Source organism: Calliphora vicina, chromosome 5 (assembly GCF_958450345.1).
Source record: "Calliphora vicina chromosome 5, idCalVici1.1, whole genome shotgun sequence".
NCBI classification, from domain to species: domain Eukaryota; kingdom Metazoa; phylum Arthropoda; class Insecta; order Diptera; family Calliphoridae; genus Calliphora; species Calliphora vicina.
In genome coordinates this window covers 2,450,169-2,593,620 of record NC_088784.1, presented here as the reverse complement: position 1 = coordinate 2,593,620, position 143,452 = coordinate 2,450,169, and the positions used below count along the sequence as shown (strand labels likewise).

At 29.8% G+C, this 143,452-nt stretch overlaps 21 protein-coding genes across 25 annotated transcripts in view; 6 read left to right on the top strand and 15 right to left on the bottom strand.

Moving 5' to 3' along the window:
• bug (thioredoxin domain-containing protein bug) overlaps nt 1–631 on the top strand; it is a 1,732-nt gene extending 1,101 nt beyond the window's left edge. The window contains exon 2 of the mRNA XM_065511464.1: nt 1–631. This exon is cut by the window's left edge and continues 955 nt beyond it. The gene's annotated coding sequence lies outside the window, so the exon portion shown is untranslated.
• A 331-nt stretch (nt 632–962) lies between these two features.
• Nucleotides 963–9,021, bottom strand: Mlf (myeloid leukemia factor). 4 transcript variants are annotated; one of them, XR_010576559.1, is made up of 6 exons: nt 8,826–9,021; nt 7,904–8,106; nt 6,348–6,894; nt 4,952–5,293; nt 4,020–4,513; nt 1,657–1,876 (listed from the first exon to the last, which is right to left on the bottom strand). XR_010576559.1 is itself a non-coding variant. In XM_065510964.1 (5 exons), the coding sequence occupies exons 1-5, from the start codon at nt 8,873–8,875 to the stop codon at nt 1,693–1,695; spliced, it is 1,326 nt and encodes a 441-aa protein (XP_065367036.1). In that variant the 5' UTR covers nt 8,876–9,019; the 3' UTR covers nt 963–1,692. The 4 variants fall into 4 exon arrangements, 3 of the variants coding, with proteins under 3 accessions (XP_065367036.1, XP_065367037.1, XP_065367038.1); XM_065510964.1 differs by lacking the exon at nt 4,020–4,513 and having other exon boundaries at nt 963–1,876; nt 8,826–9,019; XM_065510965.1 differs by lacking the exons at nt 4,020–4,513; nt 4,952–5,293 and having other exon boundaries at nt 963–1,876; nt 8,826–9,006.
• A 1,943-nt stretch (nt 9,022–10,964) lies between these two features.
• On the top strand, nt 10,965–11,832 carry LOC135960426 (trypsin beta-like). The gene has a single exon (XM_065511715.1). The coding sequence runs from the start codon at nt 11,003–11,005 to the stop codon at nt 11,771–11,773; it is 771 nt and encodes a 256-aa protein (XP_065367787.1). The 5' UTR covers nt 10,965–11,002; the 3' UTR covers nt 11,774–11,832.
• Nucleotides 11,833–14,209: 2,377 nt separating this feature from the next.
• On the bottom strand, nt 14,210–15,402 carry LOC135960841 (trypsin beta). The gene has a single exon (XM_065512239.1). It carries the CDS (start codon nt 15,358–15,360, stop codon nt 14,557–14,559), a length of 804 nt encoding a protein of 267 aa, XP_065368311.1. The 5' UTR covers nt 15,361–15,402; the 3' UTR covers nt 14,210–14,556.
• A 9,832-nt stretch (nt 15,403–25,234) lies between these two features.
• On the top strand, nt 25,235–26,148 carry lambdaTry. Its single transcript, XM_065513688.1, has one exon. The coding sequence runs from the start codon at nt 25,264–25,266 to the stop codon at nt 26,050–26,052; it is 789 nt and encodes a 262-aa protein (XP_065369760.1). The 5' UTR covers nt 25,235–25,263; the 3' UTR covers nt 26,053–26,148.
• Nucleotides 26,149–28,554: 2,406 nt separating this feature from the next.
• Nucleotides 28,555–29,455, bottom strand: LOC135960770 (trypsin eta-like). The gene has a single exon (XM_065512154.1). The coding sequence runs from the start codon at nt 29,416–29,418 to the stop codon at nt 28,651–28,653; it is 768 nt and encodes a 255-aa protein (XP_065368226.1). The 5' UTR covers nt 29,419–29,455; the 3' UTR covers nt 28,555–28,650.
• A 1,389-nt stretch (nt 29,456–30,844) lies between these two features.
• Nucleotides 30,845–31,826, bottom strand: LOC135960366 (trypsin eta-like). Its single transcript, XM_065511639.1, has one exon. The coding sequence runs from the start codon at nt 31,687–31,689 to the stop codon at nt 30,904–30,906; it is 786 nt and encodes a 261-aa protein (XP_065367711.1). The 5' UTR covers nt 31,690–31,826; the 3' UTR covers nt 30,845–30,903.
• A 3,468-nt stretch (nt 31,827–35,294) lies between these two features.
• On the top strand, nt 35,295–36,398 carry LOC135961576 (trypsin eta-like). The gene has a single exon (XM_065513089.1). The coding sequence runs from the start codon at nt 35,349–35,351 to the stop codon at nt 36,141–36,143; it is 795 nt and encodes a 264-aa protein (XP_065369161.1). The 5' UTR covers nt 35,295–35,348; the 3' UTR covers nt 36,144–36,398.
• A 2,837-nt stretch (nt 36,399–39,235) lies between these two features.
• Nucleotides 39,236–40,245, bottom strand: Try29F (Trypsin 29F). The gene has a single exon (XM_065512339.1). The coding sequence runs from the start codon at nt 40,064–40,066 to the stop codon at nt 39,293–39,295; it is 774 nt and encodes a 257-aa protein (XP_065368411.1). The 5' UTR covers nt 40,067–40,245; the 3' UTR covers nt 39,236–39,292.
• Nucleotides 40,246–40,952: 707 nt separating this feature from the next.
• LOC135960232 (trypsin zeta-like) lies at nt 40,953–41,849 on the bottom strand. The gene has a single exon (XM_065511472.1). The coding sequence runs from the start codon at nt 41,805–41,807 to the stop codon at nt 41,016–41,018; it is 792 nt and encodes a 263-aa protein (XP_065367544.1). The 5' UTR covers nt 41,808–41,849; the 3' UTR covers nt 40,953–41,015.
• A 2,856-nt stretch (nt 41,850–44,705) lies between these two features.
• Nucleotides 44,706–47,240, bottom strand: LOC135959681 (serine protease 53-like). Its single transcript, XM_065510688.1, has 2 exons — nt 46,419–47,240; nt 44,706–45,552 (listed from the first exon to the last, which is right to left on the bottom strand). Exons 1-2 carry the CDS (start codon nt 47,223–47,225, stop codon nt 44,755–44,757), a joined length of 1,605 nt encoding a protein of 534 aa, XP_065366760.1. The 5' UTR covers nt 47,226–47,240; the 3' UTR covers nt 44,706–44,754.
• A 13,538-nt stretch (nt 47,241–60,778) lies between these two features.
• LOC135962000 (trypsin zeta-like) lies at nt 60,779–61,683 on the bottom strand. Its single transcript, XM_065513669.1, has one exon. The coding sequence runs from the start codon at nt 61,654–61,656 to the stop codon at nt 60,832–60,834; it is 825 nt and encodes a 274-aa protein (XP_065369741.1). The 5' UTR covers nt 61,657–61,683; the 3' UTR covers nt 60,779–60,831.
• A 1,283-nt stretch (nt 61,684–62,966) lies between these two features.
• adp (adipose) lies at nt 62,967–66,314 on the bottom strand. The gene is made up of 4 exons (XM_065510846.1): nt 65,993–66,314; nt 65,337–65,828; nt 65,024–65,280; nt 62,967–64,960 (listed from the first exon to the last, which is right to left on the bottom strand). Exons 2-4 carry the CDS (start codon nt 65,813–65,815, stop codon nt 63,792–63,794), a joined length of 1,905 nt encoding a protein of 634 aa, XP_065366918.1. The 5' UTR covers nt 65,816–65,828; nt 65,993–66,314; the 3' UTR covers nt 62,967–63,791.
• A 721-nt stretch (nt 66,315–67,035) lies between these two features.
• Nucleotides 67,036–69,703, top strand: LOC135962188 (ankyrin repeat domain-containing protein 13C). The gene is made up of 2 exons (XM_065513965.1): nt 67,036–68,866; nt 69,325–69,703. The coding sequence occupies exon 1, from the start codon at nt 67,098–67,100 to the stop codon at nt 68,718–68,720; it is 1,623 nt and encodes a 540-aa protein (XP_065370037.1). The 5' UTR covers nt 67,036–67,097; the 3' UTR covers nt 68,721–68,866; nt 69,325–69,703.
• A 4,519-nt stretch (nt 69,704–74,222) lies between these two features.
• LOC135962103 (glycerol kinase) lies at nt 74,223–77,661 on the top strand. Its single transcript, XM_065513844.1, has 8 exons — nt 74,223–74,489; nt 74,582–74,710; nt 74,779–74,908; nt 74,981–75,195; nt 75,273–75,485; nt 75,559–76,004; nt 76,337–76,698; nt 76,776–77,661. Exons 1-8 carry the CDS (start codon nt 74,418–74,420, stop codon nt 76,991–76,993), a joined length of 1,785 nt encoding a protein of 594 aa, XP_065369916.1. The 5' UTR covers nt 74,223–74,417; the 3' UTR covers nt 76,994–77,661.
• LOC135962104 (gustatory receptor 10a-like) lies at nt 77,541–79,260 on the bottom strand. Its single transcript, XM_065513846.1, has 2 exons — nt 78,155–79,260; nt 77,541–77,702 (listed from the first exon to the last, which is right to left on the bottom strand). Exons 1-2 carry the CDS (start codon nt 79,229–79,231, stop codon nt 77,541–77,543), a joined length of 1,239 nt encoding a protein of 412 aa, XP_065369918.1. The 5' UTR covers nt 79,232–79,260.
• Nucleotides 79,261–81,224: 1,964 nt separating this feature from the next.
• EMRE (Essential MCU regulator) lies at nt 81,225–82,159 on the bottom strand. Its single transcript, XM_065511342.1, has 2 exons — nt 82,145–82,159; nt 81,225–82,079 (listed from the first exon to the last, which is right to left on the bottom strand). Exon 2 carries the CDS (start codon nt 82,055–82,057, stop codon nt 81,764–81,766), a length of 294 nt encoding a protein of 97 aa, XP_065367414.1. The 5' UTR covers nt 82,058–82,079; nt 82,145–82,159; the 3' UTR covers nt 81,225–81,763.
• A 3,277-nt stretch (nt 82,160–85,436) lies between these two features.
• Nucleotides 85,437–97,264, bottom strand: pAbp (poly(A) binding protein). The gene is made up of 4 exons (XM_065510531.1): nt 97,068–97,264; nt 96,099–96,440; nt 87,261–88,739; nt 85,437–87,198 (listed from the first exon to the last, which is right to left on the bottom strand). Exons 2-4 carry the CDS (start codon nt 96,289–96,291, stop codon nt 86,939–86,941), a joined length of 1,932 nt encoding a protein of 643 aa, XP_065366603.1. The 5' UTR covers nt 96,292–96,440; nt 97,068–97,264; the 3' UTR covers nt 85,437–86,938.
• A 922-nt stretch (nt 97,265–98,186) lies between these two features.
• LOC135961813 (dynein regulatory complex protein 10-like) lies at nt 98,187–100,904 on the bottom strand. The gene is made up of 6 exons (XM_065513427.1): nt 100,730–100,904; nt 100,401–100,671; nt 100,026–100,161; nt 99,815–99,964; nt 98,760–99,660; nt 98,187–98,456 (listed from the first exon to the last, which is right to left on the bottom strand). The coding sequence occupies exons 1-5, from the start codon at nt 100,868–100,870 to the stop codon at nt 99,324–99,326; spliced, it is 1,035 nt and encodes a 344-aa protein (XP_065369499.1). The 5' UTR covers nt 100,871–100,904; the 3' UTR covers nt 98,187–98,456; nt 98,760–99,323.
• Nucleotides 100,905–104,612: 3,708 nt separating this feature from the next.
• On the bottom strand, nt 104,613–110,302 carry Pcl (polycomb protein Pcl). Of its 2 annotated transcripts, none has more exons than XM_065512020.1 (6): nt 109,662–110,302; nt 107,496–109,535; nt 107,259–107,431; nt 106,926–107,124; nt 105,699–106,862; nt 104,613–105,622 (listed from the first exon to the last, which is right to left on the bottom strand). In XM_065512020.1, the coding sequence occupies exons 2-6, from the start codon at nt 109,473–109,475 to the stop codon at nt 104,966–104,968; spliced, it is 4,173 nt and encodes a 1,390-aa protein (XP_065368092.1). In that variant the 5' UTR covers nt 109,476–109,535; nt 109,662–110,302; the 3' UTR covers nt 104,613–104,965. The 2 variants fall into 2 exon arrangements, with proteins under 2 accessions (XP_065368092.1, XP_065368093.1); XM_065512021.1 differs by having other exon boundaries at nt 110,063–110,302.
• Nucleotides 110,303–110,888: 586 nt separating this feature from the next.
• On the bottom strand, nt 110,889–116,788 carry LOC135962015 (uncharacterized). Its single transcript, XM_065513689.1, has 8 exons — nt 116,452–116,788; nt 113,307–113,438; nt 112,934–113,245; nt 112,749–112,867; nt 112,616–112,688; nt 111,827–112,549; nt 111,180–111,761; nt 110,889–111,110 (listed from the first exon to the last, which is right to left on the bottom strand). Exons 1-8 carry the CDS (start codon nt 116,737–116,739, stop codon nt 110,991–110,993), a joined length of 2,349 nt encoding a protein of 782 aa, XP_065369761.1. The 5' UTR covers nt 116,740–116,788; the 3' UTR covers nt 110,889–110,990.
• Between the last annotated feature and the right edge of the window lie 26,664 nt (nt 116,789–143,452).

Sequence of the window (143,452 nt, the reverse complement as noted above, 5' to 3'; positions counted from 1 at the left end):
TTAAATATGTAGGAGGCGATAGTAGAAACACGTTTAATTGTGCTTTTGTTATATTTTAACATGTGAAATGCATATGATATGTGTTTATCGGGTATGTGAAATAAATTGATGATAACTTTGTATTGTTTAACTAAATCCTTGTTCAGATGCTAGAACAAGAAAATTAATTGAATTTTAATTAATCTATAAAAATTATGATTCGGTTTAAAATCGTAATCTAATTAAAATCGATTTTTATCACATACCCTTAATGCAAAAAAACAATTTAAATATTCATATACCTATTTTTCCTGTAATTTTAAATTGATCTATGGTTTATTTAAGTCATGTTAAAGTAACTAAATTTTGTTTATGAACATGATTTATAAAATTAGCTTTAAATTCAAATATTTATGTATTTATATTATATAACAATAATTTGTCATTTATTGAAGACAAAAATGTATATCAATGCAACTTTAATTTATAACTATGTTCCAAAATTTGTCAGATTTGCAGTAAAAACAACAAAAAATCTCTAGGGGAATTCTGAAACAAGCTAAAAAGACTATACTGGATGAAACAAAGCTATAGTTTATGTAAAATTCATTTCATCGATTTATATTTTAAATAAAAGTATGAAAAAATAAAACTGTGGTACTGTGATACTGCATTGCATTTTTTATTTCATTTAAATTGCACTTTAAAATAATATGCTGGTAACCCTAACCAAAAAAGTTGTTTCGTAGTCTCATTTAGCAAATTTAAAAATTTGGGCAAAATACCAGGCTATCAGAAATAAATAGTAGGGATTAAATTAATTTTTGTTTAATTTTACCGCCTTAAGGTATGCTACAAAAAAATTCGTTTCGGCTACCATTTTAGACTTTGGCATATAAATGCCTCAAAGTATACTTTAGTTTATTGAAACTCACCTTAGCCACCTAATCAAACCATAAGGAAAAGGAAAAAACAAAAGGGACTCGAGTTTTATTTTAAATTTTGTTTATTCAAGAAACATTTTAGATACATTTGTTTTCTGTTTAAATGATTTTTCATTGTAATTATTACTTTTTTGCTTCTGTTATTTTTATTACATACTACGTTACGATATTGTTTTATCAAGTTTTAAATAAAAACCAAACGCAACTGAATTGAATTTAATTAAAAAGAACTTGAAATTTAAAATATAAAATAAAAAAGGAAACAATTTTAAATGAAAAAAATTCACTACAAGAAATTAGAGTTGGAAAAAAAACAAAATTATAAAAATTAAAAGCTAAAATAAAAAAAAGAAATAACTTAAATTTTATGAAATCATTAGTAATTTGAAATTTTTGTATTGTAAAAAAAAAAAAGATTGATGTCTTTAAAAATCCAATTAGGGAATTCTTAACCGATCATCATTGACAATATTTTGTTTGATACAACAATCAATCATACTTGGAATTTATCTTGCGCACTCTCATTCACACACACAGTTGAACGAATTTTGTTGAGATGTTAAAACTAAACTAAATTAAATGTAATTATGATAAAATAAGGTAAATAATAATTATAATTTTGACCATAGTTAATTAATACATAATGCTAATATTATTTTCTGGGGTTTCTATTCTCGATTAAAAGGGCCTCTTCTTGCGATCCCAAAGAAATTATAAAAAAAAAACAGTGGAGTTTTTTTTTGTTTGCCTCGACACCTTATTTATTTATTTATTTGGAGTTACTATCTTCCTCCCTGGCTTGTGACGGGATTTGATTATTGCTGTTTGCAGAAGTAGGTGCTGTATACTGCTTTGTTGCATGTTGTTTAGGACGATGCTGATGATGATGGTGGTGGTGATGATGATGATGGGAACGTCTGGCTGCCGATGTATTATAAGGATGTGGATGAACGCTGTAAATTTCAAAATACAATTTCATTAATTTTTCATTAACAGTTCTGCAGTATTATTTCTATATTAACATATATAGAGTATTTAACATTTAGGAGAGAAAGAGAGAGATAGTGAATAAAAACATTAGATATTAAAACGTAAATAATTAAAATAAACATGTAAATTTTATAAGGATTTAGAAAAGGATTCAAACAATTTGAAATAAAAATGTCAGATGAAAATGTTATTTTATTATTGTATGATTGAACAATTAAAATATAAACGAAAATTTGTAACGCAACTTAAGAGAGTGCATGCATTCTATTTTTAATAACAATCGAATGTGAGTTTCCCCCGCTATAGTCCCCTATACAAAATGCTATTAGTAGAAGCTGATGTTCAGTGCTCAATTATAAAGGAGGTATTAGTTTTTTTTTTTGTAAAAAAAGTTGCACTTTTTCAAATGAATTCCTTCGAATTTATGCATAAAAATAAGCAAAAAATATTAAATAAGAGAGCTATTTTCGGCTCTTCACCAATGGGTAAAAAAATATTTTGATGAAAAAAATTTGGCCTATTTTCCAGAATTTAAATAACAAAGCGGATGTATTGATGTACCAATAATATATGTAAGTTACTTGGGGGCTTCGAAAGATAACGAAATATTGGGCAATCGTGAAATAATTAATATTTGTTTAGGGCTACGGAAAGTTGAGACGAACATTATTTCTTATAATTAATTTAGTGTGTATAATAATGCCACAAAAACAGTGGAAGAAATGACGGTAGTCAAATTGGGAGTATTCAGAGGACAGTGTTTGTATTGTTTTATGCATTACATCAGCTATAAAGACACTCAACAATGTCATATGGATTATGAGTCTATTTTGCAATTGCTACCCTCTACAACAGCCTCGGAAAGTCCACGAAAATCTCTCATAATGGTTAAATGTGCTAATGACCCCAATAAGTTGAGTGTAATGGGAAGTGATCAAGAAATAGTGGATTTGCTAAAGTCAATAGGCAACAATACCAAACGTTATTAGCCGGGTAGCTATGTTTTGGTATTGCCATAGATGCCTGCAAGTTTCCCAGTTTAAATGTGCAGTTTGAAATTGTGGCATTGCCTACACTATTGCTATTTAATTAGGGCAGACCTTAATATACATATACGATTAATGATGAAGTGCATAAACAACAAATTGCAAAGGAATATTGAGTACAAAAAGTTCTTCCCTTAAATTCTAACTAAAACCTATAAATCTTACCCACACGAAAATAAAGTATCTGACTGTTTCTATATTCGAACGGAGAGAAGATTTTTTGTAAATTTTGTACTTATTTTCCAAACGGAATACAAAAAGGAACAGCAAACCCCATTTTCACAATGTCTAGTTATTTTTAGCCTTAAGTTAAAAAAATAACCAGACGTCGTGAGAATGGGGCTAAATGTAAATATTATAAAGAATTATACATAGAGACGAGACACTCCAATTTGTCAAACAAAACTACAACAACAAAATACATTGACTAGCATGTATTTTGTTGTTGCAAGAGTTAGTTGTTTGACAATGGCGTTTCGTCTCTATGTTAGCCTATGGTAAATATAGTATATAAAAATATGAATCAAATTAAAAAAGAGAACTTTTTAAATGTATATTAAATGATTTATGAAATGCCATGATTATGAACTAATTTTGAAAGAAAGTATTTAAAAAAAATACTGATTAGAGGGCTTATTTTTCGTTTGTTATAAAGCTACCACCCGTAGTCGCCGTGCCGTCATCATGTTTGTTTTATTTTTATATCCACATTTCGTTTTAGAAACATGAAGCAAACCACAAATTAAAAAAAAAATATATATATATAAACACAAGCAAACTTCGCAGGAATTTAATACATAATATAAATACATAAGAAGAATAGTTAATTAGACGACGCACACACATGTCCCTTGGAAAAAAAACACGTCATATTCTATAAATGTTGTAAATAATTTAAGCATAAGAATAAATTAGAATGATTTGAAGGGCAATTCCAGGGAGATGGATGGCAACATATTTACAGATTTGTATAAAATTTTAATGATGACAATAAAACCAATGTAAAGTGAAGTGAATTAGGAGAATGTATGAGATTAAGGAAACTATACAAAAATCTTACACGTAGACCCAGGTACGTTGTTGCTTAAGAATTTTCAGTAGATGGTGGATGGATGGAGAGAGACAGAGAGTAAGAGAGAAAAATCATTTGGAAAACGTTGATTGATTGATTGATTTTGAGGACCAGATAGTTTGTTTGTTTGTTAGAAATTATGATGCACGTTGAATATCATTTGATATTTAAGTAGAGATGTTTAACGATGAAATTCTAAAACTACTTGCATAAAAAATAACATGTGTGGAGTAGTATTGTTTGGTGGTAGATAGATAGCTAGCTAGGTTGATAGGTAGAGTGTTTTGTTGTAGTCGTCGTAGTAATATTAAGCTGAACACATTTCAAAACATTATTTTCTTGTGGTTTTCTGCAATACAATATCGGGTTTCATTCTTTGCGATCGTTGCTGGTTGGTTTTTCTTTTCTTTTTTTGCTTTGTTTTGTGATTTTGATTGTGTTTTTACTTGCGATAAAAACGTGGGTTATATAAACGCCAATCTCTAAATAGTAGAGAAAAATTTGGATTTTAGATTTAATGATGTTAAATGATTGGAATTGTATTTATAAATTCTAATAAAATGTTGGGGGTTTAGTAAGGCGCACGCATAAAGCTTGTTGTTGTTAAAAATTATTTACGGTTTAGCCAACGAAATTTTGAAAAACCATTAAAAGGTCTGACTGACTGAGTCTGTATTAAATGTCTGAAGAAATATTATATTCGTACACACATTAAGCAAAGGTTTAAACAACAAATTTCGTAATAATTTGAGGGTATTTTGTTGAAAAAATACATGTTGAATGTATGTACGATTTAAATCTTAAAATAAATGCAGTTTTTGCGCGGTAGTCTATGTAAAATATTTAGCTTAAACGCTTTTAGATGATGGTAAAGACATTTTTTGATAAACGTTTTTGTTTGTTAAGGTAAACACACAAACCTTGGCGTAGATGTTGTACTATGACTGTGGATTGTTGGTGTTGTAGCTAACGGCGAAGATGGTGGAGTTCGCAGAGGTCTACGTGCTGAGGCTCCGGTTAAATGATGACTGCCACGATAGGTCGAACGTCTGGGAGTTGTCGATAAATATGGATTGTTATTGACACTGCTTGTTGTCGTTGCTGATGAAGTTGGCGCTGTCGTTGCTGAAGATCTGGCAGATGTTGTGTACAATGCAGAAGAACCAGCATTTATATTATTTCTGGACGTAGCAAAAGATGATGACGACGGCGACATTTTGGTAGCCGAGTTAGAAGTGGACGTAGTCAATTTAGAAGTAGAGCTGAATGATGAATTTTAGAGAAAAATATTGATTTGTTCATTCACATTTTTTATTGAAAATATGTACTAGTTAGAGAGTTACTTATTTATTTAGAGATGAAGTGTTTGTGTTTGAGTTCAAATAAAATTAAAGAAATATTCAAATTAAATGAATTAATTGATGAATGATTAAAGAAAATAACAAACAAGAGCAGGATTTATGAAAAGTTACAAGAGTTAGGTAAATTTTTAAAATCAAAACAAAAGAAATCTATAATAATAAAATGTTATTTTTGTATAACTGAAAAACATAAATTTTAAAAAATAGTTATTTCCGCCTACCTCTGAGTTTTTTTTTTTTTTGGTTTTGGATTTAATTATTTTAAGTTTTAATTAGTATTGTATGATGTTGTTAAGATTTATCGTAAGTATTTCGTTAGTATTTTAAATTTAAGCGCATTTTCTTTTAGAGATTTTATTTATTTAGAAGAGAGGAGGAGATCGCTAGTAGCTGGGAGTGTCTTGTTTTTAGATTTATACGCTTTCATTTACTTTTAAGCAAGTTTAAGTGTTTTCTTTATATTTTGTATTTAATAATGATTATATCTGTAAAAAGATCAAATATTTGAAAATTTGTTTCGTTTAATAAAAATCAAAAAATTTAATTCAAAATGAGGAAAATTTAATAAATTTGAAAGGCGAACTTTAAATTTTTCTAGTTAGAGAGAAGCTATAGACAAAATGCTGTTTAATTTGAGTAAAAATTATATCATTTTGGCTATAGCTCCCTTTAACCATTGAACCATTTTAAAAGATTCAATCTAAACTTTTAGCTACATAATTCTCGTAAAATAATTATTTTTTGTTTGTTCACTTAGTGCGTTTTTTTTGCTAAATAAATTAAGGATTAATAAAGCTTTATTGCCAAAGCTTTAAACATATTATTAAGGACTTCAATATACAAAAACAATTTTGACAAACAAACAAAATAATGAAAATGAAAATATTTACAATTTTTGTCAACACAAAAGAAACAATGCCCTTATTTTATTAACGACATCTTAATAAACACTTACCTATTTTGATGTATTTGAGTTGATGATGATGGTGGCTGGGATGGTGCCGGTATAGCTGGCATATGTCTACGATGTTGTGAAGATGACGACGATGGTCTTTGGACCTGAGGAACCGTTTCAATAACATCATCATCGTCATCATCTATTTCTTCGATGGTAAGAGCTTGCTGTGGTACTGGTGCAGCACATATAGCTCTAGCACCGCCACGTCCCGAGGGACCACCTGCTTTTGTAGTAAACTCCCGATCAAAGTCTTCGGCATCGTCTTCTTCCAAGTTAATAAATTCTTGATGCTCTTCCAATTGACCCGAACGCAAATCTTGTTCTTTCTCAATAATGTGAGCACGATCACCGATATGATGACCTATAGCCATTTTTTTAACACCATTAACTGAATCCTGTACAGTACGACGGGTTTCGCGTATGCCACCAGGTCCAGTTTTTGTGCTGCTAGTAGCCTGATAGATTTGTGGTCGGCCATCGGGACCCGAGGACATTGTTATGACAGAGCTTGAACAAAAGGCGGCACCGCCGGGATTGCCAATATCTAAAATTTAATAGTAGATGCAATTTAATCATTATGAGGTTTAAGTTTCGACTATACCGAAGTATACCAAGACAAATATTAAAAATAATTTTTGGTGAAAAAAATTTTTTGGATTCAAAAACATTTTGTAGAAAAATCGAAGTAGCAACCTAAGTTGGACCATAGCGGTTAAACTGATGTATGAATCATGTATGTAAGTTATTTGGCGGTTTCTGAAAGTTGATTTCAACATACAGACCGACTTGGTCCTATCATTTAGGTGTTCTTTTGCCTAAATGTGATAGCAGGGTCTCAAGGATTTTTTTAAATTTAAATTGACATAAGTAAAATAATTCGATATCTGTATTTTTAATTTCTTTTATTTTTAATTTAATTTGCAGCAAATTTAGTGGATTATTTTGTAATACGATTCGAATGCAAATATTTTCGAAAAAAATTCGAATGATTTTTTCTAAAAACAATAAAAATAACCTCACCCTCCTGAATAATATTTGATAAGATTATAAATCGCTCATTTGCTGCAACAACGTTATAACTGAAAATTAGTGTTTTTTGAACTGAGTAATACAAAATATGCGCCGTTCTATAGTCTTTCATATAGTTTTATCAGTTTTCAAAAAAGTCAATTATTTTTTGTGTGTTTTTTTGTTGTAAACATCAAAAATTAAATTCATGTTTTCTCGTATATTTGACAAGTAAAAATTTGGGTTAAACACAGATTAGAAAGATGTTAACATCTACCATTTAAATCAGGATATTTGATGAAAATTTATTTAAGAAATAGTAAAATGTACATTATACATTAAAAGCTATTTCTCTCGAAACGACTTTTTTGAATTATGACGTTGTTGCAGCAAATGAGCGAAATATATTAGTTTTTGTTCTTGCTAATAAAATTGTCACAATTGGTATAATTTTCTGTAGTATGTATACCGACATACATATTGGACATTTAAATCGATATTTTAAAATGAACAATATAGCAAAATAGCAAAAACTTCAAGCTTACCTGCACTTAATAAACGATTCATATTGGGCATAGCTGGAAAGCCAAATAATCCACCCATGGGATGAGGATTTTGGCGTTCCATTAGGGCATTTTGTTGAAAGCCGCCATCAAAGTTGGTCAACATATTGAAGGGGTCAGGCATAAAAGTGTTCATCAAACGGTTCATGGAACGCATCTGCATGTTCATGGCATTCATGTGATTTCTAAAAGCAAAAGAACAAATAATAAAAAATCAGCAAATAATTCTATAAGAAAGAAAACCTTAACATTATAATATCGTTGACTAAACTAAATGGATGAGCGAAAAAAACTACATCAGTATTATGTTTAGTTTTTAACACAGATTTCAATTTCTTCCTTTTATTGATAGGCATTATACAAACGAAAAATTTTTACAAAAAGAATTTAGAATGAAAAACTGAAAAAAAAAATATATAAACTACAAAAAAAATGATTTTCCAAAAGATATACTATATAGCAATAATCTTTAAAAACAAAACAATAGAAATTCTTGAATATTCCAAACAAGTGTATTTTCCCTTTTTTTAAATAAAATATAAAATAACCAATTATTGATTATTTTCGTAACACCTATTAAGGAGAGTAGTGTGGGGGTAGTGCAGAGTAGGATTTACATAAAAAAACCCTTACATATTAGCACCACAATCATCTACACTACATACATCATCGCCATCGCTTATAACCATCATATCACACATAAATAACAATTTTGATTTACATTTCCATTTCATCCATAATATTCCTAATTAAATTTTCACTTTTTCCTGCAATTAACAAGAAAATTTTCCACGCCCCATATAAAAAAAAAACTTAAAAAATATATAATATACACATTTACATACAGATTTTTCAATTACTTTTAAACTTCTCTACCATTTTATTTTACATTCCAAAAACTTACCCAAAAATATCATCATCGAAATCTCCCATTAATGAACCAAACATCGACATTTTTATTTATTTTTTGTTATCTTTTTTAACTTTGTTTAAAATATGCTTGTAATTCACTTTTTTAATAGTTTGCACAATCTTTTGTAAATAATTGAATGTTCAATCGTGTGGTGTGTTTTTCTTCTCGCTTTTCTTCTGCGTTTGATTGAAAATTCTACAAATTTCCTTGAAACTATACTGGCAACATATGAAATTACTGTGGTTAGAAAGAGATGGCTATAAAATTAGTACACATATATGAATACATTATATTAACAACAGTCGAGTCTCGAATCGATACTCGTCTATCAGTGATGGTAACTTATTACATCAATGTCAAAACAGCTGAAAATGATTTTGGATAAAAATCTCTTAATTATAGTAAGTATATATTAAATGCAAGATTTTATTTGAATATGCCCATCAATACCAACACTTTTACTCATGAAGATTAAATCACTGTCCAAACGACACTTTTTAAGCCAAATCACGCTTATTTTTCATGTATACAATTCTTTAGTGGCACAAAAGCTTTTTATCTCAAAAGCGCATACAAATAAACTGTTTTGAGTAATCCTGTTGTTATTACTTATTAATTCGTACTGGGTAATTTTTTATAAGTTGACTTTTGCAGCCACAACACACTAACCCCCGGTATTGACAGGACTACAATTTGGTCACACAGCGAACAATTTTGTTGTCTGCACATGAATTTGTATCGTGTGGAGAACTTTTGTCGATGTCATGTCCTTGTTCGAAAAACGTTGTCAGAACAATTCCAAAGAAAATTATTCACATGAAAAGCCACACCGAAGAACATGAAGAACTGTGTTTCAGTCGCCGACGTTTTATTCTTGTGAACACAAAACGATAGCTACTCAAGACGTGGGGTTATGTAACCTAAACAATTTCAGACCTGAAACTGTTTTCAAAATCGCTAAGTTAACAACACTGCTCTTGATAGAAAATACACTTAAAAAAATTCAAAAATAATTTGGCGATTTTCACAAACAACACATTTCATAAAAAACAAAATAAAATTGTTCAACATTTTATGTTTGCCAATAAATTCTTCTTTATACTAAAGTGAAGGGTATATAAGACTTAGACAAAGTTGCACATTTGTTTTGTATATACATACATATTAATGTATTTTCCTAAATGTATTGTTACGAAATTGTATTTGAATTCAAATATAACGGTTTCTAATGGCTTTTTTCAAGTTGCATTATGTTTCTCAACATTTCGACTTCTGGAGACTTCTAATTGTGGATAATGTTGTTTACAGGCCGATTAACATCATAACTGTGAACATTATTGACATATATGTGAAGATTATTTTAACATAACTGTGGACCATTATAACATTGAATAAAAGGTTTGAGTTGATCATTGTAATAATCTGTGAACAGAACTATCAAGTAGCTTCGATAGATGGTACTGGAAACATCTGGATGGTAGAACAGTGTAAGTAAAGATAAATTAACTGCCTGACAGTGTGCTGTATAATTTAGGAATTATAAACGTGTATTTTTAAAAAAAACACAGTGACTACTTAAACTGTTGTTGTGTAAATTTGAATAAAGAAATAGTTGTTACAATTTTTTAAATAAATATTTGTGCAAGGGAAAGACAAATGTCGATTTTTTGTGGTCATGCTTTTTTGTCAAACATTCCAATAATGTCAACGTACCTTAACACTCATTAAAGTTAAAATATTACAATAACGTTAATTTGAATTATTTCAGTAACGGTATTTTAACGAATTATTCGAAAAGTGATTTCTGGAAAAAGTCGAATAATCTATGAAAGTAGTATGTATGTATATGTATATAAGTAAGAATGTTATTTATAAACAGCACTTTATTTTGTTAAAACATCATAAATACATCAATGATTTTAAACTGCAGTGACTGCGTCATACGAACAAAGACACAAATTTACCAATAATTTTTTAAGATAAGAATGTTTTGATTTTTGTAAATTACTTACACATAAACATTTGAATATTTTCCTTTTAATAATTCTTTATCTAAAGTTGTTCAGGCAAATTTATGATCATCTAGAAAATTTGCAATTTTTCGCTATAAAATAATGCGTTCGCCTTTAAAAGACTCATAGACTTGTGAACGATTTCAAAAAGTCAAAATGTATCGCAGCGCTTTTGTTTTACTGGCTGTCGTAGCCACTTTAGTCCATGGTAGTGTTATTAAGTCACGTGTTCCGGAGTTGGATGGTCGCATTGTGGGCGGTGAAGATACTACCATAGACTCTTATCCGTATCAGGTATCCATACGTCTTTTTGGCTCCCACATTTGTGGTGGCAGCATTGTCAACAACCGCGTTGTAATTACCGCTGCTCATTGTATATACTCTTTCTTGGGTGCCAGCGCCTACAGCGTGCAATATGGAACTACGGTTGTTGGTGGCGACAATAATGTTGTCCTTGTTGAACGTATTATTAAGAACGAGAATTATGACTCCTCAGTCATCAACAATGATGTTGCCTTGATATTTTTGGCCTCGGACATTCCCTACAGCGCTACTGCCAAGCCCATTCAATTGGCTTCTGAAGAGCCTGCCCCTGGCACACCTGCTGTGGTTTCCGGTTGGGGTACTTTGACCGAAGGCGGTTCAGCTGCCTCTATATTGCAACAGGTCTCTGTTGAAATTGTCGCCAGACCCGAGTGCCAAGAGAAATACAGTGATGTCAACCAAATTACGGATAAGATGGTATGTGCCGGTGTCAATGGTGGTGGTAAGGATGCTTGCCAGGGTGACTCTGGTGGCCCATTGGTAGCCAATGGAAAATTAGCTGGTATCGTTTCCTGGGGCGTAGGTTGTGCCCAGAAAAATTTCCCTGGCGTTTACAGCAATGTTGCTACTTTGAGAAATTGGATTGATGCAAATATGGCTTAAATGTAGTAAACCATTATTGGAGCTTATATGATAAATAAATTGTTTGATTAACTTAAAAATTTTGTAATAATTTTTTTACTGAAATTATTGTTTAATCCAATTTTTACTTCAGTAAATTTAAGAAAAAACAGGTAAGAGTGCTAAATTCGTTTGTGTCGTATATAATTACTAGGGCATTCAATCGATTAACCGTTAATCGGTTCACCGATTAATTTTTGTCGGTTAACTGTTCGAATAATTTAAAATTGACGATTTTCAAATAACGAATAAAACATTAATTTGTGTCGATTAACCGAAATGTCTTTTTGTTTGCACTTTATACAGAATTATTTTTTAAAATTTAATTTCTTAACTCGTGAACATTCCCTTCTAGCAATAGTTTTTTGAAGTATAGTACAAAAACTGAAATTAAGGAATTTGGAAATGACATTTTTTCTAGAATATTCTATGATGAACTTTGTGATAATGAGTTGAAGGACGACATGGTAATAGACGAAACTAAAGACATTACTGAAACGAGTCTTTAATCAGAACTTAAGGAAACTATTAAAGTATTAGAAATCTAAAAAAATATGCTTAGAAAAAACTAAAAAAGAGCTGAGAAATTGGATACTTTCGATTTCTCCAACATCTATAATCGCGAGATAGTTTTTTCAAGTCAAGTTTAATTAAAACTAAAAAAAATTGTTTAAAATTGAAGCATTTAAATTACATTCTTTTTTTAAAAGATTATTTCAGAAGATATCCCTAAAATCGAGAGAATTAGAGTTGAATTATTATGTTTTGTTTGTTTTTCGTGTTTTTCTTTTCAATTTAAAATTAAAATAGAAATTATTCGGTTAATCGAATAATTTAATATTAACCGATTAAATCTAAATCCCGATTAATTATTTCCTCGATTAACCGATTAATCCAGAAACCCGATTAATTGAATACCCTAATAATTACCCTTCATCAAAAATTTGATGAAAAAATATTTTTGGTGACATGTTGCTGAAAATTTTTGTTTCGCAATTTTTTTTTCATCAAAAACATTTTTTTACCAATTTTGGGTCAAAATCGGAAAAATTATTTTTTAACCCGAATTTTTTTTCACAAAAAAAATATAAAAAAAAAATTAAAATTTTAAAAAATTTTAAAATAACAACTTTTGGAAAAAAAATAAATTTTGTTTACCTAAAAATATAAAAAATTTGTATTTTGAAGTATAATTTGGTGAAGGGTATATAGATTCGGCGATTATAGCTCTTTTACTTGTTTCAACATATTTTTAACAAATTGCTGAATTGAAAACCTTAAATTTCTATATCATTATTAAAAAATGTCAGTTCACTCCAAAATAAAATTAGGCCAAATTTGTCTTCAATTTTGTAACAATATAAAATTAAGGGATTTTATTTAATATTTTTAACCACCACCTACATTTTTGATTATTAAAAAATATTAAAATGTAATTCAATTCAAATACATTTGTATACAAATGTGTTTGTAAAATATACATATGTATATTAGGGTGGCCCCAAAATTTAAGTTGCGGATGTTCCCACCTAAAATGAAAATTTGATTCATTCTAAGACTACGTTTTGAATTTTTTTCGTCCTGGGGTCAATATTTGGCGAGCTGGATCGAAGGATAAAAAGGTCCTTTTTTGAGGTTTTTTACATTTTTTCCATATTTCTTCCAAAGGAAGTATATGTAAATTTGGTATCATATGAAAGGTCTTTCAGAGACGCATTCAATTGGTTAAAAGAAATTTAAAAAAAAAAAATTTTAATTAAAAAATTTTAAAAATTTTCGACAAAATTTTAGTTTTTTTTAATTTTTTCATAGAATTTATTCAAATACATAGATGAAATTTCTTGATCATAAACATCATGTAATTTCACCGAAATGGTTTTTCTCGTTTTTTAAAATTCAGTCCAGTTCAATGTTTATTCAAATTTGTTTAAACCCAATTTCATCCCTATCTGTTAAGCAGTTTTTCACATGTTACTTAAAATTAACAACAACATTCCAAAGGAATAACATTAAAATAATCATTATAGCGCGATGTATAGTAAATGTTTTAGCTTAAATTTAAATATTCGTAGTGTAACAAAAGAAAAGTATAAGAATTTATACATCGATGGAAAGCTTATAAAATTTGAGTTATTTTGATGCCCATACATATACTATGAATTGAGTACAGAGATTGTCAGATAGGGATGAAATTAGGTTTAAACAAATTTGAATAAACATTGAACTGGATTGAATTTTAAAAAACGAGAAAAACCATTTCGGTGAAATTACATGATGTTTATGATCAAGAAATTTCATCTATGTATTTGAATAAATTCTATGAAAAAATTAAAAAAAACTAAAATTTTGTCGAAAATTTTTAAAATTTTTTAATTAAAATTTTTTTTTTTAAATTTCTTTTAACTAATTCAATGCGTCTCTCAAAGACCTTTCATATGATACCAAATTTACATATACTTCCTTTGGAAGAAATATGGAAAAAATGTAAAAAACCTCAAAAAAGGACCTTTTTATCCTTTGATCCAGCTCGCCAAATATTGACCCCAGGACGAAAAAATTTCAAAACGTAGTCTTAGAATGAATCAAATTTTCATTTTAGGCGGGAACATCGATACCTTATTTTTTCTCCATACAAACGGGGCCACCCTAATGTATATACTTAAAAACTAAAATTAAAATTTGTTCATTAAACTTTTGTTCGTTAATTTCATTGTATTCACAATTTGATCCTTCGCCAGCGACATCATAAATTTGTTCAGTGTCATTTAGATATAAGGTTCGGCATTGTCTATAATCCATTGAGTATGATAGGGAATGCTAGCATAAACACCGGGGAATCCTTCGCGAGCACAGCCAATACCCCAAGAAACGATACCAACCAACTCGCCATCGATTGTCAACGGACCACCAGAATCACCTTGACAAGAGTCCTTTGAAAAATCTTCGACACCGGCACAAACCATTTCTTCAGTAATAGTTAAACTTTTTGCCGAATATTGCATATTACAATAGTCAGGATCGACTATCTGCAATTCCACTGCTTGTAAGTTATTTTCCAAAAACTCGGCATCTTCATTATCTTTTCCCCAACCGGTAACGGTGGCTGTGGATCCAACTGTAGGTTTATGTAAGGCTAAAGAGATTGGTTGAATCGCAGAAGAATAGACTAGCTCTTCTGATAATATTATAAGACCCACGTCATTTAGATGAGCCTTTTTATTATAACCTGGATTGTATATCAATTTTGTAACTTTATGGGCCGGCTCTTGATCAATTATTGATGATTTTCCAGCCATTATCCATATATGTGAAGCATAACGTCCTTTAATGCAATGAGCGGCAGTAATTACAACACGAGGAGCATAAATAGAACCACCACAAATATGTAGCAATTTAAAACTTAGCAAGCGCACGGAAACTTGATAGGGGTGTCTCTCAATAGACGTCTCTACACCCCCCACAATGCGACCTTTATTACTATCCACTGCACTGGGCACCACAAACCCATTTAGGAATTCAGCAATTGTTATAAACACTATAAAAGCTAAGAAACCGTTACACTTAAACATTTTGAAAAGAAATAATTGCTCAAAACATTTTGTTAAGACTTTATATACCACTAACCGTAGCGGCAAGAATTTGTATTGAGACTTTAAAATGGATAATCATTGCGTTTTAAAAGAAAATCGTAAATCGTATATGTATTATCAAATGCAAAGTCGAACGCAAAATTCGTACTCGTGCTGATATCAATTAACAAACGATAGTTTATATGAACTAAAAAGTAGGTACTTATCTTTTATTCAATTTTTAAATTAGACTGGTCCAAGTTTCTTTCAACTTTTATAAGATTTATTTTTATACCCTTCACCTTCGTGAGAAGGGTATATATAAGTTTTGTCATTCCGTTTGTAATTTCCACAATATAATTTTCCGATCCTATTCTGGATCCTTATAGATAGCGGAGTCGATTAAGTCATGTCTGTCTGTTGAAATTTTCTGATGACCACAGATATCTTCGTGCTCCAAATCTTCAATAATTCTGTCAGACATGCTTTCGAGAAGTTTTCTATTTAAAATCTCCAAAATCGGTCCACAATTGGCTGAGATATGAGAAAAAAACCAGGACAACCTCGATTTTTGACCTACATATTATATCTGGATTATTAAGTCATTAATATAGACAATGTGGATATCTAATGATAGATATTTCAAAGACCTTTGCAACGACTACATAAAATTATATTAAGTTGGACCTACAATGGGTCAAAATCGAAAAAAATTTTAACCCGAATTTTTTTTTCACCAAGAAAAAAATTTAAAAAAACAAAAAAAAAATATTAAAAATATTAAAAATTAAAAAAAAATTAGAAATACATAACAATTCGAAAAAAAAATTTTACAAAAAATTAAAAAACAACTTTGAAAAAAAAAATGTTGTTTACCTTAAAATATTTAAAATTTGTATTTTGAAGTATAATTTGGTGAAGGGTATATAAGATTCGACACAGCCAATATAGCTCTCTTACTGTTTTGTTTAAAACAAAATTGTTATTTTTTATGTGGAAAATATATTTATGATTCTGTAATATTACGAGTAATTATGTGAAATTATCAAACCTAAATGCTGAGACACGTAAACATAAATTTGGGTCGTAGAATCCAGGGGTATGTTTTAAAAGAACAGATCAAAATCAGGAGATTTGGCATTTTTATACAAATATGTATTATGATTTTTGATTATATTTTAAGGAAACAATTTCGAATACTATTTTGAAATTACTTTACGGAGTATGATATTGGATTCTACGAGCCAAAAGTTGAATTTTTACTTACAGTGCTATTATTAATTACATATATTACGAATAGGTATATTTGTAAAAGTTTATTATTGTACTACTGTTCTTAACTAGGCCCACCCTATTATTATGAATTAATATTCTACGATTTATCGAAATTATTTATACAACATAATGAGTTTATATCCATTATAAACTGTTCGGTAGTATTTTTAATTTAAAACAAAAACCAATAACATTTATGGCAAAATATGGTTAAAACTCTTATCGTTTTATAAAAACAAACATATAGTAGAACTTTATAAAAAGCTATATAAATTCTAAAATTTAAAATCATCGCTAATGGTTTTACAATCTTCCGAACAGAAGTTGGTACACAGATTCTTATACAATTATTGTTATGTTTCAAATACCCAGTTTTGTTTTCGGTAAAGATTTTATTTTTCATCATAAATATCACAATTTTATATGCATATTGATTGGCTTATCAGTATTTATGTAGGTTCTCGCAAATTATAGTTTGAATTTAACTGATTAATTTATGAATTCAAAAGAATTCCCTAAATGACTCAGGGAAATTAACTAAAAACTGTTTCTATTTAGTGTGATAATCTTTCATTTATATATTATTCTTTTGATTTGTCATTAACAATCATTTGTATGGCTAGACATTGTACTAATTTGTACTTTATTTAATCTGTATTTGTTTTCGTAATGAAAATAATCTATTAAATCCAAGTACATACATTATAGGTATTGATATTATGTACTTAGATTTCACAAATGAGAAATTTATTTAATTAGTGAGGTAGAGCAGAATCCTATATGTCTAGACTAGGGTTCCAACACGGAAAAAATTTCTCAGCAATTTCTAAAAAAAAATCCCGGTAAATTTTGGGAATTTCTTTATACGTCTTCATAATAAATTATAATATTCAGATATATTGTGATGTCAACTTTGTTGCTGATCGCACCAACCAAAACGGTTTACACAACATGACAAAAAAAATTTCGACTGAATACAAATTGAAATTTTAGGTTCATGAATTATACGGGGTTGTCATAGAATACAATCATTATCGGAATCGGTTTTGAAAATGACAGAAAAAGTACATTGATCTCGTTAAAACGAAAGTTATCGGTTTTATATTTCATCTAGAATTAAATTCTTTATCGATTAAACAAAAAAATTACATTGGATTTCATAAGTCAAATGTACCTTTTTTTCTGGATTGGATTCTATTACAACCCCGATAAACTTAAAGAATATTCCCATTAATAGAAAATAATTACAATAATAGTTGTTTAAATTTGTTTATACACATCAGGATTTGAAAAATTTATCTTTTGAAACGAATTAAAATATTGAACAACCAACAATATTTTATATATATTTTAAAACTCACTCATGCAATGCATTGTGTTGGAACTAGGAAAATAGTTTATGGAAGGGAGGATAGATGGAGTAATGTTTGTGAACATTTGATTTGAATTTTCCTATATTGAAAGTGACAAGAAAGACTTCAGCACGAAGCTGTCCAGGCGACAACGAATTGATGAGCCCTTGCGGAAGAAAGTGTATTGAGTTAAAAAAAGTACGGGTTTCGGGAACAAGTTCCCTAATTTCAGTAGAGCACATATCATTGTAGAATCGGTAGAACTGTGAAACACAACCCACATTGCGACCGATAAGCCGATAAACACTTTCGCCCTCTCCTGTACGTCACTCCAAAATTTACTTCGAAGCACCGGTCTACACATGAGAGTTGTATTCCATTTTGGGTCGGTTATAAGTTCAGATGGAGTGAAGTATTTCGTTTTAGAAATCAAAGGCACTTGAATTATTCTTTCGACACTTGAATACTCATGCCTAAAATATCAAGAACTTCTGATTCTTTAATATTTACACCACCCATAAAAACAGATGGACCAATATAATCTGTTGTGCGTTTGTTTGAGGCTTACGTGCATTAAATTCGACTCTATTCGCACAACCCCTTTCAGAGATTGTCACAATATCTTGGTTAAGCGTAACATTCATGTTTTGCACCAATCTCCGACAGACTTGGTCTATAGTTGAATAAATATGAATAGCAAATGTTGCAGTCATATGCAAAAGATATAAATCAAGACAAGTTATTACCGATACCAAAAGCGCACCATGCTATACTATATCGAACGCCTTAGGGCACTGCTACACGTTCAATATATATTGACCGCGATCCAGTATCGCGATATTTATTGAACGTGTAGCATGCAGTATTAATGGATAGCGATCCAAATCGCAGAATAACCTAATTTTGCGTGATCCATTACAATGGATCGCTATCCAAATATCACAATATATATTGAAGGTGTAGCAGTGCCCTTAGAAATATCTAGAGCCACCACTTTACTTTCGCCAAAACGGTGAATAAAACGATACAGTTTTTACGATAGGAAGGCTAGCAAGTCTCCAGTATAGCGTCCTCTACGAAAGCCATACAGCTGGTCGCTGAGTAAATTGCTGGACTCTAAATATTTAAGAAGATGGTAGTTAACAAATTGCTATTGGTCGATAATTTTCAGCCTACTGAAAAGGTTAGCCAGTGGATCAGATAGCGTCGAAGAACACTGCTGGTATACCATCTAGGAGACTTGTTTATATTTAGATCCGCTAAAACCGAATGAATATATTCGCATATTAACGATATTTTTCGAGCTCGTGTAGTGGTTAATTGTTTTCTGGTAAGTTCGAATTATTTACAAATAATGCAGACAAAAGGTTAGCTTTATCAGCCGGGTCAGTGAATAATTGGCCATCCCTTAAAAGAAGTAAATCCTCCTTTCACCTCTTTTAATGACATTCACTATGAGTGGTAATAGTTTGTCATTTCATTTGTAATTTCTACGATTTTCATTTTCGACTTCATAATGCTTATAAATAGCTCAGTCGATGTTCCAATATTTTTTTTTTTTTTTTTTTTTGTATTTTATTAGTAGTATTTTTAATACTTTTGTATAACAAATTTTTACATTTATTTTTACATAGTAAGATTAAGCTCTAATTTATATTAACATTTCTTATAAATTCAACTGCTTTCCTTCTAAAGATGGTGTTGTTTGTCTCGTTTTTTACACTATTTGGCATCGTATTGTATAGTTTTAAACCTTTATAGAACAGTGATTTTTGTGTGTTGTTATTATCCGCACGTTGTAGTCGAAAGTCTTGAGCATTCCTTAAGTTATAAGGTTGAATTTCACCAACATATATTAATTGTTCTTTCAGATATTCTGGTGCTTTTCCTATTTTCATTTTTTGTATTAAATTTATAGTATTTAGTTCTAAACGTTGTTTTATATTAAGCCATTTAAGAGTGCTTAACATGTTATTTATCGGTGTGTATCTATTACATCTTAGTATTGCACGCATCGCCTTATTTTGTAGTTTTTGTAGTCTATCAATATGTACATCTGAGCAGCATGTGTATAAAACCGTTGATCCGTATTCAAAATGTGGTTTAACAATAGTATTATATATGTTAATAGCTGTATTAATTGAAATTTTATTTCGTAGTCTTTTGAAAAAACCAATTTTCTTTCCAATTTTTTTACAAATATATTCAATGTGTTGTTTTAGTTTTAAATCCTTATCTATTAGAAAACCTAGATATTTTATATTATTTACTTTTTCTATTATCACATTATTAATTTTAAAAGTTATGTTACTGTCCATATTTATTTCCATAAGCTTAGTTTTATTTTCATTTAATTTCAATTTATTCATTTTTAACCATTTGTCAATATTATTTATATCGATTGTTAGATTGTAGTTGCATATTTCCTCTGATTCAGCTTCTGTAAATATTAGGGTATCGTCCGCATACATTACAATTTCACATTTTTCTAATGATTTTGGCATATCGTTGATATATATAATAAATAATAGAGCTCCCAGAATTGATCCCTGAGGTACTCCAAAGTCATTTGCTATTTCATTTGATTTTACATTATTCACTTTAGTCTTTTGTCTACGATTATTCAGATATGACTGGAACCACTTCAATTCATTATCTTGTATACCATATTTATGTAATTTTTGTAACAGAATGTTTCTATCAATTGTTTCAAAAGCTCTTTTGAAATCTAAGAATATTGCCATAATTTTATGATTTCTCTTTATAAATTTCCATCTGTTTATAACATAATTTACCGCTGTTTCACATGAATATTTTTTTCTAAAACCTGATTGATGTTTCGATAGTAGTTCATATTTTTCCATATACTCCTCTAATTGATCTTTGACAACTTTTTCAAGAATCTTTTCACACGTTTTTAAGGAATTTATTGGTCTGAATTCTTCGCACATTATTGTGTTATTGACCTTTTCAATAGGTGTAACCATCGTTTCCTTCCAATCATTTGGGAAAATTCCTGATTTTAATGATGCATTTATTATTTTTAGTAAAATATTTCCTGTTAGTTCCCAGTTATCTGTTATCGTTTTAATAGATATTTTATTATAATCAGGTTTTTTCTTCATATTCTTACATATATTTTTTAATTCTAGTAGATTTATTGCACGAAATTTAAATTTATTAGTTATAACATCTATTTTATTTTCATATTGCACGTAATCAATGGTATTGTTTATTTCTTTAATACTATTTACAAAGTAATTATTAAAGTTCTCGGCTATTTGCAGACTATCCTTATATTCTATTTGTTTAAATATCACAGATTTTATCACAGGTCTGGGTTTTCTTAACACTAATTCTTTTATTTTATTCCACATTTCTTTTTGGTTAGTTGTATTGCATATTTTATTATTTATATATTTATTTTTTTCATTTTCAATTTTGACTTTATATTTATTTCTGATTTCTTTGTATAAGTTCCATGCTTCATTTGTATTTTCATTTATTGCTCTATGGTAGCTATTAACTTTTTCATTTTTCATATTTCTAATTTCGATATTAAACCATTTGTTTTTGTTTGTCGGTTTTAATTCTTTTATAAAAGTAAATTTTTTAATAGTATCTTCTAAACATTTGTCGAATTTTTTAACATATATATCTAAGTAATTTATTTCGTCATCTTTAATTATTGCACTTAAGTCTTCCAATTGGATTATTGCACTTAGTTCTGTCTTAAAATTATCAGTATTATATTTAAAAATTTCTATTTCATTTTTTGGCTCTTTTAGTTTTCTGTCATCATAGTAAATAATTATGTCAATAGATTCATGATCTGCTATTTTATTATTTATATTATTTTTTGCCACTATAGTTTCATTGTTAGTTATAATGTAGTCTATTAATGTTTTTGAGTTTTGTGTTATTCGTGTGTAGTCATCCATTATTTGTTTCAATCCATTGTCATTTAGTATATTTTCAATTCTTTCCTTATAGTAGTCTTTGTACCAATCTATATTAAAATCTCCCGCTATTATTATATCACAGTTTTCTTCACATATTTCTTCAAGTAATTCTTGAAAATCTTCACAGAATTCTGCTTTTGGACTACTTGGAGATCTATATACTACTACTAGTATAAATGAGGTTTTTCCATTTTTCGATTTATATGCACTAATCCAATATTTAAAGTCTTTCACTTTATCCGTTATTCTTTGAATATTCCAATGTTTTTTAAAATATATTGATACACCACCAGTTTTTTTCGAATTAGACAAAGTAATAAAGTGATCATACGTTTTTAATTCTATTTCCATTCCATTTATTTCATTTGTTAGGTGCGTTTCTGATAGAATTATAAAATCTGGGTTTGCATTTTCAGTTATAATCTCTAATTGATTGAAATTGTTAGTTAGTCCTTGAATATTTGTATATATTCCATATATTGTCTTTGGTTGTTACGCTATTAAGCCAAGTCTTCTCTTTTTTAAATCCAATTTATTCTGATATACTGGACATTCCCTGTCTATGGTAAAATGATTTTCATTTAGTCCTAAATTTAGTCTTTTATTTTCTTTTTTGCAGTTTATACATTCCATTTTTATTTCCTTATTACATTCTTTACTTTGATGATTTCCATGACATTTGTAACATATTTCATCATTTTTACATTCAGAGGCTTTGTGATTATATCCTTGGCATTTGTAGCATTGTATGATATTAGTGCCATCAAATATTCTACACCTTTCCCATCCAATATTTATTTTCTGAATTTCCATTACTTTTGGATATGTCTCATTATCTATTTTAATTTTTGCATTATAAATTGTCTTATTGTATCTTTTTGTTTCAAATATTTTTATTATTTCCATTTTACTATCTTTTAATATATCATTTTGTTTTTTTAGTTTATCAATTATTTCATTTTCATTAATTTTAAAATGCATGTCAGTTATAATGATTTGCATCTCAATTTGCTTTGGAACTGAAACATCATAGTTTTCACTTATTTCATTTTGAATTGCTTCTTTTATTTTTTCTCTTTCTTCAATGTTTTCACTTTGAATAACTAAAGTACCATTTTTTCTATTTTGAATATTTGTTATTTTAAAGTTTACAGGGTCTACTTTTTCATTTAGTTCTATTTTGGTTTTTTCTACACTTTGTTTTTCTTTTGGTTTAACAATTAGTGGAACATTTTTTGAAACATCTGGCATCATTATTTTATTTGATAAAGTCTGGGCATACGACATTTTTGTTTTGACGTTTGTTTCTTTTATTGCCATTTTTAGTTCATTACACATTTTCGTATTATTTCTTTCGATTGTATCATACATATTTTTGTTTTTATTTTCAACTTCATTTACATTTCCATAAAGTTTTTTAACTTCTTGGACATTTTTTTCACACATTTTTTGGATGTTATCTATTTTTTTAAATCTTTCATCATATCTGCGTTCTATCGCTTCCAGTAATGTTTTTATTTCACTTTCATTTTGCTTTAGTGAGTTTTCAAATTCATTTTTGTAATCTTGTAACGTTTGTTTGTTTTTATTAACTCCTTCTTGTATATCTCTTAAGACAAGGTCTACATTATGTATATATTGAATGCAATCATCACATATAAAATGTATAAAATTATCTTCTTCCAATATTTTTGCCGAATATTGATCAATACCGGCACATTTTTTTGTAAAATGATACACCTTATCACATACTCCACTGCATCTTACACCACTTTCTCCTCTAATTGCTGATCTGCATTTACTGCAATCAGCCATCTTAGTATTTTTAAAGATATTTTATTCTTTCAATGATAAATACTTTGATTTTATAACTATCGTTATGTTCAACAAGTATTATTTTTATTATTTTATGTTTTTAATAGTCTCTATCTATTTTTAAAACACTTTTAATATATATTTTTTGAATTTTTACGAGAGCTTTTTTATTTTGCTTGTTTATTCAAACAGAGTTGCCGTTATTCTCGTCTGTCATATTTATAAATTTTAAAATAGAATTAAAACAATTCAATTAACAAGTAAGAGAGCTATATTCGGCTGTGCCGAATCTTATATACCCTTCACCAAATTATACTGCAAAATACAAATTTTAAATATTTTTAGGTAAACAAAATTTATTTTTTTTCCAATGGTGTTTTTTCATTTTTTTAATAAATTTTTTTTCGAATTTTTAATTTAAATTTTTTTAAATTTTAAACAATTTTTTTTGGTTTTTAAAATTTTTTTTTTGTTGAAAAAAAAAATTGGATTAAAATTTTTTTTTCCGATTTTGACCCATTGTAGGTCCAACTTACTATGGTCTTATATCCGTCGTTGGTCTTTGAAATATCTATCATTATATATCCATATTGTCTATATTAATGACTTAGTAATCCAGATATATGTAGGTCAAAAATCAAGGTTGTACTGGTTTTTTTCCATTTGCCATTTGTGGACCGATTTTGCAGATTTTAATTAGGAAACTTCTCGAAAGCATGTCTGACAGAATTATTGAAGATTTGGATCCCGAAGATATCTGGGATCTTCAGAAAATTGATTTCAACAGACAGACAGACGGACATGGCTTAATCGACTCCGATATCTATAAGGATCCAGAAAGGTGAAGGGTATAAAAATACTCGGATCAAACACAAACAAATAACCACAGAGAAACATAGAGCGGAAACTCAAACAAGTGTTGTTTTTGATTTCACATAGTTTTTTTCTACTAATTAGAGTTAGGTATTTGACAAGAGAGTTTCCGCTCTATGTATATTCTCTATGCAAATAACCTAGAGGTGTTAAAACAATTATAATTTTTAAAAATCTCCTTAAAATATGTTAACTTTTGTTCAGTTAAAAAAGTCTTTCGTTAATTTTAACAGCTTGTTAAGATAACAAGTTCTGTTAGCTATATTAACTTAAATTTGTATAAAAAATGTATTTCCGCCTTTTGAAAACAATTTCTGTACATTTTTTAATGATCAGCAAAAATATCCCAAATATATAACGAATAATAAATCTTAATTTTTTTTCCTTTTGCAATAAAACAAATTTTTAAGTTGATAACACGCGCAAATGGTATTTTTTGCCACAGATATCAAAAAGAAAATAAAAACAAACATTAAGATTAAATATTGATTTACTATCCCTTTCAATTTAATCAAAGTATAGCAATAATAGAGTGTATGCAGTAGTAGTAAGTAGATCTATGGAACATATAAATAGTACTGCTTACATTGAATTTTTTTAGTTTTTTAATAAATTTCCGTAACAAAATGATAAAACTCTTGGCAGTTCTGGCGGTGCTTTTGGTGCCTGGTTTGATGGCTGATATTCAGTCTATGGTACCCTTTCCAGATGGCCGTATTGTCGGTGGTGCACCCACTAATATACGCAAGTATCCCCATCAAATTTCTATGCGCTACAACGGCAGACATCGTTGCGGTGGCAGTGTTTACAGCACCAATGTTATAGTTAGTGCCGCACATTGTGTAGCCGGTGGCGTGGATGCCAGCAAATTGAGTATTGTGGCTGGTTCTACAAATTTGAGTGAAGTTACTTGGGAATTGCCAGTTAGCAAGTACATTATCCATGAAAATTACAAAACATCCAACAACGATAACGACGTTACTATTTTGTTATTGAAGGGACATTTCCCCATCAATGAGTTCATTCAACCCATTGCTTTGGCCAAGTCGCGTCCTGAAGCTGGTGCTGAAGTGACAGTTACCGGTTGGGGTACATTGGTCGAGGGTGGCAGTATTCCTGAACAATTGCAAGAAGTCCATATTAATTATGTGGAGAACAGTGTTTGCAAAAAATCGTATCCATTGCAGTTAACTGATCGTATGTTGTGCGCTAAAGTTAGCGGAGGTGGAAAGGATGCCTGCCAGGGAGATTCTGGTGGTCCTTTGATCTATAACAATGAATTATTAGGTGTGGTTTCTTGGGGCATTGGTTGTGCTCGTAAAAACTTCCCTGGTGTTTATGCTTCGGTGCCACAACTTTATGAGTGGATAGAAAAAACTGCTAAAGCGAATACTGTTGAATATGCCTTTTTATAAAGTGAAGTAGAAGATAACTAATCTTGTAATAAAATGTATACATATTAAAATTTTAATACAAAAAATCTATAAATATGTGTTGCATAAATATTAAAATTTGTATTTTGAGTTATTTTTGGAATTTAATGAATTATTTAATTCTTCTTTCTGGTTTTTATTCAAATACATTACCCGAAGAACTAGCTAAACAAGACAATTTTTTTTTTTAATTTTTAAATTTTTTCAAGCTAAAAATATTAAAGAAAAAAATATTTTCTCATGTTAAATTTTACTATTTTCTGGAAACGAAAACGGAAATTTTAAAAAACTAGTAAAAACAAGTATATATTTCCGAATCTTATATACCCTTCACCAAATTATACTTTAAAATAAAAATTTTCAATATTTTTAGGTAAACAAAATTAAAAAAAAAAAAATTTTGTTTTTTTTTTTAATTTTAAAAAAAAAATTTTTTTTAATTTATTAGTATATTAAAAAAAATTGTCTCGATTTTTACCCATTGTAGGTCCAACTTACGTTGCAAAGGTCTTTGAAATATCTATCGTTAGGAATTGTCTATATTAATCACTTAGTAATCCAGATATAGATAAAAATAGGCCAAGAATCGAGGTTGTTCTGGTTTTTTCTTTATAGCGGATATATTGATTTATGAATCATGTAGGTATGTAATTTATTTGGGGACTACGGAAAGTTAATTTCAACATACAGACGGACATGGCTATATCGACTCCGCTATTATAACGAACCAGAATATATATAATATACTTTGTGGGGTCGCAAATGAAAAATGTAGAAATTAGAAATTGTGTTGAATAAAATATTTAGAAAATTTATACGAACGGATTTTTAAAGTGGCATATTTTTGAATCTAATTGAGATATTGACTTGAAATTGTAAGACCAAAAATTAACTTATCTAACAAAATAATATAGCTCGGAATAAATGTGGATGAAATTGTTCCTAATATTTGCAATCCTATTAAAATTTTGATATAAATTTTAGTTTTAGAAACTCAATGAATATGTAATAAAATCTTTATTTATTAACGAAACTCAATGAAATTTTTAACGTTTTTTATGTTTGTCATTCTAAATAATAAGGTGTAAAAAAACATGTCAAAAGGTCAAAGGCAATCCCGCAATTCCTAAAAATTGGAGCGAAAATCCCAAAAAATTTTATTTTTTAGAATTTGGCTCATAGGGTCCACATTTCCTTCGGCGAAGATACTTTGGGTATAAATGGGGAACACACCAAGGTTTCTAAAACTGCTTCGAGTTTTTTATCCCAGCTTTGGGATTTTAGAAAGGTGAAATTTTGATAAAAAAAAAAAATAGGTCACATTCCGAAGGGCGACATACTAGAAAAGTGGGACTATTTTATATACCTAAATGTTCTTCGTGAAGATACCTTACACAAAAATATAAAATTGTTATATGTTCTTAAAGAAAGTTTATTTTTAATAAAAAAAGAGTTAAGTCACCTTTTCGACCAAAAAACAGCAAAAATCAACTATTTTTTGAATACTTAAATTGAAAATCGTTTATTTTTGGATCCATAATTGCTCTGAAATATTTTGTATGTTATTAATAATTTAGTTGTCTAACTAACTAACAAAAAATTCGAGTCCATTCGGTCCAAAAATCCGACCTATATTTTTAAAAAGACCAAGGTATGGCAAAATTTTAAAATTTAAATTTTGAAATGCCTATAACTCGGAAATTATTAGAGATAAAAAGCACACACAAGCTTGTTTTTTCCTAAACCTAGCCGAGCGCTTTCCAAAAATATAAAAATCTTTGAAATCGGATAGGAAACAAAAAAATTGCACGTGTTTAAAAATTTTACATGTCGAAGGTACCCAACTTTGAGCCCCCATAGCGCCGCCCCTGGATCATTTGAAAGGTTCATTTTAATAAGTTAAACACGAATACTCCTTGGCTACGCTCATGTCAAATTTTATACCGATCGGATGAGCCATTTAGAAATGCCAGATTTATTTCCAAAAAATTTTGATTATGCCCCACTGTGTCATGGTAAAGGGTATAAATGGATGTGGCAGAAGCTAAAAGGTCTAACTCCACTTTTCGAAAATTTCTCAATTTTGTTATATTACTATCAAATTAGTTGTGAATTCTTTAAAAAATAATTTTGTTCTTCTATTATTTAAATATTTTCCATTACAAAATATGAAAAATCGGTATAGGGTTTGCACCTTATTTGTTTTTTTTAACTATTCCAATTAACCCCACTTTAATTAAACGCATTGGTTTACTAATGCGCAACTTCACGTTTTTTGAAATTTTCTAGAATTAACCAAAACACCACTTTCGAAATTTAACATTCTACACCACAACGACATGAAATAATTAAATCAGCTACCAATAGTGCCATCGATTGTTTCAGATATAATATTCTCTCTTAACATTAGTTAAGCAAGAACAACAAAAAAAGATTGATCAGGCATATGAATTAGAATTTCACCGTGTAATACGATCATTCCATTTTATGTTTATTAAATAAATATTATGATTAATATCGAATAAACAATAAACATATTTTGAGACAGTTATTTTAGCAAATAATTAACACTTTTATAATTTAAGCATTTTGTTGAATCCAATTTCTCAAAGCCACAACATTTGTATAAACTCCAGGATTATTGGGACGGGCACAACCATAACCCCACGAAACAATGCCCACCATTTCATTGTCAACCAACAAAGGACCACCGGCATCACCTTGACAAGCATCCACACCACCATTCAAATAACCAGCGCAGATTTCAGTGTCCTTGACATCAGTCCAGAAATATGTCTCCTTGCATAAGCTTAAATCAATTATAGGTACCTGGACAGCTTTAATGTCTTCTTCGAAATTCACCTCATTTTCATTTAATTGACCCCAACCAGCTACAATAGCCTTTTTGCCAACTCTAGGAACTTCAGTGGCCAATTTAACAGGGGCTATCGTGACACCATTAAATTTTATATCCAAAGTTAAATGCAAAAGGGCAATATCAATAGAATTTTGTTTGTGTTCTGTAATTTTCTCCACCAAATAAACCTGGCCATCTTTAGCAGATGTAGTACGTTTCGAGGTACCAGCGATTACTTGAAAATTATGTACCGTCGTAGCATTTCTCACACAGGAAGCAGCAGTGATAATGACATTATTGGAGTAAATGGTACCACTGCAATAGTGCTCATAAGCACAGGCATCACAAAACCGTTTACGTATTGAAACTTCAAAAGGGAACTGTGTGATGTGAGAGGCCTTAAAATCTCCCACAGTCCGTAATTTCCCAGCTTCGTTTTCAATGAAATTGAAAGCCAATATAATAGCTGTTATATAAATAAGACCTTTCATAGTTTTCAACTAAATTAGGAGGTCTACCAATAACCAGTTTACTGTATCAACTGAATTGTTGCAGTATTAAAACATTTATTTAGTACATTATTTGTTGATAACTTGTCTATATCATATATCAAATAGATACAGTTAATAGATTAATAGACAAATATAGGTGGCGTATGGGCTGATAGTAATATAAAAAGATTAAGTTATATGTATATTTATAACGGAAACGTATCAATTTATACTGCACATGTGCCGAAACTTAAATACCCAACACCAATGTAATACGGGCACCGATTTTTGTGCATTTTGTACAAAAACATTTAACTGATTCTCCCAATTTAGTTAATTAATATTTTCTATTATTAGAAAATAACATTCATGCTTTTGAATGTTATCGGGAACAAATTATGTAAGTCTGAACAAAGATTTTCATATATTTCGATCCAAAAATTGTTTTAAACATCGGACGTAGTATATTATTTTTTAAAACATGTTTGATCAACAGAATATTTGGGGAAAATTCACATACACACTTCCATTTAGGTCACATCGTTCATTCTACAGACGGACGTATTTATATCATCTTACAATTTAATAGTGACCTATACTTTTTGTGGATCTACAACCAATATTTCGGTGTGTTATTGTACAAACGGAATGACAAAATCAATATACCCCCATATTTATCTTATAAATATAAACAAACTAGAAAAGAGTATAGTTTATATAAAATTACTTTTAAAATTAAAAAAAGAATAGTGAAAATACACATAGTTTGGAAACTCTCCTAACTCAGTTGCAAAAACTCAAGTGCTGAGAATTTATTAATAAAAAAAAAATACGTGAAAACAAATTTTTTGAGTAATTTTTATACCCTTCACCATGATTTCTACATTTTGGATCGTTATAGATAGCGGAGTCGATATAGCCATGTCCGTCTGTATGTTGAAATCAACCATGCGTAGCGCACAAATAACTAACATACATGATTCATACATCAATATATCCACTATAGACCCGGTTCGGTTGCTATTTAAAATAGATTTTTGACCTATTTTGGATCTATATCTGGATTACTAAGACAATATAGATACCTAATGATAGATATTTCAAAGTCGGACCAACAATGGATAAAAAATATTTTTTAACACGAATTTTTTTTTCACAAAAAAAAAATGTTTTTCATATAAATTTTTTCACTAATAAATGCCGAATCTTATATATTATATATTAAATATTTTTAGGTAAACAGTCTGTCTGTTGAAATCAACTTTCTTTACATACACGATTCATACATCAATATCTCCGAGAAATTCGAGAAATCGGTCCACAAATAGCTGAGATATAAGGAATATGGTCAAAATATGATTAAAAGCTTGTGTTTTTTAATGAAATAAATACCTCTAAGAAATTAAAAATTATGAAATCATCATAATTTTCACTGATTATTTTAAAATTAATTTTATTTACATTTTCATTTATATATTTAGATATCTACAAAACATTAGCAATAATTGTATCATCAATCCATTGTTTCAAAGCACTGACAAAAGTGTAAACACTAGGATAACCTGGACGAGCACAACCACGTCCCCATGACACTAAACCAACCAATTGATTATCCACCACTAAAGGACCACCAGTATCGCCCTGGCAGGCATCTCTACCACCAGTCTTCAAAAAACCAGCACATATCATGCGTTCCGTTACTTCACCAAAACCATACGATTTTATACAGTCAGCTGAGCCAACAATAGGTACTTGAACCTCTTCGAGATTCGAAGAAGAAGGACCAAATTCTTCACGATAACCCCAACCAGCAACTGTACCTACTTTGCCCTCTATGGGACGAGACTCTCTGATAGAAATAGGTTTAATTTTCATGTGTTCGAAATCAAAAACATCATCAATCACTATCAGACCAATGTCATAGTCCACCGTCCAGGAAGAGTAACTGGGATGTGATACCCATTTTAAGGCGGGATATGGCAAGCCATCCAGGCCAGTGCGTGAATTGGCACCAGCTACTACCATTACTTTTTCATTGTCCTTGATATCAACCACACACTGGGCTGCAGTCACCACAACACGTTCGCTATAAATAACTCCAGCACACTTGTGGACATATGATTCATTTGGTTGCGATCTATAACGTATTGATACCAAATATGGATGTTTAATAACATCAATTTCTCGGCCACCAATTATACGACCTTCAGGAGCAGCAGCCACTACAGCACATAAAGCCCACAAAATGCTAATTATAAAACATTTGTCCATATCCACCACCACTTTTTTTCTTTGCTCTTCAACCACAATGTAGTAAGTTCAACTAAATACTAAAGGTTGTATATTATAATTATGTTTATTCTATTGACCACTACTAACTATATCAGGGTTATTATCGTCCTGATAACAAACAAAAAATATTTAGCTATTTGTTCATTTGAAAATATTCAAGAACTCCCATAAAAATATAATTCATACATATTTTTGCATTAGTTTATTGCTAATAATCGTATCGTAATCTAAGAGCGCTCCCAACAGCTCGTAAAGATTAGCAAATAATACAATAAACAGAAATGTTTATCGAACAGTATGAATGTAGTAAAGGGTGATTATTTTAGAGGTTTTGTTGAGTTTTAATTTAATTTTCATTGGATCTAGGGATCTTTATTATGACCCGAAAGAACAATTTCTGATATTTACTTTTTAAATATAATTTCATTAAAATTTTGATCGAGAGTACGTTGTAGGTGTAAATACGGAAGGTTATATTTTCAATCACTCTTTCGAGCATTGCTACCGAATTACGAAAGTAATATTGCCTTACAAGTCTTGAATCTTAACTGGCATAACGACAAAGACTTTTGACACGATCTAGGCGAGCAGTTGACAAGTGCAGAAGGAACGCGAAATGAGCTGCTCATCAAAATGATCGATGCACGATAAACATTTATCACAAAAATCAAATTTTCGTAATATAGCTGACTAATTTAGAGACATTATTGCGATGTGAGTCTTATCATGAAACAATACTCATTAAAAACAAGTAAGAGAGCTATATTCGGCTGTGCCGAATCTTATATACCCTTCACCAAATTATACTTATAAATATTTTTAGGTAAACAACATTTTTTTTTCCAAAGTCGTTTTTTTAATTTTTTGGATAATTTTTTTTTTAAATTTGAACCAATTTTTTTTTTTTTTAAAAATCGTATTAAATTTTTTTTTCCGATTTTGACCCATTGTAGGTCCAACTTACTATGGTCTTACATGCAAAGGTCTTTGAAATATCTATCATTAGATATCCATATTGTCTATGTTAATGACTTAGTAATCCAGATATATGTAGGTCAAAAATCGAGGTTGTCTTGGTTTTTTCCTCATATCTCCATTTATGGACCGATTTTGCTGATTTTAAATAGGAAACTTCTCGAAAGCTTGTCTGACAGAATTATTGAAGATTTGGATCCCGAAGATATCTGGCGTCTTCAGAAAATTGATTTCAACAGACAGACGGACATGGCTTAATCGACTCCGCTATCTATAAGGATCCAGGATATATATACTTTATAAGGTCGGAAAATTATATTGTGGAAATTACAAACGGAATGACAAACTTATATATACCCTTCTCACGAAGGTGAAGGGTATAATAAGATGACAGTATCAAATCGAAGGCGGAAAAAAACCGCTAAATGTAACACCCTTTATATGTTTATGCATTTCAATTTGAGAGTATTTTTAATTAATGTGAATGGTTGTTGTTAATATGTGAAATTTATAAAATGTAAGGCAATTATTTTAAAGCTCCTAAAAGTATAATTTAAATAATATGTATTTCATGCATATTTTTTTTTTGATAGTCAGTATAAGGCAAAAAACCCTACTTTTTTGAGAAATATCAAAAAATTTACGTTCTGTGGTAGAAAAATATGTTAGCATTAATTACTGATTTCAATAAACCCATATTGAACTCAAGTGGAAAGTTGTCTTTTCAAATTTCATTATTTTTATTTTTCGACATAGTATTATTAGAACTTATAATTCTCCGGACTATTTCCATTCCTGGATTTTGTTTGTCCAATGTTGGTCTAATGTTTTTTTTAGGGTTTATAAGACCGGACTTGCCACACTCAGAGTTTTAATTGTTCAAAATTCAATAATGTTTATACATACTTTTATTAAAAGATTTAATTCTTTGCGGTTGGGTGGTTAGTTTACTAACCACATTTTCTATAGCCTTTAAAACAGAGTTTATTGTCATCTATTGCCATTTTGCTACACAATTATATATTTTGAAGTCATCGTTTAAGATTTTTTGCAAAACTTTGTTTCAATTTTTTAAAGAGTCTTATTGTTCATCGAATTCAGTGTTACTTTGATATTTCGGTTGTTGGTTCAGAAAATTTAGTTTCGATTTCAAAAAGATTAATTTATTTCAAAAACCAGACAAGCAACAAAAAGTCTAAAATTGAGTTAGTTGGCGATTACAGTTTTGTAAAGGTAAATAAATGCATAGTTTAATGCAAACAAATAAATACTGTCCACTAATATAGTGAAATGAATCCGAGAAATCAGTGTTTAGTGCAGAAAAAAGTCAAGTGACAGCGCTTGACTGGCCCTACTATGCTCTAATTTAATTTTTTTGTCATAAATGTTGTAGGTCTTAATAAATGTGAAAAGGATAAAGGATTACTTGCTTAGATATGAAGAGTTTTATGGGATTTTTTTCTATGGCCTACAACGAAAGCAGAATGCACTGTATAACTTGCATGTTAAACTCTTAGCAGAAGTTGCTACTGATGAAAATGTTTATAAACATGATGAATGTTGCAAGCAGCCAGTCTGTAAACTTGATAATGCAATTTTGTAACACTGTCCCCCCCTTAAGCCTGTTCGACCAGATTCATTTTTCCCATATGCATCAAATCGTTCTAGATGTACAACCTTAATTTTATATCTTGGGATATTATATTACTGTATATTACCTCGTTAAATCTTCACAGATTTAATACTGTAACTTTATGAAGAAAACTTATAACAAAATACCCGAACGGGAATTCCCAGAAATTTTAATAGAAACCCTATATAGTTTGTATTTAATTTAATTAAATAATTTAGTTTTGTTTAGCCTCTTTATATAAAACTAAAAGCATAACCGCCCAAAATATTTTAAATACTAAAGACATACATATATATATGTAACGTGTTTCATTGAATATGTTTCTATCCACTTTGACATTAGTCATATGTATATTGTTTTTATTTATTCTCCAGAATTTAGATAAGAAGAAAATCTATAAAGAAATCTAGCTCGATATAATTAATTTATTGGGCTAAAACTACTATTATCAATAAATCGATAACACGGGTGGGCATACGGGCAAAATACATTTGTTTTTATAATATAAGAAAGTTTTAAACCTAAACGACCATAATTCAGCCTTATTCAGCATGGGACGAATTAAATTTTACGATTTTTGATTCACTAAAAATTACGATTTTCATGTTGCGGTTTTAAAATCATCATCGGTACAAAGTACAAATAAGTAAGATGTTTAAAAATGAACGACCATAGTGCAGTCCTAATCAAATTCTTTGATTTATGATGTTTTTATATTTGTTTTTGATATAAAATTCAAAAATGTAAGATCACAAATCAACTGTGTTGCTTATTTTCTGTTTGAGAATTGTAACAACTTTCATATTGTAATGGGTCATACAAGTCGTCTAGATCTAATATTCTTCTTGTAGGGTACTTTATATTATTGTACTTTTTAAGATAATATGTGTTATGTTTTCATTAAAATTATTAAACTAAAATGCCCAACCATTCATATTATTTATTTTAAAATTCAATTCAGAACCTTCGTAGCAGTTCAGTGTACTGCGCGTTATTTAATCGTCAATAGTTAGAAATAAGAAACAACAAAATGTTTCAACAATTTTTAAAGTTTACTCTACTTGCAACATTGTCAATTTATTGTATGCCCACAAGTGCAACGACTTTAATCGAAAATCGTATAATCGGTGGAGAATCTGTTGAAATTAATTCAGCACCATATCTAGTGTCTATACGTTATAAGAAAAACAACTCCACACCCTTTGAACATCGTTGCTCGGGAACAATTTATTCTTCTAAAGTGATTCTAACTACAGCAACCTGTGTGATTGGTTTGGACTTGAATCGTTTACATGTTAAAGCCGGCTCTACTTATCGTTCACAAAATGATGGCTTCTTATATTTGGTGGAGAAATACATAATACATCCTGAATATAATATATGGTTTACCGATAACGATTTGGCTTTGCTAGTTCTAGCATTTGATTTAACTTCCAGCTTTCCAAAAGAAATTGATCCTATTGCCCTACTATCTAATGTTCCACCAGTAAACAGCCTGGCTACTATCGCTGGTTGGGGTATTACAGATGCCAGTGCAAATAGTAAGTTTTCCGAAATCCTACAAATTGCACATGTCAATGTTGTAGATATTTTGGACTGCAAACGATCGTACGGTGAAAATCGCATATCCCCGGCAATGTTATGTGCAACTGGTGACGATTCAGATGCCTGTTTAGGTGATGCTGGCGGTGCTTTAGTTTATGAAGACAAGGCTTTGGGGTTAATATCATGGGGTAATGGATGTGCAAACTCTGATTTTCCTGGTGTGTATACGAATTTGGTGTATTTTAAAGAATGGATTGAGAATGAAGTAGCTAAATTGTAAATATCTTTATTTTTAATATTTATGTACTAAATAAAAAACTAGTATTAAAAACTTATTTTTTATGGAACAATAAAAACATTTTTTTTCATTCTACTACATATTATTTTTATAACCTTCACCATAAGTTTGTCGTCATTCTTTTTGTAATTTCTATAATATTCATTTGCGATCTTATAATGTTAACATATTGTGGATCTGCACTACAACTTCTAGCTAACCCAACAGATGATAATATATCGATAATAATAAATTTTTTAAAGTCTACTAACCTTTACCATTCCATATAATTTATACAAATCATTATTATACAATTTCTAACATACTGATCATTGTAATAAAATTTATTCACTAAATAACTATACTAACCTGTGAGCTGAAGGCCTCAGTCGCTATTGCTCTTTATTTTAAATTAGATTATAATTTTAATTGTACTCTAATTCTTTATAAATAAATAAATAAAAAATAAATATTGTGGATCTGGAGTCGATTTAAGGTATTTATAGATGACAATACTGAGTATTAACACTTTTCAAATTTAAAATATTATTGAAATCAGTCGGTATTTCAAAAAATCGTTTCGAAAAAAACATTTATTGTTTACACGATAGTATTACAAATATTTTATTTCTTTGTTGATTGATATTTTTCTGAAAATTTTATTTTTATTTTATATTTTCTTGACATTTTTATTTGCAGTATATGTTTTTATAAATACATACCCGATACATATGAAAATAAAAAGTTTTTGAATTGTTTTAAACAAATTTTCAATACCGACCGTAAATCAAAAAAATCATTTGTATTTTTGAAAATCTAATAAAAAATTTTGTTTAGACGATGAAATTGTATTATGATACTTGAGTTTTTGACATATATTAATACTCAGTATTGCCGTCTATAAATACCTTTAGCGATATACGGGCGTTGGTTAAAATAGGCTAGCCCCAAGGTATTCTAATATCAGATATATATTTTGTTCAAAAAAAATATTGTTGCCATTTAAGCTTTAATATTTTTAAATTTACACAAAAAACTATTAAATTTTTGATCGTTATCAATATAACTTAAGAAAATAAATTATATTTTTCGTCAAATGAATTATATTTATTACTCAGGCAAGCTGCTTTGTATTGTCTAACAACTAAATCAGAAATAGAAAATCAATCTTTAAAAAATTTTAATTTTTATGTTTTTTTTTTTGTCAAATATTTTTTTTTAATTTAATTTTACTACATAAATGATTAAAGCACACATCGAATTATTCATTTAGTTATTTATTAGAAATTTCGCAGAAAATTGTTTACAAAAATAAACAAGTGATTTGAAATCGACAGCCACTTAGCTGAACTTTTTAAAATCACAAAATTATGTGCACAGAACACCTTTTTTGTGTTTTCAAACCACTTCTATAAAATGCGATTTGCAGAACATGCCTGATAAGCTCGATTTTGGATGTATTTTTTTTCAAATTGTCTTAATTCAAATCTAATCCAAATTGAATAAAAATATTTGTTAAAAGCTTTTAGTTAGTTTAGTTCAAAATTTGTAACTGCACATTTTTTAATAGTTCTGGTTAAAAGTTCAGCCTATTCGTGCTGAAATTTGGCATTCATGCATACATCTGATGGCAATGCAATATTACGTTCGATAATCCTAATTTAAGGTAGGGTCACACATGACAAATATTTGACGAAAAAGACGTAACCACTAAATACAATACATTTTAATTCTTTTATTTATTTCAAAAACTTATTTTACTTAGATCAAATTTAATTTGATTTTGAAATTTATATTATGAATTAAGTCTTTCGAACCTTTGTTTCAATCAGAATTATTCTAGTGAACTGACATTTTGTTGCTAGAATCGAAAAAATCTACATATGTATATAACAAATCACAACGAACTGTTTTATCAGTGCAGATTGAATACAGTAATTTTATGAAGAAAACATACAGCAAAATTCCCAAATATATTTTCCACACGCAGAGAAAAAATATAGTTGGGCATGGTTACTGTAACCATTTCAATATTGTTACAAGTTTTTTAACTATATTATAGTCACAGTAACCATTTACATGATTGTGGTAACCATAATATGGTTAACTTACGATTCACATGATTGTCTCAACCATATATATGGTTACAGTAAACATATATATGTTTGTGACAACCATTTATATGATGAAGGACTTATCATATTATGGTGCTCTCGGCTTAAGGCTTATCATAATCTGAGAACAACATATTATGATAAAATTATTCATCATAAATATGGTTGCCACAAACATACATATATATGTTTACTGTAACCATATATATGGTTGAGACAATCATGTGAATCGTAAGTTAACCATATTATGGTTACCACAATCATGTAAATGGTTACTGTGACTATAATATAGTTAAAAAACTTGTAACACTATATAAATGGTTACAGTAACCATGTTCGAAAATTCGAACATTATTTCAATTACAATTTCTTACATTTTCCAATATCGGACTTAAGAATTCAAGAATTTAGAAAAAAAAAATTAAATTTCATGAATTTGAAAGTATGAGTTCGAAAATATTCACGGTACTCTAAAAAAACTAAAATAAATAACTTAATTTAAAATAATTATAAAATATTAAAACTTTTTTGGTGAAAAAAAATTTTAGTAAAAAAAAATTTAGTCACCAAAAAAATGTAAAATAAATTGGTAAAAAAAATGCTGGAAAAAAAATTTGGTGAACAAATTCTTAAACAAATATTGGTGAAAAAAAATCGAGGTATTCGCGGTTTTTTGCTCATATCTCAGCCATTTGAGAGCCGATTTACTCGATTTTAAATAGAAATCTATAACGATCCGGAATATATTAATTTTATGGGGTATCAAATGAAAAACGTAGAATTACGAAAGGAATGACAAACTTATATAAAACCTTACCACTCATGGTAAAAGGTATAAAAACATGGTTAAGAGATAAAATTTAATTTTGAAAATTAAATTAAGTATTAATTCTTGCGAATCTTTGATAAATGATAAAATGTCTATAAATACTTTCACCCACCAGCATTAATATAAAAAAACAACAATTAATTTGTTTAACATATAAATGATTTATTATTGAATATCAAGCCGTTTTATTTATGTAGTTCATTTCCAATCTATTCCTCTATGGTTGTTTTAATCCATTCCAATACCGAAGATACTCGAGAATATACACCTGGATAATTAGGTTTAGCACAGCCATATCCCCACGACACCACACCCCAGATAACATTTTTCTTAAATAACGGTCCACCGGAATCACCTTGGCAGGCATCTTTACCACCTTCTGGTCGGCCAGCACAAATCATTTGATCGGTAATTTTACCAAAGCCCTTATAAGCTTCCACACATACGTCCTCTTTAACTTTAGGAACTTTGACAGCTCTTAAAACATCACGAGATTCTGAGGGATTTTGTGTATTGCCCCAACCTGAAACAGTTAAAACTGTACCGTCATTAAGACCGTCCTTTGAGGGCAATTTCGCATATTGAATTTCAAATGGCAAAGAAGTCTCATCATAGTCCTCCAGTTTTAGAATGGAAAAATCAAAATCAATAGTGTTGGCATTATATTTTTCATGTTGATAGATTTGAATCGGCTTGACCACTAAACCTTCCTTAGCGGAATATTTGGAGCCCAAACGAACATTGAAACCAGGATTTGTAGCAGATCTGCCATCAGTACAGTGGGCGGCAGTTAAAACATAACGTTTGGCTATTAAGGTGCCGCCACAAAAATGATACGACGTCTGTAATGATACTTGGAATTGTATATCCTTTATATCAGCTTCATAGCCACCAACTATGCGTCCTCCCAAACTGGGTGCTGCTGCTGCCAACGAAGCTAATAACGATAAACTAAATATCAGCCAAATGTTAAGTCTTTCCATTGTTACGATTGCAAACTACTACTGTTTGATTTTAGCCTACGTTCATTTGTTTTTATAGTTTTTCCATAAAGAGTTGATTTTGAAGTATGCATCACATTTAAGTGTTTTACAAACGTTTTGTATTTCAACAATAGTATTTCGAGGACTTTTCATATCTTTAATGTGCGTAAGGTTAATGATTTTAGGTTATGAGAGTAGGTTACACCAATGTAAATACATACATTCATTTTTAATCGTTAAAAGAATTTTTCTAGTTATTGAGATAAAGTACATTCAATTCATAAAATTTATAATCTCCTTAAGAACTGAGAAATGTTATAAAAATTTCAAACAATAAATCATTAGTGCAATAAAACTTAACAACAATCAGTGTAATGCAAAAATTTAATATAAAAATTTTATTAGTATTTTGTAAAAAATAATTATCCTAATAACCCTAACCATAGAGAACATAGAACGGAAACTAGAAAAAAACTAAAAAAAAAAATTCTCAAAATAATTACACATACGAGTGTTGTGTTTGTTTTCACATAGTTTTTTCTACTAATACATTCTCACTACTTAGGTTTCTGACAACTGAGTTAGGTCTTTGACAGGAGAGCTTCCGCTCTATGTCTATTCTCTATGACCCTAAATTTAATTTAAAATGGTGCTCAGATTGTTAATATTATTCAAAATTTAGTATTGAAAATAAAAATTTTAAAATCAAGTAAGCAAAAATTATATCCTTGAGTGTTTTGTATAAAAAAGATCATGGAATATAACAAAAAAAAACATTTTAAAAGAATTCAAGCAATAAAGATAAATCGCCAACACAATATAATATTCAATATATGATAAGAAATCAAACAATAAACTATTTTATACATGCTATTGTAAACTATTTTTTATTTATTTTTATTTTGATTCTTTAGTGGAAAATTACATCACTTAAATAGTTTGTTAATGTCTACTGATATTGCATAACTTTTTCCAATATCCATGATCTTAAAGTCCAAACATTTGCATAAACTCCTGGGAAATTGGGCCTAGCACAGCCATTGCCCCATGAAACGATGCCAGCCAATTTATTACGTATTGTTAATGGGCCACCAGAGTCTCCTTGACATGCATCTTTACCGCCTTGACTTCTTAACCCAGCACAGAGCATGTATTCGGTAATATTACCTTCGTAATCTTCATTGCATTCCTCTTGCCTAACCACGGGAACCTTTACTTCTTGCAAGGTGGAAGGAGAGGGTCCTCCCTCTACCAAAGCCCCCCAACCAGTGATAGTTGTCAAAGTACCAGCGGTGGGGGCATCATCTATTAATTCTATGGCACGTATGGTAAATCTATTTAATGGCAATGGCACAGACACTACCAAAATAGCCACATCATTATTATAAGTGTCAGGATTGTAATTTTCATGCATAATAATTTCTTTAACCGGCACCAAAACACCATCATTACCATTTTTTATATTCCCTCCAGCCACCACTTTTAGTTGACTCGGAACTGTAGCTATAATGCAATGAGCTGCCGTTAACACAATATTTTCAGAGTAAATACTACCACCACAGATATGGGTATATGGTGCATTAGGATTAAAAATACTCTTTTTACGTAAACTTATTTGATAGCCATATTTTCCAATGTCTACCTCAAATCCACCAACAATACGTTTATCCGGTTCTTCTAGATCCTTTATTAAATATCCTTGGCTTAAGGACATCAAACTAACAAGTACAATTAATTTCATTCTCAAATATAACGCCCGACTAATTTATCAAATCGTTCTAAATATCAAAGTTGTTGCAAAAACACTGGCCATTTAGTTTGCAATTAATAATGTAGGATCGTAAATGATAATTTGGTTTCTAAATTGTCATTGCTTTTAATGGACGCACTTCAAATATAATTTATCTTTATTGCTGAATATCTTGAATGTCTCGACTGTACCGATAAAATTTATTGGCAAATAGTAATACATAATTGAAATACATATTTATATAGTATTTTTTAAAAAAGCCCTTAAATAGGCTACACTTTTTTATGAATATTTGAAATATACAACCCAATTAATATTTTGCAGTAAAGTCGAAATATTTTATTCAGATTCCACTAGGTTTTGTTAATTTTAATAATCATTTTACAAATTTAATTTTACAATTTACTTTCTAAAACTTTATGAGTTGTCCGGCAAAATTCTTAAAAACAAAATCTTCTAAATCAATATGAACAAGTAATCTGTGCCGAATCGTATACACCCTTGAATAAAGTATACTTTAAGATAACGAAACGATTGAAATCAATTGAAAACAAATTTTGTTGAAAAATTAATTTTTGATGCAAAACTATTTTTCCTTTGATATCCATATTCAGCCTAATTATGAATAAAAAATTCCGCGGGAGTTTGGGCTGATTGTCTATGTACAAGAATTAGTAATCGAGATATAGGTAAAATAATCAAGGTATTCGTGTTTTTGCTATATATTTCAGCCATTTGAGGGTCTATTTTCCCGATATTATTGGCTGTATGTTTTTGAGTTATCTATGACCTTTTCCCATCTTTCACATCCAATATCGAATACTCTATTCCAAGTGAAGCCAAAGACACCGTTCTGCATCGATCGGAACAAATAGTAGTGGGACGGGCCACGGTCTATACTATAAAGCGGGTGAGGCAAGGATGAGATAGAGGTTCCCTATAATGGTCTGACCAGATTTAAGCAGCTCATAATAGAGGATCATTTTGCTCCCACCAAATACAGCTAATTACCTTGCTACATGGCTTTGGTGTTGATTCGGCTGGTTGGCCGGGTTTCGCATGCGATCTCTCACGTTTTTCATTGTAATTCGGTGCAAAAATGATTTTCTTTTATAACGTTCAAACATCATTTTGAACATGAAAAATCGTTTTCCATGGTCTCTCGGCTTCAATTCGTATGGTACCCAATTTCCCTGCTTTTAGATGTATCCTGCTGCACGCAAACGTTTTGAAATTATTGTTTAAGTAGCTACCAACGATTTTACAAGCTCTTGTTGAGTTTCTCAACAAGCTTCATGGAGTAATGCCTCCAATTTTGGTCTTCAAACTTTTTTGGCTGACCTGGACGATCTTTGTCTTCCATCGAATCCCGCTATCTATAACGACCCATAATATATACATATACTTTATGGTGCCGGAATGACAAACTCATATATACCCTTACCACTCATGGAAAGGGTAAGATAAGATGAGATTTCGGACTATTCGAGAAATTGAAGCAGAAATCGAATAAAAGTTAATCAAAAGTTTTGTCTAAAATTAAAACCATAAAGGGGGAAATAAGAGGGACATTCTCATGACTGCCGGTTCATTCGCACCGGAATGACCCGAGTTCATGACCCGAGTTTACTCGGCCAAGGGCTGTCAACTGAGCAATCACTGCTGTTACAACAAGAACATAAGTTGAAAGTTTCAAAATGCGTGAACTAAGTACATAATAAATACAATAACACAACACAAAAAATTTCTGAATTTTTTTCGTTATGAAACGGAAGAGTTAACTATTACCCTTTATACTACATATTTTCAAGGTTGGCTACCGTTACCGCTAAAATACCCTTTCAACTCAACTTCGGTTACCGTAAACGAAGCAACTGTAATTACCGTATCCCTAAAATACCGTTACAAATTTTTAATTTTAATAATTGTGTAATAAATATACAGAATTTTCGTATTTATACCCTACACCACCATAGTGGGGAGGGTATAATGCGTTTGTGCAGATGTTTGTAACGCCCAAAAATATTAGTCTAACACCCACCTTAAAGTATACCGATCGACTTAGAATCACTTTCTAAGTCGATTAAACGATGTCCGTCCGTCCGTCTGGTCGGTTGGCGGCTGGCTGGGCTGGCTGGGCTGGCTTGGCTGTCCATGTAAACCTTGTGCGCAGAGTACAGGTCGCAATTTTGAAGATATTTCGATGAAATTTGGTACATATTATTATATATAGGCTCACCAAGGACCAAGTCTATTGAAACTGGCTGAAATCGGTCCATTATTTCACCTAGCCCCCATACAAATGTCCTCCCGAAATTGGACTTTATCGGTCATAAATGTTTAATTTATATATGTATCTCCACAAATTCCGCTCCAAATAAGTTTTATATACACAAAATTCATGTCACCAAATTTTGTTACGATCGGTCCATAATTAGTCATAGCTCCCATATAGACCCGCTTCCGAAAATCACTTTAACGTGCATAAATCGCTTATAAATGTTGGTATACACACAAAATTCAACATAATTAACTTTCATATAGACATAAATTACACGGCCTAATTTCATGGTGATCGGTCCATAATTGGTCATAGCCCCCATATAAGGCCCACTTCCGAAAATCACACAAAAATATAAATTATTGAAATTTTAAAAGAAAAATGTTTTTGCTCTTTTACTTAGTGTAGGGTATATTTTGGAAATTTTATTAATTATTTAATTCAGGAATTTTTACAGTTATCATTAAATTAGCGTTACCGAAATAACAGGAAATACCGTTACAGCTAAGTCATAATTACCGAAATAATCCAAATTAGCGTTACCGTTAACTTTTAACCATTTTGATTAGGTAGATAATGACAAGATCAGGTTTAGATGTTAATAAACATTATTTATATGAGTACAAATCAGTCAAAAATCTTTATTTATCATTCATTCTATTGAAGATTATAACTTTTTGCTTTATTTTCAATCCAATTTTTAAAATAAACTACATTTGTATAAACTCCCGGATATTCTGGTCTAGCACAGCCAATAGCCCAAGACACAATACCCACCAATTTGTTGTTGGTCATCAATGGACCACCAGAATCATACTGGCAGGCATCCTTTCCGCCGGCATCACTACCAGCACATAACATATCTTGGCCAATACGATCATAACCATAACTTGCATCACACTTAACGCGATCAATTATTTTCACCTCAACTTCTTGCAATTTAAATGCATTAGCACCACCCTCGGTGGTAGCACCCCAACCACTAACAACTGCTACAGAATCGTTGTTAGGTTCTTCAGATGCCAAACTTACTGCCCGGGTACTGATGCCATTTAATGGCAATGCTGAGTCCAAAATAATTAAAGCAATATCATTTTCACTTAAAGCTGGATTGTAATTTTCATGAATCACGATTTTATTAACACGTGCTATAAATCCATCTGCACCGGAACGATTATCGGTACCAGCTATTACAACGAATGAGTTTTCTTGGCGTTTATAAACACAATGGGCCGCTGTTAAGATCGCCTGTTGACTGTAAATAATGCCACCACAAGCATGCAAGAAAGCACAGGATTCACATGTTTTACGTCGTATAGACACTTGATATGGATGCTTGGAAATGCTAACATCGCGACCTCCAATAATGCGACCTGGATCACTTCTCACCGAAGCGCTCTCGACAATGGCTACTAATAGAGCCGTAAAAATTACAATTCTGAACATATTCAACCAATTTTGTTAACTAAATTAAAATACTTTTGAAAACGATTTTACAATATTTTCCGTTATCAAACATTTTTTTTTAATTTTTAATAAAAATATTGATAAAGCGTATATTTTATTGATGGAAATTCCATTTAATAATTTCTACTAAAAAGTACACTGAACAAATATTAATGTAAGTTTTTAATAACTCAAAAGTGTTTAAGGAAAACTATTTAAGTAGGAAAAATATAGGGCAAACGTTAATGCGAAAGATTATCAGTTATATAGCCAATTTAAAAGAATTATTCAAATCAACTTTCTCTATCAGCTGACACAGCACTTTCCTATGTTGTTGAAAAGATTGAAGTGTGATTTTATAAGATCCACAAATCAATAAACTAGTATTAATAAAATATTGATTATAACATAACAATTAGTTGTAGATAAATATAAGAAAAATAATAAAAATTAAAAAAAAAAAATTCCGCAGATAAATTATCAAATATTTTGGTTACGTTTATGTTTGCCTCAATCTTATAATTTCTGAAAGTGTGTGTACACTTGAAATTTATGAATTTATTAATAAATAAAAAACTAATGTTGTTAAATTATTGGAAGTTATTATATCTTGGTAGCTTATCAAAAGCACCAATAATTTATAACCCATATTAATGCTAAATATGCTATTTAGAGCTGGTTCACACACGCCCAGTTTACATGCGCAAGTTTTGAGTTTGTAGATTAGAGAGGAGAGGAAATTGAAAATAATTTCCTCTTTACTTTACTTCTACCACTTTAAATATCCTCATTATAGACCCAGAAATATGTTTAAAATTTTAATTTAATTTTATTCGAATTATTTTTTACACAATATTTTATGCATATTCTGCCACTTTGGTTTCGATCCAATTCTTAAAAGCAGCAACATTAGTATAAACACCAGGATAATTGGGTAGAGCACAACCACGGCCCCAGGAAACCACACCAGCCAACTGATGATTAACCAAAAGAGGGCCACCAGAATCACCTTGGCAAGCGTCTTTGCCACCGACTCCCTGAATACCAGCACAAATCATACTATCAGTTATACGACCAGGTCCGTAAAATGCAGCATATAAGGCATCACAGCGATCATTACTGACAATTGGCACCTGAACTTCCAATAACTTATTGGACAAAGAACCGCCAGCTGCGGTAGTACCCCAACCAGTTATAACAGCCTTAGCACCATGTCTTGGGGCTTCCGATGCCAAAGTAATGGGAGCAATTGTGACTCCATTTAAAGGCAAGGGCGTTGATAGGATCATTAAAGCCACATCATTGTTGGTTATAGATGAATTGTAATTTTCATGCATGATAATTTTGCTAACACGTGATACAGCACCATCAGCGCCATTGCGATTATTTGTACCAGCCACGATTATGAAACTTTCAGCCTTACGATTGTAAATACAATGGGCAGCTGTGACAATAACATTAGCCTTGTAAATGCTGCCGCCACAAGTGTGGGAATAAGCCTTAGCTGCCGAACTTTTACGTCTCATCGAAATTTGATGAGGATGTTTGGCAATATTGACTTCATGTCCACCCACAATTCTATGATCATTTTTAAACAGTTCTGGCTCATCGTACGAAGCTGGCAAGGAAGCCGCCAAAGCCGTTGCTAACAAAACTAAAGTTAATGCGAAATATTTCAACATGTTTCCAAGACGTTGAAAATTAAACTGAATGTAATGAACATAATTTTAAAAGTTATTATACATTTAACTATTGATTATCATAAAAATCGCTTGTTACCTCTACACGATTTTTGAAAGATTATACGATACAAGTAACTCCACGCAATTGTTGTTAATAAAACATGCCAAGATTTATAGTTCTTATGAAAGAACTGAACCTTTTTAAATTTAATCTGAATTTAAAAACTTATACACACTTGCTTTTTCATGCGTATGTATTTATGATAATATAGTGCCATCACTATTAATCCTATTTATTCTAACTAATCCTCAATACTTTTGTATACAACTATGTACTCAATAAGCTTAAGATGAATTAAAATAAAAGAAGAGAGTTCAGTTGCGTATTAAACTTTAACAAGTGTGTTTCATTTTCGCTGGTCACAACGCAGCTATGACATGGCGACCGAGACATGTATTTGTGCTCTAAATGCAGTATAAATTGAAAATTATTTGGTTAAACTGTACTTATAAAAAGAATACTTAAATTATAAAGTCTTGACCTACGACAAAGAATAGAACACAAAAAAAAAAAAAATTAAATAAAAAAAGTGACGACAAATACATAAAGTAAAATAATACAAAAGAACATACTAAAAAAAAAAGAGAGAGAGAAAAAATTGCGGAAAATACCGTTACGTTTGGAAATACAACACAAATTTGGAAAGAACAAAAAGCAAAGTCAATAAGTGTAATAAGTGAAATTGGAAAATAATTTTTCTCTTTATGAAACTTCAAAAGAGTACATGCACAAAAGAAAAAAGATATACAGAAAAGACAAAATAAGACAATTACAAAAAAAAAAAAAGCAATAACAACAAAAAAAAAAAAAACAATAGAGAACAAAGGCAAATTGAATCATCCAAAATTATAAAAACTATCTCAACCTAAAATAATGCAATAGAATAACAACAAATAAGCAGTGTCAGCAGAGTGTGCAGATCAGTTAACATTTGACAACCATGCAGCCCAACATAACGATTGATGTTATTAACATTAGTATATAATATTTTAACATTATGTAATTGCTGAAATTTTTATTACATACTATAGTAAACATAAATTTAGAAATACCTATGTTAAAAAAAAAAAAAATGTAAATATTTGTAAATAAACCATATAATAAATAATCAATAGATTTGTAAAAATATTTAAGTATTTATAAATTAATAAAAAAAAAAATATGAACATATATGTATATATCAATACAAAAATATTTTTTTTTTTAATGCAAAATATATACATAAGCATATATAAATTTACGTCTTCATATGTTGGAAATATAAATAAATGTAAAGGATAAAAAAGCAAACTGAATTAATTAATGTCATTATTAAAAAATATTAAAATTAAAATACAATATATAGGATAGAAATAAAACTATTATCAAAACTACATTGATTTTTTTTTAAGAATTTATTTATAGAAAATAGGATGATACATTAAAAGAAAAGAGGAAAATTAAAATAATCTAATAAATTAAAAGGAAAATCAGCTAAAAAGAAATACAAAAAAGTATATGTTAATATACATTGTATATATTACAAAAAAAAAAAAAAAACACTAAAATAATACATTAAGATTGATGACAAACAAAATGAACTGAGAAAAATTTTATAACGAATAAAACTTAAAAATTAATTGCTTGAGCTTTGAAGTATTACATATAATTTACCAAACAAAAAGAAAATTTTAATTTTAAAGATCTAAAAAAAAAAGGAATTATCAAAATAGAAAATCATAAAATTACTAATACAATTCATTAAATTTAACATATGTCACAATTTGATATTGACACATTTGATCAATTAATTAAAAATTTTAACAATGTAAAGAAAAGAATTCTTCAAAATCGACCAGTGTCTACTAAAGAGACTAAAATTAATGAATATATTGATTTACTAATTGAAAACTATAATTTAATATTAAAATATACCAAAACAAATTCTGAAAACTTAACTATTGATACGGAATATTACGTTTTTAGTAAGATAAAACATTGTCGAGAGCTTTTAGTAAGGTGCTTTGGCAAACTAAATTGTAACGTAAAAGTTCCTGAAAAAATAAAACTATTTGAATTAGTAAATAAAAACGTTATGACTGATGACGAAAGTGATTCAGAGAACTCTAAAGAAACAACTGAATTAAATACTGTTAAGCCCCAGGACAATAACACAAATAGTTCAAGTACTGAATTCAAAATGGCAACAATTGATCAAAGAAAATCGTATGTTAGTATGTGTGCATCTATCCTTAGGGACAATTATGATGGGAATCCATTGGCATTGGATTCTTTCTTAGACAAAATTAATTTAATCGAAACTCTTACAGAACCAAACTTAATGGCAACTTTTTTATGCTTCATTAAGTCGAAACTTGAAGGTAAAGCTAGGGAAGCACTACCGGAAACCATTAATACAGTAAATGATATCAAACTTGCCCTGAAAAGTAGAATTAAACCAGATAACTCAAAAGTTATTGCGGGGAAGATAACAGCACTAAGTGTCAAGGATAATAATTACGCGGAGTTTTCTAAACAGGCAGAGGAACTCGCGGATGCACTAGAACGTTCTTTAGTAGTTGAAGGAATTACAAAACAAAAGGCACATGAAATGGCTATCGAACAAACGATAAGCATGTGTCGATTGAATGCAAGGTCAGACTTAGTAAAAGCAATTTTGGCATCGTCTGTTTTTTCAGACCCTAAAGAAGTCGTTGCAAAATTAGTGGTTGAGCAGGCAACGGAAAATAAGGAACACCAAGTTCTAGCTTTTCAATCCAATAACCGGAATTTTGGAAATTATTCCAATCAATCTAATAATTTTTTCCGAACTCGTAATAATAATTACCGTGCAAATCGTGGACAAGGGTATCGTGGTAATTTTCATGGCAACAATTTCCGATCGACAAATAGTGGCAACAATTTCCGATCGACAAATAGTGGCAACAATAGAAATCTTAATAGTTTTGAAAATAATTATCGTGGCCGTAGTCGAGGTAATAATTCCGAAGGGATTTACAACCCCAGTGTGTCTGTTAGGCCTTTAAACGCAGAGGACCCTCAACAGACACTATTGTTGGGGGAAGAAACTTCAGATTAGATAAATCTAACAATTTTATTTCAGTATATTCTTTGAATCCTAACTATGCTGATTTTATTCAATTAAATTTATTTAACAGTAAAAGACCATATTCCTTTCTTGTGGATTCACAAGCCGACATTTCATTAATTAAAGTTTCATGTTTAAGCCCTAATATTATAATAAATGGAAATGACAAAATAAATATAACTGGTATAACTACATTTGCTATTTCATCCCTAGGTACAATTTACGCAGAACTTTCTGGTTCAAATTTTTCTATAGGTCAAATTTTTCATGTAGTTAACGATGATTTTAATATTCCATCCAACGGTATACTAGGGAAAGATTTTCTTAAAAATAATAAGTGTAAGATCGACTATAAAAATATGACAATAACAGTTTCCATACAGGACAATAGTCTTAGAATACCAATACTACAGGGAACAAATGGCTATTCATGTATTATACCACCCAGATGTGAAGTTTACCGGATTTTCAATTTAAATAACGTTAGCGAACCACTTTTTATTGATTCACAAGAGGTTTCTGATGGAGTATTTACAGCCAAATGTATTATTGATTCAGAAAACCCGGTAATTCGTGTAATTAATACTACAAATGAGATAAAATACATAAAAAATTTCGAACTTAGAACAGAGAATTTAGGAAATTTTTTTATTTACGCGATAAATGAGACTACAACAAATTGTGAACGTATTTCAAAGCTTAAAACTATACTTCAGGAAAAAATGCCACATGACGTTAAGAATGATTTATTACCACTTTGTGAGGAATTTTCAGATATTTTTGCATTAAAAGATGACAAAATGACGATTACAAATTTTTATGAACAAAAGCTACGATTGACTGATAATGATCCTGTCTATATTAAAAACTACCGACTCGCTCATACACAGAAAGATGAGATTAAAAGGCAAGTCACAAATTTATTATACAACGATTTGATTGAACCAAGCAGCTCTAACTATAATAGTCCAATAATATTAGTACCTAAAAAGAGCCTGGATGATAAAAAATCATATAGAATGTGCGTAGACTATCGAGGTGTCAACAAGAAGTTAATCGCGGACAAATTTCCTCTACCTAGGATTGACGACATTTTAGACAACCTTGGACGTGCGAAATATTTTTCAATAATAGATTTATATTCCGGCTTTCACCAGATTCCACTGCATCCCGATTCGCGTGATATCACTTCTTTCAGTACTGATAGAGGAGCTTTTCGATGGAAAGTTCTACCATTCGGACTTAACATCGCGCCAAACTCTTTTTCGAGAATGATGTCTATTGCATTTTCGGGACTTGCACCAAACAAAGCATTCCTTTATATTGATGATGTTATAATTATCGGATGTAGTAAAAAACATCATATTCAAAATTTGAAAGACGTCTTTGAAATCTTACGGAAGCATAATCTGAAGATAAATCCTTATAAATGTAATTTCTTTCGACCTGAGGTCATATTTCTGGGCCATAAATGTACCGCAAATGGTATTTTACCGGACGATTCTAAAAGCAATGTTATACAAAATTATCCAGTTCCTACTGATAAGGACGCAGTTAAGAGGTTCGTGGCTTTTGCCAATTATTATAGAAAATTTATTCCCAACTTCGCTATGCTAGCAGCGCCTTTGAATGCTGTTACAAGAAAGAACATACAATTTAAATGGAACGAAGAGTGTCAAAATTCTTTTAATAAACTAAAATCCGGTCTATTGTCCCCAAGAATTTTGCAGTATCCCGACTTCTCGAAACCCTTTGTTATAACTGTCGACGCATCGAAAACTGGCTGTGGTGCAATATTAAGCCAGAATGTCAAGGGTAACGATTTGCCAATTTGCTTTGCATCGAAATCTTTCAATCAATCAGAACAAAACAAACCAATCATTGAACTTGAGCTTTTAGCCATTTACTTTGCCATAACCCATTTTCGACCATATATTTATGGCACACATTTTACAGTTCGATCGGATCACCGACCTTTAGTGTATCTATTTAATATGAAAGATCCTTCCTCCAAACTGACGAGGATAAGATTAGATCTTTCTGAATATAATTTTGTTGTAGAGTTTATAAAAGGTAAGGAAAATGTGGGGGCGGATGCTTTATCCAGAATTTCAATTAATGACTTAAAATCAGATTCTACAAATGTATTTTCAATGACAACTCGCGCAATGTCTAGGAGGGAAGATAAAGGTGAAATTGACATGGGACAATCAGGAAATTGCGTTAAATTGAAAATATATGACAAATTTTCACACAATTTTAACAAGAAACTTGCAAAAATTAAATCTGAATTATTTTTTATAGATGGAAAACTTATAAAAATACGTATTAATATATTTAAAAAATTTAGAAAAGTGCTATATCTAGATTTTGAGATTGTTAACGAAACAATTTGTTTAGATAAAATGCTTTCGAGGCTGCAAATGGAGGCCAACAATCACAAAATTCTTGTAGCGGAATGGTCCAAGAATGACTCATTTTTTTCAATTTGTACAATACAAAACCTTAAAGATAAGGGAAATAATATTTTAAAAACTTTTGAAATTGTTCTGACAGAACCAATTGAAATAATAACTGAGGAAGATGATAAACTAAAATTGATGCAAATACATCACAATGATCCCATAATAGGTGGACATTGCGGTCAGAAAAAACTATATGCTAAACTTCGTACCAAATATTATTGGAAGAAGATGACCAAGGATATTTCAAAATTTGTAAAGGATTGTCGAGAATGCACATTAAATAAAATTAGACCAGGTAATGTAGAAGAACTAGTTTTGACGCCTACTCCAACCAACTCCTTTGATGTGATAATCTTGGATACAATAGGCCCACTTCCTCAGTCCACGTATGGAAATAAATACGCCTTAACATTAATGTGCGATCTATCAAAATATTTGGTTACCATCTCAGTACCAGATAAATCAGCTCAAACTATTGCTCGTGCTATATTTGAAAACTTTGTTTTAATATATGGGAAGATGAATATTATAAAAACAGACCAGGGGACCGAATTCAAAAACGAAATATTAACCGAATTATGTAAATTTCTCAAAATAGACTTACACTTTTCAAGTGCCTATCATCATCAAAGTGTAGGCACAGTGGAACGAAACCACCGTGTGTTCAACGAGTATATTAGAGCATATATAAGCGAAAATTTGACTGATTGGGATACATATCTTAAATATTTCACATATCACTACAACACTACACCCTGCACAGTATTTGACTTTAAATTTACCCCATTTGAGTTAGTTTTTGGTAAGAAAGCCACAATGCCTAATGAAACAAAAACCAATTTGGACCCACTCTATAATTTAGACAATTACAGTAAAGAAGTGAAATATAGATTACAAAAGACAAACATACTTGCAAAAAATTTGATTGACAAACATAAGGAAAGGAACAAAAAATTATATGATCGATTTGCCAAACCACTGATAATTCAAGTTAATGACAATGTTTTACTAAAGAGGGAGCCATATGATAAACATAAAAACGTATACGATGGCCCATACATTGTTAAAAACATAAATGGTGTTAATGTCACAATTTATGATAATGTAAAAAAAAAAACAAAAATTGTTCATAAGAATAGACTAAGAAAAAATTAAAATAACTTCAAAAAATTTTGTAATTAAAAAAAAAAAAAATAAATAAATAAATATATATATATATATAATATTTTTAATATATAAAAAGGGAAGGTATATCAAGATACTAAACTACATGAAACTAATATATTTCTATATTCTTATAAAAATTAAAACTTAAAAATTAATTGCTATATATAAAAAGGGAGGTATAGTGCCATCACTATTAATCCTATTTATTCTAACTAATCCTCAATACTTTTGTATACAACTATGTACTCAATAAGCTTAAGATGAATTAAAATAAAAGAAGAGAGTTCAGTTGCGTATTAAACTTTAACAAGTGTGTTTCATTTTCGCTGGTCACAACGCAGCTATGACAATAACAATTTCAAAAAGATATTTTAGTATTTTTAAACAAAACTATAGTATGCCTATCGCAAAAAACGGAAGGCTATATGTAATTCATAACGAGATTATCTTAAAAAATATAATAAATTTTAAATCTTTGATTAACTAAATGACCAAATTTACAAATTGTAGCACATAAAGCATGCAAACGAAAAAGTTTTTACTTTTTCAGATTTTGGGAACTATCAGGAATATAAATTTAATCCCCCCCCCTATTACAATGCAGACATTGAATGTATATAGCCTGTTTCAAAATATCAAATGAAAGATATCATTCGCATTCTACGCGAAAGAAAACTGATTTCTTTCTTAACTTCAAAAGCGATGCGAACGATATCTTTCATTCGATATTGTAAAACAGGTTAATAAACTTTGAGGTCGCAAATAAAAAATGTAAATACAAATGCTTTAGCTTCATTTAAAGCCTTCATTTTCATTGAATTTATTCATTGTTGAATTAAAAGCCCCAAAAATTGTTGAAATTTGACTTGAATGCTAATATTTTTTCGATTTATCCGAAATCGGAAAACGGCTGCTTAAGAAATACATCTGCAAAATACATCGATCTGTGATCACTCATATTTTAGACCAAAATTCGATTACTTATATAAAAACTTACAATATCTTAAATCATTAATAATTGGCCAATAAGCGCTTAATCAATATTTCAAATATTTCTGACAAAAAATCGATTTTTTTTATATAAAAACTCAAAATATCTAAATTCGCTAATAACTTGGCCAATAAGCGTTTAATCAAGAAAAGGAGCTCGATCTGTGATCACTCATATTTCTAACCAAAAATCGATTTTTTATATAAAAACTTACAATATTTAAAATCGCTAATAACTTGGCCAATAAGCGTTTAATCAATAAAAGCAGCTCGATCTATGATCAGTCATATTTCTGACCAAAAATCGATTTTTTTTGTATAAAAACTCAAAATATCTAAATTTGCTAATAACTTGGCCAATAAGCGTTTAATCAAGAAAAAGTTCTCGATCTGTGATCACTCATATTTCTGACATAACCTCGATTTTTTATATAAAAACTCAAAATATCTAAATTCGCTAATAACTTGGCCAATAAGCGTTTAATCAAGAAAAGGAGTTCGATCTGTGATCACTCATATTTCTGAACAAAAATCGATTTTTTTATATAAAAACTCAAAATATCTAAATTCGCTAATAACTTGGCCAATAAGCGTTTAATCAAGAAAAGCAGCTAGATCTGTGATCACTCATATTTCTAACCAAAAATCGATTTTTTTATATAAAAACTCAAAATATCTAAATTCGCTAATAACTTGGCCAATAAGCGTTTAATCAAGAAAAGCAGCTCGATCTGTGATCACTCGTATTTTTGACCAAAAATCGATTTTTTTATATAAAAACTCAAAATATCTAAAATCGCTAATAACTTGGCCAATAAGCGTTTAATCAAGAAAAGCAGCTCGATCTGTATCATTCATATTTTTGACCAAAAATTGATTTTTTTTATATAAAAACTCAAAATATCTAAATTCGCTAATAACTTGGCCAATAAGTATTTAATCAAGAAAAGGAGCTCGATCTGTGATCACTCAATTTCTAACCAAAAATCGATTTTTTTATAAAAACTCAAAATATCTAAAATCGCTAATAACTTGGCCAATAAGCGTTTAATCAAGAAAAGCAGCTCATATTTCTAAGCAAAAATCGATTTTTTTATAAAAACTCAAAATATCTAAAATCGCTAATAACTTGGCCAATAAGCGTTTAATCAAGAAAAGCAGCTCGATCTGTATCATTCATATTTTTGACCAAAAATTGATTTTTTTATATAAAAACTCAAAATATCTAAATTCGCTAATAACTTGGCCAATAAGCATTTAATCAAGAAAAGGAGTTCGATCTGTGATCACTCATATTTCTGAACAAAAATCGATTTTTTTTATATAAAAACTCAAAATATCTAACTTCGCTTATAACTTGTCCAATAAGCGTTTAATCAAGAAAAGTAATTCGATCTGTGATCACTCATAATTCTGTCCAAAAATCGATTTTTTTATATAAAAACTCAAAATATCTAAAATCGTTAATAACTTGGCCAATAAGCGTTTAATCAAGAAAAGCTGCTCGATCTGTGATCACTCGTATTTTTGACCAAAAATCGATTTTTTTATATAAAAACTCAAAATATCTAAATTCGCTAATAACTTGGCCAATAAGCGTTTAATCAAGAAAAGGAGCTCGATCTGTGATCACTCATATTTCTAACCAAAAATCGATTTTTTTTATATAAAAACTCAAAATATCTAAAATCGCTAATAACTTGGCCAATAAGCGTTTAATCAAGAAAAGGAGCTCGATCTGTGATCACTCATATTTCTGAACAAAAATCAATTTTTTTATACAAAAACTCAAAATATCTAAATTCGCTAATAACTTGACCAAGCGTTTAATCAAGAAAAGGAGTTCGATCTGTGATCACTCATAATTCTGTCCAAAAATCGATTTTTTTATATAAAAACTCAAAATATCTAAAATCGTTAATAACTTGGCCAATAAGCGTTTAATCAAGAAAAGCTGCTCGATCTGTGATCACTCGTATTTTTGACCAAAAATCGATTTTTTTATATAAAAACTCAAAATATCTAAATTCGCTAATAACTTGGCCAATAAGCGTTTAATGAAGAAAAGCAGCTCGATCTGTGATCACTCATATTTTTGACCAAAAATCGATTTTTTTATATAAAAACTCAAAATATCTAAAATCGCTAATAACTTGGCCAATAAGCGTTTAATCAAGAAAAGGAGCTCGATCTGTGATCACTCATATTTCTGAACAAAAATCGATTTTTTTATATAAAAACTCAAAATATCTAAATTCGCTAATAACTTGGCCAATAAGCGTTTAATCAAGAAAAGGAGTTCGATCTGTGATCACTCATAATTCTGAACAAAAATCGATTTTTTTATGTAAAAACTCAAAAATCTAAATTCGTTAATAACTTGGCCAATAAGCGTTTAATCAAGAAAAGGAGTTCGATCTGTGATCACTCATATTTCTGAACAAAAATCGATTTTTTTTATATAAAAACTCAAAATATCTAACTTCGCTTATAACTTGTCCAATAAGCGTTTAATCAAGAAAAGTAATTCGATCTGTGATCACCAGGGAAACCAAAATATGCAAATGCATAATTTTTCTGGTGAGTCTAATGGGCACATGGATAAGATATTTACACGTTTCAGAACTATTTATGAATTTTGGCATCGATTTGTTAGTGCATATTTTTGCATATTTTACCTTTAAATGCATATTTTTGCATATATTTGTTTTAGGAGCATATTTATGTCATATTTTTGCGTTTTAGAGCATATTTTACTGTTTAATAGCATATTTTGACTTTATCGAAAACAAATTTTGTCCTACTTATTTTCGCTGTTGTGTTACAGTAAAAGCTTCCTTTGTTTAAAGTTCAAAATTGAAAAATATGTTTTTTTTAATATAAAATAAGCACTATTTTAATAATAGCGCCATCTAAATATCAAATTTTAGTTCTAATTCAAACTCAACCGTTCTAAGTGTTAAAGAAATATTATCTTTTAAATTCGCTCCTATAACATCAATTGATGTCGAAAGAACATTTTCTATGATAAAAATGTTTTCAGATCCAATAGACAACGATTTTTATTTGAAAATTTAAGTCAACATTTTGTAATTGCAATAATAACCTTAATTGAAGAAGTGACTTTATATTTATATAAAATATCATCAAAAAGTACCTCTCGAGGACTTTTCATAACTTAATTGTTTTTATGTTGTATTTATTTTTTGTTATACTTTTTAGTTCTTGTTATTTTTATTTATTTTATGTTACTTTACCTTTTTAGAAATGAATTGTATTGATTTTTTTAAATAAAAGAATACTTTTTGGTTAAAAATTATGTAAAAGTTTGTTTTTTAAGAGCATATTTTTTAAATTTTAAGAGCATATTTTAAAGTTTTTACTGCATATTTAAAGCGCTTAAAACGCTTTTTTTAGAGCATATTTCCGGTTTCCCTGGTGATCACTCATATTTGTGCATAAAAATCGAGTTTTTATATAAAAACTCAAAATATCTAAATTCGCTAATAACATGGCCAATAAGCGTTTAATCAAGAAAAGAAGTTCGATCTGTGATCACTCACTCTGTCCAAAAATCGATTTTTTTTATATAAAAATTCAAAATATCTAAATTCGCTTATAACTTGTCCAATAAGCGTTTAATCAAGAAAAGGAATTCGATCTGTGATCACTCATATTTGTGCATACAAATCGATTTTTTTATATAAAAACTCAAAATATCTAAATTCGCTAATATCTTGGCCAATAAGCGTTTAATCAATAAAAGGAGTTCGATCTGTGATCACTCATAATTCTGTCCAAAAATCGATTTTTTTATACAAAAACTCAAAATATCTAAATTCGCTAATAACTTGGCCAATAAGCGTTTAATCAAGAAAAGCAGCTCGATCTGTGATCACTCATATTTTTTACCAAAAATCAATTTTATTATATAAAAACTCAAAATATCTAAATTCGTTAATAACTTGGCCTATAAGCGTTTAATCAAGAAAAGGAGCTCGATATGTGATCACTCATATTTTTGACCAAAAATCGATTTTTTATATAAAAACTCAAAATATCTAAAATCGCTAATAACTTGGCCAATAAGCGTCTAATCAAGAAAAGCAGCTCGATCTGTGATCACTCATACTTTTGACCAAAAATCGATTTTTTTTATATAAAAACTCAAAAACTCATATCTAAAATCGCTAATAACTTGGCCAATAAGCGTTTAATCAAGAAAAGCAGCTCGATCTGTGATCACTCATATTTTTGACCAAAAATCGATTTTATTATATAAAAACTCAAAATATCTAAATTCGTTAATAACTTGGCCTATAAGCGTTTTATCAAGAAAAGGAGCTCGATATGTGATCACTCATATTTCTAACCAAAAATCGATTTTTTTTTATATAAAAACTCAAAATATCTAAAATCGCTAATAACTTGGCCAATAAGCGTTTAATCAAGAAAAGTTCGATCTGTGATCACTCATATTTGTGAATAAAAATCGAATTTTTATATAAAAACTCACAATATCTAAAATCGTTAGTAACTTGGCCAATAAGCGTTCAATCAAGAAAAGGAGCTCGATCTCATATTTCTAACCAAAAATCGATTTTTTTATATAAAAATTCAAAATATCTAAATTCGCTTATAACTTGGCCAATAAGCGTTTAATCAATAAAAGGAGCTCGATCTGTGATCACTCATAATTCTGTCCAAAAATCGATTTTTTTATATAAAAACTCACAATATCTAAATTCGCTAATAACTTGGCCTATAAACGTTTAATCAAGAAAAGCAGCTCGATCTGTGATCACTCATATTTCTAACCAAAAATCGATTTTTTTATATAAAAATTCAAAATATCTAAATTCGCTTATAACTTGGCCAATAAGCGTTTAATCAATAAAAGGAGCTCGATCTGTGATCACTCATAATTCTGTCCAAAAATCGATTTTTTTATATAAAAACTCACAATATCTAAATTCGCTAATAACTTGGCCTATAAACGTTTAATCAAGAAAAGCAGCTCGATCTGTGATCACTCATATTTCTAACCAAAAATCGACTTTTTTATGTAAAAACTCAAAATATCTAAATTCGCTAATAACTTGGCCAATAAGCGTTTAATCAAGAAAAGGAACTCGATCTGTGATCACTCATATTTCAGACCAAAATTCGATTTCTTATATAAAAACTCAAAATATGTACATTGATTTACATGTATTCTGTTGTTGTAAGACTTTTGGTTTTTGACAACAAACTTAGGTTCTTTGTCTCTCAGTAACGCTCTATGTATATTTTATTCTATGACCATAAGATTCAAATGTAAATCAAACATAACCCAAATCTATATGAATGAAAAGTATCATTCAACCAAACGTTTTTTTTTTTCTTTTTAACTATTTTTACCCATTTCAAACCGCTTCTCACAAATTCACAAATCGAACACAAGCATTTTTTTTAATTTGACAGGACAACGGGTCTGTCGGGTCAGCTATTAATTCTTTTGAAACTTTGATTCAGCCTTATCATTCATTTAAAAAACCTCAAAATTCGTTCCAACAGTAAATGTAAATAACAATTTTAAAAAGTATCTAATAAATTTTTAAAATTATCCACCATTTCCTTCAAAATGTAATAAGTGTGTATACACTTAAAACTTATATTATTATTATCAATAATGTTTGTTATTAGAAGTTATCCTATCTCGGTAGCTTATCAAAAGTGCCTAGTATTTATGACCCATATTAATAGCAAAAATAAAAATGTTACTTTTAATAGTTCGTTTCGTTTAGTTGGTTCATATTTTAAAATTTTTATTTAAATCATTTTTATCGCACAATTTCAGGCATTTTCGGCAGCGTTAGTTTCGATCCAATTCCTTAAGACAGCTACATTTGAATACACACCCGGATAATCGGCCAAAGCACAGCCACGACCCCAAGAAACAACACCAGCCAATTTATGATTTACCAAAAGAGGACCCCCGGAATCGCCTTGGCAAGCGTCTTTGCCACCGACTCCCTCAACACCAGCACATAACATACTGTTGGTTATACGGCCTGGACCATAAGATACAGAATAGGAAACATCACAGCGATCATTGCTGACTATAGGCGCCTCAACTTCTAATAACGTATTGGATGAATAACCTCCAGATGAGGTTGTACCCCAACCAGTTATTACTGCCTTAGAACCATGTTTTGGGACTTCTGTTGCCAAGGTAATGGGAGCAATTGTGACACCATTTAAAGGCAATGGCGTTGATAGAATCATTAAAGCCACATCATTGTCGTATACAGATGAATTGTAATTTTCATGCATAATGATTTTACTAACACGTGCCACGACACCATCTGCGCCATTGCGGGTGCTTGTACCAGCCACAATTATGAAAGTTTCGGGCTGACGATTCAAAATACAATGGGCAGCTGTGACAATAACATTTGCCTTGTAAATACTGCCGCCACAAGTATGAGAGTAGGCATTAGCTGCCGAACTTTTGCGTCTCATCGATACTTGATGGGGATGTTTGGTAATACTGACTGCATGTCCACCCACAATTCTATGATCATTTTTAAACAATGCTGGCTCATCGTACGAAGCCGGCAAGGAAGCTGCCAAAGCCGTTGCTACCAAAACTAAAGTAAATCCGAAATATTTCAACATGTTTGAAAGGCGTCGAAAATTAAACTGAATTTAATGAAAGCAATTTGAAATATTGTTAGACGTTGGCTATTGATTATCATAAATATCGCTTATTATCTTTGTTTTATTGAAGCTATAAATCTTATTTAAAAGATTACTATTTATACGAAACTCATAGGTTCACGCAATTGTTGTTAATAAAATGTATTTTAAGCTTTATAATTCAAATGAAGGTTCACTAACTTTTTATCGATTTTGGTATTTTTGTTGTTACGTTATTTTGCATTTTATGTCACGATATATAAGTTTGTCTTTCCTGGATCGTTGTAGTTAGCGAAGTCGATATAGCCATGTCTGACTTGTTCGGTTCGGTTTTTATTTTAATTCGGGAAAATCGGGAAAGTCCACATATGGCTAAGATATAACCCCTATTTTTCTTCAATATCTGGATTACTAAAGGTAGGGTCCACTTTTTTTAGCACAAATTTGTTTGACGTGTTTACTCTTACAAGTGTTTTGTAAGATCAAACAGCATCAAATAAAATAAAACTAAATTTTTTGTTTTGAATCATCCTAAGTAAAATAAGTTTTTCAAATAAATAAAAGAATTACAATAGTATATTTTATTTAGAGGTTACGTCTTTTTCGTCAAATATTTGTCATGTATGACCCTCCCTACCTTAAGGCCTTAACATAGAAATTATGGATATATAATGACATGCATTTCAAAGATCTATTCAACTACGTCTACAACGCAAACATGGATCAAAATGGGGAAAAATATTGTTTTTTATTGATTTTTTTCACCAAACTTTTTTCTTACCCTAATTATTTTTATTATACATTTTTTTCTCCAGCAAATATTTTTTCAAATTATAAATTTCTAAACGTTTTATTCAATATCGATAAAGGGAATCTCTATAATAAAAAAATCGCAAGTTCGAATAAGTTGTCACTTGTAAACGAATGAGAGAATTAGCCCCCAGAATTCGAGACTTAATGTTTAGAAATGTTATTATTTAGAAATGCAGTCATTCCTATTTGATGTGCAATATATGGGTAATAGCCATTCATCTTATTGAAATCAAATTTGAAATGAATAAAATCAAACTTACCAGTATTTTTGTTTTTTGAAATGAAAATAATTACTTTGATGATGGATGAATATAACTGGGTAAAACATCATGAAACTTGTTACCTTATTTTTGAAAGCCAATTTGTTAAAATCTAAAGAAAATTAAATTAAAAAAAATTAAGAATTAATAAGATTAAAAATTTTGAAACAACTTGATACAAATTAACAAAGTATAAATAAATGATTTCTATAAATATTTAATTGTTTAACATAATAAAATAACATTTATTTGGAAATATTAATTTCATATTATAACAAAGGTAATTAATTGTTTTTACAAATGCAAATCATCTTTCATTCTAATCGTATAAACAATTTTAATAAAACAAAATAAAATTAAATAAAATTAAGGTCTTACTCATAATCAAATTTTGAATTTAGATTTACGCCTTTATTCATAATTAATTTTTAAGTTTATAAATGGTTTTATAAAACAGAATTTCCATGCAAAATTTGTTTTATAACCCTGTAATAAATTTAAAAATTGATTATGAATAACGCCTTTAATATTAAATTTTTTATAAAATTAAAAATTGATTATGAATAAAATATGGTTAAAAACTATGAGGGAGGGTCCACTAATTTTAAATAGTTCTCTTTTTTAAAATTTGTATGCAATTCAAGCTATGACCACATTGAGCAAAAATTTAACACAATTTTGGCTAAACATTTTTTAAGCTATGTAAGATATTCAAGAACTATTTATTTCACACTTAGTATCTCAATAACCTGATCAAGTTTGCTCTTAAATATTTGTTCAAAATACATAAACATAAATTGCAATAATAAAGTATATTTAATCAAATATTTGCTCAAAGTGACTACAGCTTAAGAATACAATTTTAAGTTTTAAAATAAAACAACTACAAAATAAATACTTAATACTCGACGTATGTACGTTTTACAATATGTATTTTTTTAATGTATTTATGCATGTAAAAAAGGGAATCACAAAAACTTGTTTATTTTCTCTTTTGTTTCTAAAAGTATTTCAGATATTCGTGCACTTTTCTTCAAAATATTATCCATTCCAACAAAAGGCATTGCGAGTACTTATTTCAAATGGATCGGTTTTCATTTTCAATTGATTATCATCGACACAACGACCTACTGGATCAACAAAATGAGTTTTTTCTTCATCTCGCATGGGCGACCATAATTTGATGTCGTGATCTATGCCCGAGGTAGCCATGAAGCATATTTCTGGATGAGGTAACACGCAATTGACTATGGCACTGTCTGCCTTATAGATGCTATCTATGTTACCCGATTTACGGTCCCATATAAAGAAATTGCCATCATCTGAACCGGCCACAATGTACTGACCATCGTAACCAAAGTAGTTGGCTTCTTTGATGTCCGTTGTTGTATTGCAGTGACCCACAAAACGTTGGGAATAATCTTTGGCTTTGCAGCGCCAATAGAATTCATCATTAGTCATTTCTCCTCGGTCCAAGATATCAGCTCCTGGTGAATGCTGTTGCTGTTGATGCTGCTGAGGTGTAGTCTGTCTATTTTCCTTAATATCTTTGTTCAGCATTAGCACTCCGTGATTGTTGGCGTAATTGGGAAAACGCCGTATCAATTCCTTTAAGCACTCATCGGCTTCCTGTGTCCGTCCCAGCTCCAGCAACGATCTGGCCAAACGAAAGTGAGCCTTAACATATTTAGGATCCAGTTTTAATGCTGTATGACAATCTTTTAAAGCCGCGTAAACATCACCAAACCACAGCCGTCTCATATAAGCCGTTGCACGATTTAAGTACAAGACTGGCCATTGAGGTGCCTGGCTAATAGCTTCTGAATAGGTACGTATGGCAAGATAATACTTTTCATTTTCTAAAAATTCATTACCTAATTTTTTGAATTCCTCTATGTGTTCGGGCAACTTTCGTCGATTGTGTGCCTGTGGAGGCGAATCAGTATCACCACCACTAGCACTTTCTGTTTCATTAATTGTTTTATATTCGGGCAAATTCAAAAACACTGGCTGCTCAGCATTGTATAAATCATAAAGGTAAATGTGTTCAGCACCCATATTCACTAACAACTCTGTACCGGTGGCATTAAAGGTGAGATGAGTTATAGCACGAGATTCGTGTTCAATACGTTTTGAATTGTTTTTACTAATATGGCCAGGACAAAAATAGGTAACGCATTCTCTAGGTATTGCAGACGATTCGGAGGTGTCTAAAAATAGCGTTTTTCATTAATTTCAATTGTAATAACTTAAGTGCTTACTAAACTACCAACCACGTCTACGTTCAATGTTACGATATCCCGAAGCAACCTTCTTCAACATGCGTCTATCATATAGGCGTGCATAGGGATCATTGGCTCCCACTGCTATATACTCCGTACGTATTGGATTTACTGCTATACACTTTGCTTCAGCATTTTCATCAATTTCAGATCTGAGATAAATAAGGCACACTTGATTTTCAAACGAACGACATGTATGCTGTTCGCGATGATCCAACTGCATAACCGACCCATCTTCGCCGGCAGACCTAGAAAGTTCTAATAAACTTAAACTCTTGAATAAATATTATTGATGTGTATTTACCAAAATATAAATGGTGAATCCGGTGCTGTGGCTAATCTCTTTACCCTAGAAAAGTGACAATGGCACGAATATATCGATTCTGATGGATGATTAATATCGAACAGCATTATTGTTTTGTCCGCAGCAGCTGTAGCAATCAGAGTATCATTGTGTTTGGGCAAAAATTTCACCGAAAATATATTCCCGTAATGTTTGGTGTTAATACTTTGTATGCGCTTTTTACGAAATGGATCCCATAAACACAATTGAAAATCATCGGAGCCGGAGGCCAACACACGACCGTTGCTACTCCAATCCAAACAATTAACACAACCCTCGTGTCCTTTTAAGATGCCATCCTGTTCCAGACGATGTATAAACGTTGGTGCCGCCTGCAAATGCCTTCTGACGTGATAACCAAAGTTGGCATATAACATACGATCATTCAGAAGGTCACTGATATTGATACGTTTTGAATTGTAATGCTTTGGATTTATCATTTTTTTAAATGAACTACAGCAGTAAAAACAAAAATATGATTAATTTAATTTCAATATTCTCCATCACTGCACATAAATCTTATATTTCAGACAATTTGCACTCAAGACGGCCATTCACCTCAAGCCAAGTCCCACAACTTTATACTTATTTAAAATGCATCTACACTATATATTCACCTCGCATTAACAAATTCTTTTCCAGCTTATCTATCAATCAATAGGTCTTTTAAATAGACCCAAAGAGCTCCACTTGTTATTGCAAAATTGCTTGATTTTTAATGTTATTTATGACGTTTTTTAATTATTTAATTTTTTTCTTTCTTCACTTTTTCTCTTTTATTTTCAAGCATTGGAAAAACTTTTTTGTTTTTCTATGTTCGCCAATGCAAAACATTATAAGATAACAATTTACAAAAACTGTAGAAAAAAGTGTTACAAATTAAATTAATTATTTTGCAAAATGACCACTTGTTTTCTCGACAAATGTATAATTATTATTTTTTAACGATAAAGTGCAATAAGAATTTAAGGCGACGAAGAGCAAAATCAGAGATGGAGAATGACATTTTTTTTTGGTATCGATATAATATTCAAATAGTACATACTTTCTTCTGTCTCACAGATAAAAAGTTTTAATTATTTTCGTATCCTAGTTTCAGAATACTGTTATACGCAAAATTTCTAATAGAAAAACAAAATTTCCGATAGGATAAAACTGTTATAGACAAAATTTTGTAATAGAAAAAACTGTTATACACAAAATAATGGACCTATTCCAATAGGCATCCCTGTGCCGACTCAGAAAATGATTCTGAGTCGATCTGTTCACTTTATGGTGTGTGTTTTAGACTAATATTTTTGAGCGTTACAAACATCTGCACAAACACCATATACTCTGCCCACTGTGGTGTCTGGGTATTGTAATGTGTAAATATTGTTTGAAAATAGCATGATTGCGGGAGTACTTCGGTACTTTGAATAACAAAAGTAAAATCATATTAACTTCTCCATCCCTGAAGCAACTGTGTTTTGTTTTTGTCTTGCACTGTTGCCATACTAAATTATTTTCTAACAGTTTTTTTTAATTTATTTTCCTCGCTCTCTTTTCATATTTTGTGCTCTTAAACTCTTTCATTTGTCATTTCGTCTTCAATGTTTTGTGTGAAAATTCAATAATTTTTTTACTTTTCTATTCAATAAAAGTGCAAATGATTTTTTGTTTAATTCAAGTTAAAATAAATGTGAAATAATCTATTGTCTATATAGTTAATCGTTAAACACAATGAAAATGTCTAAAGTGAAAGAAAGTAAAAAAACGAAAACCACAAACGGTACGATACCGAAGAAAACTGGGGGCGGTATAAAAGAAAACTCAGTTGCAGTGGCAGACAACCAGAAGACCACAACAGAAAATTACAATGAAAAAATTGAACAAGTTTTGAATACTTCTTTTATAGAGGAGGAGGAGGACGAAGACGAGGCTGAAGATCAGTTTCATTCAGCTCCAACTACACCGACCAAATCAAATTATGGCTCATTAACAAAGAAAGATCTGTGTGGTGGCCAAGAGTTGCCGTTGCACAAGTGTATATTTCTCAATGACCGTGAAGCATTAAAGTGTCTGTTGGAAAAAAAGACGGAGAATCTATCACAAAAGGACAAACATGGCAATACACCACTTCATTTGGCTGTAATGTTAGGACGCAAAGATTGTATAGATTTACTTTTGGCGCATAATGCCACTGTAAAAATAAAGAACAATGACGGCTGGACGGTATTGGCGGAAGCCATTTCTTATGGCGATCGCGATACAATTTCAATTTTGCTCAAGAAATTACGACAGCAATCGCGAGCACACTTAGAATCCAGAAGATCCGCCATGATTAAAGGTTTAAAACAGATTCAGGATTTCTATATGGAATTAAAATGGGACTTTACTTCATGGGTGCCATTGGTATCACGTATGTTACCCTCCGATATTTGTCGTATACACAAATGTGGCTCGTCCCTTCGCTTGGATACGACTCTAGTAGATTTTAACGATATGCGATGGGAAAGAGGTGATACCTCATTTATATTTCGCGGTGATCAACCCATGAATCATTCCATTACAGTGCTAGATAATGAATATCAATGCTACAAACACATACACTATGAAGATTCGGACATTGAAGATGAGGTGGACATATTGATGTCGAGTGATATTTTAGCAGCCCACATGTCAACAAAAAGTATACAATTTGCTCGCGCCCAGTCTGGTTGGATATTTCGTGAGGACCGCAAGGAGGTTGTGGGCGGTCAATATCAATCCGAACTGTATGCCATACATGGACTAGTACTGAAGCAACGTAAACGCAGGGAACATTTGTCACAAGACGACATACAAAAGAATAAAGCCATGTTGGCAACTATGTCACAAGGCCGCCGTTCGAGTCTCACCAACAGTAACAGCAATTCCACAGATGCTGGCTCAACAAACGTTTCAATTGAAATAGCGAGACGATCTTCACTTCCGCCGCCACCAAAACCCTCCATCACTTGGGAACAATACATAAATGCGGAGACTGGTAAATGTCCACCTCTGGGCCGTACACCCGTCCACAAACAATCGAATAAATCTTTAAAAGCCACCGTTGCCATGAGTAAAGAATTTCCACTTAGTGTTGACATGCTACTAAATATTTTGGAAGTCATTGGACCCTTTAAACACATCAGTAAATTGCGTGAATTTGTTGCTCTAAAACTGCCTCCCGGTTTTCCGGTTAAAGTTGAAATTCCCGTTTTACACACCGTTACTGCTAAGATAACATTTCAGAAATTCGAATTTCGCGACAATATTTCACCGTCGCTCTTCGAAATACCCAAGAACTATGTGGAAGATTCTAGCCGTTTTCCGGACTTATGACCTGGTGAACAAGAACAACAGCAACAAGCGGATGTAAATCGCAATTCAAATAAAAATGGAAAATTCTAAAGACAATCTCCAGGAATAAAAAAAAACATCTACCAAATGGGAAAGATGAATTTATCTTTGTATTCGTGGATAAAAAAGTAAGTTATAAGTTTTATTTTTAAAAGACATTTTTAGAATACTTTTTTTATTATTTTAGTATTTGTTTACTCAAATCTGAACATATTCACAATATTTGTTCACAAGTAAATATTTATTTCGTGCAATTTTTGAACTGATTGTTTTTCGTATTTAATTTTTGCGTTGTTAAACTTGTTTGACTCATTTCCTTTTTTATTTTTACTTATCTAGTATTTACTCAAATAAAGTGATTATAGCTATATGACTTTCAACCGAAAATTCAATACAATAGGGTAAAACTAGAGGCGCAAATGAGTGTAACATAAATCAATTGATTCTTTATAGTTTATTTATATGTTTATACATTCTATTTTATAAATCTAACCTCAAGCTCAATTAACTATAATTAAAATTGAAAAATTAGACAACAGTTTTACTAAAAATAACTTTAATAATTTTATATCTTGTTTGTTTACAGCAATAATTATCAACAACATTGAAGCATTTCTTTTTGGAAAATAATTTTTACTTTATAAACTACCTAATTAATGTTACGTATATCATATCTCTGATCTTCTTACTATTTATAACTTTTGTAATTCATATTTTGTTTTTAACTTTAAAGTTTAAACACTTCTTCTTATCACCAAACATTAAACAAAAATAATATTTATCATAAATCTCATCACTTTTATCTTTGTATACATAATAATTATGTTGTAAGTCACCAGAAAGGAATTCCTACACTTTCCTACAAGTATTTACATATGCAACTTATAAACTATATACTTTACTATAAATGCAAACACCATACACGATAAACATATTTATTATTTAAGTATAAGTTAAATGTTATTACAAGCTAAAAATTATTTATCTATAGATTTTTGTTGTTTTTCAACATCTGCAGCTCATAATTTTTGTTAAAAAAATCAAAAAAAAATTGTTGGACTTTTAAACATGTTATTGAATATCCCTTGTTCTCAAACAAAATTAAAAAATAATAAAAGTTTATCATAGTTTTCATACAGAATTATTTTGGTTAAGCTTGTTACTTTTCATAAACATTTGAGAATACGGGTGAAAATATCAAGAACTGGAAATTTTATTAAAAGTAAATATAATTGTATTTTTAATTTTATTCTGTAGGATAATAGTATTTCCTAAGCTTAGCTTCAAACAATTTAACAATTGCAGCCACACATCATAATTAATAAATACATGTTGATTTGATTTTAACAAAAATTCATTAACATTATCATCAAAAATCTTCTTAATTTTCAGTTTCATTAAATCATATGTTACTCCAAATGTTATGATTGATTTGTTAGTCCAAAACAACAATTTCTAAAATATTTTATGACTCAAATTTTATAAATTCTAAACGGTTTTGACTAATTTAGACGATTTAAAACAAATACGATAGAATCTCAAAATTTTTTTTCTATATAGATTTTCACAAAAAAAAAACAGGTTTTTCACCAAAAACTGGTTTAACATTTTTCTTTTTGTGAATGCTATGGTGAAGTTTAGGAAAAGCTGAATGAATATATACTAATATGCAAATGTTTAAGGGTAATTCCTACATTTTTCATTTGCGACTCCATAAAGTATATATATTCTCAATCGTAATAGATATTAACGACTTCATATGTCCGTCTTTATGTTCAAATTAACTTTCCAAAGCACCCAAATAACTTACGTACATGATTGATACATCAATATATATTCTATAGTCCCATTTAGATTGATATTTAAATCTGACAACAAATGAGATACAGTAAAAAAAACTCTACTACGTCGATTTGTTACCTGATCTATATCTGGATTACTAAGTCAATAACATTGACAATATGGATATGTAATGATACACATTTCAAAGACCTTTCCAACGACGTATATAAATAACGCCATAAAACATCGGAAAGGCATGGGTCTAAAACAGGAAAATATTTTTTACCCGAATTTTTTTTTACCTTAAAAATTTAACATTTTTATTTTTTTTCCATAAATTAGTTTTTTCAAAAATTTTTCACCAAAAAAAAATTTTTTTTTGTAATAAGAATTTTTCACCCAATTTTTTTTTTAATTTTTAATATTTTTTTTCACTAAACTCTATTTTATGGGTAGCACTCTCGATCTCTAATTTCGGCAATTCATAGTTCCCGAGTTATACCACATTAAATATCAGATATCAACAAGAAAAGTGTTCGACTACAAATAAAACAGAGATTTTAAAAGTAATACCTTAATTTAAAGGTTAAAGTCTTTGCGATAAATCAATTTGGGTTAATTAATATCTTTATATTTGCCATATTTCGAAATAATGAAAATATAGAAAATTAAGTGCATTTAAAAAATTTAAAATCTTTAATTGGTTCAAATATGATCATATTTTCGTTTCAGAGGTATATTTTCATACGTTTTATAAATAATATAAAAATTATTCGTATACGATGGCAACTAATGTTTCAACTTTAAAGATTGAAATTATGGATCTCCGAAAAAATATATAAAATACCAAACTATTGTACCTTCTTACCACCAATTCTATGAAAAAAATTATTTTTTTTTCGATGCTGCCAATAAAGTAGATTTGTTCCTTTTTTTACAAAAAAAAACATTTTTTTTAAACAAATTTTTCGGCACTGCCGAATATATGAGTCTTACTTGTTGTTTTTGTTTTATTTCCGTCCAACTTTAGATTCAGAATAGGAATTTTTCATTCTGAGTATTTTTAAAATATGTATATTGAAAATAAATCAGAAACCATTTAAACTATTTGGCATTATCCAAATTCACTTTTTTATTATTTTTTTAACAAATGAAATACTTGTATATTTGGAAGATGTTCGACAAACATGTAAATGTAATAATAATTTAATGTTTAACATATCATTTAATGAACTAAATCTATATATTACCTGAATAAGCCTGAAATTATTGTCCATTCTTAGCCCTCTTCTCCTTAAAGTATTTTTAAGTCTGCCTATTTGTTTGTTTTTTAAGTTTTTAAGTAGCTGTTATTCCAACAGCAATAAAATTAATATTTTTATTATTATTCATTAACCTAAATTAAATAATTGTCAATTAGAAACATTTTCTTAAAAAACAAAGTTTTGCCAAGTCCATTATCATGTAATTTTGGTCATATTGTAACGACACCTCCTAAGCGAAATTGTTTTCCAACATAAGATTACAAAGATGCTAAACAATATCAATTCTTTGAAGAATTCGTTTGGTAAACAAATGTTAGTTACAAGGCGTCGACATATATGACCATCCATATTCTATCTATTCTACACCAATTACCAGTAGGTATTTTAAGAAAACAGTGTATCAAAAATGTTTTGTAGAAATTGCTTGGAATAGATGGCTGGATTTTTGAACTTTGTTAAATAATTTTTATCTAATTGCAAAAAAATTAAAACAAAACAAACATGCATATACATATGAGTGTATTGTATATTGTTAAAAACTAAAAAAAAAATATTTTAAATAAATGAATTCATTGTAGTACATTTAAATGTTAATTTGTGTATTATCATAAGAAATTATATTGAATGTATGTATAAGTGTGTACTTAATATATGTATTGTTATTTATTATTTTAATTAATTTTATCGTAATTTTATTTGAGTTTTCTACATTTTTGCTGTGATTTTAAATTGTTTAAACAACCAACCATACATGATTGATGGAAAAATAAATACTTGAATGTATAAAAATATGTATTTTGTTTTGTAATAAAAATCCTAAAATTAACTTGCTGCCATAATAAAATCTTTAATTTATTTATAATTTTCTCACTTAATATAATTTATTTCATTTTTGTTTTTAAGTTTTAGTTTAATTTCAAAAAACAAAAAACTTTCATAATTTAATGAAAAAACAAAATATTAAATATTTTTAATGTTTAGTATAAATTTAAACCACAAATAAAAAACATAATGCTTGTATTAAGAAATATTTATAATAATTGTATGTTTTCACCAAAAAAAAGAAAGAATAAATAACTACCTACTTAAGAAGACAAAAAGAAACTGGTTTTATTCATGATCTAATATAAAATATGCTACTATGATGCCCATACCATCCGAATGCTTTGAAAACGTTGCATCCAATGGCGATCTCAGAACCCATTCATTTTGTCGACTTAGGCAATAGCCTAAAATGCCAATAATGCAGCACTTAAAAATATCATCCAAGAACAGTTTTAATTATGATCTGGGAATTCAAATATTTCACTATTGTTTAAAATTATTTGAGATTAAAGTGTTTTAGATTTAATATAGAAATAAATAAGAAATCTACTATAGAGCGTCAACTGAAAATTTTTAAATTTTCACTTTTTGCATAAAATCGATGTGCAGTTGTTATATCTACCCACTGTAAAAATCAGCTATAATTTTCTATCTCTTCTCTTTCACCAAAAAATACTGTTGTATCTGTACAGTTGTTTCATTATAATGCATTAATTTTAAACGGCTGGCCCAGCTGTAAAATTGTTTGTCTGTTGTTCGTATTTTTATTTATTTATTTAATTTGTTTCGAGAAGTTTTACGGAAGAACTTTTTGGAAAATCCCTCCGGAAAAGCCGGAAAATGGGAAAAATCTAGTTTAACTCTAAAGTTTGTCTGAAGCCTTAAAATTGGGGCGAGGCGAAGTTCGCCGGGTTCAATATATTTCTGTTTAATTTCGTTATTAAAAATTTTCGAAAATCTTTTCTGCAATGCATATTCATCGTACTTGGTTCTATGCAATCATTCAAAAGAAATATTAAATACAGACATCTCACCTAAATTTAATCACTTTGTAATCACTTGAACCTTTACCTTGCATCAAGCTTTGTTTCAAAAAATTTTTATACTAATTTGTGTCACCAGTTAGGTAAAAAAATGTGTGAAAAAATTCAGTTTAAAATATATTTTTCCATTGTCGATCCAAATTTCTTTAGCGTTATACACGTCGTTGGAAAGGTATTTGATATGTCTATCATTATATATTTATATTGTCTATAACTTAATAATCCAAATGTATATAGATCAAAAATATGTCAAAAAGGTTGTCGTGGTTATACTTTATGTGGTCGAAAATGAAAAATTACAAACGGAATGATAAATTTATATACCACTTACCACTTATGGTAGAATAACTTAAACCAACTTTTAAACAATCAATCGACAGTTTAACTTTTCTTTTAATCATTTCTCTTACTTCCCTTCTAAACAAACTTAATATTTGACACTTTGTTTTACGTATCATTCTAAACATCTCAATGAACGTGCTTGGCAACACTTTTTCCAAAAAGTATCGAACAGCTGTTCAAAACATTGTAGCAACAACAACAATATAAACCAACTAGAATATAACAAACGCAAAAACGCGCACACCAAACAGGCAGAAAAAACACTCTTCAACTTTTACGCAATCGATGCAGAAAAAAGAATCAATGAATCAAAAGATTTTTTTTGCATTCTTAAACGCGTAAAATTGAACTAACTGCCTTTATATTCATCAAAGAAGAGAACACTTTCTTAATAATTACAGCTAATAAGCAAAAGGCCTAAAATGTCTAATTACGGAAATTTTGGGCCCTTAATCGGTGTCATCAACATTAGCAATACGCACTGTAAATTTATGGTAAGTATTTGGTTTTCTCTGGTCGATAGGCTGAAGGAGCCTAGCATAGAGTGATGAAATGAAGACAACTAATTTTGTTTAATAAATTCCAGATCTATTCCACAAAAAATGCTGAAGTTTTGACCTCACATGAATTGAAATTAAAACAAATTGTCCATAATGCCGGCTGGTGTGAATACGATCCAAATGAAATATGGAAACATACAGTGGAGTGTATAGACGTATGTATCTGTTTATATTTATATGATATCCGGTGTTATATTACATCAATTTTTTTTATGTCTTAAAGGTGGCTTATAAAAATCTTGTAATATTAGAAATCAGCCCTCATGACATCATCGCTGTGGGAATTTGCAATATGCGAGGCACCACAGTCTTGTGGGACAGAGAGACAGGTTCAGCTTTACACAATGCTATTGGTTGGTATTTAATTTCATAAGGCAAATACATAAGTATTCTTAACATTGAATTATGTTTCTTTTGTTTTAAAGGTTGGACAGACAGTCGTTGTACATCGTTATTGAAAACATTGCTTAATAATTTTAAACGCAATGTAAATTACTTGAGATCTGTGACAGGTTTGCCGCTGAGCACGTGTTTTAGTGCTCTGAAAATAAAATGGTTAATGGAAAATAACGCGACTGTTCAGGAATCTCTAGAAAGGGACACATTATGTTTTGGTACTATTGACTCATGGTTATTATGGGTATGTAATATAATTATTATACATGATAGCTAAAAAATATAATACCTATGATTAATATATTTATTTAAACATTTTAGAATTTTACTGGCTCGGAAATTTGTGGTGTTCATGCCACCGATATAACAAATGCTCAATATACGGGTTTAATGAATGTCAACACATTACAGTGGGATAAAAATATTTGCAAGTTTTACAAAATTCCCATGAATATACTGCCAAGAATACGTTCCAATTCCGAAATATATGGTTACATTATCGAAGGACCTTTAAACAACATACCCATAGCCAGTGTAAGTTCCATCTATTCATTTATATATAGATTTATATAAATACAAGTGTTGCTTTTTTTTGGTTTTGGCTCAGTGTATAGGCGATCAGCCGTCCGCGTTGCTGGGTCAACTTTCATTGAAGGCTGGTCAAAATGTGTGTTCAATAGATGATAGCTGCTTTGTTCTACTAAACACTGGCCAAGAATATGTCGAATCTGATAATGGTTTATTATCGCTGGTTTCATTTAAGTTGGGTCCACAGGCAAAAACTAATTTTGCTCTAGAGGGTGCCATCAGTAATGCTGGTTCCACGGTAAACTGGCTAAAAGATGGTTTACGCATTAATACTGAAATCAACTCTAACGATAATGTGGTTGAAGTATTAAATACATTTTTAGGTGAAAGTTCAATGATTTCATCGTCGTGTTCATCGAGTATGTTGAACGCCGAATGTGGTGTGGCCGCAAAAAGATCGGAAATAACATTTGTACCTGCTTTTCATGGTTTATACGCACCATATTGGCGTTACGATGCTAGAGGGTAAGTTAAAAATATTTTTCGTTTGTTTTATACCCGTCACCATGAGTTGTAATGGTATAAGTTTGTAATATTAAATTTGTTTCAATATTATAGTCCAACTTAGGTTGCTATTTAAAATTGAAAAAACCGCAAATATCGTTTTTTTTCACCCATATTTTTTATTTTCACCAATTTTTTTTTAATTTAATTTTGACCAACAATTTTTTTATCAAATTTTGTTTTTTTAAAAAAATTAAGAAATTTTTTTTTCAATAATTTTTTTTTAAGTATTTATTTAGTTTAAATTTTAATTAGTGTAATAATTTAATTAAATCGTGTTTGTACTCGTATAGCATACTCTTAGGTTTAACCAGTCAAACGACTGCAGAAAATGTTTCACAGGCAGCTTATGAAGCAACTGGTTTTCAAATACATGAAGTGTTGGAAGCTTTCAAACGTGATACAAAAACTTGGGATTGGTCAAATATGAAAGAACGTCTGGTGTTCTGCGGTGATTATGCGGAAAATTCAATATTTGTACAATATATAGCCGATATTGTGGGCATCATACTAGAGAGGCCTCAGACAACATCACCTAGTGGGCTCGGAGCCATGATTGCAGCAGGGATAACTATGGAAGTGCTCAATACAACATATGCTCAAATTGCATATATGCCACCATCAGATGTTTTTAGTCCTACTACTACTCCCAACAGTAAGTCTATACATATTACGAATTACAAATAAAGAATCACACTAAACTTTAATATATTTTAATATTTTTCTTTTCAGGACGTTCTCTTCTATATAAACGTTGGGAGTACGCTGTGAGAAAATGTTTAAGCTGGGACAATTATGAAAGTTTTGAATCTGATTTAGCTATATTTGCTCAACGCGAACGTGATGCCAATCTTCCTTTAAGGCGTTCATTGCCCGGCAGTATATTTTTAACCAGTGCATTTGTATTCCTAATTGTAGCCAACTTTTTACAAACTCAAAAACTAACTTAAACAAATGAAACTATTGTAATTAGTTAAAGACCAGGCATTTTGTTATATATCTAGTTTAAGCTTCTAACGTACAAACAAGTGTTAAAGATAAAGTTAAACATTTAATGCTACTTTAATTTTAACATTGATTAGGTTATATTTTTATTTTTATGATTTTTTTCCTTTTGTACCTCATTTTTATTAAGGATTTTTCTTAACATTCTCTTTTTATATATTATTAAATTATTCTACTAGTCATGTGTTGAAACGTAATTTATTTTATTTATAAACAAAACACAACTATAAAAGAAACAACTTGGCGGCAATTAAATATTTTCATAGTTTTGTATGTAATTGAAATTTTAAAAAGAAAGTTCCTTTCATTTTTGTTGATACTCCTTAAATTACAAGTACGATTGCTTTTAATGTTACTACTTTATATTTATTATTTAGTCTTAACGCCACAAATGTTATGTATGTAAAAACATCAAAAAAAAAAGACAGCAATTTTAAGAAGGATTTAAATGAAAATATGAAAAAAAAAACATTTGTATATTATTATTAGGCTTTATTTTAAATTATTCCAATTGATATCAAATTGTACAAGAGTTATAAAATATGAAAAGCCAGTGGCTGCTGTTAAATATGTTAAATGGCGATCCAAATAAAATAAACCGCAAATCCGAAAACGACCATTGTATGAAATTAAAAACAATGAAAACTTTTCGCTCTATATTAAAGAAAAAAAGTAATAAAACATTTAATTATTAAACAATGCAAAGAATATATATCTTTACTCTTCGCTTTATGTTGATAACTTTTATTTTTCAGCAAAGAATTACACTATTGATTGAATGTTCGATTTTTCTTTGAAAATTTTCGAATTTATATGAATTTTAATTCGAAAAGTTATTATACCCTTCACCACGAGTGGTATCATTCCATTTTAATTTGCAGCCCCGTAAAGTATTTTTTCTCACAATTTTTTTTAGAAACTGTAGAAATTACAAACGGAATAGAAAACTTTATTCATAAACAATATTTAAATAACGTTTTAAATTCAAATTTTGTATGGAAATTTTAGTTTTTTATGAATATAAAAAGATTTCCATATAATGTGATGAGTAAAGAAATTTCAATAGATAGTTGTATGGATGTATATGTTGTGATAATTCTACATACCGTTTCATCTAATCGCTTATCCAACATGGGTAACTGCGAAAATTGTCTCATAATTCGATGTGTCCGTTCAATTTCCACTATTATCTTGTCACTAATCAACGTTACAATATACGTATCAATATAAAATATAATGGCAAATATAAAATTCAATACAATATCGGGAATATTATCTGCGTTTGTCGAGTGCTTAAAAAGCAAATTGAATAGCGTGAATAAGTTAGTTAAATTACTTATTAATGTATTTAAAATCAAGCCCAGCATTTGAAACTGATGCATTTTAACACTATCCCCGTATAGCCGATAAATATCTAGATATCTCGAGGAAATAAATTCCAAACGATCACTCAGTAAACAGCACAAGTGATTAACAGTACCTTGACGCCGGTGTCGCATTTTAAAATAATAATATAATTTATTTTCTCTTAGAATTTCATGAACCTGCTGCTGCAGCTGACGGATAAATTTGAGGGCTGAACAATTTATAAAATAAAAGTAATCAGCCATATTTTCCGTATAATTCCACAATATAAATGTATAGATTTGAAAATATACCCGCACTGGATGTGAACCCATATGATATTGATATAATATTTCGGCTATTTGTACGCCCATCATGGCATTAATTAGACCAAACTTGAAAAGCAACATGAACTCGAAACGTTTACGCGGTACTTCCGTGCCACTGTAGCGTTGATTAAAATCATCCTCCAAACTTTGTCTGCGTTTCGTTATGGACCGTATTGCTTTGTAATGAACAAAGTTCGCTATATACGTTATAATAATCGTACAATATTTTATGAGAGTATTTGAGAAATTGACCAGCAATTGCAACTGCCAACGACGATCCTTTGTCTCAACTAAGTTATTTATATTCCAGACAAAATATATTGGTAAAATCACAATTATAAAAATGTTGACTATGTGACTATAAATTACGGCCACATAGTATTTCAACGATTTTGTAGATATTTTTGGTATATAATTAATGACCACCAAACCATATAGTGTGGCATAAATATGACCAAATATATAAATATTGTCTTTATGTTTTTCCCAGAAACTTGGCTTTTTTAACATGTTGCCCGAATATTGTTGGATGTAAACTAAACTAACGTATGAGTAAAATTAAACCAATAAGAATCCTTTTACACTTCTAACCAGATACAAAGTGCGTGCTGACAACTAAGATAAGAAATTACATTGCCTTTTGCGTGTGTGCGTTTTGTTCAATAGAAAATCTTATTTAATTAAATTATATTAATAATGATCATACTTATTAGCTGTTTCAAATTGGAATGATTTCTGTTTTTTATACATAAATTAAATTTGTTATTTACTTGCTCCATTCTATTATTATACTTTCATCATGAGTGGCAAGGGTATAAGTTTGTCATTCCGTTTGTAATTTCCATATATTTTGTATCGTTATAGATAGTGGAGTCAATATGTCCGTCAGTATGTTGAAATCAACTTTGCAAAACCACCAACTAACTCACATGATTGATACATCAATATATCGCCTATAGTCCAATTTAAAATCGAGAAAATCGGCCCACAAATATATTTTTCATTTTCCTATTTTTTAACATTTTTTTTTTTTCATAAAATTTTATTTGTTTACCAAAATTATTTTTTTAAATATTTTTTTTACAAAAATTATTTTTTTAAATATTTTTTTTTAAAAAAATTATTTTTTTAAATGTTTTTTTTTTACAAAAATTATTTTTTTAAATTTTTTTTTACAAAGTTTTTCTTTCACCAATTATTTTAATGTTAGATTTGGGAGAGTCGTCCCCTCAATTAAACAATAGTGTACATATAAGCATATACATCATTATTTATTTTTTACATAATAATCTACATAACTGATTTTATAGTATGTGGTCAAAATTTGGTGAAATTCTATTTCCACAAAGTTGGTCAAAAGATCAATTGAAATATTACTTTTGTTCCAGATGTCTACTAACACAAAAATGTTAAACTCAATTATTTCAAAATGGCAAAAAAATTATCACTATTGTTTTATTAATGGGACGAACCCAATACCAAATAAATATCTTACCATTTTTCAGTCCAGGAACACCTCTATTCAACATTATACAGTGATAGATAATCGTTTGTAAGCACATAAATTGTTTTTATAAAATTACTCTAACCCCCAGTAACACGAAGTCTGGTTATGTTTTAACTAATAGTAGCTATACTGACAATTTTCAAAATGTATTTTGTAATAATCCTCGATTTATTTTAAGAGGTTTTAGTATACATATATGTATACAATATATCTAGCCTAATAGGCTATGGATTGATTTTCTGACTAAAATTATTCTATGGCCAGTTTATATTTCAGAATGTTATCCCATCCAATGCAGAACTAATCAGGTACAATTATTACAAAGTATGTTCTCAATTTTAATTTCCCTAAAATGTCAAATACATACAAACTAAAGACAACTGACAACAATTAAAGCAAACGACAAAAAAAATAATTTTCAAATATTCTTTTATTTCTGTAGTTTGACATAACAAGGTAACTGATTGACAGCTATCCCTAACAATTGTACCTGGTTGATTCTACCATGATCCTATCGAAATCACGTCGCTGACATGGATGACAGTTTTTGATATTTAATCAAATTACAGATAAGTATTATGTACATATTATGTATGTATTTAGAAATGCTGCCCAAAAATCGTATTCAAACTCTGCAAAAACTCAATAGTTACCTAACAGAAACTCTTCAATTATTAGAAATTATGGAGGTCATATCAAATAAGTATTAAGGAAGAATTAAGTTTTATAAACAATTTCTACGATTTTATATTAAATAAATTTAAGTACTTACATGTACATATTTCTACAAATGTCTCACCAAAATTTCAGTTATTTAGCATAAATTAATAAAATTGTAGGTATTTCATAATTTATGAAATAATGTCCATTATTATTATTATTATACTTATAGTTTCTTTAAAAACAAGAGAAAACATGTTCACACACAAAAGATTGTCTATTATTGTAGTTTATAATCAGAATTTAAATTATTAAGATAAAAAAATGCACTTTAACTTCTTTTTTAATTAATCAATAAACTATTTATTTCGTTGATTTTAATCCGTTTTTAAATTTAAAGTAAATACAATAATTTCGCAGTTATATTGAGAATAGTAAGCTTAAAAGAGAACAAGAATGAAGGAAAGACTTAACGGTTTTCTTACACACATACATATCGTACTTATGTATGTAAGTATGTGTTTTAATTACAAAAAGATAAACATTTTTTATTTATGCTTAAAAGGGAAGAGTACAAAAAGAAAACAAAGATTTTGAGTAATTAGTATGTTCGTTTTATAGTTATACGTGAGTTTTTAGGATGTTATTAATAAAAAAAATCAAATTTAGTCAAGGATTAGATAAATAAAAAAATATTACCATAAACATAACCTTGAATTGGTTTTGCGATTTTTATCATGTTTGAATTATTCTTTACAACATCACCTTAAGATTCACTATATAACAATATGACTAGTGTTGTGCTCCATTAATAATTTTGTGCTATTGTCTTGGCAATTAACGGTGTACGCGTATGTCCACAAAAAATTAGTCATTTAATCCTCGTCGTCATCGTCATCCTCGGGCACAAACAAATCATTTTCTTCTAGGAAATTCGCTACACTTTTACTTATGGCCGCTCCTATAAAGAGACCAGGTACTACAGCACACACAACACCCATCATGCCAAATGGCATTTCCTCAGGTTTAGGCTTTAAGGCACCACTACGAAAATGTGTCGCATTACGCCTTTGTATTTCGGTAATGGTACGACCACCAAGTTGTCTCATCGTTGAAAAATTTGTCGCAGATGCTGCAGCTTTCAGTTGTGTAAACCGTGAGATAATCATTTTTATTGGAAATTTCACTGATCTTAAATATATATATATAAAACGTATTATATATTTTTTTCAAAGCTTCTTTTATATGATTTATACCCAAAATTTTTACGAAAATTGATGCAAAAAGTTGTAAATATAGAAGACGACAGATGATTGGGATAAACGCAAGGCGAATTCATACAAGGTGCTATCAGTTCTACAAATACAACAATTGGTCTTAACAAATGTCAATAAACAAAAATGAAAAATTAAACAAATATGTATTAATACTTAATGTAGTGTAGATAATTGTATAGTGAGGGCTTTACTTATTTATGTAAAAAATAAATATTTTGTTAATACGATTAGAATATGTACAAGGCGTATTAACAAGGTGAGTGCGTCCCGGCAACAAATACAACAATGCAAAAACAACAGGCAATTTGTTTTTGTTAAAATGTACGTTAAATGTCAAAATCAAGGCGAATTAAAATATTACTATGTTATTTACAATAACAAATGTAAACATAAACAATGTTTGACACATAGTGTACATAAAACCACAGCGAATTAAGAAACAGCTGATTTTATGCACTCACCTTGTTAATACGCCTTGAATATGTAGATATTTAAATATACAAGCTTTGACAACTGTAAGAACCAAAAAGCGAAAATGAAAATTATCCGCTGTTTGACTCCACCTTGTATAAATTCGCCTTGGATAAACGAGTTCATATAATATGACCAGTGATGCCATTATCAGAAGACGAATCGGACAACAGTTATGTTTTAATTCATAATGTTTTAATGTTATTTATTACTTAAAAACTTACTTATTAAAATCGAAGAGACCTGCAAAAATGGCGTACGTATGCAGAAAAATGCACAAAACCAAACAAGAGTCTACTTCAAATGAACTACTTTAACTACTCTAGTAGTTATCAAATATTATTAGCACATACAGAACTTTAAGGAAATGTAAAAAACCGTAAAAAAGGGAATCACTATATAGTTTAAAGCGGTGTAATTATTAAAGATGCAATTCGACAAAAGTACGAAATCTTTCCCTTTCTCCCTACATGTGAAATTTCGGAAAAAAATCCCTACAAAAAGGGAAAATTCCCTACACTTGGCATCACTGAACATGACCATTGATATCACTGCTGCCAGATATTTTCCAGCCCTCATTCCCATTTCCATTTTTTTTATCCCCAAATACTCTAAAAAAAATAATTCTTTATAATACATAAATAAATATAACGGCGTTACCTCTGAACGCCATGTGGCTACAAAAAGAAGAGAATGGCATACGGATTATAACTCCCGAAAATAATTTAGTGTTGATCTCATAAAATAAACACGACAAAGAGTTGTGGTATGATCAAATAGAGAGCACCATCAAAACAGTACTTATGGTAGGTGAAAAATCGAAAATTCCCGAAGTTCGCATGATTGACTACAACTATGCGTCTAATCATACGATTTACGGAAGTGTCTATGTCAAGGGAAACTTTTCCAATGGTGTTATGCATGGCAATCCACTTGGAATATCCAAATGGTAAAATGTACTCAGAATGTTTTTACCCAAAGTTGGCCTATACAAGGCAGTTTTAAAAACGGTAAATTCTGGGGTCACGACACCTCGATCATAAACGAAAAAGAGCTGTACCAAGGTAATTTTCGCAATGGACTCTTCAATGGACATGGTCATATGCAGCACAATGATTACGTTTATATTGGTGAATTTGTGGACAATCATAAGTGTGGCTACGCACTGTTATGGGAGAAAAATATTTGGGCTTATTTGCGGATAACAAACGTGTGGGCAGTGGTGTTTGTATCACATCAACTGGAAATTACTTTGAAGGTTCCTTTGCCAACGATGAATTGACTGGAAGATGTATTGCGATATTTCCAAATGGTTTTTATTATGAAGGCGAATCTAAATTAAATGGTATTATATGCCCATTGGAGACAATAAACCTCTATTCTCCGAGTTTGGGATATTATTTATCTGAGAGGTATAAATCCCACCCAGCTAAATAAGGTCTTAAATCTTCGCCGGCTGCTGGCAGACTCAACATTTGTTTACAAGTGCACTTCTTTTATAGTGCTGATCGTCCACGCATAAATACACAATACTAATAACACAAATGTAAGCTGCTGTTCCATAGTTGCTTAAGTGTACGTATTCTTGTTAGCTTTGTTGTTTCCCTACTTACTACTAGATGGCGTTACTTAAATTATTATCACAAATAACGTTCAGAAAAATTTTAAATAAAAGGACAAATTCATGGAGGTTATAATGTAACTCGTTTCGAAAAGAAATTCGTTCGAATTTGTATGCTTTATACACTGCACAGTGTAAGATTTTGCTAATCTAGCTGGACAAAAGTCGTTTTTTTGAGTTTCAATTTGAGTAAATATTTTTATCAAATATGAAAGAGCACTTGTTATAAAATAAGAAAATGCAAACACTTTGCCTAATTTGTCAACAACAACAATATAACGGTACTTTAAACTTTTATTTTTGAGTGAATTGAAATCAACAAAAACACTTACACGAAATTGTACATTTTTAAAAGCGTGTAACTTTTTATTGGAATGAAATTTTTTAACGATTCTTTTTTTGTTTTGAAGATCAACTTATTCGCTGTTAATATCATCAGAATTTATTTTTAGAACATAGAAAATTCTTTTAGTACTATTTCATTTAAAAAATTACTATTTTCGTTAAGTTAGAAAAAAAATTCTATAATCGATAAATTCTTTTCTATATAAGGCTATATCACCAAATTATTTTTAAACGATCGTCTGAAGTACGTACCTACTTTAAATCATATTTCGTTCCGTAAATCATATTTGTGGAAAAATAAGCAGTAGATGTAGTTCTAATTCTGATATTGATTATGAGCAAGTACAAATTTTTGTAAAAAATGTGTATATTAGATTTAAGCTAAGGTGGAAAGCGGTAAACCGAATAAAACGTGATTTTGTGATTTTTTTTGCCTGGTCAAGCACAATCATTGAAATTTCGCAATTTATTTATAACAAACTCGCCGCTTTTTTACTTTTTGATTATCCAACGCGAATAATACAGATTTAAATTTTGGTCCAATTTCGCCCATTTTTTGGACAATATATTGGCCTAGTAACACCTTGTACCAAAATTAATTTTTTTTCCAAGATATTTAATTTTGTCTCCCTAGAATGGATAAATCTTACACTGTGCACTGTATTTCGAAAGTGTTTCGTTTCGAATTACATAATAACCCCCCAGTTTACATATTTACTTATATGTGTAGCATCGAATAGAGGTTTCTTATATGATCGGTGGTATGTATTGGCCTTCATTTCGTTTTCCATTCGTTTTACACAAATTCATTCAATGAAATAAAAACATCATTCATTTTCTGCCGAAGTGGAATTTTATATATATATTTTTATTTTTTATTTTTATTAAAAAATGTGTGTCTTCAATGGGATTTCAATAATGCATTTATAATATATAGAATATATATATAGAATTTATAAATATTTCAGATAATTTTTTGTTAGCATATGTATATATGTATGTATATTGTAATTTAATAATAAAAAAAAGAAAAGAAATAAGTTTAAGATATTTGAAAAAAAAAAAATACAATATTATAAATAAAATAAAAATTGTAATGTGATTATGTTAAAGCCTAAACATAAAATTCCAATTCGTTTCATGGTTATTATTTTCTGTTGTTGTTGTAGTTTTGTGGTGGTGTAATATTTTTAGAAAAAAATAAAAATACAAGTAAACATTTTTCAAGAAAATGTCAGACACACATGATGGTGAATAAAACATTTTCAAGTTGATGAAAAACTTTTAACATTAAAAAAAAAAACAAAAAAAGCTAAAAGAAAGATGATGGATGGTTGGTTGTGTTCTGTTGTGGTGTTGTTTAAAAAAGCAGCTACATTTTTGTATTTTTCATTCTTTTTCAAAAAGGTGTTCGTTTTTGTTTCTTTTTAACTTTTTTTTTTAAATTTTGCAAATTTTTTGCTGATTTTTATTTGGATTTTTTCAAAAATGTTTTTAATTTTTTTTTGTGATTTTTATATATATTTTTAAACCTTCTGAGGTTGTTACTTTTTATTTAAATTTTTTAATAAAATTTTACGATTTTTTTGTAAGGGTTTTTATGTTTTTTTTCTTTCTTTTAATAAATTTTTTGTTTCAAGTAGCAAACAATCGTTTTATTTAATTTTTCTTCTTTGTGGTTGTTGTTGTTTTGTTCTTTTTTAATATTTTTTATGCATTTTCATATTTTGTTTTCAATTTTTTAAAGTTTTTATTTTTTCGATTTTTTTGTTGATTTTTTTTTCTTATTTTTTAATTTAAAAAATTCTTTTCATAAATGATGTTGAAAGGATAAAAACAAAATAAACATTTGTTTTGTTAAAACTCAGCAAGTTATAAATGAAGGACAAATTAAAATTTATTCAAGAATATGAAAATTAATTTAAAATTAAATCAAGTATAGTTCGAATTTAGTGTAGTAATAAAGAAGAAGTGTACTGCAGCAGCCTGAACTTGAAAATTCCATTGAAAGGCTGAGCATGACCAATTTGTTTGTTTGTTTTTCTTGTGAAACTTGCTTGGGACTTTTGAATAAATTGAATTGAAAATTAAACTGCAAAAAAATAAAAACAGAAGAAAATATTTTAAAGCTGTATGATGATGGATGATTGAAATGAAAATACAAAAAAATGCAAAAAATATGTTTGAAGTTTGCTGAGCTTTGTTGCTTTAAAAAAGTGTTTTTTGTTGTTAGTTAGTGTTTTGCTACTAAACTTTTTGTTTAATTATGTTGGCTGTAGTTGTTGTTTTTATAATTTTAAATCTTTTTTTTGGTTTCTTTCAAGTTTTTCCTTTGTTTAATTGGTAGGCACAGTTTCACGAACGTTGTGAACTTGCAACACAGCGACGGCTTCTTCAACCTTGGCTTTAAGGGCCTCAGGATCTTCAATCATGTGCAAGAGTTCGGAATTTTCGATTTCCAGCAACATGCCAGTGATCTTACCGGCCAAAGATGGATGCATACGTTCGATCATTGGATACAAACGTTCGCCCAAAATCTGTTTTTGCTCTTGTGCTGTAGCATTTGCCAACAAAGAAGCCAAAAGTTTTTCGGGTCCTGCAATGAAAACATAAAATTAGTATTATTTTCCTACATCTTTCACTATAAAAATAACTTACCCTTTTGATGCATCTGTGGGACGGGTTGAGGTGCTGGGACTTGTTGCACTGTTGGGTTGCGTACATTGGTGTTGTACTTGTAGTTGGCAGCACGCTGTTGAGCAGCATTTGCTGGCAAATGAGGACCAGCCAAAGCAATATTGGGAGCTGGAATAGATTGTTGTCCAGTGATAGCACGAGCACCGCTATTGCGCATGGTGTTGGCAGCGGCAGCATGAGCTCCTTGAACAGCTTGTGGTTGACCACGAGCACCACCAGCAGCTTGTGGGCGGTACTGAGCAGTACCAGCGGGAGCCATGGCGGCATTTTGGAAGCCTCCGGCAGCGGGAGCGGCACCAGCCTGAGCTGGGCGAGGCACATGAGCAGCCCAGCGTGGTGTGTTACGCATTTGTGTAGGCACTTGTGGACCCAAGAAACGTTGACCGGGTCCCATGGTGGGCACGAAGAAACCACCAGCAGCATTATGTTGGAATATTTGACCAAGTTGTTGCATACGCATACCACCCATGTGACGCATGTACTGAGAGGCAAGGTGAGCCTTGCGCACTTCTTTGCGTTGGGCCAAGGCAACATACAAAGGTTTCGAGCCCATAACGCGACCATTCAATTCGGTGACAGCACAAGTAGCTTCATTGGGAGCCACAAAGCAGACGAAGCCAAAGCCTTTAGAGCGGCCTTCTTCATCAGTCATTACCTTGGCGGATGTAATTGTACCATACAAAGAGAATTCCTTGCGCAAACGTTCGTCATCGATGGTGTCATCCAAATTCTTGACGTACAAATTGACACCGTATACGGAATCTTGGCGTTTCTTTTTCAATTCTTCGAACTTACGTTTAAGTTCCTGTTGGCGTTCGGCCTTCTTTTGGGCACGAGCAACATACAAGGTCTTACCCTCACCCATGTCCTTAGCATTGAGGGCTTCGACGGCGGCTTCAGCAGCCTCAGTAGTCTCAAAGGCAACAAAGCCGAAACACTTGCTCTTACCATCGTCTTTGGTCATGACCTTGTAGCTGGTGATTTTACCGTAAGGCTCAAACATTTCCTTCAATTTCTCATCGTTAACGTCATCGGGGAAGTTCTTAACGTAGACGTTAGTGAACAATTTAGCCTTTTCGCCGAGCTCCTTCTCGCGTTCCTTGCGGGGAATGAATTTGCCAACGTAAACTTTCTTACCGTTCAACAACATACCGTTCACTTTGGCAATGGCCTTATTGGCGGCCTCTTCAGTTTCGAAATGTACAAAACCGTAACCCTTGGATTGACACTTATCGTCTGTAGCTACTTTGCAGCTCAAAATATTACCAAATGCCGAGAAAGTATCATAAATGGCTTTGTTATCAATGCTCTTGTCCAAGTTTTTGATGAAAACATTACCAACACCGGAACGACGCAATGAGGGATCACGCTGAGACCACATAATGCGAATGGGTTTATCACCGATTAAATCAAAATTCATGGTATCCAAAGCACGCTCAGCTAAAAAAATAAAAACAAAAACGATTAAATATATTGTTAATTAAAATAAGCTAAGCTAAGTCAAGTTTGTAATGTGGTTTTTAATACTTTTGTCTGAGATTCCTCTGGAACTTGTTTGGAGACAATCCGATTTCAACATTGATAATATAATAACTTTCTTAATTAATCTTATACGGTTAAAAGGAGAACATTTGAAATGATAAACTGAAACTTTTCAACTTCTGTAATGTTCAAGTTATATGAAAAAATTACATGGTAAGTCAAGCTATTTATTTTTTTTGGTAACGTACTAAAAGAATCTCTAAATATTGGGACATTTGTAACTTTTCTACTTCTGTCATTTTCAGGAAATATGAAATAATGACATGGTAAGTCAAGCTAATGATTTATCTAGCAACAATGAATCTTAATCGGTTAAAAATGGAATAAATCTAACCAATCAATGGGTAGAAGTTGCAAACAGAACTTTTGGAAACGTAGGTACTAAAAGGATCTCTAACTATTTTTGTTTGGGACATTTGTAACTTTTCTACTTCTGCCATTTTCTGGAAACATTAAATAATGACATGGTAAGTCAAGCTTATGATTTATATAGCAACTATGAATCTTAATCGGTTAAAAATAGAATAAATCTAACCAATCAATGGGTAGAAGTTGCAAATAGAACTTTTTGGAAACAGACTGTTAAACTATTTTTGTTTGGGACATTTGTAACTTTTCTACTTCTGTCATTTTCAGGAAATATTAAATAATGACATGGTAAGTCAAGTTAATGATTTATCTAGCAACAATGAATCTTAATCGGTTAAAAATGGAATAAATCTAACCAATCAATGGGTAGAAGTTGCAAACAGAACTTTTGGAAACGGTACTAGGTACAAAAAGGATCTAACTATTTTTGTTTGGGACATTTGTAACTTTTCTACTTCTGCCATTTTCAGGAATATTAAACAATGACATGGTAAGTCAAGCTAATGGTTTATTTAGCAACAATGAATCTTAATCGGTTAAAAATGGAAAACAATCTAGCCAATCAATGGGTAGAAGTTGCAAATAGAACTCTTCGCTTAAAAAACTCTTTCAACCATTTTGTTTGTGATATTTGTAACTTTTCTACTTCTGTCATTTTCAGGAAATATTAAATAATGACATGGTAAGTCAAGCTTATGATTTATATAGCAACTATGAATCTTAATCGGTTAAAAATGGAATAAATCTAACCAATCAATGGGTAGAAGTTGCAAACAGAACTTTTGGAAAGGTAGGTACTAAAAGAATCTCTAATTATTTTTGTTTGGGACATTTGTAACTTTTCTACTTCTGTCATTTTCAGGAAATATTAAACAATGACATGGTAAGTCAAGCTAATGATTTATCTAGCAACAATGAATCTTAATCGGTTAAAAATGGAGTAAATCTAACCAATCAATGGGTAGAAGTTGCAAATAGAACTTTTTGGAAACAGACTGTTAAACCATTTTTGTTTGGGACATTTGTAACTTTTCTACTTCTGTCATTTTCAGGAAATATGAAATAATGACATGGTAAGTCAAGCTTATGATTTATCTAGCAACAATGAATCTTAATCGGTTAAAAATGGAATAAATCTAACCAATCAATGGGTAGAAGTTGCAAACAGAACTCTTTGTATATAAAACTCTTTCAACCATTTTCTTTGTTATATTTGTAACTTTTCTACATCTGTCATTTTCAAGAAATATTAAATAATGACATGGTAAGTCAAGCATATGATTAATCTGGCAACTATGAATCTTAATCGGTTAAAAATGGAAAAAAAATTTAACTGATCAATGGGTAGAAGTTGCAAATAGATATTTTTGGAAACTTACTAAAAGTATATCTAACTATTATTGTTTGCGAGATTTGTAACTTTTCTACTTCTGTCATTTTCAGGAAATATTAAATAATGACATGGTAAGTCAAGCTAATGATTTATATAGCAACAATGAATCTTAATCGGTTAAAAATGGAATAAATCTAACCAATCAATGGGTAGAAGTTGCAAACAGAACTTTTGGAAACGTAGGTACTAAATGGATCTCTAACTATTTTTGTTTGGGACATTTGTAACTTTTCTACTTCTGCCATTTTCAAGAAATATTAAATAATGACATGGTAAGTCAAGCTAATGATTTATATAGCAACAATGAATCTTAATCGGTTAAAAATGGAATAAATCTAACTAATCAATGGGTAGAAGTTGCAAATATAACTTTTTGTATATAAAACTCTTTCAACCATTTTCTTTGTTATATTTGTAACTTTTCTACTTCTGTCATTTTCAGGAAATATTAAATAATGACATGGTAAGTCAAGTTAATGATTTATCTAGCAACAATGAATCTTAATCGGTTAAAAATGGAATAAATCTAACCAATCAATGGGTAGAAGTTGCAAACAGAACTTTTGGAAACGGTACTAGGTACAAAAAGGATCTAACTATTTTTGTTTGGGACATTTGTAACTTTTCTACTTCTGCCATTTTCAGGAATATTAAACAATGACATGGTAAGTCAAGCTAATGGTTTATTTAGCAACAATGAATCTTAATCGGTTAAAAATGGAAAACAATCTAGCCAATCAATGGGTAGAAGTTGCAAATAGAACTCTTCGCTTAAAAAACTCTTTCAACCATTTTGTTTGTGATATTTGTAACTTTTCTACTTCTGTCATTTTCAGGAAATATTAAATAATGACATGGTAAGTCAAGCTTATGATTTATATAGCAACTATGAATCTTAATCGGTTAAAAATGGAATAAATCTAACCAATCAATGGGTAGAAGTTGCAAACAGAACTTTTGGAAAGGTAGGTACTAAAAGAATCTCTAATTATTTTTGTTTGGGACATTTGTAACTTTTCTACTTCTGTCATTTTCAGGAAATATTAAACAATGACATGGTAAGTCAAGCTAATGATTTATCTAGCAACAATGAATCTTAATCGGTTAAAAATGGAGTAAATCTAACCAATCAATGGGTAGAAGTTGCAAATAGAACTTTTTGGAAACAGACTGTTAAACCATTTTTGTTTGGGACATTTGTAACTTTTCTACTTCTGTCATTTTCAGGAAATATGAAATAATGACATGGTAAGTCAAGCTTATGATTTATCTAGCAACAATGAATCTTAATCGGTTAAAAATGGAATAAATCTAACCAATCAATGGGTAGAAGTTGCAAACAGAACTCTTTGTATATAAAACTCTTTCAACCATTTTCTTTGTTATATTTGTAACTTTTCTACATCTGTCATTTTCAAGAAATATTAAATAATGACATGGTAAGTCAAGCATATGATTAATCTGGCAACTATGAATCTTAATCGGTTAAAAATGGAAAAAAAATTTAACTAATCAATGGGTAGAAGTTGCAAATAGATATTTTTGGAAACTTACTAAAAGTATATCTAACTATTATTGTTTGCGAGATTTGTAACTTTTCTACTTCTGTCATTTTCAGGAAATATTAAATAATGACATGGTAAGTCAAGCTAATGATTTATATAGCAACAATGAATCTTAATCGGTTAAAAATGGAATAAATCTAACCAATCAATGGGTAGAAGTTGCAAACAGAACTTTTGGAAACGTAGGTACTAAATGGATCTCTAACTATTTTTGTTTGGGACATTTGTAACTTTTCTACTTCTGCCATTTTCAAGAAATATTAAATAATGACATGGTAAGTCAAGCTAATGATTTATATAGCAACAATGAATCTTAATCGGTTAAAAATGGAATAAATCTAACTAATCAATGGGTAGAAGTTGCAAATATAACTTTTTGTATATAAAACTCTTTCAACCATTTTCTTTGTTATATTTGTAACTTTTCTACTTCTGTCATTTTCAGGAAATATGAAATAATGACATGGTAAGTCAAGCTAATGATTTATCTAGCAACAATGAATCTTAATCGGTTAAAAATGGAAAAAATCTAACCAATCAATGGGTAGAAGTTGCAAATAGAACTTTTTGGAAACGGACTGCTAAAACTATTTTTGTTTGCGACATTTGTAACTTTTCAGGAAATATGAAATAATGACATGGTAAGTCAGGCTAATGATTTAGCTAGCAACTATGAATCTTAATAGGTTAAAAATGGAATAAATCTAACCAATCAATGGGTAGAAGTTGGATATGTAATAGGTATTTTGGAAGCAAATTATAATTTTAGAAAATAATAAGTAAGAGAGCTATTTGGGTAGAAGTCGAATCTACACCAATGTAGTATACATTAGGAGGATAAAGATTGAAAAATCGATATCCATATTTTCTATGTTAATCAATTAGTAATCGAGATAGGGATTAAAAATAGGTAGAAAACCGAGGTAGCCGTGGTTTTATTGCTTATATCTGACATTTGTGGGTCAATTTTCTCGAATTTAAATAGCAACCTAAGCGGGAATATAGGGTGTATATCGATGCATAAATAATGTATTTTTAAGTTATTTGGGGTTTTCGAACTGTGTTGATCCAGATGGGGTCGTGCAAATGAAAAATGTAGAATGACAAATTTATATATAAAAACTGCACTAAGAGATAAAATAGTTTAAGAGATACTCAGTCTCCTAAAGTTTTTAATCTAATTAATCCCTTTTCAATATTCTAAGATTACATTTTAAATTTAATCGCTGGAGAAATGGTTAAACATTTTTTGAAATTATCACGGCTTATGTTCCTATAAACGCGATAAGCAAACAAATGCACGTGTTGGAATGCGTACAAGTGGCAATAATACATTTATTATAAAATAAAACTTTCTCACACTCAGCAAAAACACAATAAAATAAATTGAAAAAACAGAAGAGTACATTCACTTTTATATTACATGAATAATGAATAAACATTTTAGCATTCCAAAGAAAGGCAATGACCTCCCAAAAATAATAAATAAAAAAAGAAGAAACAAAAAGGTGAAAGTTACAAGCTTAATAAAAAGAAATAACAAAATAAAAAACGCAGATAAAATAAATAAACAAAATATTTTAAAAATGCGCAGTTATTTAAATTAATTTTTTTCGAAATCAACAAAGAAATAATGAAAATTAAAACACTACTCTACTCTATAAGCATTTGAAATGGCCTTGGCAACTTGTAATGAATTTATAACAAAAAAATACGTGTGTATTTGTAGTTATTACTGTAAAATGAATTCTATTGAAAAAAGAAATTATACCTATGTGTAGATACATATGTACGAACGAAGTACCTACATGTAAATAAATAAATAAATATAAGAAACTGGTATAAGAAATGAAATAATAAAATAAGTAGGTATATGAATGAATGAATGCAAGCAAGTAAGCAGCATATGCCACGTTTGTATTAAACCGTCAAACAAAAATAAATAAGAAGTGAAACCAGTTTCAAATTGAAATACATTTCAATTTGGAAAAAATAAATACGAAACATAAAATTAACAAAAATAGACTTGAAATGTGTTAGGAAATAAAAACGTGTGCAAAAAATTAAATAATCCACACACACTAACACACACAAATACAATTAACCTAAAATAATCAAATACTCATCATTTCATCAGCCATAAGTACAAACGAAAAATGCTGGAAATAAACCCTCTGCAATAAAATATTTGTTAAAACGTATCTTTACTTCTTCTGTAGCTACAGAGTATAAAAATGTGTACATATTTCTTCAAATACAACCACCTTAATGCAAAACACTCAAAATTATTCGATTTGATTAGAGAAAAGAGAGACGGAAAAGAAAACGAAAAACGAATATGTTGTTTGTTCTGCTGTGCGCTCTTCTTTTCAAAGAACTATCAAAACAAAAAACATGTGTTTCTTTTCCCCCTTTTTCACAAAAAAAAAAATTGTTACTAGACGACAAAAGATTCGATTTAAATGTGTCTAGCTAACAATAAATGAACGGAAATAATGAGGTAGATACAAATGTTTTGTCATTGTCATAAGAAAAATAAATTCCAGTTTCTTTTCATATATAGAGGTAGTATCAACTGAAAGTATGTGTTATCGTATTTTGCTTTGTGTAGAGCAGCTTAAACCTTTAGAATCGTAAAATGATTCCGGTAAAGAATCAAACATTTCTGGTAATTGATTCTTTTGTTTTTAAAATAATGAATTAAAAAAATATTCAATACAGGGAGCTTAGAGACAAATTGATGTTCTGAAAATCGCATGATTTTGTACACTGCAGCTGTTTTGTTTACTCGATAGTAAAACGTGTAAACTGACAAAATATTTTACTCGGCTTCGATTTACAGAACAATGGGGAGTTTTCAGCTTATTCATCCCTATGTATGCATCATACGAAATTTTATAAATATAGGTAAAAATGTTGTATAAGTAGTACCTAATTTTTAAATAGAAAATACCAAAAATAGTTGTACAACTATTGTAAAAGCAGATGACATACAACATCTACAATAGCTCGAGAACTGAACAGTTTCTATTTTTTATTTATAAAATGATTAAAAACAAAAATGCATTCACGGTAATGCATTTATTGTCCAATAACTTGGAACGAAATCGTCATAAATTTACAACTCTAATCCCTATTAACAGTACTTCAGATTCTTAGACTAATGCTGTAAATTATTTTCCCCGCTTACTTATGGTTTCGAAGTTATACTGTAATAAGAGTAGTATTTTTATGTGTCGGAGATAAAAACATCTTGAACGAGAAAAAATATTATGCAGACGCTTTTCGATAACGGCTCCTTAGAAAAATAAAATAGCTTAACACCGATTTTTGATAATCCATATAGGTAGTACATAAAAAAAATTTAATAAAAAAAATATACTTATCTATAGTAATTGGCAATTCAAGCCCTATGGAATTATTCTTTTAGGAGATACCTGTTTACGATTTCATTTATTAATTATAATATTAAGCCTAAATGGCCAAAATAACAATAATACATAGTAATAACACCTGAAGTGAAACAATAAATGAATCACGAGTGATGTAAATTAATATTATGGTTTCAATATTGTTTACCAAACAAATTAATTTTAAAATGTAACAAAATATAATTTAAGCTCATAACAGTGTGTCCCTTTGTTTAAGCAAATTATTTTCTTACAAAAATAATTAGTCATACGTTTGGTATTTAATGAGGGGAATTCTCCTTTTTCATTTACTAAATAGAGTAACAAAATGAACACAATAAGAGTGCAGTCATACTTTAATTCATATACATATGGCAAAAAAAAATGCAACGTTTACAGATAAACCAGAAGAATAAATTTAAAAACTACAAAACAAAAGTAATTGAGTCCAGACTTTTTTAAACGCTATCGATCAATAAAATATGTAAAATAATATGTATAGATATGTAAATAAACTTACCATCAGCTGGTTGCTGGAAGTTAACGTAGGCATAGCCTAAAGAACGACGAGTTATGATGTCGCGACATACTCGAATGGATAATACTGGACCAGCATCAGAGAATTTCTCAAAAAGTCCAGCTTCATTAATATCCTGATGCAAATCACCAACGTAAAGGGAAGCCATTTGATAGTTAGGACCACCCGTGTTCATTTCTTGTAGAAAAGTAAGGTATATAAAATAGTTTTCTCTCTTTATCAAAAAAAGGAAATCTTACAAAGACTTGTTCCTCTTAATTTGATGAATTAAGAAATACTTTACGATGTATAAAAAATCTACACAAAGGAAAAACTCAAAAGAAACTGCAAAGAAAATAAAAACAAATAATGTTATTATTAATATGTATTATAAATAATATATAGGTATAAAATATTAAGTAAAGATCATACAACAGTGGATCTGTTCGTTTGCATACTAGTTTTTACTATTTTTTATTGGAAAATAAACGATCAGTATGCGAACAAACTCAATAATAGCACTTTCAAAGCCACAAAAACACATCAACAATGGCAACTCTAGCTAAAAAAAAAAATTGAGTGAGTTTTTTTGAGTTCTTTTCATTGGAATGTGAGAATCTTTAAAGAGTAGAATTTCGAGAACAAAAGGGAGAAAAAATATCACACTACTACAGTTATATGAATTTTTAGGCGTGTTTTTTCCTTATGAAATATTTAATTCAAAACTTTTTCTTATATTTGTATTAATTCTGTACTTTATCTTCAACACCAAAACTAGATTAATATTACAATATTAACATTTTTTTCAATGGAATTTCCCAACAAAAATTCTTTCTCTTTTCATCACATTCAGTTTTCTATGCATCTATTGCATTCACTCGTTTTTTTATAGAAGAGCCACACCACGTTTTTTCTTTTGTGCATGAAAAAATTTTGCAATCATTGTTCAGTTCACATTTTATTTTAACTTACGTTTTTACACTTTTTCGATTTTTGCTACTTTTTACAATTTTTTTTGTTAATTTTTTATTTTTATATTTTTTTTGGGTTTTTTTATTTTTTTTAATTTCACAAAAAAATGTGATAAGCCGTGTTCTTCAACTCACGACCGCTCACCAAAACGGACTCGACTCGTTTAACGGTCGGTTAGAAATGAAAGAGAAAATTCGATGAAAATTTCCAACAAAAAAAAATACGTCCATTAATGAAGAAAAGTTGCCAGATTATATATTAAAATATGAAGTGCTGGCACTTATTTTAATATAAAGCTGCTGCAAATCATGTATAATTTAAGCAATTCACAAAGTTTATTGTGTTTGTAATTATAATTTTTCATTTTAAAATGCAAATAATGCTTTGTATAAAATTAATTAAATTAAATATTTCATAATCAAAACATGTGGCATTACCATGGAATGTTAAACAACTCTATTGTTATCTCTTTTCTACTTATGCATTTACTATGCACGGGAAAAGTTGTGTCATCAAAAACAATAAGTGTTATATGTGGCATTGCCACACCATTTTAAATAAAATTATTCTTTTTAGCGTTTTTTCAGAAAACTTATTTAAGAAAAATAAAATTCAATAATGATTTTGTTAAACGCTAAATATCGGTTAATCTAATTTGTGCTTTGCTAAAACTTTATTCTTAATTAAGAAATAAACTAATTCCCCAAGAATAAATTCCATACCTTAAGTCATTGGCTGATTTTTTTTATTCGATTCGAAATTTTCAGGAGATGGTTTGTAAAGAAAAAAATTCAAAAAATCCAGTTAAAACTCGGAAATTTTTTTGGAGACCAGTCAACTGTAATAAAAAAGCTCCCTAAAGTATGCAGTACTAATTTAGATATTTTATTTGCAAATAAATAAGAACAGTCAGGTGTATATGGGTTGGAGAAACTTGAAAAACTAACATTAGTAATTGCTACCGGGCGAAGCCGCAGTCAACTAGTTTCAATTAAAAATAATATATTTCTAATTAACTTAAATGAGTTTGGAAATGTTTATGGTATCAAAACTTTAAATAAAATGTTACTTGGAGGTTGCATAAGTTTGAACATTTATTTCACAAAAAATACTAACCTTTGTGGCCTAGCAATAGCCATCAATTTGTTCACTTAGCAAACAATTTTTTGTCTCGTAAGTACAACTATTTTCGATGTTATTTTCTTGTTCTAACAACCCTGTCCGAACAATTGTTCGCACAACTATGTCTGACATCAAATGTCATTTACCCCTCGTCTTGACGAGACATTGTTTTATAAGCACAGGAACAAAATTTGTTAAATTAAAAGATCTGAGCCAGTTATCAGATGAAAAGGTTGTCTGAAAACCAGGTTTGGACAATCCAATGACCTGAAATTAATATTTTAATCAGAAGAACTTATACAGATAACCTCAAAAGTGAGTAAACACAACAAATAATTTTTGTTTAAATAATGAAAATCCTAAAATCTATACATCGATTACAATTTAAATGTTTCGGGCTGAATAATAATTTCCGACTATAATGATTTTTATGATCTTAAAAAAATTAAAAAAATCACTGGTGTTTACTCAATTTTTAGTCTATCTGTACATATTTAGGTAGAACTTATAAAGTCTGGAGATATATTTAAGTCTTATAATAAATAGGTGTCCATATGCATATTAACTTACCTTTGTCTTCGCGTCTATATTACAAGTTTGGTTGTTTTCAATTCGATTAAGAAAAATCCACAAAAATATTGAATCAGGGAACTCACAGCAAAGGACATAGATTTATAATGCGCACAGAAATTGAGAAAAAATGTAATAGATCAGAAAATCCTTGCAGAGTTTTAAAATTTTATATAAAATTTCCAAGTCTATTAAAAAATTATTTTAAATGACGACACATATACAGCTCAAAACATTTAACATTCCATTAGCGTTTAAAGGAATATTTGAAAAAGTTATTATTTTTGCACAAAATCAAAATAGTACATTCAAATAGAACCGGGATATAATGAAACGGACATTTTTTGATTTTCAAAAAGACGAACAAAAAATATTTAAACTTTTTTTGGTTTTGATTGCGAGAATATTTTATTGTTTTTTTACAAACATATAGAAAAAAAAACTAATGATTTTTATATCATTTATTTATAAAACTGAAAATTGGTTCAATGAATAACTGTTTTATTTAGAAAGGGTAGTTTTTAAAGTATGTATGTCTCTATGGTATGTATGTGGAATACAAAATTATTTCTTTTTCGACTTTCCACGACCTTTACTCCTTTTGGCTGCTTTTTTTTGTGCTCGCCTAAATTTACGCCAATGTTTTTGTATCACTCGGGCCGATCGATTCATCATAAAAAGTAGAATTTTTTGTTCGTGTTGGCGTTTTTCTTCTTCTTCCTTTGAACGCACAATTCTTTCATATTCCAGTTCCTCCCTGTTATATTCGATCAAAAATGCATCGAATAATTCCTTTTGTCGTTCGTATTCGCTTTGAAGAAACATGTTTTCCTTGATTTTATCCCCCATAGTTTGATCAAACTTTTTAATAAGGGCTTGCAATTGAAGAAGTAATTTATTTCTATAAATATTAAAAAAAATAAACATTATATCCTGCGCTCAGGATTTCACATAATATATTGAATATCTATTTCATATTTGTAAATTTCCAAATATCCTCGTTCTAAAGGGAGAGTACAAAAAATTGTCCTGATTATAAAGATTGCAATACATACTTTTCATCTCTGGCTAATCTTTCTTGCTTTAAATTATCTCTTAATAAATGTTCGTAGCTTATTTTTATTCGCTCAAGTTCTTCTTCAAGCTCTTTTTGTTTAACCACACTGGACGCATGAATTTGTCGAATATTGCGACTAGATCGAACTCTATAAATGTAGGTTTATTTTAGTTTAAAATAAATACCTTTTGTTTACATTAGTTTCTTACATTTCTTGTTTAATCTTTATGTTGTTTTCATATTTACATGTGGCCAAATCTTTTTCATATTTTTGAATGATGCCATCCTTGGCAGCTAGTTTCCATTTCAAACTGATACGCTGACTTTTTAATAAATCCTGAAAAACTATTTATCAAAAAAATGGCAGATAAGTTGCTTCGTTATAATTTCGTATTAATGCCGAATTGTATAAATGTAGAATTAAGTGGATCGAAATATGCATTTTTCATGTTCAGCCCAATTATGAATAAAAAATTCCGCGGGAGCTTGTTCCCCGGGAGTTTTTTCCCATTGAATTTGAATAGGAAAAATGAGAAAAGGGAAAAAACTCCCGGGGAATTTTTATTCATAATTGGGCTGGTTACCTTTAATATTCCTTTTAATACATTCATTTTCATGATATATTTCGTGAATTTTTTTCTCTTTGTTCAGTTCTGATATTGCGGATTTCTTTAAGCGTTGCTCGGTTATTTTTAGAAGCAATTCAAATGAATGTATTAGAGATTTATCAGCTGGTTTTAAATCATCCAACCAATCATTAAAATATTCCAAAACATGAAAGTTTTCATGAAAAAAGTCAATAATTTTAATCAGACGATAGTTTAGATGAGGCGCTGTAGATGTCGCATCCATATTCTAAAATAAATGTTAAAATATTTAAAGATATACACAATTATTAAAACAATTGATTTACCTTCTCCTTAATATATTGTTCTATCCATACTATACAATTTTCATATTCCGATCCATTTAAACGTTGGCGTACACTAATGAGATTTTCAAAAATTTGTGGTAATATTAGAGATATGCGAAGTTTATCCAATGAATCTCGCATTATTCTTATGATGCTATTTATTTGCGATTGCCGTTCTAGGGAGATTTCTTTAAAATGTTAAGAAAAGGTTAGACATTAAAGAAATATGTGTATTAATCTAAATAAAAGCTCCACAAATATTAACTTTATATTTTTTAATTTAAGCAAATATATATCTACTTTGTGATGAACAATGTTATTCAAAATTGTTACTTGCCTTCATTGTCCGCTGCACAGTTAATTTGTTTAAAATTTTGCGGCTTTTGTTTAAGTTTTTTGTTAAACATATTTCTTGCTATTTACTCTTAACTTTGATTAATTTTCTAAATACTTGCACTCTTCGTTAATGTTTAATGTATAAAAATTAACCAATAATTTGAAGAAAATAATATATAAATAAAATAATAAAAGTATTTGGTTGCTATGGTTGTCGATTTCACAAAAAAAATAATGGGGGGGTGTTGCACACAGTTGTAAGAATTTATCAAATATTTGACTAAAATCAGACAATCTTTATTTGATCTTACATGACTGAACTGGGCGACTGGTCCTTGGGGACTTTAACTCGCAGCATCAGCTCTGGCAATTTAACCTAGCGGAACAAATCGACGAATCCACCTTCTTCTAATTGAATGACGATGGTGTCCCAGACATTCCCAGACATCACAATAGCGAGTTCGAGTCTAATGAACTACACAACCTGGCGAGCAGTAGTTTTTCAAGGATCAAACCACTTACCCAACGATTTCATCGTCTCTGAACGTCGTATTTGCATCAGCCAAAAGTAAGCACACTAGCACGACTTTACAGACTTCACCGATCGCACCTTCAATGATCTTCCAACACCCTAAAACGTACACCAAGCAGAGAGGAAGTTCCACGACACTTCATTCCAGCTGGTCGATTATCCGTAGTGCGGTCGCACTTCCCAGCAGAAGCATCGAGACTCGAAGATGACATCCGAAGTACCAATCCAGACGGCCCATGGATATCGCAGCTGAATGACGATAGCAACAGGTTGGTAAATCAGGCTAAGCTGAAAAAATGAACTGCAACATGAGTTCAGGTGTTGGTAATTTGTGGTCTACAGTTCGGTCTCCACCTAACCCGACGAAGAAGGACCATACCCGAAACTGAACGGTGCGTGCGATCAGCCGACTTTTTATTCAGCACTCAGAGAGAGATAAGGCGAAACGAAGTTTTGTTCGCAAACTACACAAACTTCCAGTATCGGACATATCACAGCTTTTTACGTCAACAGAAGTTATAGAATCCATCAATACAGCCAAACCATCCACTCGATTGGCCTAGAATATTCATGCTGATCTTAAAACACCTTGGTAATTGGTGTTTTAAGGTAGAGTCATAACAATCCTCAAACCAGGGAAGGATGCGAAGGAGGAAAAATCATACAGGCCGAAGACTCTTCTCCTACGCCAGCTGACCTGTCACCTACCAACAGCTCGTCACCTTTGACAGGCTGTGTACCTCCTCAGCTCATGACCCTGCAATCACCCACAAATTGCAAAGTATAAATAAGGTCCTCAATGTGCTAGCCGGCAGCACTTGGAAAATGGATAAAGAAATCTTGATGTCAAATCAAAATGATGCCTTAAGGTCTGCCACAGGCTACATGTAAATTACCTCGGAACATCACCTATACGAGGAAACGAAGATTCTTCCAGTAAAAGAACACAACCTCATGTTGGTAAAACAGTTCCCTCTGGGATGTCATCAGGGGAGCCATTCTAGCTTCAACATTCAGGCATAAAAACTATTTAGAAAGAAGCCCCGTCCGAATACTATTTTTTTAGATTGATGCAGAAACGCTCTCTCTGGGATACGTTTCACTTCATAACAGAGTATCCGAAATTGGCTTGATTCGTTCTTGAGGTCAAAAGATAAGCAGTTCTTTTGGCTTGGAATCCATATGTTGCCAGAAAGATGAGAAAATGTCAATGGCAAGTACTTTGAATAAATCTATATTGTACAAATGTTTCAAAATAAAAATTTAAAACTTGTATTTTTTTAAACAACTCGCTGAATAGACAGACAATTTATTGGACTTGGGTCAGGGGACAAATCACGGCATTCGATATCGAGTGCACGTTCGTATAGAGACAATTTTCGATGAACGTAACTTTTTGGATCACGGTAGTCGATCGTGGCCCAAAATTTTACAATTTTAAATAAAATATGTATATTTTTTACACTAATTTTGAGAAAATATCAGACAATACGTATATTTTTGTTTATTTATTAATTTACTTCATTCTTTTGGTTGATTTGTTTACTTTTACCACAAAACGGCAGTGTTTGTTTCTTTTCGATAAAAGAGATTATCAATCGAGTACAACTTCGAGTAAATACGTTCGATAACGACTGCTGTGATCCACGTTAACTACATTTCGATGACAAAGTATTCGATTTCGAATGCGGTGATTTGGCCCCAGTATACAGATGAAGAACAATAAAAATTACTTTATTTTTTCTATAGTTTACAGTACATTTCGGTACCAAAAAAATGTTTCAATATTTATTCCAATTATTATATGTATTATCATTTATCGTTATTCTCCTGTTTTTTTTGTTTGTTTAATACTTAACATACAGTTTTCACATCAATATAGAATTTTGTTTTATTAATTATGACATCAATTTCCAAAGAAAAAAAAATAACATAAAAATAATTATAACATATAAAAAAAAAAAATAGCAAAGTAAGTAATATGTAAACATAATAAGAATAAGAAAAAAATTTAATTAACTAAAAATCTGAAAATAAAAAGAAAATGTTAAAATAAACTATGTACTATTAAACTTAATCTAATACAGCATGATACTATTTTACATAATTCCATTTTTTTTTAGTTTTTTATATAAAACTTTTTTTTTTTTTTTGTTAATTTTTGAACAACAGCGATAAATTTCCATTTGATTTTAATATAGTAATTTCTAAATTTAAATGCAATTTTTATAACAAAATATACATTTAACATTTATTTTTAAAAGAACAAATAAGGAAAAACAAAAAAGTATAAAATAAAAAGATTATTATTATTATAACTTGCCTAAAAATATACTTGTATTAATCTTTAAGATTTAGTTTTGCTTGTAAAGAAATTTGTCTAAAAATTAATATTTGTTAAGATGTAATACAATATCCATATATTGTAATAAAATGAAAACTTATTAAAATAATATATTTGTAAATTTAAATACGACATTCTTTTCAAGTTCAATATTAATTAATAACTACGAATTTCAAGGGTTTGGATAAAATATATGTATGTATGTATATGTTTGCATATTCATACATATAAATAAATAAATACATGTGTATATAGAAAAAGAATAGTAAGTAATATAGTAATAATAATTCTGCCATTGCACACTATAATCCTGTAATACGTTTCAATTAATTTAAATTATATATATTTGCCCAATTCACGATGTATACATAACTTTTTAAATTGCTTTATTTTCAAAAATTTTATTTGAAAAATTTGTTTGCTTTACAACAATGATGCAACACTACAACGTAGTTTGTGAATTGAACAATTGTGTTATTTTTTTGTTTATTTTTTCAATTATTTTGTTCCTTTAAGGGCTGGTAAGCGCTAAATCAAAATACTATTGGTTGGCAGTGAGATTTGTTGCAATTCGGCTGCTCTGTTGTAAAATGGAATTGTCAACTCCGTTTGCAGAACTTTCAAAAAAGCTTTATATTGCAAATACAAATACAAAGTTCAAGCATGGTACATATATTTTAAATTTTGTTTTATTAATTTCACAATGTTTAACTAGATTAGCAACGAAATTCAAAAAAATAAAATAAAATATTCATACAGTTATATAAAGCTAAAAATAATTAATAACAAGTAGATTCTAATGAGGGTGCAGTCGATTGCCAAACGTCCAAATATAAAGTAACAAATTTAAATTTTAAATAAAAAACGCCAGCCTTACTGTGGGAAAATAACTCTAAAACAAGATTAACTAAAACAACTCACCCCATGATTTAAGCCAAAAATGAAAGAAAATTTAAAATAAATATATTCAAAATATGCACAACCGTTGTTTAAACCTGTATCATCATGATGTTAAGCCATGAACTTAAGTTGTGGTAGACACTTCCATTAGCTGGCTGTTGGTAGTTTCATCAGCAGTTGGGTTCAGTTTAATTGTGTCCGTTGTTAGATTTTGGATTGGGGCTGTGGGTGGTTGTGCTTCTCCCCATTCTATTAAATACTGCATTTGTCCATTGGCTAGTTGACGCTTGGCACGTATGGAGAATTGTTCTCCCGATTCGATGCGATTGACAATACCAAAGTATTTATTAACAGTTTGCTTCAAATCTTCATTATATTGATGTGGAGGAGGGTTGGAGGTTTGGGAAGCAGCAGCTGCAGCAGCAGTTGCTGAAGATGTTGATGATTGGTTAGAGGATATGGAACTGCGCCGACTTGTGTTGGGTGAGTTCTTTTGGGGCCTTTGCCTCAAACGGCGACCGTGAGTAGGCAACGAATTTGTTGCTGGTGGACCAGCCGTATTCTCCACGTTAGCTGTATCCATATTTGGAGAAGAGGATACCGCAGTACTAATGTTATTGTTATTATTAGATGAAGATGTCGTTGGCGATGTCTTAGTTTGTGTGGTGGTGAATAGAGATGCGGCAGTAGTTGTTGAAGCTGCTGCAGCTGCTAATAAATCTTTGGCTTGTATGGGGAAAAAGTTTGTAGGAATGGGATTAATGGTGGTTGTACTTATAACCTGCAAAAATTCAAAATAAACATTTGTTAGAACAAACTTGAAACAGAATTAAATAGAAGGACTTGCTTAAACTTACTTCAATGTTTGATGAGAGTCTTCGAGTACGTCTTCTGCGCACTTCTTTATTTGGGCCGATTGTAATATCTTTGGCACTCAGTCTTCGCTTTATAGTGCGAACTGTCCTCGGCTGACCGGCAGCCTTGGCCAGATTGCTTGTACTTAATTTTGGAAACAAACCAGCGCTCTTAAGGGCAGCTAATTTTGAACTAAAATTTAGCGCCGTAGTATTGAAAATACCAAAGCTTACGGATTTCTTGCCACTAGATGTCGAGGCATTGACATCAGCAGCATTCTTTTTGGGTGAAATAATGCGAAATGGATTGTTCTGTCCCAAGAAATTCTTCGGTGGTGGTATTATCAAGTCTAATGAAGTTCCTCTGGAACTACTGCTGGAATTTTCATCTGATGAGGAATCGATTAAACGAGAACCTGCATAACTTTTGGATAATGTGAAAGCTTTACGTTTGCGTGAACTCTTTTCCGACTTTAATTTTTCGCCTAAATGCAATGAAGTTTGCTCCTTACACTTGGTCACACTACCTGAGGGAGACTTATGAGGACTGATAGTTTTTGTTTCTTTTTTGGGTGTTTGTTCCTTTTTACATTTTGGAGTAGACATAGCGTATGTTTCCGGTACAGGCAAGGCTGTTAGTAATGCATCATTGGCATTGTCATCTTCCACATTCATTATTTCTAAAGTGGTTACTGCTGACGTTTTCTGTAAGCTACTTGGTGTTTTGGGTTCAACGACACGTGTTGCTTCTACTTGTGGCGACAATTTAGTTTTCTTTACTTTATCCAATATACGCTTAATGGGAATTTCATCCTCTGATGTATCATCGAACTCATATACATCGTGTGAACTAGAGTCTTCATTTAGTTTGCGTTTAGATGTGGGAGTGCTCTCTATATTCATACAATTCGAGGTTATGAACTTGAAACCGGAATTTTCTGGAGCTCCATTTAAAAGTTGTAGTTTTAAATTATTAAAAATAAACTCATCATTAAATGTATCCTGTGATTTAATGGAAATTTTCTTGACCACTGGTGGTTCCAGTGAGCGCAAAGCAAAACTATTAGCATCTCGTTTAATTTCTTTGCCGCACATAAAAATCTCGACATTCTCATTAAGAGTACATTTAACTTTATCCAAAAATTCCTTCTCCGGCATCGATATCCACTACATAAAGATATGCATGTTAATATAACTTACAATTAAACTAAATTTAAGTAAAAATAGTACCTCTTTTGGTATGGGTAAGATTTTCCTTTTTTCTAATACGTAGGGGTTTATATCTTTGAGTAGATGATGACATTTATGATGCTTTTTCAAACATGATAAATTGTATAAAACCAAATGAACCAAATCTATCCAACTGGTTTGAAGTCGTCTTAGATATTCCTCGCCATCATTGCAGACTGAACAGCAGAATACGAAAAAACTGTGGAGAAAATGTATTTGAATTAATAAAAATATGAATGATTCAATAAGGAATTAATTCTATAAAGAACGAAAGCCTATGAATTAATTCATAATGATTAAGAGATATGGAATTAAGAATTAACTAAAACATACCTATCTCCTCTCAGTAGATTACTTGTACACTTTTGCGTGCAATGGTTATGATACCAGTTCAAACAACGCCAACACTGCAACATGTTATGGTCGAATTTACCAGATTTGCCACAATAGCAATAGATTTGCTCCTCATTCGACCGATGTTTATCGTCCCATGTTAGAGATTCAATCTGTAAATAAGAAATATCAAATTATTTTAAGTTTTATAATTTTCAATGAAACGAGAAAACTAACATCGTAATGCAATTCGAGGCAAGTTTCAACTTCTGTTTCTTCTTCGGTAGAACTGAATTTCGATAAATCATCTAATTTCATGGGTTTTGCACAACGTTTACACAGCCAATCATCACTACCCGGCGATGTTTCGGTCGTACATTTGCGATGGTAACCTCGACCACAACGTTCGCAAATCTCCACTTTGGATTCAGGCCGAGAACGTTTGCAGGCGACACACATTGGCTGGTCAACAGACTTTTCATCGGCTGATGTTGTATTGTTGGCAGAAGAACCTCCCAATTTGCGCATCTCGTCTGCATCACACCACACTTCAGTTTTATCGTCAAAGCGCACCAGAAATTGATTGCGTGCGGTATCAATAACTGTGCCCAGGTAGAAGCGATCATCGTGGCGCTTAATGAAAACATCTTCGCCATTTGCAAATAACGGTGCGGGAACAACAGCAGCAGTTGGCGTTTCATCAGATTCGTTCAAATATTCCTTGTTATTGTTGGTCATTTCAGGTGAGGGTGGTGTTGGTGGAGTTAGTGGTGTATTGGAGGTTGTGGTAATATTGCGAGCAGTTTGTTGTGCAAAATTTTTTGATTGTGAAATTGTATTTGTGTCGGTCGTGGTTGCTGTCGTTATTCTGCTTAGAATTTGTATACAATCTGAGGAATCTTGTGCTGCCTTTTCAATATTTTGTGCGGCGGAAGCAAAACTTTGTTTTGTTGTTGTTATGGCATTCGATTTTTCCAATTTTTGATAATTACACGACGTACTGGGGCTATTAATAGAACTGGTCGTTGAGATAATATTATTATTATTATTGTTGTTTCCAATATTTGGCATAGAGGGAGGTGTATTTTCAGGTGTTGTGGGTGGTGTGTGAGGCGTAGTCGCAGTTGTTGTGGAATCTGGTTCGTCTATGACCAAAACATCTGATTCATACATATCGGCCATTGGCAAAGCCGGACCGCTTTCAATAATGGGCTTGTGCTGAATGGCTGGTATTATTGGCGACGGCTGCTGGGCTGGTGTGGAAGCCAATGAATTTGAGGCCGACGAAGATGACGAAGTGTCGGTGTATAGATTATTAATGCATATATTTATGCGATCCAATACTACGGTGGAACTGTTTGGATTGGAGCCATTGCCCACTAGTGATGCAGTCGTTGTATTGCCACCAGCTGTTGCCGCACTATTCGAGGGTATTGTTGTTATTAATTTGGGATTTGAGTTGAGTGGTCCAGTTATTGAGTTTTCCGGTGACACATAGAATTGTGGGATTTGTATGGCAGATGCAGCTGAATGATTTTGTTGCTGCTGCTGTTGTTGCGAAGCTGTGAAATGTTGAGGAGCAAAATGTTGTTGCAGCAGTTCTGTTGTTGTTGCTGGTTGGAAATTTGATTGATGCAATAAATGTTGCGGGAACAAATGCAATTGTTTGTTGTTGTTCAAATTGAAAACATGTTGAGCATGTTGAAAACCACTTGCCGTGGTTGCCATACTTGCAGTATTTGTTGTATTCAAGGGGTTCGAGGATGATGTGACAATTCTTATATTTCGGTGATGATCAGGGCTCAATGACTGTCCAGCTTGTTGATGGGCAAAATTGTTTGTTATTAAAATTGTATTTGGATGATGTCCGGCAGTGGCGGTGATTTGTTGCGGATTTGTAGCTTCTGTAGCTGTTGCTGGTCCAGCAGTTGTATAGAAACGTTGTGGTGTTCCCAAAGTTCCTAATGTGGCTGCAGTTGTTGTATAATAGTTCTTATCAAGAGTATTTGAGTTTAATTGTAGTTGTCTCGGATCACCATATATAGCCCCAGCGGCAACTGCAGCAGCCAATTGTTGCTGCTGTTGTTGTTGCTGTGCATTGAGGAATGTATTTAGAACTGCTGCTGATGCTTGAGGCGGTGAGGTGGATACATGCTGTGCCATTTGTATCCCATGTTGAGTGCTTATGTTTGCGGTATTGAATTGGTTATTCATCATGGTGTATTATTAAATGAAATATACTCTGGTTAATGGGAATGAATTGTTCGTACGTGAAATCTGGTGGAAAAATTAAAATACCACAACAAATTTAGATCACAAATTTAATACTTGTTCTTTTTTTAATTTTTTACTTTATTTATTATATTTTATTGTTCTGTTTACACCATATAACTGAATGCTTACAATTATTTTCAATAAACTCCCTATTTTTCCCTTTAAGTTCAAGTTATACAATAAACGTGAAAACTCTTAAAATCATTCAGCAACATTACAACAGCATCAAATGTTTAAGACAAATGTATAATTACCGGCTGTATACCACATACATACAAACACATATATTTTCTATATAAAATTTAAAATACTTTTACAACTGCAAATTATCTGAGTTATTTTGAATATTTTTTAACTAAAATATATTTTACATCATTAATTTCCACATCATTTTCACTTATGATTTTTTTTGTACATAGAATATGTCTACTATGATTTTTTTTTCAATTACACTTTTTTCTTTCGTTTTCTCTGTCTGCACAGCGGAGGAGTAAAATTTTAGTTTTGCCCGACCAGACACACATTTTTACCTTTTCACATGAAAAATTTATGAAAATCTTGAATGTTTTTAGTTAGACCACTTATTGTTGCATTTGTTTAACTTGCATGCGACAACTTTAATTAATCTATATTTAAAATAAACATTAATTAAACACTTGATGTAAAATATTTTAACACCCGTCAGCCATTTTTCCAACAACTGATTTTTTTCTATCTTTTCTCTTTATTTTTCTTTTCGTATTCTTCGTTTTTACATGGTTGATATAGCGCGCGTTAAACAACCAGTGTTGCATTTTTGTGTACTAAGCTCGTCGATTGTATTTTTTTTGCCTAGTGATGGTAAGTTTGTTTCTTCAAAACCCGCTGTAAATCGATATAAAATTTTTAAAATTTATTAACTTAGAGAATTATTTATAGAGGCGAGACACAACAAAATACATTGACGACGAGTATTTTGTTTGTTTCAATAATGTGGTTTTTGACAATTACGCCTCGTCTCTATGTTTTTTTGATATTTTGAATCACTATTCATTGATACCCATTTTTTTACTATTATATAAATTTTTACGTTTTTATGCTTATAACTAAGAGATTTATAAACAAAACTAAATTCAAGTACATATTAAAATATAAGCTGTTGTCATGATCTGGATTATGACCATATTTTATTTTAGCACAATAAATGTTGTCACCTAATGGAAAAGTGTACTCGAACCTGGTGTAGGATTGAGTGTACTAGACTACACTGTCTTTCCTACTTGTTTAATTTAAACCATAATATAACAATAATGGTTGTATCATGATTTAAACAATTGTTGATTTTTTTATCAGCCAATCCATAAATAATTGATATCATTTAATTTCGATATAAAAATTAACCAATAATTTTATTATGGAATAATATTAGTAAAAATTTAAAATGTAGTAGTAAAATGTTATTTTGCGCTATTTTAATTATTAAGAATCAGCATCATCCGAAAAAATTCTCTCAATTTGTAGTTGTTTCCTTATCGCACCAACCTGTGTAACAATTTTGGGCGATGCCGGGGATATTGTGTACTTCTGAACAGCCGGAATCTGCGAATCAGAAATACAAAAAAGTTTTTAACATATAAGAAATATTAGAAGAAAAAATAAAATACTTACATCCCATCTTCGTTGCAGGTCTTCCAGTTCCTTCGAGTTCCCTTTAAATTTAACCGCTTCCATACGTGTCATTTTTGGCATTTCACGCAAAAGTGGTATGGATAGGCTATGTTCACCCTGTATGACGACATCCCTACGACCAGTGCTAGTAGGAGTAGTTTGAGTGCCACGCGTTTGATAAGCCAACTCACCGTAATTCTTTAAATAACGAGAGAGCCTCTTATCAGTATCGCGGCGAAGTCTTTCAATATTTTTCTCATCACTATTCGATGTGCTCAAAATATGCTCATTATCATAAAAACTTAAATTATTTTCACCATCATTTTGGAGAGTTTTAGAACTTTTATCTTCATTTGTAGAAAATAATGAAAATGGTTTATTGTCTGGATGGAAAACTGAATTTGTTGCAATATTGATGGAATACGGAGGATGATTTATATAATCTAAGTTATTTAATGATGAATATATAGGAGATAAGGATGATATATTAGAACTTTTATTGTCATTTCGACCGGATTCTCTGTTATCGTCCATGAAGCGAAATGACATTGCCTTGACAGTCTCATTATTTTTAGTTGTTTCCTAAAATTGTTGGAATATAATAAAAAATGTAATTGGTAACCAACATTTCATAGTTTTATGCTTACGTTTTTCACAACACCAACACTATCATTAATATGTAAAGTTTCTGCATCTTTGCCACAAGCTACTTCCTCTAAACAGAAAGAACACAAGGTTTTTCGGCAGCTCATGCAAAGATTTCTTCTATTCTGGCAAGCTTTACACACATCACTTTTATTTGTACAGGTTTTACACCACGAATACAAACGTTCACATCTTATGCAAACTAGGAAGAAACTACGATCTGTTTCAGTTTCATGTTGCTCAGAGTTTTTGTCTGTGTCATCTTCGTTAGACTTGGTATGTTTGTTTGTAAAATGTTTTGTTGTATTTTTTCCCGTCGATGGGGACTTTATGCGAAACGATATTTTACTTTGACAACGCAGACAAAAGTTTTCCAGTTCCTTTAAGGGTTCGTCACACATTGGGCATATCTTTTCACTTAAATGAAAACATTCTCGTTCAATTTTCGCCATTTCCGTTTGATCTAATTCCAATTCAATTTCTGTTGGCAGCGATGATGATTTATTGCGGTAGCTGTAATCATGTTTCTCTGAATTGCTAAAATATTTATAGACTTTATTGTCCTGTCGATTGTAAATGTTTTCTTTATTGGTTTCATTACTGATTGCTGGATTTTTATTGTTAATAGCATTAAGATCGGCATTCAATAGAAGCTGAGAATCGTTTTCCAACTTAGCAAGAAGGTGTTCACGGCTCAAGCGATTTTGTTCGGCATCAAAACGAACCTGTAGATAGATTGAATTATTATATTGTTCAATCCTACAAATAAATTTATATTTAGTCAAATTTACCTTTACTGCTTTAAGTCTTTCCTTTTCCAATTGTTCTTCCAGTTTCATGGTTCTAAGCTGTTCCTGTAAACGTCTTTGAATACATTTTTGTTAAATACATATTTTTAATTAAATGAAGACAAATAAAAATTACCTTGTTAAAACTTGTTCTTGTTCATGTTCTTTGTCCCTTAATAGTTTAATGGTACGGCGTTTGTCTTCTATTTGTTGCATAAGTTCCCGTTGATATTCCTTTTTGCGAGCAGAATCAATCTAAGTAATAACAAAATAAATGTTAACAATAACATTTTAAAATAATATAGAATATTAAGTTTCTACCTCAGCTTGTTTGCGATTTATTTCCATTGCATCTTCAGAGCCATTTACCAAGTTCGTTAAATTTGTATGACGTAAATCCTGCAACATTCTATAACGTGCCGAATCTGGACGCAACGAGTTACTTGAATGCTTTGAAGGCACATAATTTGGATTATTAACATTTATAATTTCCATGTCAGTCTTAGCGGCACCATGCAAAGAACCATTGGCACCATTTGATGTTACCGAAGAGTTATTTGAACGGGCACTATTAATATTGGAAGTCTCCATATGTAGATGTTTCTTTTTTCTGCTATGGCCGGTATTTAACATCTGTAGGAGAAATATGTAAATTTCATTGAAAAACAAAATACAAATGTGGTCAAACTGTTACCTGATGTTTAATTAAATTTTCTTGATTTTCACGTTGTCTTTTCTGCAATTCATTCTGGCGTTTTTGATACTCATTGCTAAAACCAGGAAAATATGAATAAAATGTATCCGATACCCATTGCTCCATATCATCCTGTTAAAAGTAGAATAGAAATTGTAATACCAAAAACATTTTAATACAATTAAAGCCAAACGTAATATGGTAATAGCAACAACAACAATAACAACTTAACAACAACAAGAAAACTTTGATACATATTTAATGTCAATTACAACATTCCCCTGCCAAAAAACTACTAACATACATAAATAATTATTTGCAAAATTTGACTTGTTAGTTTGTCCCAACGCCATTATGAATAACGCCATTCTCATAATATTTATGTAAGTTATTATAACATTTATTCTTCTGCAACTCTCAAAAAATGCTCTTCACTAACAAAAGCCACACAAAACTAGGCCAAGGGAGAAAGAACATTTACAACAGACCTATTTCGTTCTACCTTTTTAAAACGGCAGGTGGTAAAAGGTGGCAAAGTCATCATTATCACAAGTTGTAACAAGCCACAACATCACGTGTATGAGTTAAGCTATTTTTCACAATGTTTAGGAAGTAAACGAAGTTAAAGAAAAACAAAATAAACTTTTTAAAAGCTAACAAAACCCCACCACAGACACTGCTTTCCTATTTATAAGTACTAAATGCTAATGTTAGACTGAGTAGTGGATAGAAAATTTCAGTTTTCAAATATTCCTCCTACTTTAATATCTACCTATTAAACATAAAAATATTCTTACATAAAAACTAATATAAATATGAATGTATATATTTTTTTTGAAAGGTTATATTAGTAAAGCCTTTTAATTTTGGTTAAAAAATCTGTGTGGAAGATATTAATGACATGTTTGTGTCATCATCTTGTCATCATATATGTTTAAAATATAAAACATATTTAATAAACTACATGTAACAATTTACTAGTAGTTGAGCCTTCCTGAAGTCCATGTTATATTTAATTTAAAAATTCATTAAAAATATCTGTGGATTTTTGTCAAAACAACTTAAGTGTAATTTTAAAATTGATCGATAAATATTTTATTATTTGTCCTTAATGAATTTCGAAAGCATTGTATAATTCTTTGAGACAAATAATAAAGTTCTTTAAGGGTAAATAATAAAATAATTTTCGATCAATTCAATGGTTTTTCAAAACTTTAAAATTCCACTTAAGTTATTTTGTCAAAAGTTACAGATATGACTTTTTTACTTGTGTATCTTTATTCAAAAATCTATCACCAAATTAACCTATAAAATAAAAATTTTAATTATTTTTAGGTCAAAATCGGGAAAATATTTTTTAATCCAAGTTTTTATTACCAAATTTTTAAAAAGATTTTGAAAAAAATATATTTGCCATAAAATTGGTTCATTAATAAATTAATTTTTAAATTTATTGAAAAAAATTATATGCAAGAATTTTTTGAAAAATCTTAATTTTTTTTTAATTTTTTAAAAAAATGTTTGATGAAAAAAACTCGGATTAAAAAATTTCACGATTTTGACCCATTATACATTCGACTTACAATGGCGTTATATAGTATGTACGTCGTTTGAATGGTCTTTGAAATATCTATCACTATGATCCAGATATAGATAAAAAGTAGGTTAAAAAAACTAGGACAACCTCTATTGTCCTAGTTTTTTCAATATATCTCAGCCATTTATGGGCCAATTTTCTCGATTTTAATTGAACCGTGTCTATAAGTTATTTGGGGGCTACGGAAAGTTGAGTTCAACATACAGACGGACAAGCGGACATGGCTATATCGACTCCGCTATCTATAACGATCCAGAATATAAATATTTTGTGCGGTCGCAAATGAAAAATGTAGAAATCACAAACGGAATGACAAACTATCCACTCATGGTGAATGCTATAATGAAATCATTGTGTATAGTTGTTGTTTTGTCTAAACTGAAATATTTTGTACAAGACCTAAAAGGCAATTCTCATAGAGTTTATCGTAAGTCTTTTATAAGTTATTTCTAGTTTCCTACAAACGGAAGATAATGGTAAATAAATGGTGTACAAATTGTATTCTTTCTCAAAAATATATCATCATTAAAATCTACTATACTTCTTGACTTTTCCAATGGATATGTCCTATAGAGTTTACCATACCATAATAATCAAAAATTCAAATAAACAGTTTAAATTTTCAAGAATACGTTACCTTTGAGCCGATTTGTATATCAATAATTGTGAAAAAAAACTCTATATATCAAAAAATTAGTTTTAATTGTTATAGAAAGGAAATAATTATCCAAACACTATCAAATATAATTGGAGGATTATAATAATTGTTACTTTTTTAATATTTTATAATCTTTTTTTAATAATACAGTGCATATAATATAAAAAGTTTTTATTTGTATTACAAACTACTTTCAATTGTTAAGCAAGAACAACACGTCCAATTACCATTTAAACCAGCGAATTACTGAATAAAATATTCTAGTCTACTTATTGTGTGACAATCATTCAATTATTTATTGCCTTATGGAAGTGAGCACAGAAAAAAGCCAAAAAAAAAAAACAGAAGAAAGGAAAGGTGTTACGGCCTATAAATTCTATATTATGGAAATCTAATTCACTGCTTATGGGTACATTAAGCAACGACAAAATCATTTTGCACAAAACATGCATATTTAGAAAAATTATCATTTACTCGCAGAATAAACCCACCCATAAAAACCGCAGTACATTAATATTTTAACTACAACACTACATACAGAGTAGCACGCAGAATGAATGCATGTTCATGGATTGAGGCATATACAAAGTTATTCTAATATACTATACCTACAAACAATTATAAATATAGTTTTTTTTGCGACAACATATTGTTAATTAATCATGTTATTTTATAAGGAATGGGTTGGCATATTTACTGAATGCTAAGAAAAAAACTTTTCAATTTATTCAAACTACAAACATTAGATGAGCAAATATGCACCACACACAGCCTAATAAATATTTAATGTCGGATGAAAACTGCCATATACTTTTCGTATTAAATTCTTATAATAAATACAAAATCAATCCTTGGTTATTTTGGATGGAATTTGTGATATTTAAACTTACTTGATTTTTGTTTTTACGCCTATTACTACTTGTGGCCACATCTTCTTCTTCAGTACTTTTATTATTATTGTGTTGTTTATTAATCCAGTCTTTTGTTTTCTTATTTAAAATGGTGGCTTCACCATGTGGCTTAGGATGATGATTACTTTTTTCGTGTGCTTTTATCATGGAAGGAGTTGTGTTTATTTCTGAAGTGGAGGAATTTAGTTCTTGGGAACGTTCATATAAACTTTGACGTTCTTCGGCCAAACGCCGTTTTTCCAAAGCCAAAAACCTGTCTAAATCCATACCATTTCCACATTTGTTTTTTTAAAACTGTTTACTAACTGAAAATTACCAAAACAAACACTACTCGGTATATTTGTTTTGTTTATATTCTTGTTTTATTATGTTTTGCTTTTATTTCAGATTTCTTTGAATTATACAACACGGTTGTAAAGTAAGAGTACCTAAAAAATCATACATTTTTCTCCTGCATACGAATAATAGCAACTTTGTTTTATGTGCAAGCTAAATAAATTTGGCAGCACTTTTTTAGTGATGAAAAAAAGTGTGGTGAAATAAATACCGTTATATTTTAAAATTTTTCAATTTGTCATCCTAAAAGTAGGCAATGGTGCTTTTTTTACAGTTTTTTACGTTGGTTGCTGAATTAGAAAGAAATGGTGGTCCTGTGGTTCCAAGTTCAGTTCTTTCTTCTTAACACATATTATTTTATTATTTATTAATTATATTATTTAATTTGCTAAAAGGTATATTTATATTTTTTATTTCAAAAAACCTTGGAATGATGGGGTGGTTTTTATACCCTACACCATCATCGTGGGGATTTGGATATTGGTCATAGCTCCCATATAAGGCGAATATACATATATTATTTAAATTTTAATAGAAACAAATATTTTTGTTCATTTATTTAGTGTAGGGTATTATATGGCCGAGCTTGACCAACCATACATTCTTACTTGTTTATGTTTTGATTTTTTTGTTTTTCTAACTTTTTATTTAAACTTCACACATAAAGGTTTGAAAACAAACAAACTAATTTTGATGAAAAAATGTTTGTTTGGTAAACAAAATGTTGATGAAAAAAAATTATGGTGAAAAAAAATGTTGTTGAAAAAAACTGTGCGATGGAAAATAATACGGATTAAAAAATATTTTTTTCCGATTATTGCTGTGCGATGGAAAAATATACGGATTAAAAAATATTTTTTCCGATTATTGCCATTTTCCGAATTTGATATTTTGATTGACATTGTATGACCTACCAACCAAATTTCAATATTAAAAACTACGGTTTAAACAAAAACTATAATAAATATCTACTTTTCTCTAAAACTAGACCTAAAGGTGAAAAACTATTTGTTGAAAGTCACATTAAAACAAAAACAAACTGAAAACATGCTGCTGCTACTACAACTCAAGCTAATAGCAACAAATCAGACATGTCGTCGGTGGTCTTGTCATCTATGGTACAACACATTCGTTTATTTATACACACACACTTGCAGCGATCTGCGTTCTTGAGTGCAAGTAACAGTGATGCGAGATTAAAATTACAAGTTGCACCAACGAAATTGAAAAATGTACTTTTGGAGGACTAATTTGTACTAAATTTGTATACCCTTCACCATGAGTGTCAAGGGTGTATATAAATAAGTTTGTCATTCCGTTTGTAATTTCCACATTTTTCATTTGCGACCCCACAAAGTATATATATTCTGGATCGTTATAGATAGCGGAGTCGATATAGCCATGTCCGTCTGTATGTTGAAATCAACTTTCCGTAGCCCCCAAATAATTTACAAATATGATTTATACATCAATATATCGGGAATTCTTCCGGCCCACAAATGGCTGAGATATAAGGAAACAACCGGGCCATCCTCAATTTTTGGCCTATTTTTGATCTATATCTGGATTACGAAGTCATTAATATGGACAATATGGATATCTAATGATAGATATTTCAAAGTCCATTACAACGATGTACATATATAAGGCTATAGCAATTTATATAATGGTTCAAAATCGGGAAAAATATTTTTTAACCCGAATTTTTTTTTTAACTAAAAATTTTTTTGTCACTAATAAAATTAAAAATTTTATTTTTTAAATATTAAAATATTTTAAAAAACAATTTCCAAAAAAAGGTTTTTTTTTTTAAATTTGAAAATAAATTTTGAAATTTTTTTGTTAACCTAAAATGTTTAAAATGTGTATTTTAAAGTATAATTTGGAGAAGATAAAGATTCGGCACAGCCGAATATAGCTCTCTTACTTGTTTTTAATCAAATTCAAAATTACATATTTTATATAAATTTTTAAGTGATAAAAAAACTTGATAAAATGTGTATGATGGGATTTAGCAGTTTCTGATCTAAAACGCATTGTATGTCGAATGCCACACTAATGTTGCCCCACTAGTTTCCAGGAAATTTTCAAGTTATAGTCCTAGCACAAAAAGTACAATTGTACCAAAATTTGTACCCGTACATCTATAAATACATACATCTGTATGTATGTACGTAAGTGCATTCATATGTGTGAATATTGTATTACGTTCAAAAGGAGGTGACTTTCAAGAACAAGCAGAAACGATGCTCGAAGCAAGTTTCCTTACTTGCTACCACCTTTTTCATACTTATCTTGCATCGTTTTGCATCCGTATGGCAAGTGCAAGTATGTTACACAAGTATTTTAGGAAGAAGGCGCAGACTAACTAACTGCCGCACATTATGAACCCACCGACGACTGACTGACTGACTAACTGAGAATGACTAGCTTTCTTTGCCAAATTATGCTGCTGACATGTTTTGTGCAATTTATGACCGTTGTTGTTTTTGCTCAACTAAGCACAACAACAACAACAATACATAATAAAATGCACGGTTTGAATGCATAACACTGGTGCACTGTTTTCTTGAGAATTCTATCATCATACGTTCAATTTCTAGGGCCTAGTAGGTAGGTATTGTCAGGATAGCGCAGTTTTAAACGAAAGAAATAAAAACAAATCATGTTCATAATATTATGACTTGGTGGCTGGTGTTCATGTGTTTCAGTGTTTTTTCTGATTCTGTTCCAAAGATAGTTGTGGTGGTTGTTGCTGTTATTATGTCTGCATTCAGTCGATACAATACGCGTGTGGGTGTTGACATATTTTTTTTCGTTGGTTGCGAAATTTTTTGCGGTTGTTGAGTAGAATAATTTTTATTTGTGGTCGGTTTTCTTATAAGTTTATTGTGCAGTTTTTAAAGGAATAACTTGATTAAATAAACGAATTTGTTTTGCTGAAGGATGAAGAACAGTGGTTGGCAGTCATAGCTAACAGGGGCCGAACGCAGTCGTTTATCCAGCTGTACACAACATGAATGAGAGGGAAACACGACAAAAGCAGCAAAAGGGCTTCATTATAAATAGCCTTAACTGATGGGGCGTGTTTTTTTATGTGCCGAACACTGCTGTAGAAGTTTGCTTAACCTAAAATAACAAAACTGCGAAAACATTTCTTAAATCATCCTCAAAGTTTGCAACTTCACTGATACAGTTTGTAATTATTTTGCCTTCCAGGCTGGAAGGACCATTAAGGGGATTTTTAATTTAAAGTAGGTTTAAAGTATGAATTCCTTTAAGGTCCTATTGTACTAATACAGTTATAGTAAACATATAAATATGTAACTTATATTTACAATGTATTGTTGTTTTTTTTATGCTTTTTGGAATCCAACCAATCAACATTTTCTATAAAAGAATGTCCCATTTTTATTTTCTATATGTTAAAACGTTGTAATTTAAACGTAGGTATTTATTTCTCTTTCTTTTTTGTTTAGATTTTATGGTTATAAAGAAATAAAGAGATTTTAAAGCAAAAAAAAATTCAAAATACTTTTAAATTAAAAGGTGCTGCTGTTACACAAAGATTTTACTCGTACAATGTGTCGCCTTTACAGCGCACAGTGAAAAGATGCCAACAAAAAAAAAAACGTAGATTTTAATCTTCACTCATGCTTTTACAACGAATGCATGGATGGTGGTGCAGTTTATTTCGTTTTCAGTTTTAATAATAAAAGAAATAATTTTGATGTTATAGCAGCAGAATGCGCTGTAATTGTTGGCAATTTGTCGTTGTCGCCCGCCTGGCATTGTTTACAAGGTGATATGGGACAATATAATAATAACACCAACAACATCAGCAGCAGCAACTACAACAAAAGGTTTTTTTTACAGATCACCTAACACTGTTTGATCACAAACTTTAAATACCTATGCTAAAATTAACCAAAGTATGCAAGTTAAGTAGTCAGTTAGACTGACCGACAGACAGCCAGCTATTCAGACGTTTACAGAATGCAAACAAAAAAAACACAAACAAAATGAAAATCATGTACTCCATTAAAAGAGGGGAGAAAAATGCTAATTTTGGTATTTGACCACCACGACGAATGCCAACAATAAAAATAAAATTGCTGCAAAAAACCAACCAAAACAAAATGCAGAAAATAATCTTCACCAATAATGTCTCCACTGTAATGTAAGTTTGACAGATGAGAATTCATCGTTGTTGTTGTTTGGCTTGACATGTGCCGCTTTTCCAAGAACTCCATAATGTTTTTAATACCTACTACAATATTACAGTGTCAGTCACAAAAATTAAGACAAATGGCCACGAAAACAACAAAATAAAAGAAAATACATACATACATACCTACTACTTATTGTATGCTATTGTTGCTAAATCAAAAACGCTTGTAAATTGTCCAATTAAATGGTTTTATTTATAATTTTATAACCTTGGGTGATAAAAAACAAAATGTCCTTTCATAAGTAATATGTCACACAATGTTTTGTTTGGAAGGCTGGCAGCGCGCTATTCACGTCAGGTTGTGAGAATATTATTACGCTTTTCTTACATACATACATACATACACAGCAGGGATGGAAAAGTTAATACGTTGGTAATTTGTTTTGATACTACATAGTAGTTCATATTCAAAAGTAGCGTCTCGTTTGATTCTTGCAAACAATTTTTAAATATTTTATGTAAAAAGCCAAATTTACTCATTCCAAAGCAAACGTATTTCTAATTGAATAGTTTGTGTAAAACAGTATTTTCAATATAAAAGAGTGAGCCAGAAAAAACTTATACATACTTGTATTAAGTTAAATAAAACTTAAACCGTTCAATATAAAAATTCTCAAAAATACTTAAATGTATTCAAATATTGTACAAATCTATTAAACATTAAAATATTGTTATATTACTCGGTATTTATAAATTGACCCACTTCCGAAAATCCTCCCATTAAAGATTTTATAGTTGCTTCCATTACCTATTTTTTGGGTTACCTTTTCAGAAGAAGTGTTCGGTGCTCTTTAAAAGAGTTGTTCGACTTCTTTTGCCTTACCAATGTATGACCTTTCAGACCTTTCCTGATCCAGGTTCTCTTTCAATGTTCAAGTGTTCCTTATACTTTGTAATGGATTTTGAAACAATGTGACGATGATATATCGCGATTTTATTGAAAATCCAATATGGACATATTGGATTTTTTTCGTTAGGAAAGATAAAATCTGATATGTTTTTTAAAAGCTGACATGATTAAAAAAATAATAATTTGTTGGACCAAGTTTTGGCTGGAATAATGTGTATGTATATTTTTTTTCTGACTCACTCTTTAGTCTTTCCAATTTGTTATCCCTTCCAAAAAATAAGATTTGACGAGGTCATCGAAATAGGTGGTTTTGTGACATGATTTCATCTTTTCGCCGTGACTTTTCTTCAGGTTTGGAAACAAGATATTGTCAATCGGGGCTAAATCCGCAGAGGGAGCATTTCGTAGCCTATTTCATGGATTTTTGCCATGGAAACTGCACATGTAGTCATCTTGCGGAAAGCTTTCTCATATCCAAGTGATCATTCAAAATTGAAACCACTCATCCTTGTGAGATGCCTAGGCTTCCACAATCTCTCCCACTTTCAAACTGCTATCGACCAACACTATATCGTGATTTTTTTTTCTAAATTTAGTAATCCATATTTTTACCATTGAAATTAATGGCGCAGAGATCCCATGGTATTTATCAAGCTTAGCCTTTATTTGAGTGATTTTTTTCAACAAAAAAGCAGACGAAATTAAATTTGTCCTCAAGTTACGAGGTAGTCTGCTAACAATGGCTGTCAAACAGAAATTAAATGACGCAGTTTGTTCTAATTTTAACACGTGCCAACTGACAGATGCCTGTTGAAAGGAGCAGTGTTGCCCTTTCAGTAAAGAGCTGGGAAATTAAAAAAATCTCGGAATTAATGACCGAGAATCAAAAAGCTACAAATTTCAGCATGAGTGGCAAGGGTATATATAAGTTTGTCATTCCGTTTGTAATTTCTACATTTTTCATTTGCGACCCCGAAATTTTTCATTTGCGGCTCCGAAATTCTTCCGGCTCGGTTGCTATTTAAAATCGAGAAAATCGGTCAATAAATGGATGAGATATAAGGAAAACCCCAGGACAACCTCGATTTTTGACCCATATCTGGATTACTAAATCATTAATATAGACAATATGGATATCTAATGATAGATATTTCAAAGACCTGTGCAACGACGTATATAATACCATAGTAAGTTGGGCCTACAATGGGTCAAAATCGGAAAAAATATTTTTTAACCCGAATTTTTTTCCCCAAAATTTTTTTTCACTAAATATTAAAAAAAAAATTTAAAAACCCAAAAAAAATTTTTTTAAAATTAAAAAAAAAAATTTTAAATTTAAAAAAAAAATTAAAAAACAACTGGAAAAAAAATTAAATTTTGTTTACCTAAAAATATTTTAAAGTATATTTTGGTGAAGGGTATATAAAATTCGGCACAGCCGAATATAGCTCTCTTACTTGTTTAAATTCAGTTTGAAAAACTCAAAAATAAGATTTTCATAAAAAATTTAAAAAAAAAAAAATTTTCGTTCTTATTTTCGAATCAAACATGTAACATTATTCGACACTCGACCTTTTTTTTGATACCCATTTATATATTGTATTTATTTTTTGAAAATTGTTTATCCTTTGAAATTTGAATGTCCCTTTAGTAGGATATCTCTTATGAAAAGTTTTGAGTTTTTCGATTCATTAAAGTATTTGAAAAAACCTTTAGAAAAAATTCCAATTACATTTATGTTCAGATTTCTCTAACACTTCTTCACCCAGCCAAACTGATGATACAAAATCATCGAATATAAACCTTAAAATATTTCAGCAAGAATTTTGTATGATGATAGATCTTGACCGAGTATAATTGCCTTGATTTATTAAAGTTTAAATGTAAGCTTTTTCTTAATTTTTCTCAACTACCTTTTTTTTGCTTTTCTTTTTTTTGCCAACTTATATAAAACATTGTCCTAAAAAAAGACTTCTAAAAAAGCAAATTTCCGTAAATTATCGATTTGTTAAGGCAAACAAAACATTTTATGTTCATTTGGTAAATACCAAAAATATATTTACGAGTACTAAATAGCTTTTTTTGTTGTTGCTGTATTTATTTATTTCTTTTTCTTCTACATTTTTCTTGTAGTTAACTGGGTCTTGTGACCATGACTTTTGTTAAAATTCGAATTCGCCATTGTATGGATGATACCGCCTTACATTACAATTAGTAACTACACAGCAGGATGTCTTGTGTAGTATGCAAAAGTAACAGAGAACATAAAAAAATGTGCAAGTTAAAATCTAAAATATAAACCAAAAAGATGATACTCTTAATGCCCTACACAAAACCACGGCACATTAGGCGAGGCAGATGGAAGGAAGTGGCTTTAAATTTGTTAGGCGATGACTAAAATGCAGTAAAATTGCATAAGAAAGTATTTTGATATTGCTAAGCAATTGGATTTTAATAGATCACCGAATTAATTTGGTTTTTTAATGTTAGTTACACCAGTCGGATACTTCCTTTAGGAAGGAATTTCTGCAAAATGTCTAAACATTATAATTTCCTATATGATCCAGTCAAGCAAGAGTTTTACTGCACAATAAAAGATAGTGGCATGAAAATTGTCCTTCAATATCTCGCGTAGTGGACTCATAATTTACTGCTGACTTTTAGCACCGTATTTGGAACATCAAGACGATTGTCTTGCCAATTTTAGTTCAGTATCATTCTGTGAGCAAATGAGTAATTTTTCCATCTAATTAAAGTGGACTCATTCCGAATGTACGGAGCTTTCTAAAGAAATGTTCTTAAATGTATATTAAAATTGTTTTTTTTAAGTAGGGTTCTTTAAAGATCGTCTTTGTTTACGTTTTATTCTTAAGTAAAATACTATTACTTAAATGTGCCGAAGATGGCAATAAAAATCGATTTGAGATTTGTTGAAATACGTATCGTTTTCCAATTTTTTAACTGCATTTAGCTTTTTTAACTCACCACCAAAAATATGGGCACTATATTGATGTTGTCATTCCGTTTGTAACACATGGAAATATTGGTCGTACACCCACTAAAGTATATATATATATTCTGGGTTCTCAGAAAAATATGATACCATCAAGCAATGTCCGTCCGTCTATCTGTTGAAGGCATGATATGGCCTAAAGGAAGGTCCTGGGTTGGTTATAACCCAACTAGTTACGCCAGCTCACTTGGGTCCATTGATTGGACCCTTTGTGATATCCTAAAGGATCATGTCGGTGTGCGATTCGGAGCCAAATCAACCGGATGCACGAATAAACAAATTTATCCTCCTAATAGATCCCAAAGGTCCCTCGATAGAGTTTGGAAGAAGTGTGCACTTCATTGTGTTTCCCTTCAAGAGTCCGATAAAAAGAAAAAGTATGTATGTCTTTTTTGAAAAAGGGGGACATGAAGAAAAGAAAGAAGAAGAAAGGTAGTGTCTTAGAGATAGCAAAAGCAGAAAAAAAAATTCCAAATCTGCATAAAGAGTAAAAAGTGGCGCTACGAACAAAAAACCGTCTTCGCATACTAAAAACTTTTTGCATTGCAGGATTTCGGCCGGGCGCAAAGGTTTTCTCCTCTGGGGTGAATGCGCAATGCAAAAAAACTTTTCTGAGCGAAGCCAATTTTTGATACAACCCAGAGGAGAAAACCTTTGCGCCCGGCCATAGGCCGGCAATGCAAAAAAACTTTTCTGTGCGAAGGCAGTTTATGATACACCCCAGAATAATTTCATAATGAATTAAATCCCCAATTTTAGAAATGAAATAAATCCCCAAAAAATGAACTAAGTCCCTAAATTCCGTTGTTAGTTTTTTCTATATAAAATTTTGTGGCCTTAATTCATTTGCGAGGGACTTAGTTCGTAGCGCCGTAAAAAGTGGTTGCGGATTTGAATTCACTGTAGAATATCCTTTAAATAGCCAAATTATTCCCTTGATAAAACCTAGTATGTTATTCAAGTTTCAGCCAGTAACACTCCCAAGTTCATCTAGAAATCTGTTACGTAGCCATTTAAATCTATGACTATGTAGTCTCCAACTCCTTCTCTACATCCCCACACATCCTACAAAAATCCTGTGAAGGCCCCAATTGTGCAGTGACCAGTTATCGCACCACACCTACTATAATTCTGAGACTACACCTATCCAACCCAATTACTGTTTTGTTTGCCTTTACATCCAGTTTTGGCCAAAAGGCCTTGGACACTTGACAATCCGTCCTACTATTCCAGGATTGGTTGGTGGAGTCACGGAATCTTAGTAGTGACAAATTGTAGGTCTGAGCCATGTTTGGCCAGTTCATTTGCTCATTTTTCAAGAGCTCTGCTGCAGTCTTCCACTAACCTAGAATGTGTTAAATGACATTTCAAAGCCTTAAGTGCTGCTTAACTGTTCACATAAATAGTCACTACAGTCACCCTCTGTGACGTGTGCTTTTATCAACTCTGTGGCTTTCCAAATCGGCGCCCATATTATATTGGTGGTGGGTATATAAGATTCGGCACAGCCGTATAGAACAATCTTACTTGTTAATTTTTTGAAATATTTTTGTTTTAGATGGTAACATGATGGGTAAATAATTTGATCCCTATCAGCAACTGTCAATGGAAATATATTTGTAATCGAATTACAATTGAAACGACAGGCGATGAAAGTGGAAATTTACAACATAATTAAAAATCTGAATAAAAAAGGATAATTTCGTGTAAATTGTCCTGTAATAAGGCATTAAGCTCATTTTATTGACAGTTTTTTAATTGTTTTATAATTATCTTAAAGAAATATGTATGTAATTTCAAAGTTTCTATCAGCTCTTATGATTTTATATCAGAGCTTCGAATTAATTAATTCAATTTGTGCTTAATTCACTTGAAATATTAATTCAGAATTAAAAATTTAAGCAAATCATGCAATAAAACCATTCCCAACACCACAAAACCTTAGAAGCATAGAATTCATAGATTATATTAAGCTTTATTTGTGATGGATTTGAAATTCAAATTTTGAATAAAAGAAATTAATGATACAATAAGGAAAAGATAAATAATTCTCAAATGAATTGAAGTGTCCCTAGGAATTAATTCGCAATTAATTATTCAAGGAAATGTTTAAGAGAAACAAATTTAATTATGAATTAATAATTTACGAATTATCATCGAAAATAGTTATAAATTTCCATTGAAAATACTGCAAAAACATGAAATTTGTTTGACAGCCACCAGGTATGAAAATCTTCATAGAGAACATAATTTTATTGTACAATTTCAGTATGACGAAATATTGCGAAATTTGTTTATTTTCCCAAAGCCATTAACCCAGAAATGTAAAATTTAAGATTTATAATTCAGCACTTATTGATTTAAACAGGGATGCTAATGGAATTCTAGTGCATGATGACGATATAAAATATGTAAAAATAATATAAAATACTGCTCAATAATACATAATGTACAATACCTAAGTATCATTTATATAACAATCCTGTGTCGCCACGTAAATTATAATGGAATCAAATGTGACCAGTATGACGAAATATTGCGAAATTTGTTTATTTTCCCAAAGCCATTAACCCAGAAATGTAAAATTTAAGATTTATAATTCAGCACTTATTGATTTAAACAGGGATGCTAATGGAATTCTAGTGCATGATGACGATATAAAATATGTAAAAATAATATAAAATACTGCTCAATAATACATAATGTACAATACCTAAGTATCATTTATATAACAATCCTGTGTCGCCACGTAAATTATAATGGAATCAAATGTGACCACATTGTCGCCTGTCGTCTGGTTTTCTTAGTTTTTTATTTGTTTTTGTGGTTGCAGTCTTTCGGTCAATTGCAATATTTTTACACACCCATACATACATACATTTTGCAGGAGAGATGACGTTTGTCATTAGTTGTTGTTTTTTTTGTATTTTTAAGGTGGCATCTTCAAGTTTGGCAATAAATTTAAAGCTATTCGGGGACATTTCTATAATTATGTTTATTTTTTCTTAATAGGTGCATAATAATCAATTTATATTATAGTTTTTATACAACTGTGTTTGTATAAATGTATATGTCAGCTAGGAATGCACTTTACAACTGTAAAAAACGAAGTTAAACAAAACAAACAAAAAAAAAAATAACGATGATTCACAATATTTTCTACAATAAAAAGAAAACGTAAACAGAGAAGAGCAAGAAGAAGAAAAAGAAAAAGATGAGCTCCAACAACAACAATCAAAATAATAATAATACGATAGACAACAAACACAACTTTAAAATGATTTGACGTGACAGATTATAAAAGAAAAACTTTTAACACAGCCGCCATCATCATCATCATCAGCATGTTGTATGTAGGCTTTAAGTTTTTACCACTTTTTATTTCCATCATACATAGTTTTTATAGTTTTATATGTATCAAAAGCATAAATGTTAGTTTTTTATTGGTACCTGCCACAATGAATGAGACCTTTTCAAAGAGGCTGGGCCAAAGTAATGACGGAAAAATGAATTAGTTTAGATTAAAATTTAAAAAGGAGAGAAAAAATATTCACTTTTCACTTCGTTGATAATTTAGTGATGGTGATAACTTTTAACCATTTAAGTGCGTAAGACGGTTATAATCCTATTATAACTATTTACACACAACTATTGTGAGCAGACAAAAATGTATAAAAAATAAACGCCACGCTTATTTAAATTAGTTGAGCAGGGATGGGGGTCGACGCCATGCTCAACATCATACCCTTTGTCTTGGATCCTATTGTGCTTAGGTTGGGTTTTATTCTCATCGCTATACTTAATTATTTATTTATTCAAAAATAGGTATAAAATCAATTTAACGGTTTTAAATGTTAATTAAGGTTTGTCAAATCTGAAAGCCAAGCATAGACAAATTATAACAAAATTAAAGGTTATTATGTCTGGTTCTGTCTCAACTTTTGCTCTTGAATAAATATTTTGATATTTTAATTAAACAGAATTCGTGTAATTAACACTTTTCAATAACATTTGCTCACACTAAAGTGCAAATATTGTTTGTGATTTTGAACAACTGTTTTCATTTGTATCTGTAGTAACTTTAACTGTGTCTGCTCTGGATACATTTGACAGTTTTACCATGTTAGTGCCAAAGTACAAAAGTTTACAGGTGTTTTTATTTAGGCTAAAACCAAGAACAAGTTTTTGGAATGCAGATTTTTATTAGCTTTTGTTTTTCAAAACTCTAAACCTCAAATGCTGTTTTTAACACAAGTAATGACACTTTAAACTCCCGGTGTGAATTACTTTCAGAGTTAATTTTCTTTAAGCCAGAACAGTTATTAATCAAATAAATATGAAAAATTAACAAAGTTTATTTAATATATTAGAAGTGCAGACATTTATCATTTAAACCATATGATTAGAAGTTTAACGAGTGATCTTTTTTTTGATGAAAAAGTGATCTTTTTCTGAAGCAAGCTTTCTTTGCAAGTGTAAATGCTTTACAATGGATTATTTCCTATTAAATTTCGTAGCTAAGAATCCAGCAGAGTGATTTTATTTATTTAAATCAAAAGGTAATTAATTTATATTTTTTTTCTACAATAAACGGAAGGTCAAACCTGACAACGCCGCTGTGCAAACATGATTGAAAATTAAATGCAGTCGCAGGCATACAGACATACAGTTATAATACCAGGGGTAGAAAATGTAAGGCTTACACAGAATAGGCCTTTTAAAAAGTATATGCCCTCTTGAATAAAGTATTTGCTTCTAAAAGATCTAATACACATATCTGCTACTTCGCTTTAGGCGCGCCGCGGCGCTACGTCCCATAATGCATCCCAAAAGTTGGATTTTAATACCTTTTATTTCTAACCAAATATCGATCTTTTATACAATACGATCTTTGTAAATAAGAGTTTAAAAGAGAAAAGTTCTTCAATCTATATAAAACAAGTAAGAGAGCTAATTCGGCTGTGCCGAATCTTATATACCCTTCACCAAATTATACTTAAAAATATTTTTTTTTTAAATATTTTTATTTAAACAAAATCAAAATTTTGTTTTTAGTGTTTTAAAATTTTTTAAAACATTTTTTTTCCAAATTGTTTTTTATTTTTTTTTAAAAAGTTTTTTCAATTTTTTTTTTTTTAAATTTCTTTAATTCATTTTTTGGAAAAAGAATTTATGACAAAAAAAAATGTTTGATGAAAAATTCGGGTTAAAAAATATTTTTTTCCGATTATGACCTATTGTATGTCCAACTTACTATGGTCTTATATACGTCGTTGCAAAGGTCTTTGAAATATCTATCATTAGATATCCATATTGTCTATATTAATGACTTAGTAATCCAGATATAGGTAAAAAATCGAGGTTGTCCTAGTTTTTTCCTTATATCTCAGCCATTGGTGACCGATTTTAAATAGCGACCGAGCCGGAAGAATTTCGGAGATATTGATGTATGAATCGTGTATGTAAGTTATTTGGGGGCTTCGGAAAGTTGTTTTCAACACACAGACGGACAGACGGACATGGCTATATCGATTCTGCTATCTATAACGATCCAGAATATATATACTTTATGGGGTCGCAAATGAAAAATGTGGAAATTACAAACGGAATGACAAACTTATATATACCCTTGCCACTCATGGTGAAGGGTATAAAAATCTTAAATGGAAGAATGCCTTAATCAGTGATCACTTACATATATTTCTGATCAAAAATAAATATTTCACATGAAAAAAATCAAAAAATCTTAAATAGTTAATATGAACAAAATTCTGATATTTAATTTAAAAAAGAGCCCAATCTGTTTCTGACCAAAAGAAAACGAAAATTTACATGAAAAACTTTGTAAATAAGCGATTAATTGAGAAAAGAGGCTGAATCTGTGATCACTAATGTTTCCGATAAAAGATCGGTGTTTCATATGAAAAACACAAAAAATTAAATCATTAATAACTTCCTAAATAAGCGTTTAATAAATAGTGATCAAGTCAAGATCAAATATCATTTACAACATGAAAAACTAAAAATTAATTGAAATCGTTGATAACTGTAAATGGGAAAGATCCTCAATCTGTGATCACTACATTTCTGATCCAAAACCGATATTTTACCTGAAAAACTAAAAAAAATCTAAAATCATCAAAATTTTTGTTTAATCAAAAACCGATCTTTCACCTGAAGAACTCAAAAAAATCATAAATCGTTAATAACTTTGATTAGTTTAAATGGGAAAAGGGCTCTACGAAATAAGTCAATAAATTTTAATTTGTTAATAACATTCTGATCATATATATTTCTGAACAAAAGCTGTAAACACACAAAAAAATCTAAAAATAATTACTAAATTAGTAAATATACGTTAAATTGAGAGATATGACTCAATATGCGATCACTTATATTATTAACCAAATATCGTTTTGTGATATGAAAATAAATTTGCATTTAATTGACATAAATATGGCCTTAATCGATCATCGATCACTTATATTTCTACTCAAAAATCTATCTTCCTCATTAAAAACTCAAAAAATCTTATACTTATCGTCAATAACTTTGTAAATACGAATTTAAATTACAAAAGGTCAACAATCTATGATTACTTATGTTTCTGACCAAACATCGTTTTTCAAATCTTAATAACCTTGTAAATAAATATTTTAATCGAACTGAAATCACTCATATTTCTCATCAAAAGTAGATTTTAATAAGAAATTCTTAAAAAATCTTATTAACTACGTAAATATGCATTTTATTTAAAAAAGGGCCTCAATCTGTGATCAATTTTATTTCTGAACAAAAATCATTTTTTTTTTGTATGAAAAACTCATACAAAATCCCCCCAAAAACCGAAAAGTTTTCATATAAAAAAGGAATAAAATGAAAAATGTAGAACAAATTTTAATTTTTCCTAACCCTCCCCCCCAAAATGGTTGACCTCGATCCGTGCCTGCACTTATATGATCACTTATATTTCTGAACAAATATCGCTAATAACAATGCGCGTAAAAGGGAAAATAGGCCTCAACTGATAACAGTTATATTTTAAATGGCACTGAGAGGCCTTTTATAAGGCCTCTTTAAACATTCTTCATGCCATTATCATATAATAAAGTGTACGTATTGAAAAATATTTTTTGTTTTGTTTTCATCTGCATACAACAATATTTAAACAGCGGTGTCTGATGTTTTAAGACAACATCACTTAGTTGTAAGCTCTTCTACTCCCTCTGAGAATTTAAGTTACGTTGAAACGAGAAAATAACCAACCACAAATGCGATTGCTTGTCTTCAGCTTAATGTGCGAATGAATGAGTTACATGAAGCCTGGTGATTTTGACTTTTTGTCTAAGTAACTTGTTGCTGCATGGTTGCATTTGGAAAAGAAATAAAATGAGAAAAATCAAATCCAGAAATAGATTCTTTAATAACACTTGGAATCACAAGGATATGTATAAAATATTAAATAATACAAATCACAGCTAATAAGCTACTAATTCAGCAACATTATTGCATGGCAATAAAGCTGTCTGCACTTGCCCCCACCTAATAAAATGGTTATTAATTCTCATAACCCGAAAGCATATAGAAACATAACGAAGCCTCCATGATTTCGGAAACATTCCCTTACCCCCATCTAATATTCCAAAGTACAGATCTGGCAGTATTTAAATTTTTCTACCAAATATTAATAGACATTATTGACTTAAGTAATTCTCAGTTAGTTGATAATTAAGACAGGAATTTAAGCTTGATATTGCGATGTTGTATTGCAAAATTAAATAAAAATATTTTAAAGAAGAGAAAAAAAAAGTATAAATAGAAACATAGCCACCATTATTAATGACCATATTTCAAATACTTTGGTTTGAACTTTAAAAGTTTTGATTGTGTTGAGGAAAATTGAAAATAAAACTTACTTATCTATTGCGTATTTTAGTTAATCCATTGTTTTTTATAATTTATACTCGTACGACTTTTTATTTATTATTATTATTGTAAAATTTTCTTAAATCAATTGTTACTTTCAAAAAAAAATCTTTTCACATTTGGCGCTAAGCAATCACTTACTTTTTTGGTGATTCGCACTTGAGTGTGAAGTCAAAATGTAAATCTTTATTTCAAATTGTTTATAATAAAAACCAACCGTACGAATATTTATTATTGAACAGATGCAAAGCGCGGCATTATTAATGACTAGCAGTTTTCAGTTTATTATTTTTTTTTTTTTAGATATCTTCTAACAAAAATAAAAATAAAATGTTGCCACTCCTTTTTCAGTTGTGTCTTTATCTAAATTCTATATTTCAATATTTACTACAGGTGCCTGTTTTAATTTTTTTTATATTTTATCAGCTCGCAAATATTTGAACTGATATTTAAAAATATGTATGTATACATATTTATATTTATTTAAATTATTTATTATGATTAGAGCTGTGCTGTCGCCCTGAAAATTATTATTTTGTTTAAAATCATTAAGTTGCTTCTTTAAGTTTTGCAGCACTGCATCTCAATCGTTTAATGCATGATCATTTTCAATGATTTGAAAATTTGTTAAAATTAGCAAAAAATTTTGTAGATTTATACAAAAATTAGCAATGCTTTAATCACTCAATTAATTTAAATAAAATCCGGCATGTTAAAGGCTAAAAGAAAAATGTGTTAAATGATTTTGGTCCGTTGGAGTCATGATTATAACACTAGTTAACAAAAAATTTTCAATTCGTGGCATTTATTTCTAAAGCTAATGTTTCATGTCGTACAAAGAAATTGGTAAAAACTTTATAAATATGCGTTTAATAGAGAATGTGGAGTCAATCTGTGATCACTTATATTTATGTGATCAGTTATATTTATGATCAAAATCCGCTCTTTCACATGAAAAACACAAAAAACAATTGTTTATAATAAACGTTTGAAAAAAGGTATTCAATCTGCGATCACACATTTTTATCACCAAAAACCATTTTATTAATAACATTGTAAATTAAGAGAAGGAGTTGAATTTGTGATCAATAAATTTTCTCACCAAATATGAATATTTTATATGAAAAATTACAAAAATTTCAAATCAATCAATAATTTTGTAAATGAGCTTTTAATTGAGATCTCAAAATATCTTAAATCGTTAAATGGAAAAAGGGTGCCAATATGCGATCACTTTAATTTATAATCAAATATCGATCTTTTGCATTAAAATTGAAAAAATCTTATAAAATTAATCATTTTGTAAATATGCGTTTAATTGATAAAAATGTCTCAATTTGTGATCACTAATTTCTCTCACCAAATATCAAAATTTCACATGAAAAACCCAACAAATTTAAGTAAATCAAGAGCTTTGAAATTTATTTTTTAATTCAGAAAAGTGATTGTTTATATTTCTTACCAAATATCGATCTTCCAAATGAAAAACTCAAAATATCTCAAATCGTTAAGAGGTAAAAGGGTGCCAATATGAGATCACTTTTATTTCTCATAAAAAATCGATCTTTACCATGAAAACTAAAAAAATCTTATTAAATTAATGACTTTTTAAATAAGGATTTAATTGAGAAACCGGCCTCAATTTGTAATTACTTATATTTCTGATCTAAAATTTATCTTTCACATGAAAAACTCAAAAAATCGTATATCTTTAATAACTTTGTAAATAAGCATTTCATTGAGAAAATAGCCTCGTTTTTGACCAGAAATCGATCATTCCCATGTAAACTAAAGACATCATAATTCGTTAGTAACGTTTAATTGACAAAGCGACTCAATCTCTGATCACTCATATTTTTGACCAAAAATTTATCTATGAAAAAAGCGATCTTTACAAAACTCAAACATTTTCAATAGTATTAACTTTAAATTAAATTGACGTTTAAAGAGATCATTCATATTTCTTACAAAAAATTTATCCTTGAACTAAAAAAATTATCTTTCAAATTTTGAAAAAAGTACTTTTTACAGATTTCTCTTGCTTTTAAAAAAGGTGCTATTCAAAAAAAAATTCTGTAAAAAGTACTTTTTTCAAAATTTGAAAGATAATTTTTTTTATTTCAGGGATACAATACGTCAATTTAATTTAAAGTTAATACTATTGAAAATGTTTGAGTTTTGTAAAGATCGCTTTTTTTGATAGATCAATTTTTGGTTAAAAATATGAGTGATCACAGATTGAGTCGCTTTGTCAATTGTGCATTTTTTCTTCAATTTAAAAAAGTAGTATTTTCACTACTGTTTTACAAATGTTTAAATTTTATTAAGAAAATCAGCCAATTATTAAACTTTAAGCTGTAAAATGTTTAGTAAATACGATTAATCAGTAATAGTACTAAAAAAGTAGTTTTTTAGTACTATTTTAAAAAGGTACTTTTTACGGAATTTTGTTTTGAATTAAGGATAACATCAAAAAAGTAACCTTTTCAAATGCAAGTGAGTTTTTATTCAATTTTAAAAAGTAGTATTTTCACTACTATTTCCACATTTTATTGAAAAAAGAGATTAAATTATTAAACCTTAAACTGTAAAATGTTTAGTAAATGTGATTTAGCTAGTTTTTATATGGCTTTAAAGTTTTTTAGTACTATTTTAAAAAGGTACTTTTTACGGAATTTTGTTTTGAATGTAACCTTTTGAAATGCAAATGATTTAGTGTATTTTTACTTCAATTTAAAAACGTAATATTTTCAATACTATTTTAATATATCAACTTTTTTTAAAAAAAACATTAAATTATTAAACCTTAAGCTGTAAAATGTTTAGTAAATACGATTAATCAGGTTTTTATATCGCTTTAAAAAAAGTAGTTTTTTAGTACTATTTTAAAAAGGTACTTTTTACGGAATTTTGTTTTGAATTAAGGATAACATCAAAAAAGTAACCTTTTCAAATGCAAATGAGTTAGTGTCTTTTTTATTCAATTTTAAAAAGTAGTATTTTCACTACTATTTCAAAATTTTATTGAAAAAAAAACATTAAATCACTGTAAAATGTTTAGTAAATGTGATTTTGCTAGCTTTTATATGGTTTTAAAAAAGTAGTTATTTAGTACTATTTTAAAAAGGAGCTTTTTGTTTTGAATGTAACCTTTTCAAATACAAGTGATTTAGTGTATTTTTACTTCAATTTAAAAACATAATATTTTCCATACTATTTTAATATATCAACATTTTATTAAAAAAAACATTAAATTATTAAACCTTAAACTGTAAAATGTTTAGTAAATGTGATTTAGCTAGTTTTTATATGCCTTTAAAAAAGTAGTTTTTTAATATTATTTTAAAAAGGAGCTTTTTGAAAAATGTACTTTTTACGGAATTTTATTTTGAATGTAACCTTTTCAAATACAATTGATTTATTGTCCTTTTTACTTTAATTCAAAAAAGTAGTATTTTCACTACTATTTTACATATGTCTAACTTTTATTAAAAAAAACTGCAAATTGTTAAACCTTATGCTGTAAAATGTTTAGTAAATGCGTTTTAGCAAGTTTTTATATCGCTATAAAAAAGTAGTTTTTTAGTACTATTTTAAAAATGTGCTTTTTGAAAAAGGTATTTTTTACGGAATTTTGTTTTGAATTAAGAAAAGCAGCAAAAAAGCAACCTTTTCAAATACAAGTGATTTAGTGTCTTTTTACTTCATTTTAAAAAAGTAGTAGTTTTACTACTATTTTACAAATGTCAATATTTTATTAAAAAACACCAAATTATGAAAGTCTCAATGTGTGTTGATCGATTACATAAGAAAATCTTACAAAGCATTAATAACTTTGAAAATATGAGTTTAATTGAGAAAAGGGAATCAAGTTGTGATCATAACGATATTTTACTGGAAAACGCAAAAAATCTTAAACAGTTAATATCTTTGCAAAAATTGGAGAAAATGTCCTCAATCTGTGATCACTGTGACTAAAAAACGGTTTTCTCATGAAAAAGTAAAAAGTCTTAAAATGTAAATAATTTTGTAAAACTGTTTAATTGAAAAAAGGAACTAAATTTGTGATCTCACATATTTCTGAACAAAAATAGATATTTCACTTGTATTTATAAATAAAGAAGTAAAAAAAAAGAAATCCTTAATAACTTTGAAATAAATGTTTAATTGAGAAAAGGAATTCAATCTGTGATCACTTATATTTCTGGCCCAAAATCGTTCATTCATTCATGTATGAAAAACGCCAAAATTCTTTAATCGTAATTAACTTTTTTCATTATTTACTTACATTTCTGACGAAACATCGATTTTTGGTAGTTTAATTGGGAAAATATACTCCATATTTTTAATTATGAAAAGGACCTCATTCTCTGATCATTCTCGGTAAACTGAGAAATTTGTCTCAATTATCGATCACTCATCTTGCTGATCAAAAATCGAATCAAAATATCGTATATTGTTGTTAAATTTCTAAATAAACGTTGAAATGATAGTTGAGATCACTTATATTTCTGATCAAAAGTTTATCTTTCACCAGGAAAACTCATAAATGTTTAAATAAAAGGCCTAAATATACGATCTTTCTGATCAAAAATCTATTTATTTTCTTTGGAAAAACTCAAAAAAATCTAAAATCATTAATAACTTTATAAATCGTTATTAACTTTTTAGTTGAGCAAAGGACCTCAATCTGTGATCACTTATATTTCTGACGAAACATTGATTTTTATCGTTTAATTGGTAAAATCTATGATCACTGATTGAAAATCATATTTTTTCCGCAAAAAGTTTGAATTTTTTTATAAAACACAAAACCTTGTTGTCTAGTGTTATTAGATTTAATCTAAGCTTTTTTTGCTTTGAAAATTTAACAGAGAAAAAAACGCAACACGTTTTTAATAATCAATCAACTTGAAAATGTTTTAACACATTTTTGATATTAATATGCCATAAAATATGGCAAAATAGAAATGTAATCGTTTAGCACTAATTTATTTGTATTTGGATTAAAAATTTAAATACATATACATTAAATAATACTTAGTTAGATATTGTAATGAAAAATATTCAATGCTGTTTTCTTAAAAGATCAATATTCTACTTAAAGAAATCTAAGAGTTTGAGAAATCTTAGATTTAATAAAATTAAGGTTAAACTTAGAGAAAATAAACTGCTTTTAACCTATAAACAAAGTTAAACAATATATTGAAAATATTTGCTTTAACCCAATAAGCACCAAAGCCTCAAAAATTCAAGCACTTGAACATTTTGTTGAAATTTGACTTGAATTATGTTTTAAACTTGAAAAATATTTGAAAAATTAAATATGTTTCAAACAAAAAACATATGGTTTGAATTTATGTTTGCTTTTTACTGGAGAATGCTATTGGAATAAAGTGTAATACAACTGTAATTCAATTGCTTAACTACACTTGCTTGAATTACACTTGCTTTCAACTTGAATTCCAGTAAAAATGCTTATTGGGAATAATTTAAACAAATTACTGCAACACGCTAAGATTGTAATCAAAGATTAACGGGACATTTTGTAATTTAATTAACAAATTTACAAATTCAATTGAAATTTTTCCACAGCTTAAACAAAGTTTAAATGTAAAATAAACTACAATTAAAGAAAATGAAATGATTGTGTGTATGAATGAACCTTTATCAGTTAAAGTTAAAGGGTAAAACCACGAAAATAAAGGGAAAAAAATAAGTTTTTATCTTAGATTTCAATTAACGTTAAGGTCAGCATTCAGACACCTTTAAAACAAACATCAGCACACCACTGTATGTCTGTCTGTCCGTCCGTCCGTCTGTCTCATATACAAATGTTTTAAACACTGTGGTTCGTGGCTCGCGATGAACTGAACTATATAAACAGTACTAGAGGTAGGTATGTTGTAGAAGGAGGAGAAAAAGAAAGAATATTCAGTCGTTGGTATCATGAGAAATATTTTAATTAAAATTCCCCAAAAAATACAGTAAACCAACCCAGTATCTGATGCGAAAAAATACACTTTTCAACAGAAATAAGAATAAACAAATAAACGGAGTACCACCGTAAAAACTTAACTTAAATAACTAAAACTCAAACAAACAAATAAAAAAATAAGTGGGCGTTGAAGGAAAAAAAAAATCCAAAAAAAAACTTGCAATAAGAAACCCACAAAAAATCTCCAAAGAAACCAAAAATTTTAACTCTACTTTATTATCAGCATGAGCGCGAAAAAAGTGTGACGCTGAAGCAGCTCCAAGGAAGTTCAACTTGAACGCATTTGCTTTACAAAATAAAAAAAAGAAACACATCACGGTCTAAGTGGGAGCACTAACTCATTTTTTCCCCATTTTTTTTTTTTTTTTTGGAAACGAAATGAAATAAAACCAAATTAAAGCAAATGTTTTATCTTTGTGCTAATTAGTAAGTGAATGAATGAATTTTCGGTTTTAAATTGTAGTTGTGAATTAAAATTTCTAAGAATTCAATCATTCATAGCAATTCCATTTACTAACAATATTTAATGCTGGACTTTTAAAATTTTTTTCTAAAGAAATTTTACAATCAATAAGCTGTTTTTTATTACCAAGAAATTCTAAACAAAATTTATAAATTAAAATGAGTTAACAAATAATATTTAACAAACAAAAAAAACAGTAAAGAAAATATTTACATTTAAGGGTTAAGTTGTTTCCTATAGCTGGCTAAAGGGTCTCTCAATCCAGTCAGTTGAGTGTTGCTTGCACGCTGCACACAGCTGTCATCGCTGCTCAATATTTCATAAATCAAACATGTCTTTTAACTAGTAGACTTTCACTTCATACTCCAACATGACTGATGATGACAACAATACTTTTTTTTTGTTTTTTTTTTTTTTTATTGTAGAAGCTCTCAAACTCCAACAAATTGTATGTCATACCTGTATTAATTTATGATCTATTAACAATTGTTAATGTGTATTTGAGCCTGGTGTGTGTTTGTGTAAGGTTAATTATATGTAATGAATTTATGTTTTTTCAATTTAAACATTTATTTATATTTTCTATAAAGTTTTCTCGTTTGTTCTATATTTGAATAAGCAAAATAAGCAAAATAAACGTAAAAACGCATGCTTTCGCCATTTTTAATTAATTTGCAGTGCCCTTTGTTAAATTATGTTCAATATTAATGAAATTTAACATAAAACATATATTTATGTTGGAAATAAAAACACTTTCATACATACAAATGTGTCTGTATACAATGTGCATGGTGCATATGTATATTCTCGGCAGTTTGAATGAAACAATGGATCTTTTCATGTTATAGATATTGAGTCCCTTTTGTCAATTAAACGCTTATTTGCGAACTCATTAGCGATTTAAGTAATTTAGAGTTTTTTTATTTAAAATTTCGATCTTTGGTCAGAATCACAGATTGTGGCCATTTCCGCCTTTAAAATCTTGTTTCCAAAGTTATTAATAATTTTAGATTTTTTGAGTTATTCCTAAAAAAAATGATTTCTGAGCAGAAAGATCGCATATTTAGGGCCTTTATTTAAACATTTCTGAATTTTCCTGTTGAAAGAAACATTTTTGGTCAGAAATATAAGTGATCTTGTCTATCATTTCAACGCTTGTTTACAATTTTAACAACTATACACGATATTTTGAGTTTTTTTCAAGATAAAAATCGATTTTTAATCTGAAATATGAATGATTGATAATTGAGGCAAATTTCTCAATTAACCTTTTATTTACAAAGTTATTAACGATTTAAGATTTTAGAGTTTTTCATAAAAAATGAAGAATTTTGCTTACAAATTTAAATGAAAAGTTATCACAGTTTGTGGCCCTTTTCTCCTTTAAACTCTTATTTACAAAGTTATTAATGATTTTAAATTTTTTGATTTTCAAAAAAAAAAAATGATTTTTGGGCAGAAAGATCGCATATTAAGGGCCTTTATTTAAACTTTGTAGAGTTTTCTTGTTGAAAGATACATTTTTGGTCAGAAATATAAGTGATCTTGTCTTTCATTTTAACGCTTGTTTACAATACACGATTTTTTTTTCAAGATAAAAATCGATTTTTGATCTAAAATATGAATTATTGATAATTGATGCAAATTTCTCAATTAACCTTTTATTTACAAAGTTATTAACGATTTAAGATTTTAGAGTTTTTCATAAAAAAAGATTTTTTTTTGTTTTTCTAAAAAAAATTATTTTTTATTTAAACTTTGTTGAGTTTTTCTGTTGAAAAATACATTTTTGTTCAGAAATATAAGTGATCTTGTCTATAATTTCAACGCTTGTATACAATTTTAACAACTATACACGATATTTTGAGTTTTTTCAAGATAAAGATCGATTTTTGATCTGAAATATGAAAGAGGCAAATTTCTCAAATAACCTTTTTTTAAGATTTTTGAATTTTTCATAAAAAAAATTATTTTTGTTCAGAAATTCAAGTGAAAAGTTATCACAGATTGAGACCCTTTTCTTAAAACTCTTATTTACAAAGTTATTAATAATTTCAGATTTTTTAGTTTCTCTAAAAATAATTATTTTTGGTCAGAAATATCTCATATTTAGGGCCTTTATTTCAAATTAGTTGAGTTTTTCTGTTGAAAGATACATGTTTGGTCAGAAATATAAGTGATCTTATCTATAATTACAACTCTTATTAACAAATTAAACAATTTTAGATATTTTGACTTTTTCATTCGAAAAATTGCAAATATGAGTGATCAATAATTGAGGCAAATTTCTCAATTAATCGCTTATTTACAAAGCTATTAAAGATTTAAGATTTTTGAGTTTTTCATAAAAAAATATTTTTATTCAGAAATAAAAGTGATCGCAGATTGAGGTATTTCTATAAATTAAAGGCATATTTACAAAGCTATTAAGATTTTTTTAAGAATTTAAAATTTTACAAAGTTATTAAAATTTGATATCGATATTTGGTTAGAAATATAAGTGATCGTAGAATGGTGCCCTTGTATTAGCAAAGTTATTAACACATAATTATCGTTTTTGAGTTTTTAATTTGGGAGATCAATTTTTGGGTAGAAATATAAATGTTAGATTTTTTGATATAAAAAAACGATATTTGGTTAAAAATATAATCAATTTAACGCATATTTACCAAATTATTCATAATTTAAGATTTTTTATATTTTTCTAGAGTAAGATCAGTTTTTGATCTGAAATATAAGTGATCAGAAAGTTATTAACAAATTAAACTAATCAAAGCTCTTTCCTTTCTTCACTGATTTAAGATTTTTCGACTTTTTCATTTAAAAGATCGGGTTTGAATCACAAATGTAAGTGATGACAGATTGAGGATCTTTTCTCATTTAAATTTTTTAAGTTTTTCGTGTTGAAACTTTATATTTTGTTAGAAGCGATCTCCGATTGAGGATCTTTTTGTCATTTAAAAGCTTATGTTTTTAACGATTAAAAAGCTTTCTAGATTGTCATAAGGAAGAACGATTTTTGATCAAAATTATAAGTGATTAATGGGCCCATATCTGAATTAAATACTTATAAAGTTATTAACGATTTAAAATGTTTGGAGTTTTTTGAGTGATCATAGAATGAGGCCCTTTAAACGCATTTTTAAAAAGTTATTATAGATATAAAATGTTTTGAGTTTTTCATGTGAAAGATCGATTTTTGGTGAGAAAAATAAGTGATCACATTTTGAGGCCCTTTTATAAAAGAACACATATTTATCATGTTATTAATTATTTACGATTTTTTGCGTTTTTCATGTAAAATATCGATTTCTGGTCATTTAGACTTTTGGTCAAATATAAGATTTATTGCATATCGAAGTTCTTTTCTCAAATATGTTGAAAATTGATATTTGTGCAGAACTATATTTAAATGATCACCGATTGCGATCCTTTTCTCAAATTAAAGCTTACTTTCAAAGTTGTTAAAGATTTAAGATTTTTGGAGTTTTCATGATCAGATTGAGGCCATTTTTACACTTTAAGATTTTTGAGTGATCACATAATGAGGCCTTTTTCTCAATTATTGTTATTATTCATTTAAGAATTGTCAGTGATAATTTGGTCCTTTATATAGAGAACCATTTCATAGAGATATGAAAATGCGGAACTCCATGATTCTTTCGTTAATACATTTCACTTTTTTTTGCTAAATTTCTAATAAATAATTAAAAAAATAATCTGAAATTGTTTGTTATTATTTGTACATACATATAAGTTAATAGATTAAATCTGAGAACAAAATACTCGATACTATAATCAGATTTATTACTGGTAATTATATATTTTTAAAGCGATTTATCTACGATTAACACATGTAAACTTTAAAACATCTACTTAAGTTGTTGTAAGCTATAAATTAAGTGACAAAACAATAGATAATTAATGTTAGATAGAAGTTTCCTGTATATACAGTGTGTTAAATAAGTGATAAAACAAAAAGGTAATACAGGTAATGGTGAAAAAAGTTGAGGTAAAAATTATAGAGAAGAAAAAAAGCTTTCTGAAAATTAGTAATTGATTAAATGAAAAATGTTTCATAGGTCTTTTTGAAAGCAAGACAATTTCACTGAAAATGTTTTGAATTCATTCTAAAATCGCTAGTTCTAGTAGAAATATAATCA

Excerpts from the sequence above, each read along its gene's own strand:
- Mlf (XM_065510964.1), bottom strand. The coding sequence starts at position 8,875 with ATGTCGATGTTTGGTTCATTAATGGGAGATTTCGATGATGATATTTTT. Across the intron at positions 6,895-7,903 it reads GAATCGTTTATTAAGTGCAG|ATATTGGCAATCCCGGCGGT; the intron begins GTAAGCTTGAAG and ends ATTAAATTTTAG. Across the intron at positions 5,294-6,347 it reads ACTCAAATACATCAAAATAG|CTCTACTTCTAAATTGACTA; the intron begins GTAAGTGTTTAT and ends TTCATCATTCAG.
- LOC135960426 (XM_065511715.1), top strand. The coding sequence starts at position 11,003 with ATGTATCGCAGCGCTTTTGTTTTACTGGCTGTCGTAGCCACTTTAGTC.
- LOC135960841 (XM_065512239.1), bottom strand. The coding sequence starts at position 15,360 with ATGTTTAAGTGTAACGGTTTCTTAGCTTTTATAGTGTTTATAACAATT.
- lambdaTry (XM_065513688.1), top strand. The coding sequence starts at position 25,264 with ATGATAAAACTCTTGGCAGTTCTGGCGGTGCTTTTGGTGCCTGGTTTG.
- LOC135960770 (XM_065512154.1), bottom strand. The coding sequence starts at position 29,418 with ATGAAAGGTCTTATTTATATAACAGCTATTATATTGGCTTTCAATTTC.
- LOC135960366 (XM_065511639.1), bottom strand. The coding sequence starts at position 31,689 with ATGGACAAATGTTTTATAATTAGCATTTTGTGGGCTTTATGTGCTGTA.
- LOC135961576 (XM_065513089.1), top strand. The coding sequence starts at position 35,349 with ATGTTTCAACAATTTTTAAAGTTTACTCTACTTGCAACATTGTCAATT.
- Try29F (XM_065512339.1), bottom strand. The coding sequence starts at position 40,066 with ATGGAAAGACTTAACATTTGGCTGATATTTAGTTTATCGTTATTAGCT.
- LOC135960232 (XM_065511472.1), bottom strand. The coding sequence starts at position 41,807 with ATGAAATTAATTGTACTTGTTAGTTTGATGTCCTTAAGCCAAGGATAT.
- LOC135959681 (XM_065510688.1), bottom strand. The coding sequence starts at position 47,225 with ATGTTGAAATATTTCGCATTAACTTTAGTTTTGTTAGCAACGGCTTTG. Across the intron at positions 45,553-46,418 it reads AGAATTGGATCGAAACCAAA|TGGTTGAATATGTTCAGAAT; the intron begins GTGGCAGAATAT and ends AGTTAACAAAAT.
- LOC135962000 (XM_065513669.1), bottom strand. The coding sequence starts at position 61,656 with ATGTTGAAATATTTCGGATTTACTTTAGTTTTGGTAGCAACGGCTTTG.
- adp (XM_065510846.1), bottom strand. The coding sequence starts at position 65,815 with ATGATAAATCCAAAGCATTACAATTCAAAACGTATCAATATCAGTGAC. Across the intron at positions 65,281-65,336 it reads GATTCACCATTTATATTTTG|GTCTGCCGGCGAAGATGGGT; the intron begins GTAAATACACAT and ends AGAACTTTCTAG. Across the intron at positions 64,961-65,023 it reads TAACATTGAACGTAGACGTG|ACACCTCCGAATCGTCTGCA; the intron begins GTTGGTAGTTTA and ends CGCTATTTTTAG.
- LOC135962188 (XM_065513965.1), top strand. The coding sequence starts at position 67,098 with ATGAAAATGTCTAAAGTGAAAGAAAGTAAAAAAACGAAAACCACAAAC.
- LOC135962103 (XM_065513844.1), top strand. The coding sequence starts at position 74,418 with ATGTCTAATTACGGAAATTTTGGGCCCTTAATCGGTGTCATCAACATT. Across the intron at positions 74,909-74,980 it reads AGCTTTACACAATGCTATTG|GTTGGACAGACAGTCGTTGT; the intron begins GTTGGTATTTAA and ends TTTGTTTTAAAG. Across the intron at positions 76,005-76,336 it reads TGGCGTTACGATGCTAGAGG|CATACTCTTAGGTTTAACCA; the intron begins GTAAGTTAAAAA and ends GTACTCGTATAG.
- LOC135962104 (XM_065513846.1), bottom strand. The coding sequence starts at position 79,231 with ATGTTAAAAAAGCCAAGTTTCTGGGAAAAACATAAAGACAATATTTAT. Across the intron at positions 77,703-78,154 it reads ATAAGCGATTAGATGAAACG|AGCGAAAAGTTTTCATTGTT; the intron begins GTATGTAGAATT and ends TCTTTAATATAG.
- EMRE (XM_065511342.1), bottom strand. The coding sequence starts at position 82,057 with ATGATTATCTCACGGTTTACACAACTGAAAGCTGCAGCATCTGCGACA.
- pAbp (XM_065510531.1), bottom strand. The coding sequence starts at position 96,291 with ATGAACACGGGTGGTCCTAACTATCAAATGGCTTCCCTTTACGTTGGT. Across the intron at positions 88,740-96,098 it reads CTTCCAGCAACCAGCTGATG|CTGAGCGTGCTTTGGATACC; the intron begins GTAAGTTTATTT and ends TTATTTTTTTAG. Across the intron at positions 87,199-87,260 it reads CCCACAGATGCATCAAAAGG|GACCCGAAAAACTTTTGGCT; the intron begins GTAAGTTATTTT and ends TTTTCATTGCAG.
- LOC135961813 (XM_065513427.1), bottom strand. The coding sequence starts at position 100,870 with ATGCGAGATTCATTGGATAAACTTCGCATATCTCTAATATTACCACAA. Across the intron at positions 100,672-100,729 it reads AACAATATATTAAGGAGAAG|AATATGGATGCGACATCTAC; the intron begins GTAAATCAATTG and ends CATTTATTTTAG. Across the intron at positions 100,162-100,400 it reads TATTAAAAGGAATATTAAAG|TTTTTCAGGATTTATTAAAA; the intron begins GTAACCAGCCCA and ends TTTGATAAATAG.
- Pcl (XM_065512020.1), bottom strand. The coding sequence starts at position 109,475 with ATGATGAATAACCAATTCAATACCGCAAACATAAGCACTCAACATGGG. Across the intron at positions 107,432-107,495 it reads GCCTCGAATTGCATTACGAT|ATTGAATCTCTAACATGGGA; the intron begins GTTAGTTTTCTC and ends TCTTATTTACAG. Across the intron at positions 107,125-107,258 it reads AATCTACTGAGAGGAGATAG|TTTTTTCGTATTCTGCTGTT; the intron begins GTATGTTTTAGT and ends TTTTCTCCACAG.
- LOC135962015 (XM_065513689.1), bottom strand. The coding sequence starts at position 116,739 with ATGGATTTAGACAGGTTTTTGGCTTTGGAAAAACGGCGTTTGGCCGAA. Across the intron at positions 112,868-112,933 it reads TAAATCGCAAACAAGCTGAG|ATTGATTCTGCTCGCAAAAA; the intron begins GTAGAAACTTAA and ends GTTATTACTTAG. Across the intron at positions 112,689-112,748 it reads CAAGAACAAGTTTTAACAAG|ACGTTTACAGGAACAGCTTA; the intron begins GTAATTTTTATT and ends ATGTATTCAAAG.